The sequence below is a fragment of the Chelmon rostratus genome, chromosome 18, assembly GCF_017976325.1.
Source record: "Chelmon rostratus isolate fCheRos1 chromosome 18, fCheRos1.pri, whole genome shotgun sequence".
Lineage (NCBI taxonomy): Eukaryota > Metazoa > Chordata > Actinopteri > Chaetodontiformes > Chaetodontidae > Chelmon > Chelmon rostratus.
In genome coordinates, this window is record NC_055675.1 from 11,656,301 (window position 1) to 11,799,848 (window position 143,548).

At 42.8% G+C, this 143,548-nt stretch overlaps 8 protein-coding genes and 1 pseudogene across 13 annotated transcripts; 5 read left to right on the forward strand and 4 right to left on the reverse strand.

Annotated features, from left to right (window-relative positions):
• Positions 1-27,242: 27,242 nt before the first annotated feature.
• Positions 27,243-28,643, forward strand: pou3f2a (POU class 3 homeobox 2a). The gene has a single exon (XM_041959019.1). The coding sequence runs from the start codon at positions 27,243-27,245 to the stop codon at positions 28,641-28,643; it is 1,401 nt and encodes a 466-aa protein (XP_041814953.1).
• A 6,823-nt stretch (positions 28,644-35,466) lies between these two features.
• faxca (failed axon connections homolog, metaxin like GST domain containing a) lies at positions 35,467-43,283 on the reverse strand. The gene is made up of 6 exons (XM_041958875.1): positions 42,859-43,283; positions 40,392-40,527; positions 39,809-40,005; positions 39,202-39,419; positions 38,238-38,354; positions 35,467-37,430 (listed from the first exon to the last, which is right to left on the reverse strand). The coding sequence occupies exons 1-6, from the start codon at positions 43,116-43,118 to the stop codon at positions 37,126-37,128; spliced, it is 1,233 nt and encodes a 410-aa protein (XP_041814809.1). The 5' UTR covers positions 43,119-43,283; the 3' UTR covers positions 35,467-37,125.
• A 1,345-nt stretch (positions 43,284-44,628) lies between these two features.
• On the reverse strand, positions 44,629-52,792 carry ccnc (cyclin C). The gene is made up of 12 exons (XM_041958347.1): positions 52,659-52,792; positions 52,229-52,335; positions 51,931-52,015; positions 51,136-51,205; positions 50,705-50,756; positions 50,543-50,598; positions 49,315-49,350; positions 49,126-49,217; positions 48,937-49,004; positions 48,752-48,831; positions 47,745-47,863; positions 44,629-47,282 (listed from the first exon to the last, which is right to left on the reverse strand). Exons 1-12 carry the CDS (start codon positions 52,688-52,690, stop codon positions 47,228-47,230), a joined length of 852 nt encoding a protein of 283 aa, XP_041814281.1. The 5' UTR covers positions 52,691-52,792; the 3' UTR covers positions 44,629-47,227.
• A 603-nt stretch (positions 52,793-53,395) lies between these two features.
• ngs (notochord granular surface) lies at positions 53,396-56,592 on the forward strand. Its single transcript, XM_041959234.1, has 11 exons — positions 53,396-53,574; positions 53,856-54,021; positions 54,179-54,328; positions 54,451-54,570; positions 54,702-54,797; positions 55,158-55,292; positions 55,439-55,549; positions 55,622-55,732; positions 55,871-55,995; positions 56,098-56,391; positions 56,499-56,592. The coding sequence occupies exons 1-11, from the start codon at positions 53,396-53,398 to the stop codon at positions 56,590-56,592; spliced, it is 1,581 nt and encodes a 526-aa protein (XP_041815168.1).
• Positions 56,593-56,989: 397 nt separating this feature from the next.
• Positions 56,990-63,317, reverse strand: pgm3 (phosphoglucomutase 3). Its single transcript, XM_041958768.1, has 13 exons — positions 63,258-63,317; positions 61,146-61,354; positions 60,689-60,873; positions 60,429-60,496; positions 60,200-60,333; positions 59,864-60,059; positions 59,451-59,608; positions 59,284-59,367; positions 59,107-59,205; positions 58,866-58,985; positions 58,630-58,752; positions 57,641-57,814; positions 56,990-57,554 (listed from the first exon to the last, which is right to left on the reverse strand). Coding segments are annotated over exons 1-13 (1,641 nt in total). The 5' UTR covers positions 63,259-63,317; the 3' UTR covers positions 56,990-57,464.
• A 1,107-nt stretch (positions 63,318-64,424) lies between these two features.
• On the forward strand, positions 64,425-89,424 carry snap91b (synaptosome associated protein 91b). 6 transcript variants are annotated; one of them, XM_041958980.1, is made up of 23 exons: positions 64,425-64,548; positions 64,669-64,923; positions 71,417-71,559; positions 71,911-71,986; positions 72,502-72,604; positions 72,774-72,867; positions 72,959-73,070; positions 73,165-73,271; positions 73,357-73,398; positions 73,920-73,993; positions 74,262-74,267; positions 74,827-74,839; positions 74,930-75,054; positions 76,381-76,454; positions 76,690-76,704; positions 77,236-77,406; positions 79,142-79,240; positions 82,393-82,467; positions 84,457-84,543; positions 85,340-85,401; positions 86,417-86,494; positions 86,607-86,718; positions 87,890-89,424. In XM_041958980.1, exons 2-22 carry the CDS (start codon positions 64,794-64,796, stop codon positions 86,691-86,693), a joined length of 1,773 nt encoding a protein of 590 aa, XP_041814914.1. In that variant the 5' UTR covers positions 64,425-64,548; positions 64,669-64,793; the 3' UTR covers positions 86,694-86,718; positions 87,890-89,424. The 6 variants fall into 6 exon arrangements, with proteins under 6 accessions (XP_041814914.1, XP_041814909.1, XP_041814910.1 ...); XM_041958975.1 differs by lacking the exon at positions 77,236-77,406; XM_041958976.1 differs by lacking the exon at positions 77,236-77,406 and having other exon boundaries at positions 85,340-85,371.
• Positions 89,382-94,011, reverse strand: LOC121622123 (serine protease 23-like). The gene is made up of 2 exons (XM_041958981.1): positions 93,945-94,011; positions 89,382-93,357 (listed from the first exon to the last, which is right to left on the reverse strand). The coding sequence occupies exons 1-2, from the start codon at positions 93,956-93,958 to the stop codon at positions 91,956-91,958; spliced, it is 1,416 nt and encodes a 471-aa protein (XP_041814915.1). The 5' UTR covers positions 93,959-94,011; the 3' UTR covers positions 89,382-91,955.
• A 680-nt stretch (positions 94,012-94,691) lies between these two features.
• Positions 94,692-96,102, forward strand: LOC121622413 (annotated as a pseudogene).
• Positions 96,103-115,597: 19,495 nt separating this feature from the next.
• On the forward strand, positions 115,598-121,566 carry LOC121622342 (terminal nucleotidyltransferase 5A-like). Its single transcript, XM_041959299.1, has 2 exons — positions 115,598-116,665; positions 117,737-121,566. Exons 1-2 carry the CDS (start codon positions 116,240-116,242, stop codon positions 118,550-118,552), a joined length of 1,242 nt encoding a protein of 413 aa, XP_041815233.1. The 5' UTR covers positions 115,598-116,239; the 3' UTR covers positions 118,553-121,566.
• The last annotated feature ends 21,982 nt before the right edge of the window (positions 121,567-143,548 follow it).

The window sequence follows — 143,548 nt, forward strand, 5'->3', positions numbered from 1 at the left end:
CACCTTCCAGCAGTGGAGATGGTTGTCATCCTTGAACGAGCCCACGGCATCCTGTTTTATCAGTTCTTCATGAAGTGTGGTATTATTCTCTTCAAGCAGGAAGCAAACACAGAGAGCAGGCTCCACCAGGATGTTGAAATTATTAAATTAAAATTCCTTGGGTAGTGTCCCAGATGTGGAAAGTGCAAACTGGGACTCATCTTTATTGACCTCTGGAAGGATCCAAAACCCTGTTTTAGGTGTGAAACCACCCATGTTAAATTCACTGTCATTACATTCAGTGACTGATCAAAGCCCATCCGTGAGCTCTGCTCTGTCATCATGCTTCTTTCTCCAGTCTCCAGCCCACAGCTCACCAGGCTGCAGACTGACCACAAATTCAACAGACAGCCAAGGAGATATTTTAGCTTGCCAGAACCACTTCCAAAGTGATTCGCAATAGTTAAAAAATACATTAAAATGTTTAGAACTGCAGTACAAAATGTAGTGGTTCAATTATTAGGGCAGCCACTAACATTTTCATTATTGATTAAGGAGCATATTATTTTCGAAATTAATTGTTTTGTCTATAAAATGTTAGGAAATACTAAAACTAATTTCCCAAAGCCTAATGCAGCTTATAAAAATTGATTATCTGACCAACAGTCCACTTTACTATAATATCAAAAAGAGCACCAAATCCTTAGATTTTAGGACCTGGAACCAGAGAACGTTTGGCATTTTTAGCTAGCAGCATGGTCCACACTAACATATGTTGACAACAGTTGAATGTATGACCATAAAATGTTGTACAGAGATTCATGGACCTACTGCTGCAGCTATCAGCTGACGTGGTAGGCTGCACTATGACCTGAGAAAACCCACTCAGCAGTCACATAGTTCATAAATCAAAGAAGTGGAATATTATCATAGGTCTCTTGCTCTAATCTTTTTTCATATTTTACCATACTCACCGGTGGTTTGATTTGGATGATTACTACGTTGTTCATGATGTACAAAAATACCTCCTGTTAAAGGCCATTGGCATAAGAATCAGTACTCTACTCTGCAATAATTGCATTGCCATTTATCTGTTTTGTTATCTTTTTATATCCGTTTAAAAAAAGAGCATCTTTTTAGGGCATTTCACACAAACCTTAGTCAGGGAGAGATATTTATTAGTCTTAAAAAAATAAATCTTTTCAGGTCTCATAAGCTATGAAGTGATTGAGACATTGCAGGCTTACTCTGTGTTTACCTCACAAAGGCGGAAGAGGTGAATGGAAAATTCTGTCTAATTATCTGTTACCTCATGAAAAGAAGAAGCTGTTGTTTGCCGTCTCTTCAGTCGGCTACAGTGAAACCAATGATGACTCATGGTGCTGAACAACCAAATAAAAACGGGGTAATGGTTCTGGTTTTTCAGTCCCAAAATTCCTCACTTTTATCTCAACATGTGCTTAGGGGAAAACATGCTACTACAGTGTGCACCAAACACACCCCAATCCTCTTGCAGCGCTGCAGACATTCCTCTCACTGATCAGTAACACTGTAGAAACCAGAGCGGATCAGCGTGTCTTCCTCACTTTCAACCCACTGAAGAGGAGCTATAATACACTCCTTGTGACTTCTCCCATCTCATCTGATCAGTGCTTGGCCAGTGCTGTGCTCGACTGAGATTTGAACAAGAATGAGCATAAAATCAGACATAGTGGAGAGAATGTGAATTGTTCCAGATTTGAGACATCACAGAAGAGGTGTTGTTGTGGTTTGTAGGACGGAGCATTGCTAACCAATGTCACGGGCCCCTATCAGATGTGCCAGTGGTCAAATTAACGAATCCAATGCAATTAGTCATTCAATTTACTGTGAGATTCTGTGGTTGCTCTGAGTATGTGTCTCTTCCCCCTTCTCTCTCGCTCTCTTTTTTCTCTGGTTTTCCATTATGGGATTTTCTGTTTATCTGTTGTGGTCTTGACTGTTCATTTCTGCTTCCCGTGTCTTGCTGTGTGTATTTGTGTGTGTTTCTTGTCCCTGTGTGAATGTGTACACACAGCGATGTCCGTGTTGTCAGTGTGTATACACCAACATCAATCTACCTGTGTGTATGTGTGTGACAGTGTGTGTGTGTGTGTGTGTGTGGTGACTGTTCATGCCTCACTGTGGGACTCGTTGATTAGCGCTCACTGCGGCTCAGTTCCCAGCTGTCCTTGCGGCCGGCTGCTGATTGAAACCAATCAGGCTTGCGATGGCCCCATCGCGGTGACCCCCTCACCCCTCCCACCCCCGGCCTAATCACCTGCTGATTGGCCCACGCAGGGCCTCCTCCCGTTGGCACGGAAGGTTAATTTGACCGGTGGATGAAGGCTCCAGGAGGGAATAGGAACGTGCGCTGGGTGATATTGCATGGATATAGCCAACCTGTCAATCACAGCCACTTAAAGGGGAGCAGCAAGGGAAACACTGACAACCAGGGAAGAAGAGACAGAGAGAGAGAAAGGTGGGAAGGGAAGGAAATAAGGAATGGTGATGCTGGTAAACAACCTTTTAGCAGGAGTTTATCTTTGGAGGCAGCTTTATTTCCTCACATTGAAAAAAATCCTCGCTCAGGGTCTACTTACTAGCTTTTCCCAAAACATCTTGTGGTCTTCCTCAGCAAATGGAGTTTGCTCAGTAATCAGAAAATACTCCGTAATGCATTGCAGGAGTACTCTGGAATAACAACAACTGAGCGAACATCATCTACCGAGGAAAGCCACAGGATGTGGTTGAAAGCCCCGGTTTATGGGCTGAGCTTTCATGCTCAGGTTTGTTTTTGTTTCTAATTTGTTAATTTATTTTGTATTTCCTTTCCCTTGCTTCACTTCTCTCTCCTTTCACACAAAGGATGACTTAAATGTTACAAATGAACCGTTGAAATTGAGTTGATTTGAAAAGGATACGAGGAAAACTGTAATCTTGTTAAAATAGTCCATGAAGTATATTAAGATGTGAGGTGAGGTGTGAGGTTCAAATAGATGGTAATATTATTGTATAACGTATGATATATTATGCATATGGATAAACTTACAGGATCTGAAGTCTCAAGTAACTTCCATTTCTCTACCATCCAAGTACAATTATTCCTCATTTTTTTGTATGATCAATATACTGTACATACTTTACATTTTAAGTAATGCAGTGCAGAGGTTTGTCCAGAGGGTGGCACTGTTGTATTCAATGTAAAAAGTTGTAGCCTCTGTAATAAAAGGTCTATTAATAGTCCACTGCTTAATGGTCAGCTTCTCTATTTTGAAGCTGTTGGTCTGTTTTTAGGTATATATATATATGTACTGTCCAGTAGTCTTCCTCTGGAGATGATCTTCATCAGCAGATGGAGTTTCTGCTCAGTTGTCAACAGCAGTGATTGGGCTGAAAAGCTCAAAGAAAGCTAGTAAGTAGACATTGAGTTAAGACTTTTTTTGTGAAACTCTGATATGTAGAGATTTTCTTCTGCAGCACAGCGCTGATTTTTATTTGTAAGTTTTGTAAACTGGTGCCCTTTGCAGTATATTAGAATTAATAGCTGATGTGTGTGTGAATGTGTGCATGTGTGTGTGTGTTCTGTGTGAGATCAACCAAAGATACCTTCTTTCATCAAGATTTTGACAACGACACACCCCTCCCCCCGCACTGGTCCAACTCTCCACAGCCATGTCAGTCCATAGATTTCACCTTATCCCTGTGCGTGTGTGTGTGTGCGCGTGCGTGTGTGTGTGTGTGCGTGTGTGCGTGCGTGTGTGTGTGTGTGTGTGTGTGTGTGTGTGCAGTTTGTGGCAGGTTCGTCTCCCTCCTCTCTGGTGGGCAGAATAATGTTGCCAGATTACCATATCATTACCATATCATTTCCATGTCATTATCATACTTCTGCCTGCGATATGCGTCAGTGTGTGTGCGAGCACGCATGTGTGCGTGTGTCTGAACTTTGCATCAGATCTTCAACTGTTTCTCTTTGTGTTGCTCACAGACACATGTGTTCATGCACGCACACACACACACAATCCCCCACAGGAATACACACATCCCTCTGACATGCTCCCTCTGTTTTTCACTGTCATAGACTCAATCTCTCTATCTCTGTCCTGCGCCCATGTAAGTACATCATAATTCTCAATAATCTGCCATTCATGAGCCTTGTTTGAGTATTTGCTTGTGTTAATCTAAATGCCAATTAAAGTTAACCTGTTAGTGGACTGGCAACAGTAGATAATGTTTATTTTAGAGAAAGAGGTGGACCTGTTTTGTTGACCTGTAATAGCAAGAATTTCTGTCATTTTTGCTGGCTTAGTGATTTAACTGTGGATCACTAAACTAACTAACTATTTAGATGTTATTGGATCGGAAACTATTAGATAATTAATTGACAAGTTGATTGACAGAAGATTAATCAACAACTATTTTAGTGATCAATTAATCGTTAAAGTCATTTTTTAAGCAGAAGTGCAACAACAACAGCAAAACAATTATTTCTGGCTTCTTGAATATGAATATTTCCTGCTACTCTATGATTGTAAATTAAACTCTCTGGAATTTGAACTGTTGTTTGGAAAAAAACTGACTGTGATGAACATTTTTCACATTTTTTTTTTTTTTTTTTTTTTGCATTTCATCAATAAGATGATTTTTCCACTAATCAACAAAAATCACTGGCAGACTAATCAATAACAAAAGAAACTGTTAGTTGCGGGCCATGCTCATATTTCCAGCTAAATGGACGGACTTATGCCACCATTTGAATAAGGACTGCACAAGAATCAAAGATGAGATTCCACTAAAACGAACAGTAAGACGTAATTTGGTGACATCGTGAGGTAGCATGGGATCATGGGAGTTGTTGTCTTCATTGTTAAACAGCCACCATTGCAGATGAAAATCTCTCCGACGTGACTGAGGCAAAATTGTTCGGAGATGAGGAAATGTATTAAAGTTTTATTTACATTACATTTAGTCACGTTCGCTGACTTCCTTCTTCACTCTGTGACGTGTCATTCGCTGTTGGACAAGTTGCAGTTGGAGGCGACCAAATGAAACGCGCTGTTCCCTTGAATAAAGATGCAGATTTATCTGAACATTGTTGGAAACATTTGAGATAATATGAAAACAACAAAATATAGCACACGTCTTTTTGTTTTTAGACATTTTAATGTAGTAATGTTTCACATAAATCAAGCTTATTTTTCATGATTGTTAGCCCCATACAGATAAATAGCTGCTTTGTTCTGCATTTAGAGATCTGTGATTTAGTGAGTTGTCCTGATAATCTATCACATCTCCAGATTGGAGTAAAATTCAATTGAACCAGACACCATGCATCCCCTTTTCCTCACAGTCATCCATTCTGTGGGTGTTGGAGCGCTGAACTCGCTGCTGCTAACACATTTTGGATAAATGACAACCTAACATCTTTTGCACACAGTCAGAGATGCTGCGGTAATGAAGAACAGAACGCCCTCCCCTGTAATACAGTCAGCCAGCCATTCTGGCTCCAGTTCTCACCCCACAAAGTCAGCCATTTTGGGGTCTGCAGCTGCCAGAAAGAGCCCATTTAGTGAGGGGAGCATGTTTGGGGTCGTGCCCTTGTTTACATGGGGAGCCAGAGCTGATGGTTTTAAAATGGCGTCCAGATGGTGACAGAGGCTTGATTGCGGCAGAGGGGGCTTCTGTGTCCCGCCCACTCCTGCTGTCCAGCTACTTTAGCTAAAGCTGCATCTCTCTATCTGCTCCCTCTACCTCCTATCATCGAGCTACCACTCCTGTTTTATCACTCCCTCCTCTGCCCCGCACTGCTCAGAGCCATTCTTGTGTGTTTCCTCTGTGGATGTGACTCTTGACTTGCCTTTATATGACACTGTGTTATCTCTGCTGTTGTTTCCTCCTCTTTATTCTCTGTCCGCCCCCCCTCTTCTTCCCTCCTTTGCCCCTTTTGCTTCTCACCGGTGCGCTCTTTTCCTCTCTCTTACTCGAACACACCACGGCCACAGACGCACACACCCGCCTGCAGGTGATGCATGGCAATGGTGTCTGTACATTGATGGATTGTCGCACCCGCCACACCCCCACCCAAAAAGTAAAAGCTTAAATACAAGTGAGCTGTAGGAAAATGCAAATGAGGGAGAGACGGAGGGAGACACATAGTTTGATGAGGCAGGGGAAGGGATGAAGGAAAGGAGAGTAGGGTGACAGGACAAACACGAAAGAGGAGAGAAGGAAGTGACAGAAAGATGGAGACTGTGATGAAAAGATGGAAGGGGGAGCAGGGGATTGAGGTGAAAGATGCATTGGGGGAGGAGAGGGGAGGGAAGCTACCGTGCGTCAGAGGCAAGGGGGGAGAGGAGTGAGAACGCGGGCCACAGTTGATACAGATGTTGTGATTGTGTTAGTGTGAAATATGATTAGTGTTCTGTCTCATTAGGGAGCTGATCACCCTTGTGCCTGCGACGCACACACACACACACACACACACACACAGTTACAGTGGGAAAGCAAAGCTGCGAAATAGGTAAGCACAAGTGTGCCAAGGTGTCTTAAGTGTCAACTGTGCGTGTGTGTGTTGGCAAGTCTGCATTTTTACATATCACAGTCACACATCGAAGTGCGAGCTGGTTTGTCTGCATCCGTGCCTGTGTGTGTGTGTGTGTGTGTGCGCACACGCCGACATGTGTACGCTCTCTCCCCCCGTCGTGGTAGCTGGTAAGTTATTCCACAGGCTGTTGGCTGAGCTCCAGCCCAGCTCAGAGAGGAGTGAAGAGAGAGAGAGGGAGAGAGGAGAGAAGGGTGAGGAGAAACAAGCAAACAGAAGAGAAAGAGAGGGAGAGCGAGAGAGAGGCAGCGGCTGTGTAATTAGTAGCAGGTTTTCGCAGCCCTCTGCTTCAGTTTAATTAAAAACTGAAAGAGGAAAAGAGGAAACTAGGAAGGAGAGGGGAGCCTGCAAGAGCTAGAGAGAGTTTTGCATAGTTATTTTGTGTTTTTGCCAGGGGCAGGTGCGAGGCTGGCACCGGGAAAGATGCCCAATGGCTCCAGGCGTCTCGCACTCGGCTTCGGGAAGAACAGTTAGAGGGGTGAACTCCACCAACAGTTTGATTCATTTAGAAAGTTGATTCAAAGTGAAAGCTTCGTCTTTGTGTCACGCCGGATGAGGCACGTGACGGCTTTTAACGTGTGTTTTGAGAATGACGAGGCCGTTGGGTGATAATGACGGTGATGATGTGAGAGGCCTTCTTTATCCTGCAGCTGTGTATCGGGGCGATGATGACTCAGCGATATCGGCAGCAGTCGAGGTGCTGATGAAGAGTTCTCTCTGTCTTCACTAACCCAGGGCTATGGATCCATATTGCTGAGCACGCTCTTTCTTTTCCACCACAAACTCCTTCCTTGGCCTCTTTACTCCACCTCAATCTTATCGCCAACTTCGGCTGCTGCCATTCGCCTCGTCTCGTCGGGGATCGCGGCCTTGTTTTTCTGTCCCGCTGTGTCTTCTCTTTATCTTTCTCCCTCTGGCACATATAGAAGCTCCCACTATCAGGATTGTTTTGTCACGCACTGTTTTCTCACTTCGACACAATCTTCACCTTAATGAAACATAGAAGCACAAGCTGCTGTTGATTTTCCAGCCACATGCTGAGGAGGAAAATCCAAACTCAAGATTTTTTTTTTTTTTTGCAGTAATTGATTTTTTTGGCCTCTCGGGGGCAGCACAGCAAGCTGTAAATACAGCATTGGCATATTATCGTCTCATTAAGTTTTAGAGCAAACAAGTTTGCAAATACATTTCCACATCCAGCAGACACAAAGCAACACTGACATTTTCACAGAGTTGTGTTTCTGTGCACCTGATGAATGTGAAGTCTACTTTTAGCTCTGTTTTGGTTTGCTCCAGCTTCTGAAGTTCTTTAGTTGCGAAATGCGCCACCGTGTTCTCCAGCTAACTGCTAGCTGTCTGTCTGCTAAGACTCCAGCAGAAAAGAGGTGCCTGCTGCAGCCAGAAGAAGCTGCCGTGAGAGCAGTGAGTGAATCAAAACACTGAAGTTAGAGGCTGTAAAAAGCAAAACGATGAGCTGAAAGACATTAAAATGCTCTTTAACACTTTAAGTGACAATTCAATAGGGGTTGTCATTATGAAAGCATCAGTTCGCTAAAATTACAAAAATGGTTGTTTGGCGATATCTCCCTGAAATAAATCCTGCCACCACCCCAATACAAAGGAAATTAATGGAATTTAATTTGTGGTGCTAAGTCACAGATCTCACTAGTTGCCATTAGAACTTCCTACCAGAGAAACAGTCCACATGAAAACTGTTCAAAGAGTTTCCTGCAGACTGTCCGGAGTACTGGCGACAGATTGCTTTAAGAAAGAGTTGCTGCTGAAGTTTTGCAGCACCACAAATTAAATTCCAAGTGCCCCGAAACAACATATTTTAACGTTCATGCGACAAAGCCCTCTGGCAGCCACATTAATTACGACAGAAGCAAAGAAGGAAGTCAGGTTTTTTAAGCATGATTCTGATCGTTCCACACTCTTAACCACATGTTTATTACTGTGACCATAACGGAAAAAAAGCTCTCCTAACTACTAGTTATTTTAACCCATACCACAATGTGTCAGATCAGATCAGATCAGATCAGAAAACGCTTCTATGTGCAGACTTGAACAAATTGCACATTTTGCCATTAAATTTAGACAACTTGTTGCGTAAAACCTGGACAAATAACACCATAACCATCTGCAAGGCTGGGTGCCACTGACACTTGCGTGCACCAATCCTTTAGTTATTTGTGTATTTAGTTTATGGTAAAGGAGCAGATGTACGGGGTTGCTGTAGAAAATCAAACACTGAGAGCTGCACAGCACGGCCCGTCTTCAGCTGCTGCCGATTGTTTGCTGTATGTTAGCTGCATTCCAGCGATGCAGCCTAGACACCGAAAAACCTGTTCAGCTTTCCTCTGCTCCTCTTCCCTCTGTGTCTCTCACTGTATATATTTCCTTTAGAAACCATGTTTTTCTCTGCTCCATACGGTGCATTTTTTTTGCCTTTGCAGACTGTCTCCATGACGTGCTCTGCCTTTTTTCGCTTTCATCTTTTGCTAAGTCCTCACATCTTGAGAAGTAAATGAGGGCGAGGTGAACTGGTATTCGCTCAGGTAGGAAAATAAAGAGAGGAGGAAATAGAGATGGGGGGGGATGAGAGAGAGAGAGAAAGAGGGAAATAGAGGGAGAGAAAAGGGGAGGGGAGTTAGGGAGTGAAGAGCAGCTGCCAAAGCCAGTCAGGTGGAGGAGAGTGAGGAGTAGGGAGATAAGGAGACAGCCAGAGAGTGGGAGCTAGCAGGCACCCAAAAGAAAGACACTGATACCCTCTCTCTCTCTCTCTCTCTCTCTCTCTCTCTCTCTCTCGCTCCACCCCACCACCACTTCATCCCTTCCTCCCTCCACTCCCAGCCTCCTCTCCTCCTTTGTGCAGTGTCTCAACGGAGCTGCGTTTGAGTGGCAGGCCGTCACAGATCAGCTAGCAGCTAAAGCAGAGGGCTCTGTGTGCGTGTGTGTGTGTGTGTGTGTGTCAGCCAAGGCAGGGGGCTGCCAGCCCAGAGCGAACAGATCAGGGGAGAGTCTAAGTGGGTTTATCAGTGCTGCCGAGAGCCAACACACACACACACACACACACACACACATGCACACACTCACATGGCATAAACATGAACACGACTGTCGCACACACGCAGAAAGTAAAGAAACAAAGAAGTGGCGAGTAAGACACACATACAGTGAGATTTAGGCATATGCTCATGTGTACACACACACACACACACACACACACATACATACACATACAGAGAGAGAAAGGGGTATTAGACCCAACCAAAGCAAACCTGTGAGCGTGAAAGCGCCTTACTGCTTGCCTGCTAGCAAGAGATGTGACTGGATTCTTAAGCAGCCAGCGAGAGAGTGAGGGCTGCTAAATACACACACACACACACACTCACACACACTCTGCTCATATCTCAAGGTTCAGACGAAGGCTCGTGCCTCATTCCTCTTGTAGCTCGGTGTCTCGGATGCCCCAGCATGCTTGTTGAGGTAACGATTAGGTGTGTTTGCTCGCTTATGTCTGTGATTTCCCAGGGTGTCATATCTTTATTTTAATCACATTTATTGACTTTTTAGGTTATTTGTTTTAAGAAGGTGACATCTTTATTAGATAATGTGGTTTAGACAGAGGCAAGAGGGGGTGAAGGAAGGGACATTGTGTCCACCTTTAGCTCAGCACATGCGAGGGCATCCCGACTGATGCAATTTGTTAGAAATTACGGTGACCAAGAGAGCTAAAAGCACTGTACTTCAGAGCTGCTTAAATCAGTGTTTTTATATATAAAACGGATGAAATTACTGTGTATGTGAAAGGTGTTGCTCGTAGTAACAAACCCGCAGAGAATAATCACCTGACTGTGCAGCTCCCCTCAGCTCCAGGGAGCTTCTTAACACTGTTCAGCTCATTGTTTTTCATGACTGTTTGATTCACTGTCACACTCTCATTAGAGTCAGCGGACAGGCGAAGTTAGCCACTGGCTGGTGAACGTAGTGGAGTATTTAGCAGTGAAAGAGCAAGATGTTTTCCTCAGGAGTTGGTGGAGACCAAAACAAACGTAAAATGAGAGTGGAGAGGGCTTTCATTCAGAAACAGAACTCTAAAAAAAAAGAAAAACTAATGCTGCTCCACGGCTGCTAAATGTGTAAATAACCGCCTGTTTGCGGCCCTCAACACTACTGTTTTGGTTCACTCTCAGCGGTGTCATAGTGTTTTTTTGGCTGCAGCTGTTTTCTGTAACACTGCAACACTATATGTGACAGCATGGTGAAGCATTTATAGCAACTAAAGAATCTCAGAAGCTGGTGGAGACCAAAACAGGGCTAAAACAAGAGTTAGTTAGGTGAACAGAAACATGACTCCATGTGAATGCTAATGTTGCTCCGTGTCTGTGCTCACCATGAAATTTAACAAGGTTATAATATGTCAGTGCTGTGTTTCTACTGCTCTGGTGACATGAATGAAAGTATCTTGCTACACTGACACATATATGCATCACATTTTGTGAAGACTCTGAAATTAGAAACGATAAACAAATAAGTGCAAGTCACAGAAATGAGTTATGACACACACATTTCTGAGGGAACATGCTGATTAACATGTAAGTTAATGCTATAGCCAGTATCTATCAATAGCTGATCAGTGAGCATGCATGCATTTCTTCATGCTGCTGTCGCTGACTTCGCCTAGTGATGGCATTTCCTAACTTCTTTGTGTTTTAATTATTTGCAGTAGTTTATTCTAATTTGACATGTACGTTGTCAAAGTCGTGACATTTTTCTTTTCTTTTTATTCATTCGCTTGCATTTTCTTCACGCTGCAGTGAATTGAGCTCTCTGGGTCATTTTAGAAACTCATCTCATTGCATATAAAACCACCAACATGCCATTGTACATGTTTCCAAGTTGGTTTCCATATATGTTGAGTGTGCATGATTAACATGTTAATTAAAACACGTGTGTGTGCGTGTTTGCTTGCCTGTGTGTGAACCTTCTCCCTCCACAGAGTGCCTCGGTGTACTGTGTGATATCTCTTTGTGTAGCAATGGAACAGGCAGGCCTAATTACATCTTTAAGTGTGTAATTAGGAGCAAATGTAATTGGTGGTTTGCACACACAACACACTCCTGGTTGGAATACACAAATCGTGTCTGACACAATGCATAACACGGCTATTTACTGCAGCACTGACAAATTAAATGCAGTTCTGATTTCTTTGGGATGTATTTCCTGCACATGTATGATAGCTGATGGTGCAGAAACAGGCAGGAAACGTGGGGGAAAGAGGTGAATGATGTGCACCAAAGTGCCATAGCTGGAATCAAAATAAGACAAAACAGTGGCTATCTGATATTAGCCACCAGGATATTCCAACTGTCAATTTTTTTTTCAGTTAACCGATGATTTTTTTGTAAATGTCAGAACATAGTGATAAATCCCCATCACTTTTTCCAAGAGCCCAAGGTGACATCTTTAAACAGCTTGTTTTGTCCAATCAACAGTCTAAAACCAAAACATTCAATTCAATTTATAATGATATAAAAGAGGAAAAGCAGCAAATCCTCACACAGAGAAGCTGGTGTGAATGTTTGGTATCTGTGCTTGATAAATGACTTCCTGGGTGTTCAGGCTGAAAACAGCAGCAATACAAACTCTGCGCAGCACTTTGCAATACTACACAGAGCAAACAATCACAAGGCAAACAGTTGCTCTGCTCATATTACAAAGTCACATGTATATGGTTTGCTAACAGAGTGTGTGAAAATGTAGCACATTTGTTTCCAAAGCCCATCAGTTCAGTGTTAAATGGCCTCATAAATCCAAATTGGTGTTCGACAGGAGTAGTCCAGCAATTTTAGTGTTGCTCTTGCCTGAGACAGAATAAAAACATGAAGAAACAGCATATTGCAGTAGACCCCTCCAGGGCTCCAGTAGTTAGTAGCACAGATTTTCAGCTCAGTCTGTCTAAGAAAACAGCCCTGGTGATGTGATCAGGGTAATTTTACAGCTGTCTTCACAGGCTGAGTAGTACTAACTCATGATGAGAACACTGATGTTCATGTGTAGAGCTGATGGGGTGCCCCTTTATTAAATCAAAGTTGTTGTTGAGTAATTTCTGTCAATTAACCAATCAAATAATTGACTTTTAGCATTCATGTTAGAGCAAATTAATGTTTGCAGGACCACAAGTTCATTCATGATTGACATGAGCGTGCTGATACTGTACTTCCTCTTTAGTTTAAGGTACAAAACATGCAAACACCTCCTCCCACACACCCGTAGAGGAGATGGAGGAGGACAGAGGGAGGCGAGGGGAGAGAGAGATTGACAGGGCAGGCCTCCAGCCTCTCTCCTGTCCACAGAAGGGCTGTTTGTTTAGAGGAAATGACACGTGCTGCCGAGGAGGAAATGATCTGCTTGGCCCCATGTAAGATCCTCCCTGGCACCAAGACCACTGCACTCAGCTCTTTTCTCTCCTCCAACACGCCCTCACACACACACACGCATGCACACACACACACCACACACACACACACACACTCCCTCCTCCGTCCCTTTCTTCCCTTCATCTTCTCAGCTCTCCATCCATCGCTCGTCTGTCACGGCAGGAGTGCAGCCAATCCATCATGGGTCGGAGCTAGGCGAGCCGTTAGGGCGTGTGTGTGTGTGTGTGTGTGTGTGTGTGTGTGTGTGTGTGTGTCTGTGTGTCTGTGTGTGTGTGTGTGTGTGTGTGTGTGTGAGTGACTGAATATGTGAGTCTCAGTTGTGTTTGTGCATCGAAGTACCGCTGTAGCACACACTGAACACCCGGCTGTGCGCATGAGTCCATTTTATATTTGTATGCAAGCTTTCACACACACACACACCTTTCCTCAACCCTTCACCTACGTGTGTGTGTGTGTGTGTGTGTGTGTGTGTGTGTGTGTGTGTGTGTGTGTTGACACCAAGGAAGTGGATTGGCCCTGCCTTCCCTGTGCTCTGCTGACAGATCGTTGGACCATGGCAGGCTGCAAAGAGCCACACCATGCTGGGATGGAGTCTTATGATGAAATACCAAATTATGTAGCAGTGTGTCTGCGTGGGGGCATGTGCGCGCGCGCGCACACACACACACACACACACGTGCGACAAACACACCTAAATGAACTGTTGCCGTATTCCGCTAAAAGTCTCCCACTGAGTCATTATGATCTGGTGGCGGCAACAAGCCAGCATTACTGATGGCGTGTTGTTTTATTTACATAATACATCTTCTTTAGGCCGCTGATGTGGTCTCTGTAAAACCACTTTGGATTTATGAGGCCATTTTCACGCTTGTTACCAGAGGAAATATGAGTGTCTATCAGCATGTGTTAGAGAGGGAGCGAGTCCTAGCTAGGAGCGGCACTGACAGCTTCACACACACACACACAAACACACTCTGCACACATATGTGTGGTGATACACACACACACACACACAGGTCACTATGCTTTGTTCTCTAGCGACAGTGAATTGTGACTGTGTGCAGAAAGCCAAATTCAGACTCATAAAACATACCCGAGATTTGTAGGGCTCAATGGGAAGTGTGTGTGTGTGTGTGTGTGTGTGTGTTTGCGTGTGTGTGTGTGTGTGTGCGTGCGTGCGTGTGTGCATGCGGATGGATATACTGTACGGTGCACGTCAACCACAGAGTTGGTCTCCAGAGTTGCAAAGCCATCCAGGGGCGCATCAGGATCAAGCTAAGCCCAGCAGGGAGCTCTTGGCAGGGCATCAATATGCACCGCCACAGCTTCTCTGCACTGGATTTCATCAGTCGAGTCTGTGTGTGTGTGTGTGTGTGTGTAGTACCTGAGCTGTGTATCTGTAATTATTTTATGTAAAAATATTGGTGTGTGTTTTTGTGTCTTTGTGCCGATGCATGTGTGTTTGTATGGAGATCGTCAACTCTCCTCTCTTGGATTTGATGACATAACAGTCGCACCCCGTGGTCCGTTTAGCAGCTGTCCTCGAGCGCTCGATTGTATCACGTTTTTCATCAGCAGGTGGAATTTGCTCAGTGTGATGGAAGTTCATTCAAATGTTTATTTTTTCCCGAGCACTTTAAAGATAAATTAGTGCTCAGAATAAATAGTAGATTTGAACATCTATAATTTTCAGAGGCAAATTCCATCCGCTGACGAAGATCATGTGATTGAAAGTTCCAGAACAGCTACTAAATGGACTTTGAATTTTATTTATTATGTTATTCTATTCATTCAATATGAATGACTGAACCTTTCAAACACCATTATAACTCTCAAGTCAAATTTCATTAGTTTTTCCTTTCAGCAAAATGGCTTTATCACTGGAGCCCAGTCTGAGTTTAGTTTCTTAATATCTGATTTTAATTTGTATAACTGAAATGGTTTCTCTTGTAGTTTATGAGGTGTGGGACTTATTTGCAAATAAGGGTGCCGCAACTCAAACTATGACAAAAGGATGATCTGAAAAACCCAGATCGTACCATCGGCTGGCGGAACAAACACACCGACACACATAACTCAGAAGCAGTTTCAGTATCGATGGCTCAAGTTTCAATAAAAATCAATGGTGCTTGGCTGGTGTCAGGGAGGGTCAACTCTCCAATTCAATTTCCTCCCGAGGTAGAGCTGCACGGACAGGGGTTAGAGGGAGGAAGGTGTGTGTGTGTGTGAGTTTTGAGATCATACACACACACACACGTCAGTCATAATCCTGTTTTTTCAAATGCACAGTTACATTGTCATCCCCTGTGAAAAGGCCATATTTTAACATTCTTCAGTGATTTGTTATAAATTATAGCTTATTTTTACCAACTAAGAACTTGCAGAGTGCTGTCAGAGTTCCAACGTATTTACTTCACGAAGTAGCCGTCATAAGTCGTGTTTTTGATGTACACATTTGCTTATTTACTTGCAGAACTGATGCTATTTCAGGCTGCACAAAAGATGACTGACAGCGATGCCCTTCGCTCTGACATCAGCATGATGTCACTGGACAGCGTTGCTCTTGGCTGACTACATTTGAGGACAGATGAGTATTTCCATACACTCAAGGCTGAATCTTGATTTTCCATAGTTTAATGGTTGAGACCAGTAATCAGTAATGGAAATGTACGTCACATGAGTGGCCAAGAATACCTGGGCTCAAAAAATGTCCAATATTCTTTCTTCTTCACGTGTTTTCTTAATTTTTTATATAAAGTGTGAAAGCCAGGTGAACATTCTCTGTTCTGCACCTTTTAATTAAACAAGTTAAATAATTGGGAGAGGTGTTTTAATTGTCCCCTGGGTTCCTTCATGCCTACATACACAAAGGCATCCCCAGTACATTCTTATTTGGGATGTGGGGTGCAATTCTCATGGGCTATATATCCACATACAAAATATATCACAGATGATATATAGCCCTTCAGAGAGAAGGCAGACCACCTCCCACCTCCACCAAAAACCTCTTCCCTCTCTCTCTCTTACACACAGTCTTTACACCGGCTACATGCTGAACCGCGAGGAAAAGGAACTACACCGAGCAAGAGGGATGAAGAGCCCCCGCAGTGCTGAGGGATTGTACCACAGTCCTTCACACTCTTAACGATGAGAACATCGAAAAACAAGGCACACATGCAAGGACACAGACAGCAAACATCTTGATACAAAATAAAGACATACTGTCATTGGCCATGAAGCTGGTGAGGTTTTGTGTCTGTCTTGCACACCTGAAGCACATCATTCTGGTGGTGTGAGCTTCGGGTTCATGAATGTGCAGGTGCTTTGCAGAAAAGAGGGGGGGGGAGAAGTAGGAAAGACAGGAGCATGGATCACTGACCCCCAACCATCCCGTTCCATTCAGATTGTGTCGCTATTTCCTGACTGATCTACGCCATCTGGCCGCAGATCTAAATTTTGGCACCCCAGCCTTGTGGAATGCCCCGACACACGGCTCAGCTCGCGGTGAAATGAAGGGAAAATGAAAATGAAATGATCTGAGCTTCTCTCCTGATCCTGGTCTCAGCTCTGTCCTCTGCTCAATCTCATCACCCCCTCCCTCCTTCCCCTCTGTATCATCCTCCTCCTCCTCCATCCTCTCATTCCTCCCACCTCCCTCCTCCTCCTCCTGCTCCCCTCCCTCCCACCACCCTTGGGTAATCAGTGCGCTCTCTCATTCCGTGGCACACGGAGACACATTGATCTGGCAGTGCACAGTCGAGCTTGTGGACGCGCACCTACACACACACACACACACACACAAACACACACACACACACATATACATTGATCTGGCCCGCAGGTCAAGTTCAATAGGAACAGCCAAGCGGCCCTTTTTTTTACAGACTAGCTCTGCAGTATACTGCAAGGAGCTCTCTCTCCCTCCCTCTCTCTCTTTCAGACACACACGCTCACACACACAGAGTTGTGTTTCCAGCACTTGTGAGGACATTATATAGACTTACATTCATTTCTCTGAGACATAACCATAACCATTGCTTGCCTAATCCTGACCCTTGCCCTAACAGAAACAAAAGTCTTATGAAGACTTGCATTGTTGCCCCACAATGTGACTGTGTACACACATTTGTGTCACCACAACATCAGTAATACATGTGTGGACAAGGTTTTGGCTTTGGTTTCACTTACATAAAAGTGGACGGACACCCTGGTTGAACCCACACAGTCTGCTCCTGTTTTTTTGTACACATCAAACACGCAACATTTATTTTTGTACAAATAAGCGTGAATTTTCCTGTGAGATCGGGCTCATGGGAACACACGGATACTGTAAATGCATGCAGGGAAACATGCACCGACAGACAGACGAAATCAGAGAAACATTCACAACATGCTGGAGACACATAAGCCAACGTCTCGGTAAGCAGGAGCATGCTGGGATTGTTTGGGAGGGGGAATCCCACTTGACTAAAATCTCTCTTTTCCTGTCTCTCTGTAATTTTTATTTTAGTCTTTTTTGATTCTGGAGTAATTTATCCCTCAGAGAGAGAAGGGGAAAGACAGACGGACATGCAGAGGGAGAGACAGCGGGGGAGACACACACACACAGAGATATACCCACATTTGGCACTACACTTTGATTTAGCGAAGTAAATTTAATTTTGTTTGCTTTATGCAAAAAAACGGCGTCTGCCTCGACTTCTGTTGATTTCCACTGGAGGCAGAAACATCGCTAATGGGAGCTAGCGCCGCACTCACCACAGCTACAGGGCTACGACACTAACTGAATTAGCCTCATGCATATATTTAATACGGACCTGCTACACAAATTAGCTTAGTGGTATGTAGCCTAGCACCTCTCCAGTGAGGCTTTGATATCTGAGCTGCAAATTAATTGGCTAGGTTGCCTCCAAGAGTAGCTCCTCTGTTTTTCCTCCACCCTGAATTATGCTTTCCAATTGCCGAAACATATTTGATATGCATGGGGGGGGGGGGGGGGGGTGTAAAGCAGTGTTCCTTCACAAAAGCGATGTTTGCTTTCATTCATTCACTTTTGTGCACCTGCCACTCATAATGAACTAGGGGTTATATAGTTGTAAATGCATAATTTTCTGAACATATAGGTTAATAACACACAGGAGCACAGCCATGAATATACCAAATACATCCCGACAGAAACATTAGGCCGAGTGCACTGCTTCGACTCTGTGTTCGGAGGTGAATTTGCTTGTGTGTAGTGTTCATTAGGAGACACACAAATTCCACATGCTGAGAGACACTGTAATGAACTTGAGCAAATCTGTATCCCATGGTAACCAGAGACAGGAAGTACTGGGGCACAATACCTTGAAAACTGTGATTCCCTGAAAACTGTCACAGTAAAGATACATGTAGGGGAAGGAAGGAAGGGAGGATGGAAGGAAATGCAGGAAAACAAACAAAAATGTTGCTGTATGTTAGAAATAGAGCACGAGTAGAAGAAGAAGACAGAGATTAGTTTGATTACCGCACTGAGAACAACCATTATTGCTTCCAGAGGTCTCTCCCCTATCCATCTTGGTTCGATCCCTGGACGTACTCCTTGGCTCAGTTTCAGGATCTTGAAATGAAGCTGTGGTTTAAGTCAAGCCTCACACCTTCAGTGTTCGGTAGAAATCATTGCATCTCACATTTTGACCTTGATCTTGACCTTAGGAAAGGTTAAAGGTAGTTTTGATAGCACTGTGACTATACAGTAATAACGATACCTGAAGCACACAAATACCTCGGTGAGGTTACTGCCGTTGATTAGAAATGAGGCGACCTGCTCAAGTTATTTTAACTAAGAATAATGTGATGTAATGTGGAAAAGCACAAGGACTTCCCGTTGCTTCTGTTCGCTTTTCACTATGTATATATTCACAGGCAATGAGGTGAAAATTGCTATTTTAGTTTCCTGATGAATTCAGGAGAGCATGACTTACTTTCCCCAAACTCCAGCTTTTGATTTCGGGCCTGCCGTGGCTGCTGCATGTTGCAGTGAAGGGGGGGTCTGTGTGTTCAGGAGCGTGTTTAAAAAGGCAACACAAAAGTGAGAGGTCCGTTGAATAGGCCTCCCTCTGCCCTGCCCCCCACGCTTGTAGGAGAGATGGAGGACGCAGCGTGATGGAGGGACAGCTGGAGTCCTCGGTGAGGGGACGGAAAAGCAAGCCACAAAAAGTGCGCTTGATGTAGAATAAACAGACGCTGAACACAATGCACAGCTCAGAAATGTTGATTGTTCTTCTCTGATATTTGTGGAATGTGTTTTGGTTCAGGAAAGACATTCATATGTTGTGTTCTGTATCTGAGATGAAAATATCTGCAGCACTGTGAGATGACTTAACCATCTGCAACTGCAGCCATGAAAGGAAGAAGCCCCATGACTTAAATAAGAAATAAAATCCACGTTTGTTCAGTTTAAGAAGCTGCATACGTTCATTTTAGCTCTGATATTGCAGTTGTTTACTTAATTTTGATGTATAAATATGAGTATAGAACGTGTAACACAAAGAAACAGGCAGATGGTTGAATACTGACACAAATACAAATACCCACGTTCCCCAATTCCCAGCAATATGACCCTTTAAAAGTACAAATTATAGGAGTGACAGTAACTTGTCTACCTCCAAAAAACGGTGACAACACGACTGACTGAAGTAGCCCAGACCTGATTCAAGATGCAACTCCCTCTTACTCTTTTTTGGCCATCCTCCTCTTCTTCCTGCTCTCACGCCGACTATCCTCTCCCTCCGTATCTCACTGCACGGTTGCCATCCATTCATCTCCAAAACAGGAGGGCTCACCTTCGGCCCCCTGCTCTGATGTGTAATTGACCAATTTAGTAACTAGTGTTTGCACCTGTGAGTCATCCGTGTGGCCAATTGATCATTTCGCTTAGCGTTTTGAGGGACAATGCTGTCACCATGAACACAACAGGCTTCAGTTATGAAGATTGTGCCAAATGTGTTGAATTGTGTGCGGTGCATTTGAAAAAAAAGTGTGATTTAGAGTTGCCATCTGAGTGAGAAGCGGAAAATGTGCTTGTATTTTTGGAGAACTGGTTTCAAGGGTTTGGGACAGGGGTGTCAGGTTTTCGTCATTGTGTTTCAGGTTCAGGTGTTAGCATGTAAACGGTTCAGACAGAAAATGTACTTGTAAAACAACTTTGTCTTTTAAATATCCTCTAAGTGTAAAAATGACTGTTGTTGCAAGACAAATATAATATTTCAGGACACATCAGAGCCATGTTAGCTTTCTTGCTGAGAGCTAGATGAGATGTGCAGCTTAGCTTAGCACAAACACTGGAAATAGGGAGAACAACTAGCCTGACGGCACCTCCAAAGCTCACACATTAGCATGTTATATAATCTATATAAAGTGTGTTTTGGGCAAGGCTAGGTGTTTCCCCTTGTTTCCAGTCTTAATACTGAGCTAAGCAAAGCAGCTGCTTACTGTAGCTTCATATATAGTACACAGAAGTGTAAACCCATTGTGACATTGGTTTGTTCATTGTTTTCAAGCTTTTTGGAGGCAAAAGTGACTATATTTGGACAAGAGGGTGGAGCTTGGGAGGATATGCGTTGCTGTGCCTCTGTCCTGATTGGATCTGGCTGAGAACCTGAGGACACACCATCGTAGCCACTTGTCAGGCACAAGGTACCCTGCTTTATCATCTATTTTACTCTAAATGGGGCCATAATTTACAAAATGAACATCATGCTGCCTTGAAAAAGACTTGAAATATCGATTTAGACCATGAACTCATTAGGAAACTGTTTACTGAGATGATAAATCAAGTTAGAAGTAGGGTCATTTTCTCATAAGCCCACATACAATCAGACTTCTTTTTGTAGCCGGTGGAGTCGCCCCCTGCTGGCCATTAGAAAGAATGCAAGTTTAAGGCACTTCGGCATTGGTTTCACCTTTCAAGCTCTGTCCACCATTTAGACAGTTTATGGTACAGACATGAGAATGGTATCGACCTTCTTGTCTAACTCTCGGCAAGAAAGCAATTGAGTATATTTCCACATTATCAATTGCAGCCTACTTCCTGAGCTGAGGAATGTTTTGTGCTCAGAAATCTGTCCCTGGTGATTAGAGGAATCAGATAAGTATTTAAAAAGGGGACATAAACCTCTGCATCGGTAGAATTAGCTGATCACAATATGGACGTGCAACAGTTACTCCTTGCTGTTGTCTGTCCGCAGCTACATTGATCGGTGTCGGTAATTGATACGCAGACCTGTGCCTGTAAGATCAATCTGAGCAGTGATGTCCGTCCTCCATTACGGTGTGAAACAGTCAATCATGCATGTCAGCTCTCTGTCTATAAGTCATTCTCCCCTCTATTATTTTGGTGCTGTGTGTACAGACACATTTCTGTTTGTTTGTCCCTCTTTCACACACACACACACACATGCTGCACCTCCTCGAGCACATTTATGAGAGCTTTACTCACTCTGCTCATCCCCTTCGACGAGGCCAAATTTACTGCCTCATTCTCCTAACTAAACAGAGTGTATATCCACAGATATACAACTAGATACGTCGCTGCTGAAGGCCGATACAGCACTCATTCATATCGACTGCACTCGCACGGTGACCCATTGTGTGTCCATTTGCATGGATAGTTGCAGATTTATCTGTACTGTAGGCCATAGTGCAGACTTGTGTATGGACGTGTATGGAGATTTACTCCTGTTTTAACCCCAGGGTTAGCCATCAGTATTGATTGAAACAGACTTAGCCTGATTTTAATCCCTGCTTGGTCCAAGACTATCGATCAGGGCGCTGAGCTTTCAAGTGGGTTTAACGACCTACCTGCCCCTCCTCCTGCCCTCTTTTTCTACTTGGGAAGGAAAGGGAAAGGTTTGTTATTACACCACAAAGCAGAAGTGACGCGAGGTGCTAAACTTGTACCCACAAGCCCACACACTCCCCTTCCAACATATCCCTCCAACACCGAACCATTACGGTAGGATGTGACAGCAAGCCGCTCATAAAATATGACTGCACTCATGCTTTTCCTGTCTGGAGTTTGTGTTAGACATTATAAAGCAAGAGACGAGATGAATCTGTGCACCTCGACAGCAATGTCACGGTAAAAATACCTGCTGGTGAATTATGACCACTCACCTAGAGGTAGGAGCGTCCCTTTATGTCTTTATGGGTTCTCTGAAGACAGTTATATGGGACAACATGGGAAGTCTTATAGGAGCCCTGGTGCCTTGGGACTTGGCGAGTGTCGTGAATTTATAGTTCTACAGAATGGTCACCACTCTGATTGGTCCGGCACAGTAATGCTGGAAATGGAGAACCTGAGCTCTAAAAGAGAGAGAGAGAGAGAGAGAGAGAGAGAGAGAGAGAGAGAGAGAGAGAGAGAGAGAGAGAGAGAGAGTGCTTGCATGCCAACCCTTTGCAGAAATACAAATTTGAGTGGATTTCTGCTTGTGGAAACATTTGTCACTGTGTGTGTGTGTGTGTGTGTGTGTGTGTGTGTGTGTGTGTGTGTGTGTGTGTGTGTGTACTGTATGTGAGGGATGGTTACTGTGCTTGGCGTTTCTCCTCCATTTGTCCTCCCAGAGGCAGATCAGGGGAAGGGGAAATAAATTGGAGAAAGAGAATAAATCAATGCTAAACTGAGCACCAGTGAGACCTCCTAACCCTGAAACTGTCACACACACACACACACACACACACACACACACACAAATGAAACATGTCCAAGGAAAATGGTGTATAAGTCTATATATCCATACAAACCTTAACTCACACACACAAGCTAAGGCAAGAGAGCAAAAGGGGTGGTTACATGAGGCTTTGGTGTGCACTGCACAAAATATTCAAACCTAGAGTCCTGGACATCATCACACTGTCCCCCTTCAGTTCTTTCACTTGCTGACACTTCAACTACTTACAGTGCACACACTTTGACTATCTATCTTAACTTAAACTATCACTATCTCTTCCTCCTTAAACGACAGTTCATCTGCTTTTACTGCTCAGTCATTCAGTCCTACGTGCAAACTGACAATTCAATTGCCTCCAGTGCGTTGGACTTGAAATTGAAATCACTTTCAGCCTCCACACATCAACTGACACTTCAAATAATTTTTAGAATTCAAATGACATTTAAGCTGCTGTCACTCATTTTCAACCGCTTCATCTATTTGCAGTGCATTTAAACTGTGTCTCCGCTTCATCTTAAGATGGAATTTCAACTGCTTTCATCAGTTACAATTAAACTGACATTTCAACTGCTTTCATTTTTTACAAATAAATAAATTGAATTTTAAACTAACAGCTCAAATAGTCCAACTGACATTTCAACAATTTGCACTGCATTTAAACAATCCCTGGCACTTCAATTTCAGATGAAATTTCAGCTGCTCTCATCTTTCACACTTCATCTGACTGCTTTCGCTGCTTGTTTTTCAAATGTGAGTTAAACCAGTTTCAGTACTTTCAGTACTTCAAATGAATTTCAATTTCAGCTGCTTTCAGCCTTTACACATCTTCAACTGACACTTCAATTGATTTTTACTCTTCAACTGGCAGCTTTCAGACGCTTTCACTTCTTACATATCAACTGACACAGCAATTTACAGTGCACTCAAACTACCTCTCGCGCTTCAGCCACAATTGATATTTCAACTGCTTTAATCTTACTCTTTAAAAGACAGTTGAACTGCTTTCATCTTGCACACTTCAACTGACAGTTCTGCTGTCACCACTAATAAAAATTTGAAATTTCAAATGCTTTCAGCAATTGTACTTCAAAAGAAACCTTAAACCCTTGCAGTGCTTCAGCTCCAGATGACACTTCAACTGCTTTAAGTCTTCGTTTTAAACTGACACTCCGTTTCAACACCTTAGATGCAAATAATGGACATTTTATGGCATTTTCACCCATTAACAGCATCACATATTGTCAGCATAATAGAGCACACTTCAGTTTTAACCTCTTCTTGTTTGTCTTCGGGATCGTCTCAAACACACACGACGACAAACACTGCAGTGCTCGTCGTATCGGAAGAATTCAACGTACGGTTGAGTGTGAGGACACAGGTTGGATGTATTTTCTGATGGCAAAAGACGGTGCACCAAAACAGCACATCCCGACATCACTCTGCAGTTTTTACAGATACAAACTGCACTGTACCGAGCTGAGGCTGCTCAGGCTACAGATGGAGCCGAGCACTGGCGGTCGGGGGGCAGAGGGAGTGTATAGATTGGGATTATGGGGGTGCACTGAGGAAAGGCTCTTCAGTGTGTTTTCTATTCAAGCTAAGTCCTCTAAGACCTCCTCATCTCTTCTGAGAGCAGCAAGCTGAGATCTGATCTAATGCCGAGTGCCACATGTGAGTGTGTTTGTGAGAGAGACACAACTCTTTGATAAGAGCCTGTTGGGGATGTGTATGAGCAACGAACGAGTCCACAGTGTGCGTGCATGCTTGTGTGCTTATGTTTAGGGGTAATGAAGGAGTCCAGGGTCTATATATTTCTGTGTGTGCGCTCTGTGTCTGTGCACTCTCCCTCGTCCCTGAAGGGTTGTTTGGGGTATTCTGTGCAGGTTTTGCTCAGGGGGGAGGTGAGTTCTTGGGGTCTTTCATTCAGATGTAATTAGCCCAGACAATGGCCTGGTTAAAGCTGGAATCCTTCGAGCCCCCTCTCCCTTTGATTGTGTGGGCCAGCTGTGGAGGAATGGCCATTATCTCCCCGTGTCCGGCAGTATAAAGAAGCCCCCCTACCCCAGTTACCCCTGTGCTAGAGTTCCCACAGGGGGAGGGACATGGGCTGGTCACACACTGGCCTGGAGAAAGTGAAAGCAACCGGAATACTGGTGCGCTTGCAAACATTCACTCACATGAATGGCTTCACCTCACACTTGAACCACTCTGTCTTAAAGTAATTGGGAAGAACAGCTGGCAAATATTACACAAGAGCAAAAAAGTAGCTTATCACATCTGGATTTGAAGATAATTTTAGTGCTGCACTTCTACACCAGAGACAAAATTCACTCTTCAGATGGACATCTAAAAAGCCACCAATGCCTTTATTGTGTAGGAGAATACAATGTGTGTGTGCGTGTGTGTGTGTTTGTTTTTGTTCTGTCTGTGTGCGTTTCAATCATAAATATCTCATAGAGAGTTCTGTCTGCACATAGGGACACTTAGGCCCATTAGACTTGTGAAGAAATTGAATCTTTACAGCGCTGGGGCCATATAATTACTGTTAATTTAACGCTCAGATTCTCCATCATTAACTCCCACTCTTGAATACAGAACGAGGGACACGGAAACACAGACAGTATGCGTGTGGAACCGCAGCATGTGTTGACAGCATAGCCAGCCCTTTGACTGAATTAGCAGCGACCTCTTCGTCTTGTAAGAACAGGACTCGCATCATTTATGCATTATTAAGTCCTGTAATTGGGCAGCCAGTAGTTTGCATATTAGTCTATTAGGGTAATATGTTTTGCCCCTCTCAACACACGGATTGCCAGAGCCCCTGGCGACACATTTGGTAATTCTCAGAATTACACCCTAATCATTAACCAGTGTTCTTTCGATCCCTATAATTCTGTGTTCGTCAGTTTAAGTCTACACATCCACAGCTTGATTAGATTTTAAGTATTTATCAATTAGCCTATCACTTCCTACCTGGAATTTTTATTATGCTATGGTCTTTAATCAATTAACAGTACAAGGGAAATTTTATTGTCTTTGTGTGCATTGGGTATATCTATGAAACAAAAAATGTACACATATATTGTCATCGGTGCCCATGATGTTGCACGGCACCTCTGTTTGAAGGTGAAACTTGCATATTTTTTGTCCTTCCTTTAACCTCTTAATAGCTGTTATGTTTTACAGCCGGTGTCCCACTTTGAGCCAATAAAATCACATCTCCTAAATACCAGTAGTTGCCAAAGTAGGTCCAGGGACCCCCCAGGGGTCTAAAAGGGTTTCAGGGAGGCTCAACAGAATGAGGATTAGTTTTCATTTCAATATCATTGCATTGATTTTAAGATAGGACCAGCAGAAGTGCAAAATTAGTGCTTTGATGAATTCTCTCTGACTAAATCCGCTGTTATTTTCTTGCCAACAGTGCCAAGAGATGACAAAGTTGTAAGATCAGATGAGAGTTCTAAGTCGATGCCTCACATCCTTTACTTAAGTAAAAGTAGTAATACCACAGTGTAATCTTCCATTCATCTTACTCGAGTAAAACTATCATCCACAAAATGTACTTTTTAGTATTGAAAATAAGAGAACTGTTTGAAAGTGTAAAATTAATATACTATGTTTCTGGATTATTATTTAGCAGCAGCACCTTAATACTCCTTTTCAAGATACTGAGAATACTTTTGTATTTTTTGTAAGAGGCTTGGGAAACCAAGCATCGCGTGCCACTGTGGGTGCATCCATCTCAAAGTTTACCCAACAAGCAGGTGGAGGGGCGCACGGTGGGCGCAGAGCAGGCTGAAGGATCCATTCTTGCAGCCTCCTCTCTTTGGCCCCGTGCTGCCCTCTCCGCTCGCCCCCCATTATTTGTCCCGACGGCCGAGCGCGCGGCCCCAATGAGCCCTTTGGAACGGAACGAAAAGAAGGAGCGAATTGCAGCTGTGACGTGGGCGTTGTTCCATTCACCGCGTTCGCCATGGCAACGGGGCAGAGGCCCTGGAAGCACGCAGCCCCTCTCTCTGGACAGCGTCCTGAGGGCAGAGAGGCAGCTGGAAGTTTCTCCTCATGATCACTGCTTACTGTTTCGTGGCGCAAAAATGTGCCAAATGTTCTTCTTCAAATGCATGAAAACAAGACTAAATTAAAGTTTAGCAGTTTGGAGGATTTGGAAACCAAAAGTTCCATTCAATAACGCATTATTGCGGTCACTACACCAATTAATGAGCAAATTCTGTGTATCTTAAGCAACTTTTACGCAGCGTTTTGGCGCACGAAGCAAATATATGTGACCCACTGACCCAAATCAACGTTATCAAAGTACTCTAAACATAGAGGGAAATGTCTTTTTTCCTTTCCGTATAGCTGAGCTTGTTCTTTCCTGTGTTTACACTCCGCAGCCCGATTTCTCCCTCCACTTTGTACTCAAGCATGCTGCAGGACTGCTAGTATTGTTGGGCAGAGTGATTGGGGTTTCTGTACAATCTCCCGTGACCAATGAGCGGGGTGCTGTCAGGGGTAACCACATCTGTCAACCGTTCTTGGCCAATAAAGAGCGGAGCGAGGCGGACCACAGGTGCGCGCCTCTGCGTCCCCTTGGCACAGCGCCCGGGAGATGCTGGAGAGAGACGCCGAGCTGCCCCGTGGCGCAAAAGAGTTACTGTCAAAGGCAGCCTCCTTTTAACTCCAGCTACCACTCTGGCTCCGATAGTTATGGCGACCGCAACGTCCAACCACTACAGCGTCCTCACCACCCCCAGCAGCGCGCCGCCGCCGCACTCCGAGTCCGGGAGCATGCAGCAGGCGGCAGCGTACAGGGACGCGCACACCCTGCTCCAGAACGACTATAGCACGTTACCGGGCGGTGGACATCCGCTCAGCCACGCGCACCAGTGGATAACGGCGTTGTCTCACGGTGACGGCGGAGCGCCCTGGCCATCAAGTCCCCTCGGAGAACAGGACGTGAAGCCCGTACTGCACGACAGTGACCGAGAGGAGCTGCAGAACTCCAGCAGTCTGCAGCAACAGCAGCAGCAGCAGCAGCAGCAACAGCAACAGCGACACCCTCACCTAGCGCACCAGCAGGCGCATCACGACGCCAGAGCATGGCGAACCAGCACAGCCACCACGCACATCCCCGGTATGGCGACATCTGAGGGCCAGAGTCTGGTGTATTCCCAGTCCGGCTTCGGTCTGATGCCGGGGGGAGAGCAAGGGGGGATGCACCACCACCCCCTGCGGGACGAGGACCACCACAGCCACAGCCCGCACCTCAGCGAACATGGAGGCGGCCCTGGGGCCCACCAGCAGTCTCTCTCACACCATCACCAGCACGGGGGCCATCAGGACCAGTCAGACGAGGACACACCGACCTCCGACGAGTTGGAGCAGTTTGCCAAGCAGTTCAAACAGCGACGCATCAAGCTGGGCTTCACCCAGGCGGATGTGGGACTGGCTCTTGGGACGCTGTATGGAAACGTCTTTTCTCAGACCACCATTTGCAGATTCGAGGCGCTTCAGCTGAGCTTCAAAAACATGTGTAAACTCAAGCCCTTGTTGAACAAGTGGCTGGAGGAGGCGGACTCCACCTCGGGGAGCCCCACTAGCCTGGATAAAATCGCGGCACAGGGAAGGAAAAGGAAAAAGAGGACCTCCATCGAGGTGGGCGTCAAAGGGGCTCTGGAGAGCCATTTTCTCAAATGTCCAAAACCAGGAGCAGCGGAGATCAACTCCCTAGCGGACAGCCTGCAGCTGGAGAAGGAGGTGGTGAGGGTTTGGTTTTGTAACAGGCGGCAGAAGGAGAAGAGGATGACACCCGCTGGGGGACAGATACCAGGAGGAGAAGACATGTACGGGGACACCCCTCCTCACCACGGAGGACAAACCCCTGTGCAGTGACCCCAGGCCGTCATTCTGAGCAAAACAAGGACCCCGTAAGGAGGAATAATGCCTCCTTATTCGTTTGATTGTCTGTGCCGGACCGCTCGGAACTGGACCTCGGCCAGTTTAAACGTTGGACCCACGGACACACACGGTGGGGATATACAGTGGCACTCAAGCACTAAAAATACGCATAGTAGAGCGCTGTGTGGAGAGGTTTCATGTCGCGGAACTGCCAAGCAGATCGGGATACGGCTGCTGTGTGCAGCCCGAAAAAAAAACACCGAAAAAAAAAACGACATTGATGCGAAACGCTTTTCTATACCTTCAACCAAGACGCCGGTGTGTCATTATGTAACGTGTCATTAAAGAAAGGCAGAGTGTGATGCGGACACCAGGTGTCCGCAGGGGGGGACGTATAAAAACAAGCTTCGGTCTCGATGATAAGTCGCAGTCAGTGTGGGTAAATAAACGCCATCTTTCCATCATAACAAAAGCAACAGGGGTTCTTCGCAGCTTGTGGCAAGAGAGGGCTGAGATGGCAGACACCTGCTGTACAATGTTCAAAATTAAAGCCAGTACCAGCCAGCTGCTTTATTATTATTATTATTATTATTATTATTATTATTATTATTATTATTATTATTATTATTATTATTGGACAATTCTGATGATTAAACTAAATTTGATGTGATGTATTGATTGTAGTGTCAGCTGCAATCACAATTCATTTAAATTTAAATTATCGTTCCTTGCTTTAAAAATTGTAACACTCAGAATTTAGCTCGAAATTGACAGCTAAATAATAATGATAATAATAATAATTATATTAATAGTAATAAAGTGAATAATAATAAGACTGAGTATTGGTTTACTTTAACGCTTTTCTTTCTGTGCAGACATTTCTGTGCGCCTGTTTACAGTCTGTTTTTGCTGTTTGTTATTTCTGTACTTTTCCAAAATGCTGTGATGACAAAGACCGAGACTGTCCGGCTGGAACACTCAAAGCAGTCCAGCCCATCTTGCCTTCCTTTCCTAAGAAGAAAAAAAAAGAAAAACAAGCGAAAAACTGAATATATCCTGGTACCAGCTCTGGCCGCAGTGGCTCTACTACACTGTATGACTCATTGACTCACTGAGAGGACTATCTGTGGGATGTATCTCAATGCGTTTTTGTATGGCTTCGTTTGTTTGTATGTTTGTTTGTTTGTTCAGTTTTCTCTGTCGGTCTGTGCCAAAGCACAAACACAGACACGTGTTCTTGTGCCACTTAAATCCTGTGATTAATAACCTGATCTGACGGTGGAAGGTTATCGCCACTGGCTGGAGATTCATCCTCTGACTCGCAGCCGACAGAAAAATAGAGAAATTCAGAAACTCAAATCCAACTGAAGGATGTGGAGGAGTGCCGGGGAAATGTCATATTTCAACAGACCCGTGATATTAATTTTAAGGCTACGAGAGGTTTTGCGTTTCAAAAACTTTCTGATTAGGCTCAGTCAAAGCAGGACTATAACGAAACGCTTCACTCCCTTTTTAAAAATCCTTTCACCGCCTTTTATTCAAAATTAAGCATAATAATATTTTATGCAGTGTTTGGTAATAAGACCATCGCGGATTGTTCCTTATTTGATGGTCTATTGCGTAATAATCCCCCCCTTATTTAAATAAGGCCTAATATTTCTATTGTAATTCTGACTACGTCACAAATCCTTCATCTGAATTTGAGTTTTTATGGTGGGAAAAAAAATCAACAAAAACCAAAACAAAATAGCATTGACCTGAAATCTGTGATCATACGAAGAGGGGAAAGAAATCAAAGATTGCACAATTTCTATATGCTTTTTGTCATTAAATCGTATTTGTTTTCTATAACACTCGGTCTCTGCACGTTTATTGAGCCTCAGGAAAAGAAGCAACTCTTCTTCTTCTTCTTCTTCTTCTTCTTCTTCTTCTTTTTCTTCTTCTTCTTTTTCTTCTTCTTCTTCTCCTCCTCCTCCTCCTTCCTGTGCGCGGCCTCGCATTGTAATTGCGGATTTTATCAATGCGTCTCGGTAGCTTGAAACGGTCCTCCAGCTGCTTCGCTGAAGTGTTTACCGCCGCTGATCTGCGCCGATACGGCTGCGTGGAGAGATACCCGTGAAGATGCGCGCACAGCCGGCCTGGACGTGCAGCACAGCGCAGCGTCAATTCAGATTTCCATCAGAATGAATATGAAAACTGATTGACAGTTATGACGAGACGTGATTTAAAATATGAGAACAATTAAAGCGTCTCTGCAGGCCTGCGTTTAAACGGTGTCTTAAAAAGGTGTAAACAGCAAGCTACTGTAGGCCCATAACTGCAGGTGCATGCATTATAAACTAGATTTATAATCTGGCCTGCTGCCGTCATTACACATCCTTAATAATTAGAAACATGCTCCATTTATCATTTCCATGTCATAGGAAATAATTTGAATAGTGTCAGAAAGGCTTAATATGTGTGCAGACACATTTCACACTGAAACATGAATTCAGATAATCAGTAGTTGATCAGGCCTGTATTAAAGAGGAGCCTGTGAGCACATTCAGACTGAGGCTCTCCCTTGTTTTCTGACATTTTTGAGGGTTTCGTTGCTATTTTGTTGCTCGCCTTTCATCCACTTAACTTGCCAGAAATAGGTTTTCATGTTCTTCATGACTATATGTTTTTTTTTTCTTCACCTCATGTCCTGTGTTTCCTGCTGGATGCTCGGAGGCCAAATCAGAAACAGTCTGCTGCTGCCACCTAGTGGCTGTGAGCAGGCTGAAGGCAGGCAGTGCCTGATGACAAGTGAATGTGTCTTTTCTGAATGAGACAATGCTCTTTTCTAAATTCACCTTATCACCAGGACCATAGCTACCATTTAGGACAATGAGTCCTCTTTATTTTTTTTTTCTGGGTATCAACCCAGCAGCAGTTTGAAATTTATACACTTTGTAGACAAATTCCAGTATTTTTCCACCAAAGTCAGTACTTGGCGGCGTGACGAAGCCTTTGAGACTTGAAGAATTTTGAACTTATGTTCCATAAACTTATGTATACGTTTGGAGATGAAACGCTTTATTTTACAGGTCTGTAATTCCTAATAATTTCACAGAAAGTTTCCTGCAAAGAATTATGTCATCTGGTACTAATTAAAGGGGAAATCATCACAGAGTTCAAAGACATAGTATATAGTGCATCATTTTGAGTTTCGTCGCTTATGTTGAATTTACAAGCAGCTGCTGAATTTTAAAGGAATTTCTTTAAATTCAACAACGCGACCTCAGATCCTGAATACACCAATGTTTATTTCTTATGACTCTTAAAATCTAGAAACACGTTGGCCCACTGAGCCATTGGCTCAGTGGGCTTTATAATATGAACAAAATTATATTATTAAACACTAATTGAGAATGAGAACAGTGTCATAGAGAGTTAATGAAAAATTTTCATTTCTATGTTTTTTAATTTATGACCAATCCAGTTCGAAACAACTAGAAAGAAATCAGGCAATGACAGGCTTCAAATTTCCTCTCAAACAGGCCTGTTTGCTACTGCTCATTTCATTGTCTCACCTATACGTTTAATAACCAGGCTTTTACTTTGGAATCTGAGCCGATATGTGCAATATGAGGGCAAAGGGCGAGAGAGACAGATATGAGAAAGGAAAAAAGGGGAGGGGGGGGACATGAATATTTGTGGGTCTGGAGTGTATGTGCATATGTATATGTGTGTGTGTGTGTGTGTGTGTGTGTTTGTGTGTGTGTGTGTGTGTGTGTTAAGCCAGGTCTAAACCCAGCTCTCTGGAGGACCCTGTTGCCTGGATTCTGTCCTATCAGCAGGCGACCATCTGCCCTCCTCCCGGCCCTCTCGCTCGTACAGGCATCCTTTGCATTATTCATATTTTTACACACACACAGACACACACACACACACACACAGACACACACAGACACATACACACAAAGGCACATTCACTCCTCCCTGCACACAACCTCCCACCTCACACATCATGCACACAGCCACGTGTTAGACAGCCAGCCACACTCACACACACACACACACACACACACACACACAGCTGCTGCCTCTGACACTGTACGCCATCTCTGACTCACCAGAGATGGTTTATGGGCTGGTTTCATTGTCAGCTCTGAATTGTCTCCTCGGTCTTGTGTGGAAGGGATCTCCCAGGGATTCTGCACAATGGCCACAGAAATGCAACCAGCCAAAGTCATCAAATATCATTCATCTGCTCGCGGCCGTTTGTCTCTTTTCTCACCCGAGCCCACGCTCCGTCTCCACGGTGGTGCTCCAGCAACTTGCTCTCTCTCACTCTCTGTCCTCCGTCCCTCTCTCTCTCTCTCTGTTTATCCTGAGCTCCAGAACAAGCACAAAGAAAAGGGCAGAGAGCTAATTCTTCAGCATTGTTGGGTGGGCTTAGTATTGTCATATGGTAGCAAGCACAGAGGGAGAGGGATTACGAGACAGACACTGTACTGTGTGTGCCGGAGTAGGTCCACCTCTAAAAACTGTTGGCACAGAGCAGTTTTTCGAAGGTAGATTCGACTTCTCATGCACGTTTCAACACTAAATATGCAGAATAACTGACAGAAAACGAGGAAAATACCACAGCTATATTTAATGAAATATCAAGAGTAATCCATTGTCATACAGCTTTTTATCTCTAGGTATGATACATTCATAAGAACCTTTTTTTTAATGGTACAGAGCATTTTCTCTTAGATCATGTTCGCATATTCATTTTTTTTTTTTTTTACGGCTGTCTTATTTACAGTTTGATGATATTCCACAAGTGTTTCAGCACACACACACAACACCACGAGAAAAGTATGCATTATGGCTTCTACTGTCTACAAGCAGAGATCTGGATGGGAGAGCGACACACATGACAGGGCTGAACCCCCGACCCCTGACCTCTGACTGCTGAGGAACACCGAGACGAATGAAGCTGACCTGGAAGGGCTGTTCCAGATTTTCCTGCAACTGGGCGAGTTTGCAAGAGGGGTTAAAGAAGGTGATCGTCAGCTGATCAACAGGATGACTGAGCTCACGGTGCAGATCGGAGCTCTGGTGGTCAATATTCTCTGTTTTTTTCATGGACATGAAGCTCTGCAGAGTAAAACTTCCCGAAGCTTTTTCATGACTTGCAGCAGATGAGGGACTGGAATATTTTAAGACAATATTGATAGAACATGAATTTTAACATTTATCAAATGACACCTCAAAACATGGACATACATGCAAGTATGGCAGCGACGGGCAACGTGAAAAAAAATGCGGTTGGTCGTCAGAGAATCTACGGTATTGCACTAATACACATATCAATACATTTGATTGATAGGAACGCTCAGCCACGGAAGAAAACGCATGTAAACATAAGAAGAAAAGTGCAAACAACAAACAATATTATTGTTTCTTAAATTCAAGCACAGCCACCATCAAAATCAATCATATAAACAACATAAAATAAATAAATAACAAATCAATGGCGTCTTAAACGTCATATAAGTCGTATGCTGGCTCTGGTTTAAAGTAAACAGCTTTAGGAGTCAGTTTCCATAAGGCTAAATCTGACGATGATGAGAGAAGGCAAGAACATGCAGGCAAAGGGTTTTAAGACACAGTATGAAGTATGTTTTGTTTTGTTTTTTTAAGCAGAAAAGCCAGAATGCAGCCACACAGAGGAGAAAGGTGAACCTTGCTGTCGTTAAATCATCGTCATATTCTTTATCAAAACCGTCATCGACATCAGGTCGACACCAGAGTCATGATGCTTTTATAGCCTTATAAGTGTTAGAAGTCTATTTATGACACCATATTGTTATTTATTATTGTCATTATTATTTCACAACATCCTGATACACATTATGCTACATATTTTTAGCTCTTTATAAATTTCATTTTTGTGCACAATCTGGCTGGATTTTTGAGGCCAGCTGTCGACATCATGTTGGCCAATATTCATTCTTTAAAACAGAAGAACATCATTAATTTGGTTAACAAAGAACTGAGACTAAGACGTGTAGTGAGCGAAGTGGTTCGCATTCTGGTGGACAAACGATGTAAATGTCAAAGATAAATGTTTGCGAATTACCTCAAATGTGTGTTTGCCATTTTTGTACCGTAACCTCTTCATGCTTCTCGGCTGACATGCTACGCCAACGCTAATGCTGCATATCTGCATTAAAGCGTGGTGACACCAGCATTTAAAGCTGAGAAATACTCATTCCAATGGAATCAAGCGAATTCAATCTACGCGACTTTTTAGCATCGTTGTTCAACGATGCTTAACTTTGACCTGCAAATTTGCGCCGCTGACCAATAGCAAGATGTCTTGACAGAGCTGACCTTTGAGAGAACGGCAAGCCAAAGAGTCCAAAATGGAGGATGCTATCATAGCTCCGTTAGGTGCTGCACCTTTCACTTACATTTAACCTGCTCTGCATACGAACTGTTCCATGAAAGAGGAATGTGTGCAGACAGGCGTTAATGGTAAAAATACATCTTTTAGTTACCTGTCCTGTTAGCAAAGGAGCTAAGCAAGTGGCCTAACGAGTTTGCTAACCGACCACTGGCTAGCAAGAGTTAGCTCGTCAGCTATGGCAATTCACCAACTAGCCCTGCCACAACATCACCGAGCTCCTAGAACCAAATATTTCGGAAAAACATGTGGTAATGCATGTGTAACATGTGTAACATATGTGCTAATATCGGCCGATATACTGGCCTCTAATCACAAGCCTCAGCGACGGCCATGTGAAGACCCCGTTCACTCCGAACATGTACTCTGTTGTAAGTCGGACCACGAATAAGAAGCAGCAGCATCATCACTGTAACCGCCACACTGTCACTACTGGCTTTTCCACCATCTGAACAATATTGAAATCATGACAGTCTGTGAGTGTGTGTGTGTGTGTGTGTGTCATCATGTCATCATCCATGCACAGAGGGTGACTCATCCACGCGCAGCAGCAGCAGCATGGACAGAAGCATACACACTGTACACCCCTTGCTTGCATCCATACGAGCAGCTTTAACACACAGTGTGTTGGTGCGTGCATTTGCTGAGCGACAAACACACGTAAAAACCTGCGCCTAACCATCACACCCCACCAGCTAACCGGCAGCCTAACCCAACATTAGGGGCGAACAGGCCCTTATTGCTTTTGCGTCACGTTCTCTGAGCAATCCGTCGTTTTGAATCATGGTGTGAGTCTGATTGGCTACATCTTTGGGCGGCTGAGTTGGCCAGAGGCACCGACAAATAAACATCAAACTTAATGAAGGAGCCAGCGAAGAAAGGGACATAAGGTGAAGTGTAAAGGGAGACTTTCATTGGCACGTACCAGCCATGCACTTCATTCAGACGATATATGTGTTTCATCTACTTCTACATGATTGTTTGCTTCGCTCTCTATGCGTGAATGTAGTATGTCTATTTGACCTAAAGCTGCTGTCCTCAATGACAATCCAAACAATGTACATGCTGTCATATTATGCGTCCAAAGTGGGGAAAAAATGAGTTTTTTTGGGAAAATAACTGTCTTAATAAGACAAATGATAGTTTCAAAGTGCTTATGGCAGATTGTAGTTCACCATCCATTATCTTCCACAAAATCTTACTGCATTATTTAAATATGGGCAGCAGACATTACTGTAATATCCCAGTTGTGTTGACAGATACATACAGTACAGGAAGTCAAAGGGTCCTCATACTGATCCTAGACCAGCAGAGTGCTTATTTATGTCCAACACAAAAGGGATTTCATAGGAGACACAGCACCAGTATTTACACCATATGACAGAGGGGATGATTCTATATTTGCAGGCTATCTATACTATTTATACTCATATATAATTAAATATTCTATCCATTAAATCTGAGAACTGATTCAGATCCATTTATATATTTACACTGACTTGTATTCGTTCACATAAATCCTGTACAGATCCCTACGTGTCACTGTCGTATCAATACAAGGCGTTAAGGGTTCAGTAAGTCAAAACACACACAAGGCCGGGTGGTGCGAGTTGCTACAAGGGACAGCGGGGAGGTCACGCACACACGTAGTTGCCATGGTTACGACTGGGAGCTGTGACTGCAGATGGTTGTCGACCACGTGGAGGAGTTTCTCAGCAGCGGCGTCATTTACTCCTGGTTTCTCTGGGTCTGATTTTGAATCGTGCTCTGGCTCTCTATTCTCTCCACCTCCACTGCGACTTTCCCGCTCCTTCGCTCCTCTTCTTCCCTTCACCTGGCACCTCTGAGCTACGCTGCACTCCCTCCCCCCTCCACCGCAGCCATTCCTCTGCTACAGTGTGCAAGTTAAACCTCTAGGTCCTCAACTTCTCTGCTGACACAGAAACACTCCCCAGTTATGTTCTGTTCAAAGAGGTAGGGGGCATGTGCACAGGTGGGATGCAGCGCCCTCCTGTGGTGTGCGGATATGTGGCGTGTACCGTACGTGTGTCAACACTTGAGCTGGTCGATTTCAGAGCACTCTGTGTCCATGTCGGAGTCATACAGCGAGTGGCCGGTAGGGTCGCTGTCGGGCGACGGCGGGTCCTGTGGCGTGTGAGTGCGAGAAGTGTGCGTGTGCGTGTGATCCTGGAAAGTGTCTGTGCGGGAGTAGAGGCCCAGGTCGGGGAGTTTACAGGCCGAGTCGCTGCCCTCGGTGGTGTCGTTGTAGCAGAGGTCCTCCAGGTCCACGAACCACTCGGGCCAGAAGCGCCGGCGGATGCGCTCGCAGTACATGGCCAGGTTGATCAGCTCACCTGAAGGAGACGGACAGGTGAGCGGGTGGAAATGTAACGCAAAGCTAGTGATGAATACAACAAAATGATTTGTTAATCTACAGAAACAATCTTCAAGCAATAATACCAAACATTATCTGATTCCACCTTCTAAACTGTGGAGATTTGCTTCTTTTCTTTGTCTTATGTGGTAATAAACAGATTATTTCTATGTTTTTTTAGTGCTGACTGGACAAAACAGGCATTTTGAAGGCATCATGTTGGGCTATGGGAAAATGTGAAGGTATTTTATCAGCCAAACGATTCATTGATTTGTCAATGCAATAATTTGTAATTAATCAATAAATAATCGTTAGCTGCAGCCTTAACTTTGAATTTCTTAGTCCAGGGGTTTCCAAAGTGGGGGTAACCTACTGAGGGGTTGTGAGATGATTAACAAGAGAGAAAGAATGAGGAAAGATATTTCTGCTACAGAAAATTAGAGTTATTTTTGAATGAAATCTTAGCTTCCCTCTTGTGAAATGCTGGAGGAGTTTTGCCTCATCAGAGAAACATGATTATACTGAACATAGCATATGCAAAATATCATGGCAGATGACATTTAATTGATTTAGAACATTTTACTTGATGTTTTAACGTTGACCTCACAGTGTATAGACTCACAGATTTAGCAAGAAAGGGGTTCATTCTTTATAAGAGATACAATAGGTACTAGCTGTCCTCCTGACTAGACACTGGCAGGGATATGAGAGAAGCTACAGTATGTTTCTTTATACTATAGGTGGATGGCTGGAATTACGTTGTAGATTTCTTTGTCACTGAACTCACCTTTGATTAGCTGCTCCGGCCGTGTTCCTGGTAGCGTCCACATAGCGGGCGCCAGGTGGCTGAACACTGCAGCGTCTACTGTCGAAAGCTTAGAGCCCATAAGATACTTCTTATCACCTTAGACGGCACACAGAAAAAAAAAAGATATGTCAAATTCTAACAATATGTCACAAAAATAGACTTCCTGTGCAGATGATATTCCTCTCTTAAAGGAACATTTCACCTCTTCGGAAAATATTCTTATTCACTTTCAAGATTCAGATAACAACAGACAAACTGGGGTTTTGCAGGGGGTTTCAACTGTTATTCAAATGTTATTTTAAGTATTCACATATATACATACATTTTGTACAGAAAATGTACAAGTGCACAGAAAAATCTCTTCTGACAACAAAGTCAAAGGCATCAGAGATCAATTGATGCCTTCAGGGCTGTAAAACCTTAGCTTGCACTGTCTGTAATAGCCAAACAACACTTCCCACCACTTGCACGCTGTCAGATCTGTCTCTCTTGCATCTCCCTCCACAAACTGCCAGAGGTTACGTATTGATTCTAGACTGCGATGCTGCGTTTTCACCACAGGAGGTCAGTATTTTGCTCTGTTTGTTTGGAGCCCCTGCTGTCCCTTAACAAGTACAAACGTGATGTTGCTGGTTATAGTTCTCAAGGCACACTTTGAAAAGCCATTGCAATGGTTTCACTTTCCCAATAAACCTGTTTATTTGCCTCCAGGGCGAAGTATGGGAACACGCAGGCGACACAGATTGTGACAAAACTTCCCAGTTAGAAAAAGAGCATCTGTAAATGGCTTCAGATACAGAGTACAAGGCTTTCATATGGCCAAATTTAAGATGGCTGGTTTGTTTGGGTTAAGTCGCACCTTTAAACTCCCCCAGTCAATCACTCCTGCACACAAGTTATAATAGATTCTAATGCCCCACATGACAAGCATCATTATTGTCACCTAGTAGGGTGGCCAAGGTGCGCATGTCCTTCTCCATCAGGGCGTAGACCTCCTCCTTAGAGAAGCGCCCAATCCCGTGGCCGTACATCTCCCTCTTGACGATCCCGCCTGTCAGGTGACTCAGGATCCACTTGAGTAAGTCACTCAGCGGCCCGCTCACTGACAGCATCTTCTGGGTCTCCTCCAGGTTGTCCACCCACTGACAGTAAGCTATGGTCCTGCAGCACAAACACACACTCAGCTCAGGACCAGAACTGCTACTGCAGCTAATGTTATGACTGCTAAGAGGAGGAAGAAGGAGAAAAAGTCAACATAGGAGGGTGAGTGCTAATACTCGACTGAATCCTGCAAAACACACAACACTCATGCAGCTGGAAAAAACACTTGTTTTAAGGGTCTTAATGCTGGAAATGACTGAACATTCATCATTGATAACAACCTTCTCGGCAATCTGGCCCAGAAAATATGCAAGACCCCACAGTTTCTACCTGAAACCCTCCTCTGCTGCCTCAGCCCCTTTCCCTCCTCCTGATCCTGCTCCTTATAAACAAACTGGACTGTACCAAGACAAGAAAAAAACACAGTTTGAACTTCACCACCCCCTCACCAGTAGAAATGCTCCTCCACCATTTTGGTGATGGCGCGAGACATGGCCTTCTCCTGCGGCGTCAGGCTCTTGTTGAGGCTGGCGCCCAGCCTCTCCTCCAGGAAGTCGATGATGAATTCGGTGCCGCACACCTGCTCCTGGTTGTATTCGATCCACGGCATCTTTCCCTGTGGCGAAAGCTTCCCATCAAAGTAGTTCTGCGGGGGATAAAGGATTCAGGAAATGTGGGGGCATTCGAAAAAGGAGAGGAGCGAGGGAGGAAAACAATGATAGAGGAGAAGATGTTAACAATGCAGAGGAGAGAAAGCAGTTGGTGATGCGTGTTAAGTGCATTAAATTGGAAGTGGATCAAGACAAAACATTTAAATGAAATTTTAATAATCCCCTGCAGGATCTGAGTGACTGTAGCAATAATGAATTAATCACACGCAAAAGTAACTACAACAAAAGAACAAACTGGGGATTTTTTCCCACCAAGAAATGAGGCTTAAAACATCCCCACACTCAACAGTTAATATTCACTGTTAGTTAGTCCCTGCAGAAGAACAACAGAAAAACAGATGAAGCATGACCACAGTTCTACCTGGTAGGGCAGGTCCACCATACGGAGGTAGGTCTCCAACTTAAGGCAGAAAGGGGACAGGGACGGGGCGCCGGTTTTGGGCCTGGAGAACTGGTGGAGTATGATGGCATCTTTAGAGTCCAGCTCTTCCTCCTTTCTGTGTGGAGGAGAAGGAGGAGAAGGAGAAGGCTTGAGAAAACAAACTGTGTTCATGTGCATGCTTTTGGACACATCATTAGTGACATGAAGGCGACTTGCCTTCCTTTTGGGGACAAAAACCACGTTGTCACAACACTGAAAATGCATTTTAAGGTTAGGCTTCGGGTTAGGTATCTAGAGGTAATGGCTAGGACTGCAATTAACTCATTTTTTCATTAGCAAATAACATACCAATTATTTTCTCCATTAATCAATTAATGTCTTGTTTTGTCCAAACAGATCTTCAATTCACTATTACAAAGGAGACAAAGAAAACCTGCAAATATTCACATCTGGAACCAGAACAGAAGCTGCAACCAGTGATTTTTTGGTATTTTGGCTAAGAAAAAAAAGACTTTAACGATCAGTTATCAAAATTGTTGCAGATTGATTTAATTCATTCTATTCATTGACTAATCAACTTATTGACGAATTGTCTCAGCTCTGGTTATTGCTAAAGGCTGGGCTGGGCTGGGTAACCAAACAGGCAAACCAGACAACCTGCGTCAGCCACAAACCCTGAGAGGCCCCAAAACGCTCAGGTGCCTGCAAGTGGGCACCACTGAAGTATAATATTAACTTAAGCAACTTGGGCATCTTTCATTTATTTTGTGGCCCTGTCTTGTAGACGGTTGTAAAAATTATAGTTTAACCAAATTATTTATCCAGCTGCACTGGTTGCACTGGGCTGACATACAGTACTTCATAGTTAAACATTTTGGGATGTGCACTCCTCCAATGAGGGGAGAAGACTGATACCACTCTTACATCTGTCCATCAGCTAAAGATAAGGCTAACCAGCAGTTGGTTACCTTAGCTTGGCACTAAGGCCGGAAACTTTTAGCTGATCCTCGCGACCTCAAATGGTGTTATGCCAATCAGGGTCCTCACACGGATAGGAGTACAAGGAAACGTGTGTGTGTGTGTGTGTGTGTGTGTGTGTGTGTGTGTGTGTGTGTGTGTGCGGATTGGGCTATCACGTGAATGACTGAATAAATCAAATGATCTGCCACCAGGGTCCTTGGGCAGGCCCTGATCCTGCTCATCAGCCCCCGGGGGCGTGTTCACAAGCCCAGGGGGAAGCTGCAGTGTGAAAATACTGAAGCACACCCTCCTGTGAGAGATCGTGGTGCATTCACGTGACTACTGTTGCAGGCTACTTCACGGCCGGCGGCCGGCAGAGTCACGGGGAGCTGTCCGGCCTGTGAGGTGCTGAAGCGTACAAACAAGCCTCCCAGCAGAGGAGCTGTCTATTCCTGCGTGGTGCTGAAAATACCCGCTCACTCACTGCAACGAGTTCATGTCAATAACATAGAAAAACACACAGGGAAGCCTCGCATTCACATGGAGACACAGAGCTGCAATATTAAACGTCAAACTGGAGGAAAAAAACAACCGCAAGAGGGAAGAAAAACATGTCCAGCCCGCCGGGATCAACTCCATCCAAATGAGTACTTCACTGCACAACAATCAGCCTGCATTTGCGTATAAAAATCGACCCGGAAAATCACTTTAATGTTCCGAACGGGGCTAAAAATCCAGCCTGAGGTATATTAACTGTGCTTTAGGAGGCGGGCCTGGACTGCAGGCAACCCGAGATCCTTTAAACACAACAGACTCTGACCCCACTGAGCCGATCATCAACACAAACCTGGCTGTCACGTTATCATTTCCTTTGTCAGTGCCGAGCCTGCCAGCTGTGAAAACCTGCTAACATTATGGGTTTTTTGTTCCTATGACTGCAGCGCTGTGGACTGGAACCAAACATGTACATCATGTCGCCTTGTCCTTGAAATACAGAATGAAAGTGACCTCTGTCACAGTCAGTTCATATGACACCGGAGCTGTTAGAAACAGGCCACACAGAACAGCCCCTCAGCAAGCAAACAGACATGAGAAATCTTTTTCTGATCGTTTTGATTGATTCGAGATCAAAATATGAGCCGCGACCCCTGCTGCAGGTCGCTCGTGTCATTAATCCACGAAAACAAGCCAATAAAGGCGAAAATGGCCTAATCAGTGTGTTTATGAGGAGGGGGTTGGGAGGGGTTGGGGTCTCCGTTACATCACAATCCACCCACTCACGATTCCTTATTCTCCACTCACTCCGCTCTCACCCCGCCCAACCCGACAAGATTAAGTAATATCAAACCCCAGCGCAGATACAGCAGCCCGGGGAGGTCTGGGCTCAAAATCTGATCCCAATAAGACGAGCAGTGAGCGTTCAGAGGCCTGACTGTGGAAAGTGATGACGACCCTGCCTCCTCCGGCAGCCTCCGTGTTGTTGTACCTGATGGCCAGCAATTCGTGCAGCAAATAAGCAGCAGCGGCGAGCAGAGCCCCTCCGGTCAAATACAGCGTCTTCCGCCACCACGAGTCCGAGCCCAAAGCTGACATTATCCCGCCGTAGTCCTGCAGTGGGTAGGCGATGATGTACCCATAAAACGAGAGCTGCTCATCGGAGCCCGGCAGGCCGGAGGAGAAGCTCTGGTTCTGGCCAAGATCAACCACACACGACCGCGTCCAGGCGAGCCCGACGCGCCAGTACATGCTCTCTGTCTCCGGCCACTTTCCGCCTCACTTTGGCAGCTCGGGGCTTCATCGGAGGGGGCTTCATGGGTGCAGAGGGCTGCAGGTGCGGGGCGACTGGCCGAGGAACAGCCGACTGGGAACAGGCGTCCCGCCCGGAGCTTGTCCCCGCAGCGGGGTCGACATCCTCCGCAGCCCGCTCGGAGCTCGCTGGTTGCAGCCTCCCTCCTGCCACTGCACAGTCAGACAAGAGAACGACAAGGCTTCCGGTCGGGTCTTTTCACAATAAAAGCCGTGGATTATGTGCTCGCAACATGTGCATAAAACTGTAAATACCTTCACACAGTTTGTTTCAGATAGTTGATAAATTACCAGCCAGGCAAATTGACCCTGGACTCCTGGAGGGACCCCGGACACCACAGGAGCCACAAGTCCCAGATTCACTTTGTGGTAATTTGACCACCAACCTTGAAGGCTGTAGTTTGATTGACAAGAAGAGGTGACAGTTTAAACAATGCAGATATTCAGAGGGACAGATATGAGTGGGGCCCAAGGGCCTTTCAGTGAGGGGCAACTGGACCATGATAAGACTAATACATACTGACATAGCCTACTAGTTTTAGGCCTATAGAGTTACTATCATCTACTATGACTACTAATAATAACAAGAGCATGTATCAAAGTGGAGGAGAACAGATTTTTGGGAGCAAAGGGAAAGGCATAAAACAACATATGGAGAATAAAGAATGAAGAACAGCTTTTCAGGCCTAACTATATTAGGTTATGAGTGTTGCAAAAATTATTTTTGCCTTAAATTTCTTCACCCACATGACGTTTATCATCAAGGATTATCTCCATTAAAACATGACATCTTTAAAGAAATGGACTTTTCGCACAGCAGACATTTTTTTACTCGTCATAGTAGGAAAAGCGCATTCAAGTGTCCCAGTAAGTCATGGTAGTGAGCCAGCATGAAGAATAGCAGGACCCTGAAACTGAAGCAGATAAACTGACCCATCTCCCTCTTAATCTGAGAACTTTGCTACTTTACCTTTTCCTCCCCCTTGAATTAAAAATATGGGGTTTTATTTTGAAGGAGAAAGGCTGCAGCTTGCAGTCGTTTTTATGCTGATGACAAACTCAAGTGATGTCACGAGGACTGACTGTACCCCATGATACAAACTCCTACAGGCAACCAGAGGTAAATACATCCTCTGATACCATTCAGTGTCTCAATTTAGACTTTCTTAACCACAAGCTGGAGAAAAATGTCGAATTTATTTTGTGCACCGTGTCTTCTTTCACTCAAAGCTCTCTGTTTCTACAGCTATAGACCTTTTTATGTCAAAGCTGGTACATAATATCTCAAGTATTCTTTGTGATCTGCCACTAGGGGTCCTACCACAGTCATTGTACTTAAGTGACATTGACGTTAGGTAAAAGGACTGAACATGACTTTTGTAACATGCTGGAAGATTCCCCCAAGTCCATATGAACACAACAGCAATGCACCACTTTGTTTTTCACACAGTACATTTTTATTTGACCATAAAAGATATTCCAAAATGATAAACAAAGGCTTTCAAGTAATGCAATTACGGAAATGTTAGGAGAACTTGCAGGAATATTTAGTGGGGTGAAGCCCTTTATTTTCACGCCCATTCACGTGAGCTGTCATGTAACAGATGGAGCCTGCTGAAGGGGAGGAAAATGCCAGACGGCAAAGCAGAACAAGGCTGCATCCACCCTCAGAGGCTTCTCCGTCTCTTTCATTTATCATGAGTGATGTTTACGTGGCTTTTAACACAATTTCCAAGTGAAAACTGAGGCGTGCAGGAAGCGACTGAGGAAGATGCATCCAAGCAACGCAATGAAAACCACCCCTAAAATACATTTCATAGTCAGCCCGAGCAGGACAATGTGCTTTAATGAAGGGGTTTCTCTGTAACCAGCAGCTTTTATTTTGTAAGGCTTTCAAGCACCTTGTTTTGAGTACAGCCACACACAGCTCCCACTGTATTACATCACAAAGAAATAGAGACATCGACAGGTATACGCACACATACATATATTGCCACAATTCAGCGATTAAATAGATGGCAGACGATGAAAAAGAAGAATGTACAACCAAAACTTTGCAGACGAATCTAAAATTATTGCAATTTGTTTACTCAAAAAAGCCTTTCCTTGAACAAAAAAGTTTTACAAAAAAATAACTTTACAGAAAATATTGTACAGTATAGCAGAATAAATGAAAAAAAGAATAAAGAAGAAGCTTTGCAGCAGGCAAACAGAATCATGACAGTGAAAAAAAACGGGCACTTTCATCTGAAGCACAACTATGAATTGAAACCTGTTCAAGTTTTCCATTTAATTAAGCAAAAACATTAAAGATAAAATAAAAGAACAGAATTACAGTGACATGCAGAAGTGTGGGCACCGCTGGTCAAAATTTCTGTTCTTGTGAACAGTTAAGTGAGTAGAAGATGAACTGATCTCCAAAAGGCACAAAGCTAAAGATGAAACATCCCTCTTTAACATTTTAAACAAGATTAGTCATTTGTTTCTCAGTCGTCACAGCCATCGCTACAAAAGGCCAGATGAATAGGATCACCACAAAGGAAAAATCAAAGCTCCCAGCTGACTGTGAAACACCTTCAAGAAGAAAAAACCTTCTCTGCATCCTCGCCACAAAATTCAGTGTCAAAAAACAAGTTTGATGCAATTCAGAAACAATTCCTGTGGACAGACGAAGCTAAAATATTACTTTTTTTGGCCACAATGAGCAAAGATGCAGATTCTGGAGGCAAACATCACAGCGTCGGTAAAAACGCTAACGATTGAAAGAGGGCGGCTTCTACAACAGGACAATGATCCTAAAGACACCACAAAATCCACAATGGATCACCTCAAGAGGCATGAGCTGAATGTGTGGGTAGATTTCAAGAGTATGCAAGACAGCCCAAGAATCTCTCAGAACTGGAAGCCTTTTTGCAGGAAGAAGAGATGAAAACCTCCGAAACAAGAACCGAAAGACTCTTAGTTGGCTACAAAAAGTCTTAACAAGCTGCTACTTGCCAAAAGGGTGTTAATAAGTCCTGACCATGCACGGTGCCCAAGCATTTGCTTCAGGCCCTTTTCCTTTTTACTTATTGTGAAACTGTACAAGACGAAAATAAAAAGTAGTCTAACTTAAACTGTTTTTAAAAATGTGTCATCTTTAACTTCATGCCTTTTGGAAATCAGGTCATCCTTTCATTGGTGAGCTATATACAGTAACAGAAATTTTGAGGAGGGGTGCGCAAACTTTTGCACGCCACCATATAAGTTTATTTACAACAAAGAGGGAATGGGAGGAGGAGGTGGAGGTGTCATGATTCAAAACAGTAAATTGTACTCAAAGAGTTCATTTCTACCATAAAGAGAAGCCTCTCTTGGGATTTTTTCCTGCCAAGGGTCACGATCAACCAGCACAGACCTCACAGGGCATCCAATCACATCACAGTTGCACAGGGTGATATCCAATCAGATTCACTCTCTAACAGCACAGGATCAAATCGTTTTACAGAGAAGACTACTATAGTCCCTGAGGAATGAAAACCCACCCAGGCTGGCCAGTCACACACACACACAGACTCACTCACACACACACAGCTTGCGATCAAGTTTTCTCGAATCCCGCGGAGCTCCACAGGAAAGGACTCGCTCCTCTGGGCTGTTCAAGGATGTCAGGATCATCACAATGACATTAAAACAGGTTTCGACTAAACTGCCACATGTGTTCTCCCATCAGTTTTCCCAAACCACCCCAAATGTTCCTCAGTTTTAGTTCATTTCAAGTCTTCAGCGGAGTGGAGAGCCTCACCAGGCGTCGTCGCCGTTCAGCTCATCACTGCAAGCATTTCAGCGGCCGCTCGCTCAATCCATTAACCCACAATGATCAGAGAGGAGGAAAGTGAAGACGTAGCTCTCGTGAGTTTTTTGGGGGTGTCATTCAAAGATGAAGGGACATCTCGGTCGGCTGAAATGTGGTTTTTTTTTGTTTGTTTTTTTTGTTTGTTTTATCCCAACTGACACCACAAAGGTCGAGCATCAACATTATGGATCCCCGTGGAAATACAGACGCTGCACTAAGACTGGCTGTAGGAGTTGCTTTGGTTGCCATTGGAGCTCTGGTCACCCTCACTGCAGACAACACAGAGAGACAGATGGAGGAAATAACTACACTGAGATACATCACAAGGTGTGGAGTTAGAAAGTGCTGAAAGAGACTTCATTTATTCATGTCTTAAAAACTGACTGAAAAGTAAATACAACACATGAAGCTCCCAAAAGGGCAGAGCAGAACACAATATTTAGCTATTTCCTCATTTCTTTCTCATGTGATTAACTCAGGCCTCGGGGAATTGAACATTTTCCAGATCCATCACATTCGGGTTAAAATCCACTCAAGTCGTTTCCTGACTGAATGATGGTTTTTATTCACTGTGACACCCCTAAATGCAGCTTAAAGCTGTTTGGTTCAGACAATTTCCTGTATTTCATTTACTGTATATTTTACAAGAAAAAGACAGAATGTATGAAATTAAATCTATATGTACTGTACATGGCAAAAGGGTTTACATACAGAACGAAAGCGAGGTTTACCTGTTAGGAGGTGGTTTGGGCTTCGGCATCTTGTTTAGCACGGCAGCTATCTCCTTTCTGTCATCAAAGTTTTTCCACTGGTCGTAGAGCTTCAGAATGACACGGATAATCTCCAGGATCTTGACAGAAAACGCACAAAACCAGAATTTAACTGCTCAACACAAAATAGTCTAAAAGTACAACGGGTTGTCCTCCTGTATATATTACACATGATTATCAAAGAGCTACTGTAGTTCCAGTCCTCAGCTCAGAGGGACCAAGCTGCTTTCCTTACATGACACAAAAACATGTCTATTCTTTGACTGATTTTTTAAAAATATATTGTACATGTTTCTTTGCACCAAAACAACAAGTCATAAGTGGACATGTTCTTCACAGTGAGCCTATATAATAATGCCATAATTGTGCCTGCCAATCCCCTTCAGATGGACTACAAACACTGGTTAACATGTCATTGCTCCCACAGCACATTGCTGAAGATGCAGTGATCAGTGTCACCTCCAGAATAATTCCTCTATTCAACAGTGGATTAAAGTCACAATCATGTTTAAAATAGTTATGAATGAAGCGGATATATTACACAGTATATGATCAGTCTGTGTCTGCCTGACTCTGTGTGAGATGACATAAACATCTATTTTTGAACTAATATTTTTCTAAAACGCAGACCAGCTGCATTCATCATCTGCTTTCACAACAGCTGTGGTGACTTGTGGGATACCAGTAAGCTCAAACTCATGCCACTTGAAGGCAGACAACCCATGAAGATGAGAAGCACTTTATGGTGTGAAGACATCGACCAGAGAACTAGGAGATGATTAACACTGCGCTGCTCTGTGAAGGCCAGCACCTGTTTGCTATTTTCTCTTGAAGAGATTCTGGGTGTTTGAAAAAATGTGACATCGTGTGTGTCAAGGATATGTGTAGATGTGCCTCAACCTTATTTTGTTCCTCAATCCTCAACAAAAAGATTTAAAAATGATTTTTGAGAATAAGGCCGTTCTTACTTTGTCCATGTCAACTGACAGCTCTGCAAACCACTGCCTGGCATCTTTCTGCTGCACCACACAGGCCACATGCAGACAGGCTGTGGGAGGAAAACAACCGATCATGTTACATCTGGTGAATCTCATCTTACGTCAGTAACTACATTAAACAGCTGCAATGAGAAATGCACGGGGACAAATCTTACCCAAGGCAATCATGAAGGGAGGGTAAAGCAGACACAGGTCTGTCCTGTAAGTGTCATTCACTATTCGCCTGGGACACAAAGACACTGAGTCAGCCTACCACCCACAGCAAAATGTAGTATGTGTTGAATTTAATGATTTCTCACATCACCAGATCATTTCCAGATAAATGTACACAGACACTCTCATACCAGGCCAGGGGCAGCAGCATGTCCTCCTGTCCCATATCCTGCACATACTGCAACAGTGGTCTGTAGGGGTGGTACACTATCAGGCAGCAGTCCTGAAAAATACATTATACAAACAATAAGTAATTGGTCAAATCAAGCAAAACACAACCTACAGTACAGTCGCAATGATGCAAAGATCTCTCCACTCACCATCAACTCCAGAAGGTAGAACTCACATTCTAATATCTGCAAAGACACAAATTTAAATTCTATTAAACATATCAGACCAGTTCAGCTAAACCCAGTTTAAATGTTTAAAAGAAAAACCAGATGACAACTTCATTGGACCGAACAAAATAATGAAATACAGCCAATGACAGGCTGAAAACTGAGCTTTAAAATCAAGTTCAACATCCCCTCGGGTAGTTATACTGGATCTTTATCTGACAACCTGTCATGAAGCGGCACTTCAGATCTTAAACTCCCTCAGTGAGCACAAATGTTTGCTGGGGAGTATGGCTATCATATCTTATATTGCTCCACGATTGTCGCTGTCACCGTTACCGCATCTGCAGACTGGACGTGAAAAATTATGTTTAGGAGTTGCAGCACCTTGCTATCTCATTGTCTGCTGTGGAGCCTCTCCCTCCTTTTATCACTCTGGTGGCTCACTATAAATAATAGTTTACACGACATTCTGGACAGGCAGGGTGTCAGAACAGCCCTGGTGACGCCCTGGCAACTCGGTGGGGATGCTGGATAAATAAAATACTGGCGGTGCACGCCACTTGACACCACGGTGAGAAAAGCGGAACAAATGCGTCTGCAGTTGCATGCGGGCAGCCGCGGTCGAAGCCATCTCACACAGCAACAAGACTTTTATCGGAGGATTGTGAACGTTAGTTGTGGAATCTCGCGTATTGGTAGACACTGACATGGCAACACTGTGATACAGTGTAAGGGGTTCTTGCTATGCTGTAATGTAGCACGGCAGTGCATAAATAACTTTGCAGAGGAAGCAGAAAAACAATTATGTGGTTGATTCATAGCATAGCTGATCCACCTGCATGTGGTTGTTTGAGTGGGTTAAAGTGGTGAATTATTTCTAACTCTGTTTTACTCTCTTTTAGCATGGGTCACAATACGACCTCAAACCCACCTTTAATGTCTGACTCTTACTAAAACTTTGTTAGTGTCATGTGCATCCCTTAAAAACACATTTAAACATGCTAATTAGGTACTTGTGTTATTTGACTGCTGGCAGGGTTATGACTTACAAAATTACTTTTCATCATGGTGCCACATTTACTATTGAATGTTATTTCTAATGCTAGTTTTGATGCTGTACCTAATCCAAGCCACTCCGAAAAGCACCATTTAAAAGTCGAAAATGTATTACATTAGTACATTATAATTGTTACATAGACAATTTACTTACATGATTCATTCTGTAAGGAAACTCCTTTGGAAAGGCATAGGAAAATCTTGTTTTCACTGTTGGACAAAAACAAAATATGACTGCACCATCTCCACTGCAGAAGTAAACAATATGAGACTACTTTGAAATTCAGGAAACGTGTTACTCAATGTGGTGACTTACACACAGATGTAGCTGCAGAGATCAGCCTGGTATTGGACACAACTCCAAATTCCTGCGAGGACATAAATGTTTGAGCTCAAATCAGACAGACACAGCTGAGATACAACAGACCAGGATGGACCTACTGGAGGGACTTGGATGAGGAGCAGGGGAGTCAGTGTTGCTTTTGTGAAATCCACATAACCAACCCTACTAACAGTCTCTTCCTTTCATTATTGGTTTTCAGTCAGTATTATGAAATATGTTCTGGTCATATGATCATACATGGAGGTCATGTTGCTTTGTCTATATGTAACTGTTCGAATAAAAACAGCCTTCCCCAAAGATGTAAAAGAAATGGAAATGATCATCATCAGTAACCACGGGCTGAGATGGTGAAAATGTGCTGGTGTGAAGTTCTCGTCTTACTGGCACCACAGAAACTTTCATACCTCAACTTTAGAAGCCAGGAAAACACAGGTAGGAGCCATGAGCACTGGATCTATACTTTTCAGGGAATACCTGCAAACAAGAAGAGATAGATATTTAATTAGGCACACACAAAAGAGACAGCTCAACCCAACACAAGCAAATTAAAAAAAACGTCATCAATTTGACAACACACTCAACTCTACCAAACATGTCATGCGATTACTGTGTTAAAATAAACCAAAAGAACTTTAATTTTGTCTCATTTTTCATCACCACTGTCCAGTGACTTCAAAAATCAGTAACTTCAAAAATCACAAGCCACTTGCGCTACTTGCAATACATTTCTGAGAGTGGTAAAGCTGTTTTCTTAATTTGCTTATGTTTTGTCTTGTTGCATGTATTTTTAAGTTGCAGTGTGCACTGAGCTCAGCCACCATAGCTCAGAGCTACAATACTGTGTGTGAGGTAAAGCAAGGTACATAAAGGGAGGATGGAAAGGTGTGCACTAGCGTAAGGTTTTAACTTGAGCTATGTTATATTGACAAGCTCAAACAAAATAACATCACTGACTGCCCAGCTAAAATCAATAATGTAATATATTTTGGACAATGATAATAGGGTATTAATATGATTTTGTAATCTAAACTAGAAGTGCGTGACATGGTTTTAGAGAAAGAAATATAAGTAATATGGATATAATGACCAAACAGACAGCAGAACATCATTTGTAGTGCAACCACATTACTACAAGCAAAGTCCCATATGAACTGTATTTTATTATACTGTATAGTATTATGCTGATATGTCTGTCTTACCTGGCATAGAAGCGTTTGAAGTAGACAGTTGCGGTAGCAATGACCTGCTGCCTCAGCTTCAGGTGTTCCCCTAAAGCTTGGATCACTGAAAGAGAATTAAACACAAAATAGCACAAAGATAAATACCCTGACTTCATTATCTAGATAAATACACAGAATTAGAAAAAAATGTCGCCTGCAATACTCGTGTAGGAAGTAGAAAACACATTCTGCTGTGTTATTTAACGTAAGTCAACAGGTACTGCAAATGAGTGCAGGTCTCAGGCTATCAAACTTTATTACACAAATGAAAAAATACCATTGGCGAAGAAAATCTGCAGCTTCCAGTACTCCTCTTCGGAAAGAAACTTCAGATCTTTCTGGCGCTCTTTCATCAAGTCCTGCTTGTCCAGAACCCACTGCAGACTTTGACGAGCCAAATAAAACACATTACTTCAATACACTCACAACTGTAATCAACCATGCTAGCGGGTAACACGGCTGTGTTAGCCATCTATATTGCTGCGGCAAAGCCTTAAAAATCTAACAGGAGGCTAGTCTAATGGTAGACTTTACAACAGTCTTTATCTTTTATAGGTTTTCTTTCTGTCTTTATTTAAATAGCTATTTTATATCTTAGCAGTAGGGGGAAACTATTAGCTTTGCCGTGCGACACAGCTAGGCCTCACAACACAGACGCTAATTTACAAAATTAAGACGTAACACGTCAACATTTTGATAAAACTTACTAATGAGAACTTTGCCAGAAGTTTCCCGCCATATCACAGCAACTGAGGTAGAGAGGCACTCTTTAAAAAGATATCACTTTCCTACAAAGAAGTGTGTAGCAAAGGCAAACTAATTAGCTAAACAGACACTGGGGTAACATTAAAAGTCTTCCGGAATAGGAGGACTCAGTAGGAGGGTTCCGGGTTTTGTTTTTTGCCTTTAAAATTTCAAATTAAAGGTTGTTGTTTTTTTATTTCAGAATGTATGGCCGATGTCTTAGTACGTTTTGAAATACGTGTTGTCATCATTTAAAATGGAAAGACATGAAAATGCTAGATGGAGTGGACGCAGGGGTGAATGGATGAGTGGGTGGGTGTGTGGATTGACAGTGATGGATGTGCAACGAAATTAAAGACACCATATGAGCAAAACACCTAACGCGACATTATGAATAAATGCACAGCAGCATGTTAATGTAGATACACACATTAGGTTAAATTAAATTTGCCCATGCAGGTAAATCAACAACGAATTTCATTATTAAAGAAATAAGATTATTTCAACCAACTATAATTTAGGTGACGTAACGTTGATAGATGTTTGTAGGGACATGCACCCTTGGGTTGGGAAGGTTCAACATTCCTCTGTAGTGTTTAGGGAAGGGCTGCGGATATAAAGACCCCGCCACAGACTAAAAGGTGTGAGTGACCAGTCCCGAGTGTCCGGTGGAAGTTGCAGAAGTTACAGAAGCGTCAACATGAGCTGCAGCCCGGAGAGGATATCTTCATACCGCCGGCATTTCGAGGGCACCTTTGCAGCCCCTCCTGCCCGCCAGCTCCGGGTGTCCAGTCCCTCTCCCATCCGCAGGGAGACCCGCCACCGGTCGGCCAGCTTCACGCGGACCGGTGGGACGATGGGGCGCAGAGCCATGAGCAGGTGAGTCACCTGTCACAATGCTGACTCCAATTCACTTGTATTAGATGTTTTTTTAAGTGTGCAGCAAAATTACTTTTTTAATTGTGAAGCACAAGATTTATGATCCTAAGTCATTCCAGGCACTGAAGTTGTTTTAAATCAGAGACTGTTCAGAAGCAAATGAACGGTTATATGAATGTGAAGTACCTAAGAGTTCTAAAAACCCTGTTCAAAATAAAGAAAAAACAACCATAAAATCCAAATGATTAATCTACTGCACTGTTCTCTGATCCCATCTACAGCAGTGGGACTGTGGGAGCGCTGTGCTTTGGTATGTCCATGGGCCTTGGGCCAAAACTGGACCTGGACGCGGCTGCAGCAGAGAACCAGACCTTTATGATGACTCGAACCAATGAGAGACAGGAGATGGCAGCCCTCAACGACCGCCTGGCCGCGTATATTGAAAAGGCAAGTGGACCAGCCACACACACGCAGACACACACACACACACACACTTGTTCATGATTGACTTCTTAAATCAGCATCACTTCTGAACTTTGCAATCTGACTTTTTTGTGTGTTTTTCCACCCTGAACCCTTTGGCAATGCTTGTAACCTTTTATAGGTGCGAAACCTGGAGTCAAAAAACAAGCTGCTGGAGGTTGAGATTGAGGCCCTGAAGAGCCGCCATGTCAGACCATCAGGCCTCAGGCAGCTGTACGAGTCTCAGCTGAAGGACCTCAACAGGGATGCTGAGCACATGAGAGTCAAGAGGGTGAGTGAAGCCATGTCTCACGACCACTACGTATCTAGATCTTGGTTTGTTGTGACTACCATAGAAGCCAGGTGTGGTTCAAAATGTGGCAACGCTTGTGCTCCTTGTCACCTCACATACAGGATATGTCTTTGGCAGCCAAGGAGGCGATGTTGGGCCAGTTGGACATGCTGAAGGCCAAATATGACGAAGCTGTGGATGCCCGGAAAAAGACCGAGCATGACATTGAGGCTCTCCGTCCGGTAAGAAACAATGGAAAGTCTTTTCACAGCTTCAAATGTAGTAAGTTCCTCCAAGTGAATACAAGGCTTATGAGCAGAAATGGCTTTTATTTCACCAAACCATTCAAACCTTATGTTGTTCAATATTTCAGGATGTGGACAAAGCAACCTCAGCACGGATTGTGCTGGAGAAACACCTGGAGCATCTGGAGGTTGAGCTGGCCTTCCTACAGAGAGTTCACAAGGAGGTAATGCATGTTTGGCTGTCCAGCTGCAGCATTCTGCTTACACTGAATGAGTCAGTGGCTGGTGGTTGGCATGCCTTTCATTTTATCATTCGTGGTTTAATGGGCTGGTCATTATTGCTATGACAGGTTACACTTAAAATTAAGACATTGGTGATGGAGTGAGCAAGACTGTCACCATTACAATTATCACCTTGGTGTGAAGGCTCATAGGAAACTAAAGGGGAGAGCTTCTGGTGCAGCTGTGTCCATGCATTTCTGCAATCACCTCTCATATTTCTGAGTTTTATTAGAGATACAGACCATGCAGTATTGTAGTGCAGCATGTATTGATATTCTTTTCACTTCATGATGCACCGACAGGAAATCGAGGAGCTGGTGCAGCAGATTCACTCAGCAACCTCCAAAGTGTACCTGACCTTTGGCCTCCCAGACCTCTCCACTGCTCTCAGACAGATTCAGTCTCAGTACGACAGCATTGCTGCCAAAAACCTACAGGTAGGGTGCAATAATGAGGCCACATACTCATGTTATTAACACAATATTATTATTGTTTAGGTAAAAAACAGCAAGCAAAAAATACAATTTTAAGGCTATATGAAGCAGTGATAATCTATTGAAACACTTTTAATGTTTGTCTCCAGGAAATGGACACGTGGTACGGGTCAAAGTTTCAGGACCTGAACAACGCCTCCACCAAACATGTTCAAACTGTTCGCAGTGTGAGAGAGGAAATCACTGGCTACAAGAGGAATGTGAGTATGACTCTCTAGTCTTGTTCATGGTTACTACTAACACTTCTTAGCTGTGTGTGTGTGTGTGTGTAGATTCTCAGCAAGAAACGGGAACTGGATGCCCTCAAGACACGGAACGAGTATTTGGAGGCTCAGATTCGGGATGCAGTGGAAAAACACAAGAAGGAGGAGGAGGACTTACAGGTAACTGACGTGGTGTACCATTGCATCCATCTATATTATCTCAGGATGTTCACACAGAAGGATGCATATGACATTTTGCAGGCATCTGCTGGCCCAAAACGCCTAAAGATAAATCTATTCTGTTGTATTCTGCAACAGGAGCGTATAGAGGCGATTAAGCTGGATCTGAAGGTCACCAAGGAGAAGATCGCCCTGCTGCTGCGTGAATACCAGGACCTGCTAAATGTAAAGATGGCTCTGGAGATTGAGATCACCGCCTACAGGTGAACAAAGCATAACCTCTGGTTGGAAGCGTGTACCATGCCATTTATGTAAACTCGTTTTACATACATATAACTTCACTCGCCTCTGGTTATTTGTCACAGGAAGCTGATCGAGGGAGAAGACAGCCATCTCAGCACCTTGGTCCGAAACCTGTCCCTAACCGGAGGCCTGCATCTCACTTCCAGTGTCGGCATGCGTGCGGCCTCAGCCTCCAATAACTCAGCTCCCGCAGCGATTTCAAAGCTAGATGGAGCCCCCGGTGACTCGACCGGTAGTGGGGCTGAGAAAGCTTTGAGTGCTGGCCAAGCCCGAGTGGAGGTGGTCTCATCAGACACACAGACAAATTTAGAGGAGCAGGCAACTGAGATGTCTGAGAGAAAGACTGTCCTCATCAGGTAGAGGGCGACGTTTGTCGGAGTTCTCAGTCTGAATGAGATAATCAACTGCTAAAGTGGCATTTCTTAATTTTATTTCTCCACCTGTTGCCTCTTCTTTCACCCAGAACAGTTAAGACAGATGAGGACACTTATGAGAGCGACACACAGGAGCGCACCATCACCATTTCTGGAGCAGCGGATGATACAGAAGAAGAATAGACAATTTATCAAGAGGAAATCTCACTGGGCGACGCTGCTAACTATATACTGTATGTCAACATTTCATGTAATGTTATTCAGGTGTTTTCAATGCTTTGAAAATCCTAGAGTTCAATACTGAATTTAAGAGAAAACACTAAGAGAAATTCTAACCTGTACTCAAACAGAATATGTTAAGTGTTTCTGTTCATCCTTCATGCAGACTCTGCTCTGCCTGCTCCTAACTCCCTCTGCCTTCCTGCTCTTTTAATCCTCCTGTGTGTCGGGAACATGTGTTTCAAAGCAACTAAATAAACTGCAAGCAATCATAGATGTGGTTTTCATTTAAATCAGAGTCATCAGTGTGTGCTGGAACACTGAAAGATACACACACATACACAGGTGCTTTCTCTTTTTTCTTTAGCATTTATTATTTAAACAAAAGCTACAACTGGCATTAAAGGGAAATACAATTGCCACATCTCCCCTTGTGTGAACTTGTGATTTCACTGTCTCCATAAGCAAAGATATTACACGCAGTAATGGTTCAAATCCATTTAGGAGGAAGTTACATGAAAAACAAAATTTAATTGAAACTCATCCGTGAAAACTGATGTTTTAATTATGGCATATATACAGTAAAGTAGCGTATTCGTATTAAATAGAAACCAATAACAAGCCAAGAGTAGTAATAAAAGTAGTATAAAATCTCCAGTATTTCCCTAATCTCTACACAGACAAACACAAAGACATAGAAATCTTGAGTGAAGTGCCGAGTGCAGCTTCCAGTACAAAATAATTTGGCACCTCAACGAAAAGATTGCTACTTCAGAAAATTATCATTAGATTGCATTCAAAAAGCATGAGCTGATTGGTCAACGCTGTGTGCGTTTCTAGTGCAATGGTTTTGGTTCACCCCCGACTCCTCCAGCGAGACGGTAAACTGCAAGGCTGACTTCATGTGCCAGCTCATCAGCGCTCTCCTAAAACACAAACAAAACGCCTGCATGTATCAGGAAATAAAAGCAAACAGAAAAGTGCCCCATAAAGGACCAAAAGAAGCTCTCACCTGTGTCTCGGCCTCGGCGTAAACTCTCACCACGTCCTCTGTGCCGGAGGGTCTCACGAAGGAGCGGGCCTGTCTGTACTTCTTCACTAAACTGTCAATGGCCTCCTGCAGGCCCGCTGGGCTCACTGCCCGTCTCTCTGCATCTGTCGTGTCTATCACCCTGCGGTCCGACACCTGCAGGAAGCACAAATACAGTAACTGCTTATGCACGTTATATTCATGTGGAAGTGGCTCTGATGGAAGTCCAGAAACAGCAAAAGAGAGAAGCTTGAAGTAACAAAAAACTCTCTTTAAGTCTTTAAATGTGTTGAGCAAGACACAGAAAATTACCAGGTGTAGGGATACTGCAGTCACGGGTGTATCAAACTGACTTCTGATGATAAAAGTTGGTGAGTGAAAGATGCTGGTGTAATAGAGCTCGTAATATGTTGTGTTTGGGTAATATATGCATTACAGGCCTAATTTCTTGCTCATGAACTTATCAAGTCAGGGAATCATAAGGATTGTTTTCAGCTCATGTGATCCAATTTCCAATGCTTCCATGAAACTGAAAGTCAATTTAATAAAAAAATACTAACTTGTTCCGATCAATGACTTTATTCTAATTGAGAATTTAGTTCAAGGGTTTTTTTTAATGTATTTATTTTTAGGGCGATGATGTCATAAAAAATAATGACAGACATTCAAACCCTCATCTGAAAAACTCAATAGGAGCTTTCAATGGCGAAAAAGTGACATTCGGTACAGCCCTGCATCAGAAGCAGCTCTTCGGGATGGAAGGCGTTGATGCAGTAATACTGATTAATATTTTTTACAACACCAAAAAATGTAATTCTGATATTATTGTCTATTACATTTTAAAACTACACACTTTCCCTTAAATTCAAGGACTTTCAAAAATCCTTAAGAGTGGCAAAAAAAAAACCTATTTCCCTCCAGGATGAACTATGAGGAATATTGTAAATTATAAAACATAAATGAATGAGCACCTTGACTTTGAGCTGCCTGTTTGGCAGGTCGCTGTAGATGGCATCCCACTGCTGGATAGTCATACCCTTGATGGCTAATATGGCTTCAATCAGCAGCATGTCAGAAATGGCATCTCCTACAGTCTAAAAGACACAAAGCAGCACATCAGAACTGCAAGTGGGAGCAATAATCATGCGTTTGCCCTTTTGCTTTCATGGCCAAGTGTGTGTCAGTGTGTCAATGTGTGTGTGTCCACCTGGTTGATGACGTTAATAGTGTTCTGCAGCAGGACAGCCACTCTCTTCCTCTTGTCGTCGGTGTCGGGGTTCTCTGCTACCTGCTGGATCTTCTCCTCAGCCGCCTTACTGAACAACACCTGACCACAACACAAACATGTTATGAGACACAGTGTTAGGACTTTTATTATCAATGCACTAATGACACCAGATAGACTGCAACACTGTTTTAGGTGTCCTGCTTAAGTGTGATCTACTCACAGTCCCGTGACCATTGGCCTCGAAGTACACACCAATATCAAACTCCTGCGCTGCGTGATGAAGGTGCTTCACTCCAGTTTTAGTGCACCTCACTATTACCTAAATTATATGAAAACGTGAGCACAAATTAATTAATGTAAAATAAGGAATAAAAGAAATGCACTTGTGTTTTCTCACCTTCATAGTGTTTTCCAGATAGTGCGTTGAGCTTCCGTTAGCGTAGGCTGTTTGCACCACTGCTATCTTCAAGTCTAGACCAGCCTGTGTGAACAGGCACATAAACTGTTCACTAAGAGTTTGTGATCACGTGACTGTTTCATGTTTGTATTTGAGGGTGCACGGACCTGTTGGAGCAGCTCTTTCAGGAAGGTGCTGATGAGGGTAGCGATTTTGTCTCCATCCAGCAGGTGAAACCGCCCTTCAGAGTCGGTGTAGTAGTAAACTATTCGGTCAGCGTCGCCGTCAAAGGAGCAGCAACGCTCCCCTGGGCTAATCTGAACGCCTTCACAGAGACAAGAGGAGACAGAAGAAGTTGTAAATGAAAAACAGCATCTGTCTTTGCAATGTTCGGGTTGTCTTGTGGTTTCTCTTTAGTTATTACTTTGGCAGTTTGCTGATTAAGAGTCTCCATCTTGTGGTCAAACATTACATCTATGAGTCCATGTGAAATAAAGTGCAAAAACAACACATCTAGTGTTCTGTTGTCACTCTCTTTACACTACTATACTTAGCGAGTAGGCAGAAAGCACAGTTGCACCTGATGGAGGATTTTGCTGCACTTTGACGAAGTCAGCCCCGCACTGGTGGTTGAGCTTTCCGTTGCTGCCGTCGTTAAACAGCGATATATGCAGCTCCTTGTTCAGGTGACTCTCCAACTCTCGCACCTTTAGAGCCCCAATACCATTAGCACCATCCACAGAGAGGTGCTTCTGGTCATCTGTACAATTGGATGCCTAACAGAGAGAAAAAGACAAAGGGCAGGAGAAAGGAGTGATTTCTCGAAGGAATGATATTTTGGAAATACACAAACACACCCAAGTGAACAGGGCTTAAATAAAGTCACAAGAACTCACAGCACACCCTGTTTACTTACACTCTTTGTGAGCTGGATGAAGGCTTGGCAGAGTTTCTCATAATATCCTTCCACTGTGGCTTCTCCATATTTACCCTGTGTGTTCTGACAGCAGACAATGTAGTGGAGCTGTGGGGTGGTCACCAAACCATAGTCTGATGAGCAAGGTGAGAACAAAACAAAATACGGAAATGAACAAAACTAAGCAAATTAATTTAATATGAGAGTATAAGAGATGAATTAACTTTACCTTTGCTGTGACCACCAAGTGCAGATACTCCATCCATTACTGCCTGTGAAAGGCGGACACTGCTGCTCCTATGGTTAGAGGACACACACCTTTTTTAGTGTTTATAGCTGTTTGGAGCTGCTGTCAGTTAGAATTACTAATACTGGCAGGCATAAAAAGTCTGTTAAAAGTGTACATACGTTTACTTTTCTGCACTGTTACCTGGAGGGCTGCAGGTGTATCTAAGAAACTGAAGCAGGACATTACTTCAGATCAAATACCTGGTGTCTTTTCCCACAAACACATTAGCCTCCTGACTCATGTTTATGGTCTCCTTCTCTATAACGTCCTGCAGAGCAGCGAGCAAGTCTTCCTGCTCAGCGTTGGCCAGCTGAGTGGCGTAGCCCTCCCATGTCGGTGTCACCATCTCCCCCAATGGGTCAATCAGCTTCACCCCGTTGTCCTCCTACACAAGTGCAGATATAAAGAGGGAGGCAGGAAGAAGTTGAAAGGGGAGGATTACGATTATGATGTATTTCTAAGGTTGCTGAAACTGGCAGGATCACATAAGAAAACAATATGAAAAGAAAATAACATTATTCTTGCAAATAAATAAGATTAGGACTGGAAAGATTCACTGCAAATGGCAAAATGAAACCAATAATCTCACATATCCACACAGAACACAAACTAAACCATAGATCTATGGCAAGACGCAAGGACACGTCCACTTCTCACCTCCGGGTTGTGCGATGCAGTGACCATGGCTCCGATGGTGTTTTTGGTCTTTTTGGAGCGGAGAGTGGCCAGCAGTCCCATCCTGAACATGATGTGGTCCAGTTGTTTGGCGTTGGTCCTGAAGCCAGCGGTGCCATACTGCAAAACCAACCCTGCAGGCTTCGGGTGCAGACTGGACTGCTTTGATACTTCCTGAAACTGGGCCATCACTGAAACACATCATACAGACAGAACAAACCGACCAGTCAGAGGTGCAATAACAAGTGCAAAAAAAGCACTTGTTATGTAGCAGAAAGGCCCCTACGACAGTTATATTGACATATAAGAGGTTTATTTGTACATTATATGATCATTACTGCATACATGTGTCAGAAGCATTTTAATGTTGTAGCTGGTTGAGGCTGAGCAAATTGGAATTGTTTTATAAAGAAAATATTCAGAGAAATCTATCAAGCTTTTTTAATCATACACATTAATTACCACAAAATGCACAAAGTCTTTTTCAGGATAAAATGACAACTGAAAACAATACCTAGACCAAGCTTTTAGATAACAAAGGACAAGAGGAGGGCAAAGTCTGCAGCAGTTTGCCGCCTACGGAAGAGATAGACTCAGTATAATCGAAACTTACAGGAGGCCTCATGCCTAACTGTAACTTAAAACAGAGATGACTTGTTTTTGTGTGATCATTGACCTACAGAGCTACACTTGCTCCCTGTATATGGGACTAGAACAGTTTAAATTTTAGCACTGAACATAATATTTGGCATTGAAAACAAAATCTGAACTGACAAAGGAAACACCGGCATTGAAAACGTTGTATTGGCAATGAAAAGAGTTCCACAGAAAAATTAAACAATACATTAAAAGTTATTTTATTTTATTTTCATATTGTTTGTATTTTAATGTGTTTTTCAATGACAATGAATCAGTTTTACCTTTTTTGTCACTGTTTTGGCATGGCGATGACAGGTTTGAGAGAACAGACAAAGAAAGCGTGATTTACATACCTTATCTGCATACTAATGAGACACGTTCTGGCACCATACAGGGCTGTAGCCGCAACTGGACTACTCTGCAGATTTCCAAATGGCTTTTACCCGACTGCTGATAAACTCTCAAACTGACCATCATAACATCATACTGGACAATATGTGCAACTTAATGGGGTTCAAAGACATTGAAATTCAGGGTTAACTTCCTTAATGTCATCAATAGACTGGGGCTGCTTCATTCTTTATGGCTCCATGGGAGGAACACTACCAAGCACACTGCACCTGAGGCTTGTTCATAAAGGAAACCGGCTAACACAAAGTTAGCTTGTCTGTGAAGTCATGATTAGTCATGGAGGGCTGAATCAGTGCTCAAGCACAGCCCCCCTCGAGGCCACCCTCCTTGGATAAAGTTAGATTGTTAACAGTTAACTAACGTTAGATAGTTAGTGAATTTCACCAAGTAGTTTCCCGACACATGATATGGAGCACATGCTATCCAAGGTCCAAGGTAAACTGTATTGTCCCATATAGGGAGGCCATAAATACACCATATACCGCCCCATCACACACGTATGCACACATGGGCATAAGGAGGGCATTTCCTGGCACACTTACTCTAGCACGCACACACACACATACGCACGCGCGCGCGCACACACACACACGCACACACTACATCAACATAACGATCAGCCGATCAATATGTTGCACGGCCTAGACCAAAATACCATCAAATCCTACAACTGTGTACTGTCACTGTCACTGAACAGTCCAACTGCTGAAGGAAGAAGACTTGCTAACCCTTTGCAGGACGTGTCCTCAGCTTAGTTAGAATCTGGACATGGTGCACATGTTCTGACACTGTAGTGTTAGCATGGCAGGATAGTAAAAGCAGTAGCCTCCATTATTTGTACAAAACTAACGTAACTCTATCTCCGTCGTGGGAAAACGCGCACTCAGATCACTTGCTAAGACGATCGCGGAGCTCCCCGAAGCGCGCACCGCTACGCCCCCGAAAAACCACGCCCCTCCGGCTAGACTACCACTTTTTTTAAAGGGTTCCCTAAAAATTAGGTTGTAATTGAAATAGGTGCAAAGACGTTTTTCATTCACTTACTGTTTTGCTTCGTGGGTGATGAGAAGTGACGTGTCGGCAATGAAACGCTTCCTGCTTCTCCCGTCCCTCCCCGCCTTCTCATTGATCACGTGGTTGCAGTTCCGTGTACGTCATGTGACCAACTGCTCTCCATGGATGAATTTCTCCCCTTATACAGTAATCCTGTGATGTAGGGACACAAACAAGCAAAATTAACATATACTATTAGTTTTCTATGGTCTATTTCTATTTCTATATTCTATTCTATGGGTTGTTTTCATGTTCTTGCAAAAATAAAACGGTGCTGTTTTAAGGGGATCTCTGGTTAGGCCCTTCACAGGCAAAAATGCCTTCAAGAAAAGATTACTTTAGGCCCATAAAGCACAAATATGGAGTCTGCAGCCTGCACGTTTAAAACTGCTCTGTTTGCTTGTCCTAACAGTATTTTGGCTACCTAACCGAATAAACAGAAATTGGAACCATATCGTGGCATAGTTGGGTCTGCTTATCTACCAGAAAATGATTCACCTTCACACTGCTGTGCGTGCAAGCATGTGTGATGCATCCTACATGCAGCAGCACATAAGCCACAGTCACGCTCGCGCATTAACCCTTTGGCGCGTGGCGATTGGAGTTCCTGCACAGTGACCGTCGACTCCCCTTTAAGAGACGTGGGATGCGACGTGTGTCACCCAACCCCCGTCCGAGCACCCGCTGGGGGAGGAGAGTCTAGATGGACATAAAGATAGGCTAAATAAATAAACAAACGACAAGGGGAAGGAGGAAAGGAAATTACCTTCCGCCGTTTCCTCCTCCCGAGCATCTTGCGCTGCGCAGTGTTGGCGACACCACCGGGGAGCGGTGCGCATTTTCCGTCGATCGGAGGGGAGGACCACAGCATCTGAAGCGGCGTTTGTAAGCCGAAACGGACAGATCCGAGAGGAGAGAAACACCGCAATCTGACAGCAGGGACACTGCGTGCTCTTTGCTTATTCTGAAAGCTTTATCTTGATGCACAGGCGTGGGAGGAGAGACAGCCAAACCTGATGCCCCCTCCAACATTTGAGCGACGTATGGAGTGTTGATTTACATCATTTTCAAACATTTTTTTCTAGACAAACAGAGCACCGCATTTTTCATTGGCCTGTTTTTTTTTTATTTTCATTTTTTGTAATAATTGCTGCGGGGTGAGAAAACAGCTCTCATTGCCAGTTGAGTGTTACATAACCGAGTGGCATTAGCTGTCCAAGGTGCTGAACTGAGCGGTCGGAGGACTATAACGGGACGAGCCGAGGGGAATTCGCAACCTTGCGTAAGTCCACTCATGTCGCCGCGCGTTTTCGCAACGTGACCGCGCGATTTCATGCGAAAATAACATTTATCGAGTGCTTTTGAGCTCATTTTGTGTGCTTTTTTTCCCCCGCCCCCACAGAAGGTCACAGGCCTATCAGGCGGGGAAGAGGAAAGCAGGAAGCCCCCCTGGGTTATATCCATACATTTGCACCGTCGTCCCGGGTTGAAAGACGTTCCTGAGGTGGTCGATTCAGCGGAGAGAAAATGTCGGGGCAAACGCTCACGGATCGCATCGCCGCTGCGCAGTACCAGCTAACGGGATCCGACATGGCCCGTGCTGTCTGCAAAGCCACCACTCATGAAGTGATGGCGCCCAAGAAGAAGCACCTGGAGTGTAAGTGTGGCCCTCATTCCTCTCCTACTGCATGTGCTGGCTTTGCAGGCTGACATACTAAACCCACCCACCCAGAACACATGCCACCACCGTGTCACAGGATCTATCACATCATTATGAGCAGTCAGCTCTTAGTTCCCTTTGCTCAGAAGGGTGTGGTGCTGTAATGAATTGATGTGGCCACGGTGATGACCCCTCTGGTGACCCTTTGTGTCAGCCTCCAACAAAGGTGATGGAAACCCAGAGAGCAGAAAGGGAGAGGGAGGAAGAAAAGGTCATATTTTAAAGGTAGACTGACAAGTCATCCTCACAGTCAGACCATTTAAATTCCCCTCTCTGTGCTCCTGCAATAGCCACTTTCCCCACCTTCACACTGAAGCTTTATTGTGGCAAAGGTGCTGAAGGCCTGCAAGCATGGCTACTGAAGGAAGCTTCTGTGTCATGTGTGCACATACTGACTCAAAATTTAAACTACAAGCTGGGATGCTGTCTGAACGGCATGTAAAGAGGCCTGTTTGGGCTTGGGTTTATTTGGCTTTTTCTCTATGGGGGAGTTTAGACCAGCATAGGGCCAGATAGTCACAGCTGAATAAAATTATCAAACCTCACAGCTTTATTGACACATATACAGATGACAGCAGGGGCCACCTTACGACAAATCGTGATTAATCACTGTCATCTACCACAAATACTGAGTCAGACCGAACCAGTGGCGTGGTGCTGCATACAGATGGCGGGTGGTCTGATTGGCTCTGCATGTCTCTTCTTTTTCTGTCTGTCTGTGCCTGTGTGTGGTCGCTGGGCAGGTCTGGTCCCTCTGTCTTGAGCTATAGGACCTTATATCTTGTGATCCTCTCCCCTGCTGAATAATTGAATAATCAGCCAATGACTGCCTTGCATTATTTACACAGCCAAAGGTGACAATGCTGATGCTAGAATGCGGCAGAGGCCGTTACCTCCTCACTCTCTGCTGTGTCCATGTGTTCGTTTGTCTTTTACTTTGGACTGTACAGACCTGGTCCTGTGTAGCTGTTGAGTAAACTGTCACTGGTGCAAGTCATGAGCTCTTTCTCCACCTGCAGGAGGCCTCTTCTGTTGACCTCTTGGTGCCACAAACACTCCAAACGAGTGGAAATATCCTTACACACTTTATAAGATGCTCCACCATGATATAATCTATACACATATGGACATCTCTTCCATGAGGTTTGAAGTCTATGAGGTTTTCCTGTATCTCTTTCCTTTTCTAGGGCAATTCAACTAGCTACTTGTATGTAGGCCACTGTGCTTCTCTTTCATGTGTATCTTGGCTGGAGGAAATTCCTAACCTCAAAAAACTGAAAACCGTTTCCACCCAGACCCACTAGACTTTTTTATAGAAATGGGCACAGAAACTCTGATGTACTTTAGGAAAAGCAGAGAACAGACAGTCAAACACTGTAAGTAAACTCATCATTGAAAAGTAAAAGCCTCCCAAATAATTATCTATCCGTCAGCATGTCTGCAGAATTTGAGAGGTCGTTTTTATTCCTTTGTCATGATGACACTGTCTGTGACCCTTGGGGTGGATGTAAGTGTGTGTTGTTGTTGGTGGTGGTGCAGTGCAGTTGCCGTGGCAACAGATTGAGAGTGTCGGGGGTGGCACCGTAAGGCCAGAGGGAGAGGAGAAATGATGGGTCTGTCATCTCTGGAGTGCAGGGACAATCATAATGAGTGCGCGTCTCTTTAATCGAACCAGTGAATGATGAGTGTCTCCGAATGTATTTTTTAATGGTGTTTCGGTGCAGGTGACTGTCTAATTCTACAAAGTGGCTGTTGCTGCTGCCTTGTGACTGTACATGGCAAAATATGAAAGATGAGCAGCCTGAAGTAGGAGCAGTTGTTGGTGTTAATACGATTCAACTGCAAATAAAAGCTACGAAGGTAAAATGTGTGTGTAGGGCTTTCCTCTAAATGGAGAGCAAGCATCTCATTTTCCTTTGGCTTTAGTGGTTGCATTTCATCTCTTGTAAAGAGGAGCCCACAGTGCAGGGAATGTAACCCCGGTGTTAGATGTGTGTTATTTCTCACTGCTTGCTATAAAACACTTCATTGAATTTCAATTTCACATTCCTAGTTTTTTTAGTCGTGTAGTGTATATGGATACAGGAACACTGGAGGGCATGTGTTACAAATTTGTAGGGAACATGTGGTCGATGCAAGGTCAGCTAAACACCAAAGGCAATTTAAATTCATCTGAGGTCATGCTGAAGATACACTGGGTTTAGGAATAGCCATTTCGAAGAGTGGAATAAATATACTGACCCAGTAAAGAAGCTGATGTTCCTCAGCGTACAGTAGTTATCTCACACTTAGATTACGTGCCCAGCCTATTGTATAGTGTATAACTGAAGCTGGAGCCACGGCTTGCATGTGTGCATACGCTGCTGTAGTCCTTAAAGGAATAATTCACCTTTTTGGGAAATTACTCTTATTTGCTTTCTTGCTGAGCGATAAGAAGAATGATACCACTCTCACATCTGTCTGTTAAATACGAAGCTACAACCTGCAGCTGTTTAGCTTCGCCTAGCATTACAGGGGGGAACAGCTAACGTTAGCCTGACTCTGTCTGAAGGTAACATAATCCACCTACCAGCACCTCTAAAACTCACTATTTAACAGATATTTCTTTCATTTAATCCCTACAAAAACTGGAGTGGAACAATGTTTACAGGGGGGTTATGTGCCAGACTATTTCTTGGCAGAGAACAGTCACTTCCTAAAGTCTTGTGATCACTGCGAGATATATTTAAATGTGTTAATTAGAGAGGTTTAGAGATGCTGGTTAGTGGATTCTTGTTACTTTGGACAGAGGCAGGCTCGCTGTTTCCCATCTGTTTGCAGCATAGACACAACAGCGCCTCAAAAATGAAGCCAAAACATCTAGATCGCCCCCCGGTGGCTAGCTGCAGTACAACTAATAAACCCTGGCCCCTTCAGGTTAGACATTGGCCAAACTAAAAAAATGAATTACATGTCAAATAATGGTGGCGTGTTTGGTTTTGGGTTTTGGTGTAATTTTTCAACACTGGGAGTGGAGAGACATCATCCATCTTTATATGCAGTCTGTGGTTTAAAGTGTTGATGCTAAGCTAAGCTAGCTGGCTGCTGGCTGTAGCCTTACATTTATCTTATACATACAAGAGTGGTATTTATTCTGAGTTGTCAGGGTCACATGAGTCTAGGGCACCTGAAATCACCCCCTGTTTACTATATTGTGCACTATATTTACTGTATATTCTGAGTGCTAGCATTGCGCTAACAATCCCCCAACACAATTTGCTGCATCTTATGCATATAAAGAGTAACAGCTGTGCAACTCTACACTTGTGTAAGTGCTTGAAATCTCAGTTTACAGATCACTATAAAGTATTGAGTATCTATGATAGAGGGACCAGTGAATGAATGAACCAGGGAGTGTGTTTTGGACACAGCCACTATCCTGTTGTCTAGCCTAACTATAAAAAAAAAACAATTATAGCAGACAGACTCAGACACAGACTTAGAAAAAGACACAGTTAGACAGACACTGTGACAGACTAACATACCATCGCACAGTATGAGGCCTCAGTTCACTATTAGAACTCTCCTGTGGGCCGTGGATTACCGTAAGAGTCTTTATTTAGCTCAGCCAATCCTCATTAGAGACACACACTGGTATGTCAGTGTGTGTTTGTTTCAGGGAATGACACTACAACAGAAAGCATGGATTACATACTATGATATGGCCCGCATGGCAACACCATTAAACACCAGCAAACAAATGATAACATATGTGCATACAGAGCTATTAGTGGGTAATATCAGGCTTTAAGGCTGCGGATAGCGCTGTGTTCATCATGCTATTATGAATATTAACTTGTAGCTGTGCCAGTGACATGATAATGTTATATAATCACATTTCAGCCATTGTGGACTATCTCTATCTCTCTCTGTGTGTCATTTGAAAAGGCTGCAGGGGAGTGTGGTCTTCAGCCATTTCACAGAGAATTGAGGAACAGATAAAATTAAAAAAAGAGAGGATGGGAAAAAAGCATGAATGTGGTGAAAGAGGAGTTGCAGAAAAGACAAAATAATAGCTAAACACAGGAGCCATAGTGAGAAAAAATGACTGATGCCCCAGCAATGGAAAGACTTCAGACATCATCAGGGCTGTCACAGTGGGGTTGTTCCCATCTGGTCAAGGTGCACAGATGGACTGCAGCATAATTACTTACACAAAGATCAGGGGAAGACTGCTGATTACTCTACTACCTTAAAACTTCAGCCGATTTTAAACATATTTGCCTTTTATTGTCATTTTGATAAAACAATCCCTGACCCAATCCATTTTGTGCCTGGAGGACCGTTAAATGAGCTTGAATCATTATACTGACTGACAGGAACGGCGCTGCTGACAAGAAGCGGATAATAGAGACGTGTCGCTGATGGTGTGAAACAGGTGGTGTCAAGACAGGTGTGTGTGTGCTGCACGGGGGAGGGGCAGTGAGAAAACCACCATACAAAGACCTGGACCAGTGATTAGTAATAATCTGTTTACAACCCCCTCTACCACCCTAACCCCCAACCCCTCCGTCCAGCCTGCCACCCTGTTATGACCTTGAACAGCCTCGCTGCTCATTCGTGTCTTCATTAGAGCTTCTCAACAGACTCCTTATTGCTCTTTCTCTTCTTTCCTGCTCATCTCTTGCTCTTTTTTTCCCCCTCTGGTTGTCAGTTTGGTGTCTGCCGACTCAAGGCAAGGCCTGTTCAATATAATGGCCTTCCTCTCCTTCTATTATCAGAGGTGCTGCCAATATTTGCTGCATTCCTCTCCAGCACTCTGTATGGATACACTTAGTTCTGCCCTTGTTGCTCAGCTGTCAATGTCACTGGGACAGACTCTAAAATGCATTTATAGAATATGCGGTCTAATTCTACCACAACTGTGCCCTCAACAAGCGTAATCTATGCCCTGTATCCATGTATTTCATGTATGCCAGATGTGTTTAAGGAGTTCTAGTTGCAAACGTGCTGCAAAATATCATCTCTTTTTCAAAGTGTTACTTCCTCTGTCTGACCAATCCCTCTCACTGTTTTTATATTTGCATCATTTTATCTGTGGCCGTCTGTCTCTCTTTCCTTCCCTTTGGACAAATAAGCCCAATATCTAAAAAGAAACTCCCACACCAGACAAAGCATAAATAAAATGTTAGCTAGAGTACGTAGATTATTCATTGCAAAAAGTGTTGTTGTTTTAGCGGTTTCACAAAAGTGAAAAATCTGTGAGCTCTGCTTGCAAATGGCATTTTTCACAAATGACTGTCTGTCACAAATTTTTGATAATTTATGACTGCCCTATGAGTTTTGAGTTATTGGGAGGAAAACTGTGTATCTACTGTAGTATAGAGCTGAAACTGTGATTTTTCAGGCAAGAGAATCCTGAACATTCTCCAGTTCCGCCTTCTTCATTATGAAGATTTTCTGCTTCTGTTTGTCCTTTTTGACTGATCATGATGATTTATTGTGTTCTTCTATTATATATATATATATATATATATATATATATGATTCTTGACTTCTGTAGCTGTTGTTTTTTTCCTTTCTCCTAGCATGTTTATACTTATGCACCACAACACCAAGGCAAATTCCTTGTGTGTGAAAATCTATGTGGCAATAAAGCTGATTCTGATGCCGATATGCTGATATCAAATTAAATATGTTTAGGTTTTGGACTGGAATTTTCCATATTCGCTGACATTTTAGACAAATCAGATTAATCGATAATGAAAATAGTCCTCAGTTTCAGCCCTATAAAGTACATTATCCATGAAGAAGTAATTGTCTAGAATTAACTAGTAAAGTAAGTAGCAACGGCTTGTTTGACCCAGAGAACAAGATACATATATTTATCTATATTATCATTAATGTCAACACAAAAACAGAAGAAGTTATCTGCATGTCGACACTGCTCCTGCACACATTATATTCCACCCTGTGCCGATGCACCAATCTGGACACTCACTCTCGGAGACCTCTCTGTCTGTCTGAGTGTCTGAACTGGCACTCGGGGAGGAGAGCTGACAAAGCATTTTTCTCTATTTCTGCACTGTCAGTGTGTGTGTGCGTGTGTGTGCCTGCATATGTGTGTGGGCTCGAGCACCAGCATCATTTTGTATGTGCACCAGGTCTTCCTCCTGACTTAATATTCTCATGGGTGTCTAGAGCAGCTCTGCAGTGAACACTCAGCCTGCTCGCTTCATCAAACTTTAATCAGAGCAGTTCAAATTATGTAGGCATTTGTCTAAGACTAAACTAACCGTGACTCTCCTCTTACACACCATCTTGTATGAAATTTCTCCCTCTAGAAAACTACTTCAAGTCATCGGCTCTCCAGGTTTCCCATAATGTTGGTGGAGCTTAGACAGAAGGATATGAGAAGTGTGTGAATGATGTTTCTTTGGCTGTGTTGCAGACCTGGTGTCAGCCACCAATACCACCAACGTGAACATCCCTCAGATGGCTGACACGCTGTTTGAGCGGGCAACCAACGCCAGCTGGGTGGTCGTCTTCAAGGCCCTCGTCACCACTCATCACATGTGTGTCCATGGCAACGAGGTCAGTGGCTGACACAGGCAGGCTGGTCGCATCTGGTGCTGTTCAGTTCAAGCTGAATCCAGTTTTATTCACTGATATAAGACACATATGAGGCCTTGATTTAATTGGTTTCTTTTATATTTTCCGTTGAGTGTTGTGAGGTTTGCGTGAGGGCGTTTCACAGATTAATACAGGCTTTGACCACAAATCCTGGAAGAAATGAAATGAGTCCTGTGTGAGCAGTCATTCGTTGAATCAGCTCTCGTAAAAGCTGCTATGTTGTAGAAAAAGTAGCAAGAAAAGTCTTATTACATGTGTTACAATTGTTTTTTTGTTGGGTATAATTATCATGTTTTTTTTTCTCTTTCTCAGAGGTTCATTCAATACTTGGCTTCCAGGACCTCCCTGTTCAACCTCAGCAATTTCATCGACAAAACCGGCTCTCACGGTAAGAAAAATATCAGTGTCTGGCAATGCAAATAAGAATCAGGAAGAGATAAATATAAAGAGAGCATGCTGGAAATTAAAAGGGACTGGACATGGCCCATGCTAAACCTGTCCACCAACTTTGATGAAAACTGGGCCAGTACTTTTTCTGTAATACTGATATCAGACAAACTGGACCGAAAACATAACTTTCTTTGTGGTTGTGGTTGATGGAAAATCTGCCTTTCCTAATGATTTCAGCTAAATTTAATGAAATCTGGGATGTGAACGTGATTTGCACCCATTTTATGTTCCCATCTTTTCAAAAAGTGTTATACTGTTTTACATGCATCAAGAGGGCAGTGTTAAGCGCAGTTTATAGCAAACATGTTCAGGCATTACACAAAAAGTAGGAGAATAAATGAAATTAATTATATAAACATGGTAAAAAGAAGCCATATGATTACAAATGAACAGTTCAATAAAACACTACAGCAGTGAACCCTGCCTGCTGTCTGACACAAGTGTTCTGTTTAGGCTATGACATGTCTACATTCATCAGACGGTATGGACGATACCTGAACGAGAAAGCCTTCGCCTACCGCCAAATGGCTTTTGATTTCACCAGAGTCAAGAAGGGGTAAGTTGAGCACAGTGCTCGGAGAGGTTGTGCTGATAGGGCTCTTATAGGCCCCTCGACCGTCCAGACAGTTCTCTCTTCACATTCAGCAGTTTGACTCATTTATGACGTCGGTTTTCACTTATTGTCATCCCTGTGGAGCGTCTAAAGCTCTGTCATTTTTTTTCAGCGCTGAGGGCGTGATGAGGACCATGACTACTGAGAAGCTGTTGAAAGGCATGCCTGTTCTGCAGACTCAGATCGACACACTCCTGGAGTTCGATGTGAGTCAGACTTTGGCTTGATTTCTGCACTTATCGCACAGAGCCATGCAGCATCACATGACAGATGTTCCTCTTGTCTGTCTCCTCTCAGGTTCATCCCAAGGAGCTGAACAATGGGATCATCAATGCTGCATTTATGCTCCTCTTCAAGGACCTGGTCAAACTGTTCGCATCCTACAATGACGGAATCATCAACCTATTAGGTCAGTAGCCCATGAGGACCTTTTGCCTGGCACATCAAAGATGTGAACATGGATCACGATGAGTCTGAACGTGCAAACCCTTTTGTTTTCGTAGAGAAATACTTCAAGATGAAGAAGAGTGACTGTAAGGAGGCATTGGAGATCTACAAGAGGTTCCTGACCAGGGTGACAAAGATTGGGGAATTCATGAAGCTGGCTGAGGTAAGGGACGGCCAACAGTCCTTAACCTTCATAATATGTCTCAGTGTGTGGTAATGCTGATTTTAAACTCCTTTTCCCTTAACAGACAGTTGGAGTTGACAAAAACGACATTCCTGACATCAACTACGTAAGTTAACACATATTGTGACTCTCACATTTTCTTTATTTCTTGCCTGGAAGGATTGCGACCAAGAATGTAATGCACATGAAAACCACCCATCCCACCTGACACACACACACACACACACACACACACACACACACACACAGAAACACCCATGACTCACCCCCCAAACTCTCCCCGCCCAGTGTCTCCACCCGGGGGTAGTGGTGGATCTAGCAGACTCAGATGATGAAGACTGTCCTTTTCAACCTTTGGAGGACCCGGTAACCACAGGGACACAGGGTTTCCTGACTGAGTGCCTGTTTACAGGATGGAGTGTCAGCATGTTGATCCTAACTGAATTCCAGACACACAAATTGTGTGTGCTTCTGTGTGTTTATACAGATTTTTTCTCTCAATTTTTTCCACTTTTTTGCTGGTATTTGAAGTGTAAACATGGATTTATTGCACTGCCTAACGTTGCTAATGCAGGACACAAGTGGAAAGGCTTATTATTGACTACTCCAGTTTTGATTTTTTGTCAGGCCCCCAGCAGTATCCTGGAGAGTCTGGAAACACACATGAACGGTCTGGAGGATGCAAAGGGTGGAAAGAAGGGGTAAGAGATTGTTTAATAAAGTGTTTTCATTTCAGTTTGGGTGCTTCTTACTCTCAGTCTGAGACCAGATTAGAACAATTAGAATCAAATAAGATCAAAAATAAAAGAGTTAAATCCCTCTTTCTTTTTCATGAGCTGTGCCACTGAAAAACATGCATAACCAAGAGAAATGTTGGTAGAAAGAGGCCTAAGCAAGTGATTTATTTCTATCATTTCCTTTAACCCTTCCTCTCTTTTATCCCCCTTTATGTTCATTTGGAATCACCAGTGAAGGGTGAGCATATACTGTGTGTTTTGTTTAGAGTTTACTAACTTCTTAGAAAACTGTGTAGATATATCCCCTGTCATTTCCCCCTTCCAGGTAAACTTACACATTATTCACATGTGAATCACAGTATGTAGGTGATCTCCATGTGAATAGAAACATAATGCACATAATGCACCAAATCTATGTTTACATGTGAAAATGTGTGTATTGGTGTGATTTACATGTGTGAACGCTGAGAGAAACACATGTTGTGATCAACAGTAAGTCACCTCATCCTGACATGCAATGTGAATCAGTATATGAAGGGTTTTTTTTTCTGAAGTTAAATTGGTTATTAGCACAAAATGAAGATGTTAGTCGATGAAATTGTGTTTGAAACAGATGCTTTGGAAATGAACTCTTCATATGATCACATACTATGCAATCTGTCTTGCATATTTGTTTAACTCCTTGACTTTAGACCTTTAAAGATAGACCCATCAAATGATTTTCAGCCTTTGTCCAGCAGATCTGTCTATTTCAAGCAAAAGCACTAACAATTCCTCCTCCGCCTTTACTCTTCCAGGTCTCCAACAAAGGTGAGAGGCACATTCAAAGCAGTCTATATTTTTGTTGAGCTCTGTCAGTCTGGTGCGTCACTGAAAAGGGGTTCCTCTGCCTTCTTCCAGGGGTCTCCGACGAACAATGTATCTCCTACATCGACCCCAGCCAAAACCTCAAACGCTGTTCCCACACTGCAGCCTCCTCCTGGGGAGAGTGCTGCTGCCGCTGCTGCTCCTGAGCCAGCTGAAGAGTAAGTGTCTGTTTGCTGTAAACTCACTCTGACTTCCTCTCTCTTCTCTACCTTTCTGTTATCCATTATCTATTCATAGAAAATGTCTAAGATTGCAGTATGATGGTGATTTATTTGATGGATTGGATATTTGATAATGTCAGGCCGGGACTCAGAACAGGACTCAGATGCAGAGATTTTGAACACACAGATCTTTATTGAATAATCAACTCAAGATCCACTTCGATGAGTGTCAAAGAAATGGGCTGTATAATTACTCTAGGCCTATGGCTATTACTATGGCTATCAATGAAAAAAACAGAAAACGCTCACTATGAGGATAAACTAGAAAACACAAGTAATGAAATTCACTAGAAACAAAAACGCTCCAAAAGGGAGGAAAACACTAAAGACTATGGCTACAAGGAAGACGAGACTAAATAAAGAAAACTATGAATATACAATTCAATCCTAAATATCTAACAACAGAAAACTCTAAGCTAAAAATGAACAGAACAGAAGGTCGCTCAAACTAGAGGAAATAACTTCGGCTGAAAAACTACAACATAAATCAGAAAGCTAAGGTATCAAAATTTACAAAACAAAAAACACTCACGAGGAGGAAACAAGAGCTTACGGATTCAAAGACTGTGGCTGTGGAAAGGACGAACGGGATAGACAGGCTCGGGTGAATCGCCGACGGACAAAGACACACTGGCACAAGACAAGGGAGACGCAGACTATTTAACACATGGAGGGTAATCAGGAACAGGTGGAAACAATGGGTAATCAGGGCGGACGCACAGGACACACGAGGGAGGGCAGGTGCTCTGAAACGAGAGGAAAGTTAGACCTTCAAAATAAAACAGGAAAAGACGAGACAAAAAACCCAATGACAAGACAGACCTCACCGCGGTGTGACAGATAAACCCTGATCCATAGATTTACCCATGCTAGCATTGTGGCTCTGGTGGTGGTAATGTCGATCTGGTCCGTTAACCACTTAAGTTATTAGATAGATGATGAACCCTACTGACTTTGGTGATCCTCTGACTTCATCTCATGCCATCATATCAGAACTTCAGTTTGTCCAATACTTTTGCTTATGAGCACATACCTGCGTAGCCTTTCCCATCAGCCTCAGCTGTAGTTCGTGTTTAGTGCTAATTCTAAATGTTAGCATTTAAGATATGTTAGCATTTAGCTTAAAGCACTGCTGTCCTGAAGTACCGTCTGTGGACTTTCTGCAACCAGGTCCTATGGGAACAACAAATGTAAAAGAATTACCTTCTGCAAAGGATGTTGAATTAAATGTCACTCTCCCTCTGTTTCTGTCTCATTCCCCAGTTCCTTGTTGGACCTGGATCCACTGTCCTCCTCGGGTCCTTCAGGACCATCAGCTGCCCCCACGTCATGGGGAGGTAAGTCTTCCACCGTCCTGTCAAATTAGCTGCTGGTTAGCCACAATGCAAATCCACTACCAAGCATTTACTGTAATAAGTAATCCATGTTCTTTTAGCAAACATTGACATAAAATGATCTGTCTTGTTAGCCGTGTTTTTCCAATTGAAATGGTTTCATTTCCATTCTATCTATTTTATCTTAGGCTTGAACTAACATGTCTTTCCCCTGTTCCCCTATTTTCTGCTTCCATAGATCTTCTTGGATCAGGTGGGTGTCACTCGACTCATTCCGCTTCACCTTCAGCTTCTAGTCTAGACTGCTGTAGTCTTAAACCATCCACCAGGATACCTCAAGTGTTTTAATCCAAATGAAACATAAATATAGACTGAAATGTACAAATGTCACATGGTTACCTCCCTGTTTGTCTCCTCAAGCTGTTCTCTTTAGTCTGAGTAGTCTCTTTGTTTCTCTCTGCCTTCTCTCTCCCTTCCCTCCACATACTCCATTGTCTGTTTTTGGTTTACAACGGGGGCTGTTTTGATTGGTTGTTTTTTATTTGCTGGTTTGACTGGATGGTGTGGATAATTTCACAACTTTAATTTGGTTAAAATTTGGATTTTGCTTTGGTCGGACAATTCCAAAATTTCTTAATTGGGCTTGATTTGAATTGAACCTTTGTTTTGGCTTGCTTTTGTTCACTGTGGTAACGGTGACTCAACTGGTTCTTTTGGTTGCTCTTTTGGGGTTTATTTTGGTACCTTTCTTTGGGGATTTCGAACACCCCGTTGGTACTCGCAGAAATGGGCGATTCCTTGCTATCTGAACCCACCCTCACGGCAGAGCCCGCCCCCTCCTCTGCAGCAGCAACGCCCACTCCTGCAGCGGCAGAACCCGGAGTCTCTCTAGCCCCTCCCACTAGCACAGCAGCCACCACCTCCCCTGGCGCCGCCAATGTGGATCTGTTGGGAGGTCAGTGGGCTTCCAGAAAATTCTCTACGAAAGAATCACTCTGGGAAGCTCAACCCTAAAACCATCACACAATATGATAACACAAAGACGACTGCATGCTCAAACACATACAGTATGTAGACAGAATTTTGCTGACTTATCACTGATTGTCTGTATTCTGCCAACGAAGTTGCATCATCAAAAGCAGTGAAGTCTTAATGATGCACTGAAGCACACCGCCATCATTTTCAGCTATCAACATGCCGAGTATGCCTAGAAAAGTATTCAACATTAAATACATTAATAAATATTAAATAAATAATCATATGGATAAATTGTGTAAAGCATAGCCTATAAATGAACCAATAAATTTGACCTCACCTTTCAGCCATTTACATGCCTCTACAACTGCTACAAGATGTAGCCAGTTAGCTAATGTTAGCTAGAACAACAACAATGCCAAAGTTACTCTCAGTAAACAAACTGCTGCTGTTGTAAATAAACACAGTACACAGACACAATAACTTGTGTCTCCCGTTTTCTTTCGTGTTACCTACATGGCTGGGTTATGAGCTTAGATTATTATTACCCGTTTTCCTCAGCATCAGGGTGAAGAGACACCGTCAGCAGTGTTAGCTAGCTCCTGCTAGCAGAAACACTGCTAACTGGAGTGAGCGCAGAGAGACACTGTCCGTCTTTTTGCCCTTTGCTCAGCTCTGTCATTGTGTGTCTTCTTTGTGGAACCTCTTTAGAATCAAAACACTACTGAGGAACTGTGAAACGACAAGCTAGCAGCCCTCGTTAACGATGGAGCTAACTGGCTAAATTTGGTAGCAGCTTGTTTAAGAGAGGAATGTTGCATGTGATTGGCTAAAACAGTGAGCGGGCAGTGACTCGTGGCACCACCGTCATGAAAAGTGATATAAAATAAAAACAGACTTGAAAAAGGGCATCAAATGAGCTCCATGAAATAAGGATGAAAAATGTCTTAATAATGACTTGTGCTTCTTTTATCACATAAAATATTGGTTTGTTTATTAGCTTTACAGACTGTATTCATATATTTATTTTATGATTATTTATTTATTCAACAACGACCGCTTTGGGGCTCCATAGATAGATCCTTCAGGATGAGGATATAGAGAAACACGGTCTCATTTTCACTTTTGCACACACACACAGACCCACACACACACACACTACTCCTCTACAAACACTGCTCATACTGACAGACATTTCTGCACTATGTAATTATGTACAGCCACGCACTCACCTCCGCCTTGCACATAAACATACTGCTACACCCATTCTCCACATGCGTCTTGTTTGATAGGCAGACATGCTTTTCTTTGACTCAGTGAAAAGCAATTCTATCAAATCGTGTCACATGGCTACAGCTACAGATGGCAGCTGTAACACTGTAGTTTTCAGGCTTATATTCTGCTCTTTGTGCCGTAGATTAATCCTTGCTGTAGTGCCTCCTGTCTGTATACCCATTTGTCCATTCACCTGTCAGTCATCAGTGTCTAATATTGATGCTGTAAGCCTTTTAATAGTTGAATATTAAGTGTAACAGCAAGTGTTGATTATTTCCTATTTTCTACTTAAATGCTCCAAGCTTACCTTTATTTCCCTGATGATCTCTTTTCCTCCTCATGTTTCCTGACTCTTATTTTCTCTTCTCAACTTTATTTCCTCGTCTGTCTCTGTCTCTCTGGGCACCGCTGTCCTCTGCTGGGGTTTGTTTGAACCCCAGATGCCTTTGCAACACCTGCTCCTGCCACTGAGGCCTCTGCAGCAGCAGCTGAGGGTGGGGCCGCCGCTACGTCCGCCCCAGCCGCCAACACCGGAGCTGGTGGGTGACTGAAAGTCTGCCTGTGTGTGTCCGTGTGTGTGAGTCGGAGTGCTGCACTGCAGCACAAGAACGATGCATTTAATTTATTGCCAGGGCTTCAACATGGATCATCAACTGGTCGGGATGCTGCCTGTTAGCTTTAGCCGCAGTCTTTTAGCATTATATCATCTATGTACCCATTAATAATTTAAGACCCCTTTACAGTCAAACAAGCCAGTTCGAAACATTAAAAAGTGAGTCGACAACATTTTACCTACTCACAAAGCTAACATTATCTTAATTAGCTAGTTAGCTACAGCAGTAATGTCTGCTCACACAATCGATAGCTGCTGAGTACTTGAAATCAAATACCTCTTGTTTTAGCATAGCCACAGTCAGAGAGGGGGCTAACTAAGGGGTTTACTGTCAGTTTTCAGGTACTTTTCCTTTGTTTTTCCATTTTGGGTTACTTTTTGCTTTGTTGTTGTGTGAAATGTGAGTAAAAACAGAAGACACACTGTTGTAACGTGTGCAGAATGTGGTTTGTTGATATTATCGTGCTGGAAAAACAGGGACGTCCCTGAAAAAGACGCTGTCTGCATGGCAGCATGTGTTGCTCCAAAATCCGTATCACCCTTCGGCATTAACGGTGCGCTCACAGATGTGCACGTTACCCCTTGCCACGGGCACTAACACACCTCCATCACAAATGCTGGCTGTTGAACTTTGCATTGGTAACAATCTGGATGGTCCTTTTCCTCTTTGGTCTGGAGGACACATTGACCATGATTTCCAAAAACAATTTGAAACGTGGACTCGTCAGAGCCCAGCACATGTTCCCACTTTTCGTCAGTCCATCTCAGATGAGTTCCGACCCAGGGAAGTTGGCGCCGTTTCTGGATGATGCTGTTATATTGTTTGAATACTTTTTCCACCACTGGTTGTGCCATAGCTGTGGGTGAAAAGATTAATAACTCACAGACCTGTTTGTGTGTGTGTGTGCATTTGTAGTTGCTTTCGAGCTTTATTCAGTGCTACATCTCCAGGCTTTGTGCGGGGACAGTAGACGGACAGATTTGCTATTCGCTGTTGCTGATGTCTGGACAGTGCTGTTATTGTTACCATGGCGATTGACGGCAATATTCCTACTTATCTTTTGGCATCAGGAGCTTTGTGCATTTTCTGATATGGAGAATAATGCTGGCGGCAGTCTCCTGGTTTTCGTGTGGTTTGCTTCTCAGGTTTATATACTGTGAAGGTATTATTCAGTATTCACTTCATTTGTTTGTCTTTTTTTCCCATCACAGATGCTATTTTTAGCTCTATCTGTTTCGGCTGACAGCAGGAGTGTGTTGGAGCTCTGCACTCATTCCTTTCATACTCTCTCTCCTCAGCGTTCACGCTTATCGCAGTATCTTCGTCATCGTCACATGAAACATATGTATCTGCTCTGTTCTGTATTAAAGTCATTGTCTAACATCTCCCCCCTTGCTCTCCATGTGTTACATTTCTTCCTCCTCACCCTCTCACCCAACTCCTCCCCCTCCCCCAAAGACCCATTTGTCCCCTCAGAAGGTAGCAGCAATGCAGCGGCATCTTCAGGTCTCGACCTTTTCAACATGATCACAGTGGAGAACAATAACCGGGGTAGTTCGCTGGATGCCTGTTTTAGCTCCGTGGTGCCCTCCCCTTCCCCTTCCCCGTCACCGCTCTTCACCTCCGCTTCCAGCACCATCACCACCACCGCAACCATTTCAGCTCCCATAGCCCCCGGCACCACCAACCCTGCGACTGACCTTTTCAGCGGTAAACGATAGAGATGTGTGTGGTCCGGTATTCATCTCTTGTGCTCTTACTCACATTGATAAGCATCGTCCTGATTTCCCAGCTGCTCGTCATCCTCTCCTCTCTTTCTTCCTTCGTCATTGGTTTCATCAGACGAATGTGCACACATTGAGGGCCTTTTTCAGTTGAACTTGGCTGCTGCGTGCGAGCAACCTCACAGTTTTTAATGCGTTTGAGCATTTTAATATTGCTGTCTCTGGATGTGCATGTGTTCGTAGATCTCTTTGATTCCATGCCAGACACAAGCTTCACCAAAGCAGACCCCGCTCCCAGTGTTGACTTGTTTACAACAGGTACCCTACTGCACCCACTCTGCCTTCCCTCGTGTGCTCTCTCACTCTCACATCCTGTCTTGCTGTGTCTGTTTTTTCGGCTTTGTCCTTGGCTCTGATCAGGGAAAGAAATAAAAAAAAGGAAATGAGATTGCGCTCTTCTGGGTCAGCCGAAAGCTATTGAGCTGTCTGAAACGTTTACTAAATCTCTCTCACCTCCTTTCCCACTCCAGCATGCACTGCGTGCGCTGCAATAGCACTTGGTTAACGTGCATTATGATGAGCCACAGTCAAAAGCTGGTGTGTGTTTGCGTGTGAGTGTGGTTGGGCTATAAACACCATCTCTACCTTGCCCCCTCCAGCAGATGTGTTCAGCTCCCCTGCCCCTGTCCTCCCCTCCGCACCACCACCACCCAAAATTGACACGGGGGCCATCACGAACCTATTTGGTGGTGCGTAACTCACATGACGGCCTGCCTTCACTCTGCCTGCCCTGTTCATGCACACACCATCTGTGAAGAGAATTTAGGGAACATCACATTAAAAAACGAATACTGGCTTGTTTAATGGTTGTAACTGCTGGGTGGTCATGTTGTTGCATCATTTTGTACACTTGTAACAGTAGGAAGTGTTGCTTTGTGGGTTGATCATGGATGATTTACAGGCAGATACCTGAGATGAAGCTGGGTCATGTTGAAATAATTGATTTATTTATGAACTGACAGCTATGAATTTTCTGTTTTTATTACTTTCCTTTTTTTGCTGCCCTTATTGTCTTTATTCAAGTTGCTACAGGATCATTACCACAAATAAGCTTGCTGATATGCATCCAGTAGGAAAGAAGGACTATGAACATAGAAATTGACATGTTACTGTGTATTCCTATTTTATTCAGCCTTCCTGTCTAACTCTAAGCATTTTCTTTGGCATTACCAGCATGAAGCCGAAGGCTGACTATTACCCCTTCTTTGCCCTTATGCTGCGATGGGAATGGCTCAACCTACTTCGACCTGGCACGGTATGGTTTGGTATATATTTTTTGGGTTGACCTGCCAGAGTCCACAGGAGGAGATGCCACGGCTGCCACCGCTGCCGCTGCTCCCGCTGCCCCCGGTGCTGAGCTCATGTCAGGTAAAACTCCTTAAGCGTGAAATGTCGCTCTGCATGCGTAGTGGAGGGAATACCAACGTGTCGCAGACATTTCACAGACATATTTCCATTTCAGTGAAACATACCGTGCTGCAGCCATGGACGGATTACTGAACAGGCTTACCAGGCACAGGGTCCCAAGAGGTCAGAGGGCCCCTGGGCCAGAGCCTCTGTGTGAGGTGACGGTTAAAAGTTAAAAGCTCAGTTAAAAGTAGAGACTTTTAATAGTGAGTGGCTGTAAACCAAATCCAATGTACATCTCCAATATTTGTTTTTCTTCATTCAATATTAGAGCTGCACAGCGTAATGTCTCATTATAACACAGTCACATTTGCAAATCTATTTAAAATAGAAATGATGGTTTTATATATTTTCTAGCAATGTTTGTTTGTTATCTTTTTGTGTCTCTTTCAGTCTGGGTGTCTTGCTCCTATGTAGGAAAGTTGGGAGTGAAGGGTCTGTGCTCAGGGGCCCTTTGCCTCATAATCCGTCCATGACCATTGTCAGTTCATCAGTAACTGCATGATGCCTTATTATTGTCCTCATGATAATCAGTCAGCTTATTGACATCGTCCTATCAGTAGTTTACAACAGTGTTTGCCTGCCAAAGGGAAACGGATTGATCAGTGACTGCTAGCTGTGGTAACGGTTAATGAAAGTCGTTTGCTGTGTGATTATACAGTTCATTGGATGTGATTCTCTGACTGTTCGTCGTTGGTTCAGTGTTAAAGTCACTGCTGTGGATTCAAACTAGCTCCATATATGGTCATGTTAACGTCATCATCGCATCGCCTCATTTGCATAGTATTACTGTGGTCATTAGTCTTTGGGGAATTCCTTCGATCTTGCCCAGACTGTACAGCGGTTACCGTGGCAACACGGGTCCTGCTCACCTGGTTCCTAGTCCTCTCATGTCCTGTGCCATTGGTTGTCATGTTATATAACTGATGGTCTGCAATACTACTGCTTTAAGGCTTAACTCTTTCTTTCCCCTCTCTTTCTTCATTCATGCAATAAACTCTAATGGTTTCACTGGCTCCTGCTCCTTTAAAACCTCATCGCTTTTTTTTCTCTCTCTCCCTCTCTGGCCTCTGTGCTTTTTTGCTTTCCTCCCTTTCCTCTTTTCCTCACTCACTCTCTCCATCTCTTGGGCTGGCTCATTGCTTGCTTCCCGCCATTTGATTGGGTGAGTTTCCGTGCTCTTTAACACGCTAATTTCCCACAGTGCACTGCTGCATTGCAGTGGTGCAAGGCAAGCTCAGCTGCACTGTCCCTTCCACCACCAGATGCTTGACGGTTATAAAGAGTCTGTGAAGTAGCAGTGTTACTCAGTGCTTCTTTAGCAATTAACCCTGCTTCACTCTAGCTGCAGTGATTTTGCCCTCATCATAATTTCTCTGCAGCAATCACACACATACATTTAAAACCTCAGAATTTACTAACAAGCACTGAAAATGTGTTCTTGACACTGTACATGTTGTTTTGATGGTAAGAGGCAGCACCATGTGTCACATATACGATCACAAAGTTTGTTTTTTTTTAATTAGACTACTTCTTATTTCCTATGCTCACATCGCAAATTACCATCGTAGTAAGCAGCAGACCCAAGAGATGTCTCCTGTAGCAGATATGACTTTATTAGACACTACAGTTATTTTACACACAGTCTGTACTGAACGACAGACCATTCATCATGATCTTAATACACTGAAATTGGCTATATTGCTATTTGCCATAGATGCTATTTGATTTCTTATTTTATTTTATGATATTAGCCTGCTCTCTAGCTCACAGTGCACTGCTTCTCTCTTCTCTCTGTTGTCATGGAGACATCTATTGGTTGTCATGGTAATCCTCAGTAGTAAGGAGGAGGACATACTGAGTTGTGGTAGAGTGTGAGAATTGCTTGTATTATGCGATGCTGATACCCCCCTCCCTCTCCCCTCCTCTCTACCTCCCTTCCCCCTGTAGTATTTGATGGACTAGGGGATGTAATGAAGCCCACTGTGACCCCTCAGGCGGGTGATGTTGACACCTCCATGGCTAACATGGCAAGTAGTAAGTAGTCATTTAGATAAACTATAGCCATACAGATTTTGTAGTTTTTGTGCGTTAAAGAAATAGTTTGATATTTGGGAAATACACTTCCGGCACATGCTACTAAGCTTAGCTTAGCATAAAGACTAGAAACAGGGGTAAAAGTTAGCGTGGCTCTGTCCAGCTGTAACAAAATCCACCTACCAGCACCTATAAAGCTCACTAATTAAACTTTTTGTCTTGCTTTAGCTTTGTCGTGCTGGTTGACAGATTTTGGTACTTGTGGACATGTTTCCTGTTGTCCTGTCTTCGTGCTAAGCTAGGCTAAATGATTGCTGGCTGGAGCCTTACATTTAACACATGTGATAGTGGTATAAATATGGTCAACTAAGTATATTTCCCAAACTATTCCTTGAAGTATGGGGCTAAAGACAGGCGCCATTAGCCTAAATGCTAGCATAGAGACTGGAAGCAGGGGGAAACAAAGTTTGTCAGGAAATAGTTGCAGCACTTAACACCCAAAGAAACTATAAATTGGTATTTAAACATGTCTGTTTTTTACATGTTAAAGATATTTGGATACAACATGTTAATCAGTGACCTTTAGAGGTGCTGGTAGGCATATTTTGATCTTTGGAGGTAGCTAGCTAGCTGTTTCCAGTCTGACACGAAGCTATGCTAATCGCCTCCTGACTCCAGCTCCATACTTCAACTCGATGTGACCGTGGTATCGAGGGTATGTCTTTTGTCATAATAATGTCAGTAAATGAAAACAGTGATTTTGTAGCACCTCCCTCTCTGTCTGTTTTTGTCTCAGATCTCACAATGGGAACCTCAGCGGCCCCTCAGGTAGCTCCCCCCTGTTGGGGTGCCCCCATGGTAAATGTTGTCTGTGTCTTATAGCATGGAGTGGAGCCGCATGGCAGCGACAGACAGGGACTAGCAGCAATCACAAGCATTGCCTTCATCTGGCTCTCCAGGTTCCAGGTCCAAGCATAGACTAAGGAAACTGAGAGGCATGGCAGTGCAGAAAGAAAACGAGACTTATTGCAAACTATAAGCTAGTACTGTGTACATGCACCTTTAGCAAATTCTGGTAGATTTCAGCATGCAGTCTGGTTCAAATTCATTTTTACATTTCTGGAATATCTACTGGAGAGTGATGAAGTGGCAAATGATAGTGCCAATTTAAGAAGCTGTTGCCTGGAAACAGTTTCTTCTTCTTCTCTCAAGTTCGTATTTTCTTTTAAGACAATCACAGTCCAGGCAAGCCACCTGGTTCTACCCCTCATAGCTGAACTAACCCCTCACACATTTGCTTCTTATGGATATTTCAAAACAGAGATGACTGTGTCATCTGAAGGCTGCCTGCATAAAACTTCCCCCCTGCTCTCTAAATCCATGTGCATGTGTCAATCAAACATGAACTACTTGTAGATATTAGGTCAAGTCAGGGCTTTGGTTGTGTCGTGTTCGTGTCTTCATTTGTTGTGTGCCAGCTTTTGATTGGTGTGTCTTCACCGTCACTTTTGTGTGTTGCTAGAAATTTTTCACACACCATGTTTGTTTTTTTTAACGTGTTTGTGTATTGTTTTGCAGTGTGTGTGTGTGTGTGTGTCTGTCTGTCGTATATGTAGTGTAGTAACATCCCACCTCCCTCTCCCTCCCCTCCACACCTTTAGACCGTACCCATGGGTGTCCCTCTTTTTATGGGGACTTACCCCAGCTTCAGCATGGTAAGAACGCCAGTCCAGCACGGTGTAGTAATGTCCCTGAACCAGTGTGGACACTACTGGACACTGATGGACAATGACCCCCCTCACACCCATCATCAGATGGCCGACATTGTGTCTTACTGTCTCTTTTTTCTTCTGTCCGTCTGTCTCTGTGTAAGCCCGGGGCACCAGGAGCTCCCATGATGCCCATGGTGAGGCCAGGCTTCCCTGCCACGGGAGCGACCCCCGGAGCCCCGGTAACATGCTCCCTCTTACATGGATTATTTGCGCTCAAGACAATTTCATACATTGTACAGATTATGCTCACATTAAAATGAGTTTAAGTGCTAAATGTCAATGTGTCTGCAGATGTCTCCTGGGGTGGCCCAGAGCCCCAGAAAGCCTCCACCACCAAGGAACGCTCTGGATGACCTCAACATTAAGGACTTCATGTAGACTGACTGACCTGTAAAGCCCCGAGGTATATAGAAACAGAAAATAGAAAACTGCAAGCTAGCTTAAGAGCTGAGATGTGTTGTCTTTGATTGTTGTGTCACTGCAGAGGTTATGGAGCAGAATCCTCCATTAGCCACATGTGAGCCATGTTTATCCTACAGTCTTGATTAGCTAACAGGATTAATGCACCCTGAATGTTCTCGACCTTGGGGTCCCAAGAAAAATCTAAGTGATTTTTTTCCTTTATTTCTCATGAAATACAGGATACTTTTAACTCTTCTGGCCTTTAAAAATACTACAGATTACGCAGTTGGAGAAGGAAGAAACTAGTTTTTAGGTTAACCGCTTTAAAACCCATGTCCACACTAACGACATAACCTGTGACAAGAGATCAGAAGTAGGCATCACCCAAAGGGCAACTTTTACATAAAAAGGCCAGTTTACTCATTAAAAGGAGTGATTCTCAGCCTGTGGAAACAGTTGTATAATGTTCTTCTGTGGCTCTGGAAGGAGCTTTGTCATGTCTGAGAGAATAACCTCTCAGGGTTATCTAATCTTGGTCTTGGAGATTACAGATTTATAACAGGAGGCCTCTGTTACAATCTGGAGGTGTGGACTTAAAAAGATGTGGGAATATACCAGGCTGGGAGGTATCAGTGGAAAGATGCTATCAGTGGTGTTATGGGAAATACAGGAACTATCTTAAGCCATACTACTGACTATTATTGAGGCTATCTTACCCTCTGGTGCTTCACTTTTGACTATTTCTTCCATGTCTTACAAGTCTCCCAAGTGAATGGAAGGGAAATAAATCATGAACGGGCCCCTCTGAGAGATCACAAACCGAAAAAACTGCCTTAGTGTTATGATTTCATCACTATCAGCAACGTGTTAATGGACCAGGGTGTAGGATTTAGTGACATGGTGAGGTTGCAGATTGCAGCCAACTGAACACCCCTCCTCCAGTGATTGGTTTTGTCCATTTTGGGCTTCTGTAGAAACATGGTGGTGCAACATGGAGGACATGTGTAATTAAATAGGGGGATGCCAATAGATCCCCCTAAATCCTACACACTGGACCTTTAATGTTTCTGAATATCATTTACTGTCTTTCCAGATTTTATAATTAGACTTCACCTATTTCTATTGAGCTCACTTGTTTTAATCAAGTCTCATTCTCTCTCCCTCCTCTGCAGGTTTGTCATTGTGTCTGGAGCTCTGTGGATGTGGATGTCTGCACTTCCCCACTGCCTTCCCCTCTGTCACACCCCAGCCCCCTCAGCCAACCAGCCATTACATCATCGATCTTTGCCCTCCGACCTCCTACCAGCCGCGACCCCTATAAAAACCCTGCCTTCCTTATCTAATGTGGTAGCACAACTGTGAATGTGAACCCTAGATACAGAAAAACAAACTTCTGTTTATGTGTGTGTGGGTGTGCGTGTAATTCAGTGTTAACCTTTACTTAATATACTACGGAAAAATGAACAAAAAAATAAATAAATGTGTATTTAGATTCATTCTGGATTTCTGCGTATCAGCTGACTTGGAATGGTGGATATATGTTGGTTTCTTTGCGCATCTCCCAGACGAGGACTGTGTTGTTAAATGTGGACTGTGTTCGGTGTGTGTAACTTCACTGGCCAACCCCCACTACTCCCATTCCCCTGCCCCTGTTGTCCAAACTAATACTGAGCTATGTTTATGTCATTAAAAACTTGGTTGTACCTATATCTGCTCGGCCATCCATCCTCCCACCTGTCTACTTCAAGTTTCTGGAGGACAATTCTTGATCAAAATGTACCTGAGAACAACTTGCACTGCAAATCTGGACTTATCATCGACACGTCAAACTGTGTTCAGTTTCATTTTTACTTTTTATCTTTTTTTTGTTTTAGGATCTGTATGAAACATGCAAAAATTTGTGAACTGTGTTCAAATTGACATATGCATTTTAGACTTTTAAATGATAGATTATACATATTTTCTTTAATCTTTATTTTGAGAGAAAAAAAATGTACCATATATTTTAGTTACGTCTGATTATACGGTTGAAAAAAAAAGGCAAGTAGACTTTAAAAAAAGAATTCCCGCCTTGTTTGTACATACCTTTCAATCTGTAATCAGAGGCAGTATTGAATGGAAACGTTGCCCCGAGTGTTTGCTGTTGTGCCCTCTGCTGGTGTGGAGTGATACTGCATCGTAGCATGCGAAACAGGTCAAATCTGGAATGCATTCTAATACTCTCAGAGAGCTTCTTTCCTTGTCTCTGCGTCCACGAAAGGTGACTTAATGCCAGGGTGGAAATCCAAGAGACAAGGAAGCATTTGTGTATGTGATTGGAACGTGGCCTCAGTCCTCTTTGGGTCATTTGTGATGCAGCGGTCAGTACATGTGTTCATGTGCTGTCACTGAAAGTCTGAAGGACTCTCACTGTAAAGCACTCAAGTATACGCTGGATGTTCTGTGTGTTGTTTATTTCCAAAAGTGACTGTATCTTAATCCATTGTGGCATTAACAAAGTGTTGAAAGAAAAATAAAGATGACTATGACACATAAAAACAAAAAGAATGTGGATAAATAATGTTTGCAAAGTATTCATATGAAGGCTGTGCTGTTTTTTCTGTTTTTGTTTTGTTTATTTTGGTTATCATGGATGACATCGTCCTCCCTCCCTCACCCCCCCACCTGCATGTGAGACCAAATGAGATGCAATAAAAGACAAATACAGTGATCCAAACTACCCTCAAGGCTCATTGCTTATCTCTGTTCCGCTTTTGTCGGCTTTGAAAATTCAGCATTTTTTATTTGTTTACGTATCAGCATGAATCATTTCTGTTGACAAGGAAATGTGTTTGTTGCATGACAATTCCGGAAGACAAAATTACAATACAAGATATTATTACTGGCTTTTAAACATCAGGACACCCACACATGTTGTGTAGAACCAGTATTTCCCTTAACGTGAGGTGAAATGAGGTCACCAACAGGTTATCACTAGTTTTACTAATCTATGCCTCTGAAGTAAACAAAGCATAATGTTTACATTGTCTCTTCCTTTACATAATTACATTTCAGAGTTATATAAATTACATGGTCGACAAACAGCTGTGGTGCTTAGAAAAGGTGACAAAGAATTTCTCTCAAAAACAAACTGACAGACTTAACTCACATTCATTTCTTTGAGCACCTGAGGATTTGCTGCATGTGATTTCTTACAGCCACTAAATGAACTGATAAATGGCTAATAAGGTCACAGATCCAGAACCAGAGAAGTACAGCATTCTTGGATTACAGGTTTGCTAATATGGCCTGACAAACTGAAGAGGTGAGCTGGTCTCAGATCTGCATTCCTGTGCCAGTATGTGTAAAACTGCCCAGAGTGAAAGTTTAATCTTAAATTACAGTTAAGTTCAATCCATAAACATTTCTAAGTGTTGAGACAGTTAGAAGTGACCAGCAGAGGCGATGGCTACACACTTTCCACACTTTGGAAATGTATGGAGATAAATTAAGAAAAGATGCATCGGTTTTAATACCCACAGTCTTATACAACATGAAAAAGTTCATAACTTGATGGTTTCATAAATACAATCATGCATTCATGTTAGTGTTAGTCTTCCTAATGTTTGTATTGTAATTTGTAATTTATAGTGATTATAAAAGGTGGAATAATACTTGTATTATACTTATATTAGCTGAGCAGTGAAATACATTAATTTATCTTAGTTTGACAGACAATGAATAGCAAAAGATAAAAATTACACTGATAAATATATATAAACTTGGCAGTGAACTTTTAAAGGGGAACTGCACAGATTTCATACATTAAAGTCGTTGGGTAGTACAACTATATATGTCAAAAAAGTTGTATAAAGCCTGTTGTCCAGAGGGTGCTGTGCGAAAGTTTCCTCAAGTGATGTCACTTGAGTCAGCATCATTAGGTCTAAAGACTACAAGTCTGAAAATGAAAAAAGCGTGCAGAGTGGACTTTGAAAGGGGTGAGTTTACAGAGCTCATAGCCTGGCTCGAGGCTACATTAGCTGCAACTAGCATTAGACACCAGATGCTCTGACCGAATTGTCGGCCGTCGAGTTGCATTGTGGGTAACATAGGTGATTGGTTTTGGCAAGTAGAAAGAATGCATGATATAAAAAAAGCCTCAGATTTCTGGTTCTGCTGCATAGATGATTCATTGTGAGTCAGATAATATCGTTTTAGTTTTAGGTCGACCCCTGCGCAGTTTTGGGTTAGGGTTAGTAAACAAATAAACATGTAAGATAAACATGTGAGGAAAAGATTATGGTTTGGGTTAAAATAACTACTTCCTTAAAACAATTAACACTGACTCTTCGAATCTATCTGTCAAAGCTGGGGTTGGTAACACTGAAGAAAACAACAGCAACAATAAACCATTTTTTTTGAAAGTATCCAACCAAAAAACTACCTCCCTTCATGCCTCCCTCCAAAGTCACCCCCCCTCCAAAACACATGAAGGTGCACCGCCTGAGTACATCACTGTCCACTATATAACTAGCCCATGCCATGTCACATGTAAGAACATAAAAACATACATGGCTATTGTTAGCACTCACAGCCGTCAAGCTAACATGCTAGCATTGGTCTCCAGTCATGTGCAATGAGTGCACAGGCAGAGTGGGTAGGCAGTTAGGTAGACAGGCAGGTAGGTCATCCAATCATTGCATTCCCGCTAAATGAAATGGCAGGATGGGTTTATTACAAGCCTGCAACAGCCACAGATATCGTTTTTTTGTTGTTGTTTTTTGTCAGAGCATTTCATTTACTGATTGCTGTCTGGATGTAAAAAGAATTTTAACAAATATAACATAAAATGCCTCTAAAATACATTATCTACTCTCACTTTAAATGTTGTGACTATTTCACAACTAAGGCTGGTTGGATGCAATGAATAATAAGTTGGCCTAATCATGACAAGGTGTGCATGAAGGCGTGATGCAGCCATGACACATAACCTTTGGATGCGTGCTATTGGCTGTTCTTGAGGAAGAGCACTTGGCTTGGACATCTAGTTCCAATTTGACAACACTGCAGTCTGCACTTTGAAAAAAGTTAGCGTCTTTGTACAAAGCTACGAAGTTCTACTTTTTACTAAAATGTTTTCACCTCACGAGTCAAAGTTCAGGACCAGTCTTGAGATTAAGTGTTTTAGAAGTTTATACATACAGGCCCAGATCTTTGAGTCTCAGGTATTTTTTATCATGTAGATCCATCGCTTTGCAGTCAAACCTCTTTACAGAGACTTGGATCTGCATGGATCCAGTGACAGATCTGGGCATATTTGGGTGGAGTAATCCTCACTGCAACATTGAAGTCCCTCTGCCCACCTCCCTCCACCTCCACCCACTGATGGCCTGAAAACACCCCGATCACCCTCCGCTGCCACTTCCCTTTCCTGCCTGCACCTTTCGCTTCCTGCCTCAGACGAATGTAAACACCTGCGCCTGTGGCGCCCTGCTGCGCGTCACAGTGCTGGTACATCAAATCGTCCGACTCGTTTGCCACGGAACAAAAGCGGTAAACCACCTTCTCTTCTCCACGCCCATCCAACAGGCTTTTGTCGGCGTCATAGCCCGAGAAGTGGATCCGTGCCAGGGGGGCGGCAGACGGCGCCACCCCAAGCTCCATGTACTTTTGTCTGATGGGTCGTCTCAACTCCAGAACGGCGTAATCGTAGTCAGTGGACACTGAGTTGGTGGAGCTCTTGGTTTGGATCCATCCTTGAGGAATCCGGGTTTGTTTAACTCGTGCCCAGCGGAAGACGGGCTGCTTCTTGGGTTCAGGACTACGACGAATACGGCTGAGACTCCGTTCTCCTCCTATCTCTGACTCACCCACACTTCCATCAGCTACACCCTCTTTTCTTCCCCTGCGTCTCCTGCCTTTGCCTCTCTTCCTTCCTCTCAATACGTCTCCATCTATACTATTCTGCTCCTCGCCTTCCTCTACGATCTTCTCCTCACCTCTCCTCCCGCCCCTCCTCCGCCCTCCTCTCCTCCTACCCCCTCTTCTTCTGTTAGCCTTGAGCTGTAAGACCCCTACTCTAACCCTTCTGGCACTCTCTAGGTAGTCCCTCCCATTGTGGATGCAGTGTGCCGCTGTTAGCACATGTTTTGGGGATATCAGGACTCCAGAGCAGCCTGTGGAGAGACGGACAGCAGTAGAAAAAGGGTAGTTGGTGATGAAATGCGAATCAGAGATCACAAAGCGTCCATCTGGTCCATAAACCTGCCGTTTCCTGCGGGTACGCGCCGGTGAGTAGGCTGGCGTTCCTGCAGACGTCTTGTTAAAACCCTGCAAAGTGACATCTGTATGCGTGCGAGTGCCATTCTCATACATTGTCTCATATCCCAGAATCCTCTCCTGCTCAGCCTGGTCCAGAGGCGGTAGACTGCTTTGACACTCTATTCCACACAGGACCTTTGTCCCTCCTTCATCCTCGTCATCCTCCTGCCCTCTGAACAAAGGAGGGTTTAAAGGCTGTGTGTGTGTGTCCAGCAGCACCGGGAGGCTCTGCCTGGTCCACCTGTACGCCTCGCTGTTCTCATCTTTGCCAAGAGCTCCAGAAAGTGTCAGGGCAGCTGCACAGAGCAGCACACACAGGACGTGATTGAGTCCCATCCCACTGAATAAAAAGAGAATACACGGAGATAGAAATGACTAAAACCACAGTGTTAGAGAGAAATACCATGGCTGCAAGCACCTGATACCTGAGAAATGTTATGCATGGACTTTCAGCACTTTGCTTTTATGTTATATGACCAGCAGAGGGCGCACAAGGCTCAATTTCGAAAGAATAAACCCACTGAGGAGCAAAGCGCGACTGATGTCTGTGATATTTGACTTTAAACTGGCATGAGGTGTCTGCAACTAAATTAATAGAGTATATGCTCAAAATGCAGGTAATGCTCTTGTTATTACATGCAACAGCTTACCTTAATGGTCATTTAGGGATGCAACGATTTTTTTTTTACATATTGACTCTTTTTTCATATGTAAGTCTGATATTATTCGGTTAGCCTATTCAAAGAGTTCTGCGTCTTAGAAAATAATTCAGGCCAAGATAGTTAAGAAACAGGACTGTTAAAAAGCGGATACAGATAAAGCAAGTAGACAAAATAAGAGAGCATAGCTTTTATAAACAAGATTAAGAGGAAAGTGAGTGATGTGATTTTATTCGGAAAATTAAATACAAAGCCAAAATTTTCCTACCTGCAAGCATTCATAAAGAATACCCCAAAAACCTTCCGGTGAATGTTCTCCGTCTCATTACTAAAAAATCCTCTCCATTCACGCGGCTTCCAGCAGACTGGGTTCCATCATTTCCTGAGCTCAAAAAAAAAAAAAAAAAAAAAAAAAAAAAGCTGTGCGCTGAGATCCTCGCAGAAACGTGCACCCAACTCTGATGCAGGAAAAAAAAAAGTGACGAGCAAACAAGCAGAAGGGGGGAGTCGAGCATGAATGAGGTGTTTGATCATGTGATGACATTACACTTTGGGTCAAAAGTGGAGCCGCGTGGAGAGAGTTCAGGGTATTTTGTCGCAAATATTTTCATTACGTCGGGAACACGCACAGAACAGTGACGCTTTCAACAGAAAGAAATGAATTTAGATGTAAAGCTATTTACAGACAGCTATTTGCCGACAAAATGTTGCCTTTGAGCGCCTGTTTATCCGGTGCTTTTGCGGTCAAAAGTGCAAGTTTAGATTTATGCCAGGTGACGTTTGAAGCGTGTCCAGTCACACACACACAACGCCACACCTATCAGATCTGGGGAACCTGGACTTTAACCCCTGTTGGTTTATTTTGACAAGCGTCTTTCTGCTTCGTGCAACAAGAGTTCATTCAGTGCAGGAGCTCCTCCTTTCTCCTTGATTAGATGTTAACACCGGCACACACGTGCGCGCGCGCGCACGTCAATCAAAGGCTCAGTTATTCCTGTCATCATACTGACAGATGATGTTTGTGCACTTGCAAGAATGGCTGGATTTAAAACACCTGAGAGTTTCTATTGCAGACACCATCTGCAAGCTGACACTCACAGTTCACTCTCGGCCCTGGGAACAGACCTCAGAGGACATCCTGGAGCTTTCGATCTTATCACATGATCTTCCCCAGCAGATGGAGTTTGCCCACATTGTCTCTTGGTAAATTTTCTTAAACTCAAAAGTCACCGTAAGTCATCTGCTGTTCCCAAGAATGAACGCTGGATCTCAGATTTCAGCCATCGTGAACAAGAAGTCATTTAAGTGCTGACAAAACAGGAATTTGAACATCTACAATTCTACAAGTGGGCAAAGTCAACCGGCTGAAGTTCATGTAAAAAGATCGAAAGCTCCAGAACAGCTACTGAGCCACCTCTAAATGGACCTTGTGGTGAGATTGCTTTGTGAAAAAACAGTGAGTTTTGTTAGAATATTTTTAAATTGTCAGTTGTAATATATTATTATATTATATTTGGGTAAAAGCACATGTGTGCATATATATTCTATAATACAAACATGATTTTGGATATGAAACAAATTGGGATTATTGTGTGGGAAATTATTTTACTTTCAGTTTGAATATGTGGCACGTTCAACGCTGCTCAGGTTAGCAGTGCGCATGGTTTTATACATTCCACTTTGACTGAAGCAAAGGGCAACGTTTTGTTCCACAGCACAGTTAATCAGTGCACAACGTTCAGCTCCTCTGCCAGCAGGTTTTGCAGCACGGAACAACTCAGCTCTACTGTGGTCACATCTAACATCTCCTCCTCTCCTGGACATCCACCTCCTGCCTCCTGGGACTCCGCTTCCTGCTGGGAGTTCCTGGAAACACCGCCGTGAGCATCCTCAAACCAAACAGGCAACACCTGTCCAGTCTGAGCCAGACTCTGATGCTGAATTTTGCCATGTCAGACCTGATCAGCCTGCTCGCCCTGCCCCTGAGGATTCATGCTTTTCTGTACAGCTGGCCCCTCTGCCCGGTGGCCTGTAAGCTCCTAACGTATTTCATGTACTGCGGCCTTTGTGGTAGCTGCTGACTGTATTGGTACCTGTAGGTGCTGTACATGCATGTTTACATCATCCAATTGGAGGAGGCTGCTGGTTCTGCTCTGCCCGGTTGCCATGATCCTATCCATTCCTGCTTTAGTGGTCCAACTGCTGATCACAGACTAGCATAGTACATTAGGCAGCTTTCTTCAACACCCAATAGACGACCCAGCGAGTCACAAGTATCAGTGACCTTTTTAGTCCTATGGATGCAACATCATGTCATCAGTGTGCTTGGTATTGCAGCTATTTCACTAAACAAAAGGAGCCAGCTGAAGGTTTGCAGCGACAGCTGGAACATCACAGAAGCACTGACATTTTCAATAGCGGCCTGAATTTACTCCTTTAAGCATTTGTTTGCGTGTGCCAAAAAACTGAACAGAAATATTGTAGTCAATGCAAAAGCCCGCCGTGATGAACGATCGATGAAAAGCCACCAGATATCCGTGCAGAGAGCAGCACAATGAAGATGGTGACGTCTGGAGAAATTCTTTTAGTTTTCATGGAAATAGAAAAAGGTGTTTTTAGTCAAACAATTTCATCTCCCCCTGCGGATACACAGTCTGAGGGTGTGGTTCTCCTATTTGTCACAGAGAGCTGTGTGGGATTTGTGGTTAAATGATTAATTTTGAAGTTAAGCAACATCTCCACTCAAATCAGCTGTGCGCTGATTGCAACTGGTCCTCAGCCAGAGCAGTAAAAATAGAGGTTGGAATGAATCAGGCAAAAGAGCAACGTGGAAATGAGAGATTCTACTGAATTTCCAACACAAAACCTGATTTCCTGTTTGCTCTGCATTGAAGTCTGACCACATACTCTTTAGGGAAATTAGGTTATAGCTCAGTAAATCTACATGTATTGAAAGTTCAGACTGAAGGCAAAAGGGGCCCAAATCTGATTTATATTCCCTCATGAGACTGAGAACAGTGTGAACAGCACAAATCACATGGAACCTGATCTTTCCAGTTCTGATTTAGGCCACTTTCACATGTACTCCTAAATTACATACAGGTCTGAGTGGATGTGTGGAAAGATTGTCCAGCTGCATTATCCAGCACTGTCAGATAATGCAATTGCTTTTCACTTCTAATGACATTGTCTCTGTAAGCATCTTAGCTTTTATGGGAGCAATCCAGTCAGAGGAAGCAACTGTTAATGAAGATATTGGATAAATATTTGTGTTGGAGTGCATCCACTGAGAGGAATGACCATTTGTCTCAAATGTTTAGCAACAGGCAGACACCAGAGAGAGCAAGACACTGATAATATGAGCAGATGTGTAAACTCTTTCACTCCTTCTTCCTTCTTTTGTTTCGGACCACCGGAATCGGGACAGATTTCTAGGTAGCCTATACAGCTCTAACGCTGCACACTTTGTGTTTTTTTTCACTCCAATAAACTGTGCTAAAGCATTCTAACACATCATTTTAAATATATGCAAATAAAAATACAGCGGGAGTATTATACAATGATACAATGCAAGTAACAAGGCTTCTGTCTTAACCCTACTCATTAACACTTTGTATTGTGTTTGTTTAATCTGTATGAAAGCCAAAGTGTAGAAACAACAAATATCTGTTGTAAAGCGGGCTTATGGGTCAGACTATTTCTTGATTGGGACCAGCTGCCAGGCAGCCAGCAGACACTCCAGGAAGTAACCGGTACAAACAAGATCCACCCTATTAACTGGTTAGCATTGCAGGTGCTGATAGGCGGAGCTTGTTACCTTTGGAGAGAGCCAGGCTCGCTGTTTTCCCTTGTTTCCTGTCTTTGTGCTAAGCTAAGCTAACTGGCTGCCAGCCTTTGCGTCATATTTATCATGCAGACATGAGAGTGGTATGGAGCTTCTCATCTAATTCTTAGCAAAAGAGCGAATAATGGGGGCATTCATTTTCATTTCACTGCTGCAATTTAGTTGCCATCAACTACTTTCAAAAAGAAGTCGAGTAGCCGAGTAATCGCAGGAGATAAATCATATATTTTCAGCCAATAACATCAAAAAGGTGACAAATACAACCAGTAAAGGTGGGACCTAACTGCATCATCACTGTTTTATTAGTGCATTATCTGTTCAAATTATTACTGATGTATGAATGTATGAGAAGAGTTTTCCTGATGTAGTTGGTTTAGTTGGAGCTCATCTGGTTTATATACTGTTTGGTCTGAAACAATGCATGTACAACATCCCCCTGTAAACTAGGAGTAGAGTTAATACCTCACATTTGTTCTCATGATCAGTACTTGATTAGACACAGCTGTTTATGGTCCGCGCTGTGACCTCGGCCTTTGTCTGTGTGCTCAAACCGTGACGTCTTTTCAGTGGTATATGTACAGTGGTCCAGCACAGTAGCATTGTGCTTCCAACGATAACTTCTCTGTTATTGCAAAAGGTTTCACTTCATTTTTCTTTATGGCCTTTGTGACTATACTTAGTAACTATGCAGATGATCTTAATAAAGCTCTGTGTTGTTCTTCTGCTGATGTGTCTCATGATAGTTGTCTCCATCCATCACAGCATCTTTTTCTTCTCCCCGGCCCTCACCTTGTGTGCTTTCTTTTCATTAATTTCCGGCGGGACTGGAGCTGACACTTTGATTTGTTTGGTGAACCAGGAGGTCCGGGAGTGTCTTCCCCTGTGTGTGTGTGTGTGTGTGTGTGTGTGTGTGTGTGTGTGTGTGTGTGTGGTTGAGTTGCGGGGCTTTTTCCTGCAGTGATGCTGCAGGTCATGCCCTCAGAGGCTGAGGAGGTGCTATCATTTATGTCCTCTCCTCAGGCTGTGTGGACGGCAGTCTGGATCAACTCATGGCCGTTTTTGTGCTGAATTGTCTAGACAACACTGTTAATAAAAAACCAGTCCAACCAAGGGGTCAGGACTGCTGCGGGAGAGATCTTTGTGTATGTGCTGGTTGTGACTCAGTATTTCCCCCAGCTGCTCCTTTGGGCCCAGGCTGGGTTTTCTCTGGCCAGTTCTCAACAAAGAAAGCATCCCTTTCCCATGCGAGAATGACTTCTCCTCTAAATTCACTGTATGTACTGCTGCCAAGACGCTGGCTTCATGCTCTGCAACACACACTTTTGAATCATCTGAAGGGGGTTATCTCGACCCTCGGCAGACAAAGGAAGAAAACATCTTTTTTAATTGCACGCGCATGCCGAGAGGCTTGTGTGGTGGCGTGTTTGTGTGTGAGCATGAAAACAAAATGAAAACAACCTCTGAGCGAGCTATGTTTGTTTTGTTGTTTCTCCGTCAATGCGCTACATGCAGCTTGGTGAAAAGAAGCAGCGTTTCATCACGGAAAGCAGAAATTATGGTGTAATTATGGCCGCGATGCCTATAAATCACATCCAGCGCTTTGTGCAAATTATAATAAGATTTTAGTCACACAGATTGCACCATGATAGATTCCATCTCACTGCTAAATCCATCTAATCAGGCAGTATTTACAATAACAGCAGGCTTATTCCTGTTTTTACTCAACAGTCTGCTGTTGGATTAATAGTTCCGCATTTTGGGAGCTCTCTTGCCGAGAGCTGGATGAGAGGATTGACGCCACTCTTGTGCCTGTGATGGAAGTGAAGCTAAAGCTAGGAGCCAGTTAGCTTAGCACAGAGACTGGAAACAAGGGCAAACAGCTAGCTGGCAGTAGACACAACTCCAGGAAATTACAGGTCATTACCAAGAAATATGTTGTTTTCACTCTTCGGGTTTTGTAGACTAAACAAATGTGTTATAACATGTTAATTAGGGAGGGTTAGACGTGCTGGGAGGTGGATTTTGTTGCCTTCAGGCAGAGCCAGGCTAGCTGTTTCCCCATTTCCAGTCTTTATGCTATGCTAAGCTAGCTGTCTGCTGGTACAGTAGCTTCACACTTAGCGTACAAGCATGAGAGCAGTGTCGATCTACTCATCTGACTCTAGGTAGGAGAGCGAAGAAGAGTATCTCTCAAAAAAGCTAACTCTTCCATTTAAACAAGGCTTTTCTGTGTGTGTCTTTGGAAAATAATTGGTTTTAATTAAATGCCTTCATCTAAATTAAAACATTCGGTCATCTTAAGATGAAAAAAAATGCTATGCTTATCTTAGAAAATTAAATAAGCTAACATGTGGGAAGCAGGATGCTGATACTGTGACGTAATGAGAATTTTATAAAGTACTCTGGGTCAGGTCTGTGGAGGACTAGTGATAACAGATCCAGTTATTGCCCTGGGATGGTAGATGACTCACTGTTGCCTGCTCATTCTTCTCTTCTCACGCATCTAGGATTTGTTGTCCTTTTCCCCTCTCCTCATCCCTCAGTTACTAATCTGTCCTGCCCCATCCTGCCCTTTCTTTCACTCCATCTCCTTTCTTTCTATCAATTTTATTGAAAAACTTGTGTCTTTCCCGTTCTGTCTTTCTCTACTCTTCCAGCTGGCAGTATTCACATAGCAGCCAGGTGCCGAGACAGATATATCACTGAGACGAAAGAGCTGAGAAGAGGAGCTGGTTTATCTTGGCTCTCTGCACCTCCCTGTGATGGAGTTTTGCTGGTTCCTGTCCAACTTCAAATCTTAGTTTTAGTGGGATTTTGCAGCTAAGTGGAAAGTTTCCCCCTCAGCTCAGTCTAATTAGAATATTCAGGCTTGGTGAGACCTGCTGAGTCGGGGTTGTGATATTTGTGATAAAGTGGCCTTGGGATGCTCTGATATCTCCAGCTGCAAGTATAAATCAACAGAACTATGTAAATATAGTGACTTGTTGTAAATACAGCCTTTCTTTTCAAAAGTTTGTTTGGGGAGAAAAAGTTTATGAGATGAAACAATCTGAAAAATATTTTGACATGACTGTGTGGGTGTGTATGTGTGTTTGGTTAATTCTTCATGTGCACACATGTTGCTGGGTGAGTTTTATGTAGACAGAACATTCCAGGCGATTTGCTTAAGAGTCACAGAGACTGCCAGGTATTAACATGCATGCACTCAAAGCTGTAATTATGCCATAGCATTAAGTACCTCCCAGATTAAACCAAAATATTGGTTTAAACACAATTACAACAGTGTTGCCTATCAGTGTTCTGCTATAATAATAATATTGCTCTGGTAGCTGCTGCAAAAGCCTGCAGGGAGCAATGGAGGATGTTTCGCTTCTAATTTGTTTCCTTTACGGGGGACAGAGAAAGTAAAGATATGTGACCAGTGGAGTTTTGACATTGAAGACATCAAGAAACAAAGCAAACTCAGATATTTTTGGTGCTGGAAGAAGTATTCAGATCTTAAGTACATGTACTAATGCCAAACTGTAAAAATAACCCATTATAGCTAAAAGATCTGGATTAAAAATGCTTTTTAGGTAAAAGTACTGATACCATACACCATATTTTAAATAAGAGTATGCAAGTGCAATGAAAAAAAATGTACTTAAAGTAATTAAAGTTAAGGTTCTCAATGCAGAAAAACATCCCCTGTGACTGTTATATTATCATTAGATTATTATTAAATGCGCACTAATGCAAAAACAGGATTTTACTGCTGCAGCTGGTTGAGGTGGAGCTAAATTTTTAAATATTTCATTTGCAACTGTGATTATTTTCATTATGAATTTGGTTTGTAAAAAATTTGTCCCTCAAAATAACCCAAAGCCTTTGAGTTTGTTTCGTCAAAACGAAAACTAAATTAAGATAAGGAAAAGCAGCAAATCGTCATATTCGTGAATCTTAATTAATTAAAACCTAAACCAACTAATTGCTTATCTTTTTTTTTTAATTTGTTTTGTATGCAAATATCTTAATTTAGAAAGTATCTAGTGATGAAGCTCTCAGTAATTGCAAGTAAAAAGTACTATATTTCCCCCTGAAATATCGCAAACTCACTCAAGTGCATCAAATTTGTACTTAAGTGCAGAACCTGAGTAAATATACATTGTTACATTTTACCACTAGATATAATGCACATATCTTGAAGCAATCTTGAAGATTGTGGCCTCATGCATGTGACTGACTGAATGGTGAGAGGAAATGCTCTGGATGCGCATGCACAATGACACCATGCTGCAAGTATGAATACTGACCCACAGGCTTTGCATTTGTTTGTTAAGCTTTTATGTGCTTGCATCAAGAAAATACATTTGATGCACATAACACACACCTGCATCCACTTATATATGCTATTACGCTCACAAGCACAGACATTCATACACACCCCATTTTCAGTGCAGACCCAAATACGTACATAGTATGTCTGTTACAGCTGTGAATGCCTATTTTGAAACCATGGACCTCAGCCATGATAAATAGCTGCTGAGTAACTGTGATTCGTCTTGTGCATCTAGACGACAGTGTAAACACATACATCTTAAAGCCTTTTACTGGGTGACATAAAGAAAATCCCCAAAAAATCCTGGATGAAAGGCAAGCCTGCATTAGCCTGAAATAATCCAGACATCCAGTAAAGTGTACCGTAAAGCAGCCTTCCAGAAACTCCTGTTTTCATTTGAATGAGATCTGACGTTTCTGAAGCACCAGTTCAGGGACATTCAGCCTCAGTTCCTCTATAACTTACAACAGGGAATTTACTACAGCTGCTTATAGACGTCTTCATGGGACATCTTCTCAGAGAAACATAAACAAATCCCCCACAGCTCTGAAACGAACGGAGAACATTGATTTTATGGCCGATTTGAGCTCAGTGTGTTTTCCAGCTTTCTGCAGTCTCAGTGGAAGATTTATATTGCAGGTCATAAGAAGGGCTGTTCTGTAGGAATAGGTGTATACTTTCCTGGCCAGTGTAGCTCTCAACTAACAGAACACAGTGTTGTGCTGTGGACTAAACTGGAGAGGACGGAGACAGCAGATACAGAATCTGTAAATCCTTAGAGGGTTAAAGATGCTATAAGTCACAAGTGTAAAGTTTGGACAATAGCCGGATAACAAATCATGGATAAAATAGTCTATCTCACAATCTAATTATATAGTAATTTAAAAGCAGTATTAACTGTCCTTTTAGCTCTGTTTTTGGTCTCCACCAACTCTTGAGGGAGCCTGGCTCTTAACTGCTATTGTCACCATCTAGGTTGTCGCTAACTGTGCATGTCTGCATGTTGGTTCTGAGCAGGTAGCGTAGCGTAGCGTTAGCTGCTGCTGGAAACAATACTGATGAGACTGCTGAGATGATTACCAACCAAAGCAATGAGTTAAAAGATGCTAAGACTCTATAGAGCTGAGAGGAACTGAGCGACCCTTTTGCACAAAAGCAGTCGTGATCCATAGTTAATATAAAAATATTGATTATTGCAGGCTTAAGAGTGTTTTTACATTTTGCTAGCATAGCGTGCTACTACTAAAAGTATGTTGAGCATACACAGTCAGAGGGTCTAATGAAAAAAGCACACATTTATTGGCATCTCCAGCTGATCAAATGGGCCCAAGATGCAGGCTAGATGGAGACCCTGCTGGAAAACATCAAAGCCGATGGGCATGCTATATTTAATTTTGCTGCAGTCATGTCTAGTTATGTTGAATGTAGCAACAAATTGTGTACATAACGAGGAAAAAATGCAAGATTGCTTGACATTGCTTATTATCAACACTGCAGCTGGCTTTTTGTACATTAGCTGTTTTGGATCATCAGCTTGAGATTTCACTGTCCTCGCTGTCTTAAAATCTATTGAACTATCAAAACATGATGCCATTTCATTTAGAAAACATCTGTGAAGGCTTCCTGTCATTGAATGTTCTCAAGTCTTGGTGCAACAATAAGCAAAGTTCTGAAAAACAAGCTGACGTGTGCACTGACTGTCATCATGTTATCACTCCAACAGGAGGAGGTTTTGTTGTTTCATCATTCCAAATCAAAACAGATGTGTGTGTGTGTCTGTTTGTGGGAGTTGGACGCCCATGCTGCTGTTGGTATGTCTCTCGGTGTGTGTGAATTTCTATCTTTCTGAGTTCATTTCCCTCTGTTCCAGCACAAGTGTGTGTGGTCCCAGGTTCTGTTTATAGACTCTCTGCCATGATAAGGGTCACTTACTGTTGTTGTATTTACTCTCCTGTATCACTCAGCGCTATGCATCACAAAGTCTGACCGCCATATGTTTACCAGTTGACCAGATCTGAAGACATGTAATCCTCAAATTAACCTGGACATTGATGCGTGACAAGACAGGCCAGCCCTCACTCAGAAAAAGCAGGTTTTAGTCAGGAAGAAAGTGCTTGAATAAGCTGCTAAATTCCTACCAGCTTCAGAGGCATTGATCTATGTGTGACACAAAACAATGTCTACTCGCCATCCTCATCACAAGTTGCCTAAAGTAAAGCTCTCAGGAAAAAACAAAGAAAAACACTGAATGTTGTGCAGCAGAAGGTTGACCGCAATCCCAAACTCCAAACTGTTTATGTGTTTTAGAGGAGAGATTGCTAAGTTATTGCATTAAGCAATATACAATATGTTTCTTAATATGTATTACATGGCCATGGTCATACTTGGTGCATGTGGGCAAGTCCGGGTACAGGAAATCTTACTTCAGCATATAAAAATATCTTAGTTGCTAGTGTTTGCAGCAGCAGTTTGTGGAAGAACCCTTTCCTTCTTCACCTCCCTGCACAAAGCCAGGTCCATCAGAAACTGTTTTCCCAGTCTGGTGTGAAGGAACTTGACCGGCCTGCACACGGCCCTGATCTAAACCCCATCCAGCACCTTTGGGATGAACTGGAATGCTGACTGCGAGCCAGGCCTTATCAGCCAGTATCAGTGCCCATCCTCTCTAATGCTCTTGTGGCTAAATTGGAGCGAATCCCTGCAGCCAGGTTCCAAAATGTGGTGGAAAGTTGTCTCAGAAAAGCAGAGGCTGTTATAAAAGCAAATTGCTGCTCATTTTTTGGGAATGATTTGTTCAATAAACACATATGGGGGTCAGATTCAGGTGTCTGCACATTTTTGGACGTGGAGTGTATGCCTGTGTCTCTCTCCTTGCTGAATCAAGTGCCTCTGCCTGTTTGCTAAAAGGTGAAAAAGTTGACTCGTCAATGTAATAAATGAGGACTGCAGTCATGGGCGATTTACTCACTCCTGCCCTGTTAAAACTGGGAGGTTAATTGAATCCGTATTCCTCTTTAGCTAAAACTCATCAGCTGGGGAGTCGTAGTCTTGGTGTAATTACAACATCTGACATCTTGGAAAATAAAATCTGTGTATTATATTAATAGCATATGTACTGAAGTTAAGCCACGAGTTGAAGTTTGAGGGGAAAATAATGGCCTCTCTGGAGTTTTCCTTAGGAACTAATCTGGGATGAAAACAGGTTATTTTTGATTCACACAAGAAACAGGCCAATATTTTTCTTGGACTACTGTGCAGAAGACAGACCTTTGCAAAACTGCATTTTGTCTGAGGGTGCGGTGTTAAATAACACGTGTTGTTAGCACGATTATGAGGATTTCGTCCCTTGAAAAGTGACACTGACTCGTATCATCTTCTGCATGCTAAGCTTACATCAGTGTAATTCGAGGGCAATTTTGCTGCATGGTAATCTGGCCTCAGACACGACGCCCTCTGGCCGGTGAAGCTCTCAGATTGTGATTTAGCAGAAGATGCACAAGCCAGTTCACACTGACAGAGCACGTTGCTTCTGTTTCCAACTCCTACAAAGGATATATGAGAGATGATGGCCGACAAGTTCAACCAACTTCTGTGGAAACTTTTCCACTACAGATTTGATTTACTGCCATGCATCTCTTATGTTTCTATTAACAACGCACGCTTTTAAACTGGGCACATCTAATGTGAGCTATATTTAGCCTGTGCATGTTGAATCTGTGGCACTGAATAAACAGAGAGTTTGGCTGCTGGCAGGTATAGTCTACATGGTCAAACCTACTATATTTGCAAAAACTTTATTTTGGCAGTTAGCCCAGTCTTTGTGCTGGATCATGCTATAGCTTTGACAGCCTTCCAGCTTGTTTGAGGATGTAGGAGGATTCATTGTTTTGGGAGCGCAGCAGAAAGTTCCACTCGGCCATGTGAGATAGTGGGAGACAGTTTGGCAAGGTGAAGACTTCATACTGAATACATAATGACACACGGTTAAATCATCCATCTCTCTACTGTATGTTTTTATCGTCTCTATCTGGATCCATCTGCATGGAAATGATAGTCAGCTTCGTTGCCAAGGTGCACAATACACAAACAACTGGCGTCACAGCCAGGGATCACTTGATTTTTATTTGCAATTTCTCTGTCCTTGTATGCCCTCTGTACTGAATGTCCGCCACTCGTTCTCTCAATTGCTTTATTTTATAATTCATTATTTTTCTGACCACCAAACACTTGTTGGCTGGAGATAACAAAACCCAAAGCTTTTTTTAGTTTAGGTTACAATCATTTTTAGCCACTGCTCCACTTCAGCTCATTTTATTTAGCCTAAAATTACAACCAAAAGAACACAAAAACATAAATCTGCTATACGTGGTTCCACTTTTAGACCATTCCATTAGCCAAAACGAAGAGATGTAATAAAAACTCTTTAATATCTTCTGCACAAGAACAAAATTTCATCTATTTTATATCATTGTTCAGAAGCAAACTTATTCTTTCACTTGCACAAACCAAGTTTTTACCTTTGTTTTGTATTTGATGCACATTATGGCCTTTGTTTAATAATCTTATGTTTCTGTTCCACTGCTGCACAAACAATTGCCCTGCAGGGGCAAATAAAGTGATTGATTGAAGTGACTGAGGGGCCAATATCAGCATGGGCTGCTGGGAAGGAAAATGCAAACTGAACTATTAATCTGGACTGAAAAAAGAAAGGAGAGTGAATAAAAATAGGAGCTAGAACAACAACAAAGAGAACAAAAAAACGTGTTCTTTACACTGCTGACACAGATACTTGAACTGTAGCTGGCTGAGGCTCTAACAGGAAGAATGATAATGAGGTGAAATAACACGCAGCTGTGGATCTTAATCTGGTTTCTCACATTCGAGTCTTTTGCACATTGCATTATTGGGTTTCACAAAACCTCCATCAGCCAACTGTCAGGGAATTTTGATTGATTTCCTTTTTAAATGTTTATATGCATCAGAATGACCTGAGATCATGTCCTGTCCATTGCTTTCACTTTTTGGTAGTTTGATGACGGGGTGATGGCTTAATCACTTGTTCTACGATACTTAAATTAGGGTAAAAATAACAAGGTTGATCAGTGTTGCATTTAAATCAGCTGTTGGAACAGAAAGCGAAGGTACTGGTCCAACTCAGCATGTGCAGGCTGCGTGCCGAAGTCATCTATTACTTTTAATGAAAGATATTCCATCTGGTGTAATGCTCGCCGTTTCTCACCCACTGCACACATGCAAAGACACCAATACACACACAAGACACACTCCTGACCACAATCAACCTTCAAGTGTTTTTTCCTCTCTGATCCAAACAGGAAAGGCTCTGATTATAAACACACAGCAATTATTTATGAGGCAACAGCAAAGAAGCCAGTCCAATAAATACTCTTCATGAAGCACAGTCCAGGAACGACAGACAGTTGATCGTGGAGTGCAAGTGATCACTGAAAGCTGCTGGTGGTCCCCTGGCCATGTCAAAGTTTGGTACGGATGTGGATGTAAGACACATACGACTGGAAGGTTACAGTTACATTCATACAGTCACAAACAAACAGAAACAGAGGTACGAATCTCACTCCAGTCACAAAATCATTGCGATTGGCTGCTCCACCAGAACGCATGCTGCAATGGATAAGAGCAGGCATATGTCACTTTCCCGTCATTAGTATGATGACGCCGGTGTTTTGGGTGAAAACAAGTGATCAAACATTGAAAAAGAAAAGGTCTGTGTTTGTGTTATCACTGCCTTTGTCATCATGGTACCAAAAGTGTGTATTTTCGGAATGACGAGCTGTCAATCAAATGAGCTTTAAGTCCAATCGGATGTTTATTAGACTGTTGGGGTTCTGGAGTGATGGGCCATCAGAAGAATGCCATAGCAACAATGTTAGTCAATCAAAGTGCTATGCGTGGTTAAAAAAAAAATAGAAAAAAAGGCTTGGAAAATGTGGGAATGAGGTTGAGTTATACATTTACAGCTGAAAAGCATTTTTAGTGGTTTCTACCATGATGAAATTATATCTATTTACTGAAAATGTTCACATGTAAGCTAACATGACATTTTGGCAATGACTTTTCTACCGGTCTGCTGCACGCACATTCCAGTTTAAATTATTTTATTATCATTTATATTTGTCTATATTGACATTATTATCTAATGTCGCCCATTTTTTAAACTAAATTGTGTTTTTTTTTCTTTCTTGTGTTGTACAAAAAGAGCAAAGACATCCAGCCTCTTGGATGGGAAATACAGTCGAAGTTTCAGAACGAGGTTAAAAACCTTTTTTATTCTTCGGCAGACAGAAAACCTTCTCTTCCAGATGAGAGGGGAATCTTTGAGGATACCTTCAGAACTGAAGAAAATTGGACACTCAGCTCTGTGACTCGAATAGAGCAGTCACAATAGTGAAGAACAAACTGGGGTTGCTGTAGGTTGTTAAACCTGCATCAGACCCCAGGTGTTTTGGATGTTCCTTCAATCACATTATTTACTGATTCACCAAATACCTTTATGATTAAACGAAAAACATGAGCAACGGGAAGATGTGCAGCCAGGAGCTAGAAACATTGGCTCGGGAGGAAGAGCAAAAGGTAATGGAAGCTTAAAGACAGAAAGCTGTGGTGAGTGACATCAGGCTCGGACAGATCCAGCTGGCTGGATGCTGCATGTGAGGCGGTGACGTGGTCCTCTGGGGCTTGAGTTAGCAATTTTATTTCAGGCTCTTCATCATCTATCCACCTCTGCTCCTAATGTTTTGTTTATGCTTTCCTACCCCCACCTTCTTCCCCACCCTCCCCTGATGTCCAACTCATCACCACTCCATGCAGCATTCACCTCACTCCCTTTTTCACTCTTCTGTCTTCATCCAAGACCTCAATTATACACCAGAGGCAGTTTTTCTCTTTTCATCTTCCACTCAACGTCCTCTTCCCACCCATCATGCACCACTGTCCTGCTCGGTGGGAGTGAGAGAAGAACACCTCATCCTAAATCACTGCTCACCGAGGTCGTACTCTAACAGACGTCGAGACAGACGAGCAGAGGAGTGGAGCTCCACCCTAAACCTTTCATGATAGAGCAACGTGCCAAATGACTGACCACAGCACCAAATTACTGCCACATCACCTGCAGCTGCAGCTCCCGCAGGGCTTCGCTAAACCAAGCCAGGGTGGATTTCCTTCAAGATCTCACCACTAAGATCCTCTTTGTCCCTCTGGAGCCTAACGCGTCTCCATAAAGCCCAGCCTGAACCTGATCTGAGCTGTAAACTCTCATATGTTGATCCTGCGAGCAGATTGATTACTGCCACCAGGAGGGTGTGACTGCACATGTGTGTTTGTTGTGCTTTTATTCTGGGTGCCATTTCAACATACCGCATGACTGAGGCTGGAGAATATTGTCTCCTAACAGGTTGCAGACGTGGGAGCACAGTGGAAATGTCATCTTTACACGTGCACATGCAGAAGATACGGACTGCAATATGATGTCAATAATTTATAAGCGTTAGAAGAAGTGTGCACTCACACACACAGCTTTGGCTGATGCCTCAAATGCATTACTTTCTTTTTTTAATTGTTTGTGGTCATAAATCATTCTGCAGAGTCCAAACAAAGCTGATCCCAAGCATTCGCCTGCAACGCTGCACATGCAGCCAGTGATTTGAGTCATCCCGTCCCACAGACGGGGAACAGACAAAACTGTGAGCTGTTGCCGTGGCTACATAATAATGCTGACACATGTCTCGAAAACAACAACAACAAAAAAAAAAAAACTGCAGAAAAGAATGAAAATGTTTAAATGCTCAGAGTTTGTGCGGTCAAATCAGTCATGCAACCTGAATGACACAAAGATTTCTCACATCTCAGCATTACTCGAAACAGAACAAGAGCTTTGTCTCTCAAATCTCTCCTTACACATGATTTGTGCAGAGAGGAGGAGATGGAGGTGCTCTGAATGACTGACAACTAAATTGGGTTATTTTGTCACAGTAGATAGTCATGTATTTCATTAGTGCATTTCACTCATTCAGCTTTGAGAATCAGAATCAGAATCAGATGCCACACATCAAAGAATAGAATGACCTAACCTTGCACTTGGATGACACCGTTTACCCAACACAGCTGAACAAATGCACATGTTAATACTCCAGTGCAGTCTGAAGTGTGGGAAAGTGAGAATAAGAGAGAGGAGAGGTGCAGCGTGTGTATCATGAACTATTGTTTCAGCAGTGTGAAAAGGGCGCCACCTAGTGAGAGGTCAGAGGACGCTTCAACAGAGTCAGCGTGTCTCCAGTCAATTCAGTGCAACATGGGTTGTTTGTTAACATCCAGCAGGTGGCACTAGGGTAGTAATTTTCATGCTGTGTATGTGTTTGACCTTTGTTGAGACTATTCAGGGGTTTTCCAGTTTCCAGTTTCTGCATGAAACTGGAAGAATGATGTCTGAAAAAGGAGGTGAGAGTGAATCTAGCAAAAATATATTTGAACTGTCTGTGATTAATTCTGATTATAGTTATAGCCTTTTTCATTTCAGAGAGTTATCAGCAGAAAAATGCTTCAGTATAAGACTAAAACTTTTCTGCTTCCTAACAGGACATGCATGGCTGTATTAAGTTGCTACAGGGCTTAAGGGAAAGATGAGCTGCTAGGCCCCCATATACCCACTCTCTGTGCATTGTGTACATTTTTCTATGCTGGGCTGCTACCTGGCACCATATTTACTGTGTGTGTGTGTAAGTTTGATTAAAGCTGGATTTGGACACATGAACCCTCTCTGAAAAAGATGAGTAATAAAGCAAGACTCAGATCACCATGTTAACTGTTATTGTGATTCAGAGGCACACATTCCCAAACATTTTTTTAATTAAACTGGCACACACTGTTTTAAACCTGGATTTTGCGGGGCCTTCTATTGTGGGTAGCAACTCTTCCCAGCCAGCAGAATATGTACCTGTTGTAACCACTTTCAGGAATGATGTATTAATGTTAGAATTAGACAGTAGTAGAGACAGTAGTAGTAGTAAGTAGTAGTAGTAAGAGAGTACAAAAGCCAAAGACCGATGTTTTTCTGCTCATTTTGTTTCAATTTTCTGGTGGTTTAAAGCCTTGAAATGGTTGAAATCATGGAGTAAATATCAGGTAAAATGAACAGAATATTATGATGCAGAAATATTTAGAATGATCTCAAGACCCCGCAGATCCAACTTGCAACCACTTCCTGAGGCCGGAACCCCCAGGTTGGAAACCACTGGGTTATCAGGTTCTCCGACTATCTGTGAACTGATGACTACTAACTGGATCTCTTTAACCAAATTCTTATTTACAGACTGCTTATAAAACTGATTTTTAGTCACAGCTGAGGTGCCAGGAGTCAATTTACGATGCATGTTTGTGTATGTGCATCACTGCATACACCTGTTTATGCTGGACAGAGATCACCCCAGAATATCATTGTGATCTTGATATCTCCAACCACATTATCATACAGGAAGTCACAGACAGAGCGATTCACTTCCTGTTTATTTTGTCACAGCAATTTGGTGCCCTCAGTCATGACAGGTCAGGAAAGAACAGAACAGTCTATTAACAAATGCAGAATCTATTGACATGAAGGGCAGGGAGATATTATGACTCTGCTGCATGCAAATACTGATCTCAATTCAGTTCACAGGGTGTTTTTGTGCAAATAATATCTGCTGTGTGTTTATTTTTTCATTGTAAGCCTCTTTATTTTATGCAGTTTGCATTGTGGGACAGTGAAACCTTTAATAAACATCTTCACATAGACAATATGTGCTTTTGCTTGAGCAGTACACATGTACTTGTGTGCATGTTCAAGTGTGGTCAGACAATTATCTGTTGTGGTTATGTAAGATAAATTTGGAAACAACATCTTGCACAAGATAAACTCAAAGATGGAAACTTTTGCAAAAGTGTGTGCATGTTCCTGAAACTTACCTCTAACACTTTGATGTAATGTGACGTGAAAAGCTACACTTTAATATCCATTTCACCGTCCTGTCTGCTTTTCAACACAGTATTCTTACAGTTTATATGTGTCATTAACATACTCCCACACAGAGCACCTTCTAGGAGCGCTGCAGCATGGCTTACAGCGCAGGGCACGTCAGCGAATCTCATTAGTGGCTGTGGAAGAGTTTAGTGGGGGCTTACACTACTGAATGCCTTCTTCAAGATTGATTGGGGTCAACAAACGTCTCCTGCTGAGGTCAGGGTTAAAACTGATTGGAAATACAGTTGAGGTTTGTCTTAGCCTGGATCCAGTGTCATTAGGACTTTACATCTAATGTATATCTGTAAAAGGGCGACTGGTTGGACACAGAGAATGTGACTTTCATGCACAGTAGCAGGAACAGGAAGGTCTGTAATTGCTTGCAGATGACTGATTACTTGTGCTAAAGTGTAACTTAACAACTTAAACAGCTATTGTGGGACAAGAGAAATGAACCAGTTGAAGTATAATTATTTCTACAACCCCTTTCGGACCTATTTCTGCTGATTCTGACATTGAAACCGGACACAAATACACAAGGATAAGAGTTGCTGAAGGCACATACTGGGACACAAGAATCTTCTAGGAAAGAGGCATGCAAGGGAAATGATGGAATTAATTAAATTCTTCTTTATCTTTATTAGTGTTTTTTTAGCCACTTTGTTTTCAAGACAATAGCAACCTGTTGAAGATTGCAAGGACATTTTTCCATACAGCAGCTCCCTTCAAATAAAATCTCACAGTTCATTCACTCTAGATCAATGTTAATGCCAAATGCTGATTTTTGCAAAAATGCACTGAAACGCCAAATTCAACATTAAAACAGACAAACGTCCAACCAGCTGCTGTTAACATGTTCACCCCACCTTCTGGTGTCAGACAGTACGGACTGCAAAAACACACACAAAAATCCCACTAAATGACTGGTAACACTAGCTTAAGTCAGCAAAGGTTAGTTAGGTTCAAGATTTAATCGCTAGTCAACATTATGTGGGCAGGTAACTGACCATAAAAATATACCAGAAAAGAGTTTTAATTAGGAATTACACTGAATCAGTCCCCTGTTAGCAGCTTTACACCACAGCAATTATATCATATTGATTTTATCATATTATTATTTTAACTTTGTTTCATCAACTGTAAAAGACTTCTTTCACTCCCCAGTCTACAGCAGCAGCGAAAGAAGAGAGTGTATGTTGGGCCAATATGGAATCAAAGACAGATTTCTTTCCCTGCTAATGGAAAATCCAGACCAAAGACTAGAAAGAGTAGGACGTGTTAAGGGAGTGGTAAGTGGGAAAGAGACGGAGGAGGACAGTGGAGGCACGTTCAGCTCACGGGCTCACTGCAATCTCTTAATGAACTTCCATGTGTGGGAATGGTGAAAAGGGTAAGGGAAAAGAGGATGAGCAAAAAAGAATAAGGGAAGAGTTGGATCGGAGAGAGAATAAGGGATTGATAGCAGAAGTCAGTGTTGCACAGGGTGAAGGTGACCTTTAAGATTTGATGAGAAAGCATGTAGCTATTAATCAAAAGGTGTGTTGCCGGAGTTTGTCTGACTTTTTGAATGAAGCTCTCGGTTTGATTTACTATCGTGTTTTTTAGTATAAAGAGGGATATCTGCACACGCAAAAAAAACATGCACACAGAGTGGCATGCACAAAAAATTGCACAATAACAATTACGCAAAGAAGAGACAAAACCACACAAACATTTGCTTTACAGTATAAACACTGACATAGACGCACATAGGTGCAATACAGGCATGTGAAGATGCACGTACAAACACACACACACACACACACACACACAAATTTGTTTCCAAATGCGGCGATTGGTTTGGAAGCCTGACAAGGGGACCATCTGAAATCCCCTCGCCAATCCTCAGATGTCGTCAGACACCGGAAACCAAGCCGGTGTCATCCACTTGGCAAGTCAGAGGTCAGGTAAGTCGCTGCTTCATGGTAAGCATCCTTACCTTAAGCCTGACATCGAGCCTCTTGGTGAATGGGGAAAGTACCGAGTGTGACTGACCTGCTGCACGTTCTCAACATACAGAGCTCCATTATCTTTAACCTGGAAATGTTCATGCAAAATTGTCTGTACCTTAGATTGAATAAAGTTTCAAATTTTGAACTTAATAGTCACTTTCATTTTTCCTTAATGTGACCTTTGTTTATCACAAACTTGCCATTGTTAGTAGCTGTTTACCCAGAGACTCAAAAAAGAAGCAATACCAAGAAGTGAAAATTGAATATACAAATTAATTGACACTAAAAGTACTTGCAGTTGTACTGACCTAAATGCCTTGTGCTATATTGTGAAATGACACGGTTCATGCACAGTAATGCATATGATATGCATGTGTATGTGAAAATGCGGAAGAAGTCTTATTGTGCAGCTCAGTTACTCCATCAAAGTGTGAACATGTGCTCTGTTTGACAGCTGTTGGCGGTTTTGTCTCACATTAAAAAATGTTCTCACAACGAACATTCATTTTCATACAGTAGGCTCCTTTCACCGTTCATGATCTGAGCGTGCACAGGGCATGCAGTAATAATCCCTCAAAATGGCAAAAGCCTTGCATTGTAACTGCAGAGGCGTGAGCGTGCACGCGAGTGTCTCTATGCACATAGCTGTGTGTGTCTGTGTGAATGTGTGTGTCACTGCACATACAGGGTAATCTGCAGTAAGCTGGTTTATGGGCTCGTCTGTAGTGACGCAAATATACGCACCAAGCTCTGCACTGATAGATTCTCTGTGACAACTATCCTGCAGAAACTATGTGGCCCATAGCCTACACACTGACAGACAGCTTACTCTGTACGTATAAGCGAAGGTCACCGTAGATTTTTTTTTTTTGAATTGCTAATTAAATATATTACACTAGATATAAATACAGGTGATGCGCCTGCACAAGTTTTCTGCAGTTCTGTCTCAAGTTTGGAAAGTTACTGGATTGAAGAAGTGTTGCACACAAATGCCTGCAGGGCCAAATAATAGTGGGTGAAAAACCACCCCTAGAGGGCGTTGGGTGTATGCGCATTCCCAGCCTCACCTGCGAATGATCAGAATCCTGAGTGACTGTAATGTAAGAGATAACTGATTTGGTTTGTGGCATTTGTGATTCTATAGTGAACTATAATAGATAAAGTGCTGGTGATTTCACACAACACTATTGCAGTAAAGGGAAGACTGTCATTGTGCAGTGGCCAAAGCATCCCATTGTGGTTGTCTGACCATTGGCTTTACCAAGTAAAAGTTCCTCACGCGCTTGATCACTTCAGTATTTTGGAAAACTTTGGTGCGTGTTAAAAAAACCTGCACAGATATCTGAGTGAGTTCATCCTCACTGCTCAATGATCAAATAGATCAGAGAAGAGCAGAAATGTGATCAGTTCATGTTGATAATGCAAACTGCAGGACAGTTGCTGGGTGGCTGCCTCACTGGAGGCGTTTGGAGAGGAGAAGTGCTGAGAAATCGACTCAAAGCGTGAGAGAGTTTTTGGTTGAGGGTTGACGCTCTGTTCTGCTTCAATCTGTCTCCTTCTAGTTTCTCTTAACGCCCATTCTCCAGACACGCCTCAGTCTCCGGCCGTGCAGCCACTCAAAGCAACGATGGGCCGCGGCGGCAGCTATTAGTAGGTGTGGGCTGTCAGTCAAATCGACCCGCCCCAACGCTTCTCAGACGGGAAGCGCAGCGATCACAACTTCTCCAGCAGCTGTGGAGTGGGACCTCTGTGGCATCACGCAGTTTTACCGAGCAGCAAACGTCCAAAATGTAAGGGGAAAGCGACTTTGCACCACTTTCTGAAAGTAGGTGTGCAGTGGAAAACTTGAAGCAGTCTTAAAACGATGCGTAAAGTCGTTGTTACGCAGCAGGGACGCGCAATAATCTGTGCGTAAAAGTGAGTCGAAGAGGACAGAAGCAAAACTTCTGCGGTGGATGAAACGTTTTCTCGGGTGCGATGGATGCGTCAGTGAGTCTTTGGGACGTAAAAGGCTGACACTGTGGGGACAATCATTTCGAGCTTCCACGGTGGATCTCTGCTTTCCAAAGTTTGGGGACAGCGCCGGAGCGGAGCGCGCAGCGGGGCAGCAGATGCTGGACAGTGACTAAGCCTTACGGCTGGAAAGCGCATGAATTGAATTTGTCTGGACTGCAGACTTTATGTAAGAAGTAGGGCAAGCATAACACCGCCCAACTAGTTCTTTCCGTCACGCGTTGTCGCACAGCATCTTGCTGTTATGATAGACGTCGACTCTGAACGTTCAATTCTCCAGAAAGTTGCCACTGGCTGATGCCACTGCTCCTGCAGGAGTTGGTGGAAAGTTTTGTCTTCGACGTCCTTCTGTCTACCTCTGCTCGACATGGACGAGAGTGTAGAGTCTGCTGCGGCTGACAGCTGCTCGGACGGGGAGAGCATCAACCTCAGCGTGCTCAACTGGGAGCAAGTGCAGCGGCTGGACACCATCCTCACGGGCTCCATCCCCATCCACGGCCGGTGGAGCTTCCCCACTCTGGAGGTGAAGCCGCGGGACATCGTCAAGGTAGTCCGGAGCCGCATGGAGGAGAAGCGGATACATGTCCGGGAGGTGCGACTGAACGGCTCCGCAGCCAGCTACGTCCTGCACGAGGACAGCGGTCTGGGCTGGAAAGATCTGGACTTAATATTCTGCGCCGAGCTGAAAGGAGAGATGGAGTTTCAGACAGTGAAAGATATAGTTCTGGACTCTCTTCTCGACTTCTTGCCTGAGGGAGTGAATAAAGAAAAGATCACACCAATGACTTTAAAGGTAGTATATAGTTCTAATTTATAGATCATGTGATGTATATTTTGTGTCAGACTTTTCATTCATGCCACAGAACGTTAGTGTTCCTCTTCATTTTATATTCACACTTCATCCCGCATCGCACACTGCTGAAGTTTTGTTCATTTTCCAGTCAGTCGCAAACATTATCTGTTTGCAAATCCACATAAACTAAATGTGAATGAATCTTACAAAAACAAGACTGAGAACTGCCCCGAATACATCCAGCCAGCACAGAGATATAAGCCTTCAAATAGTAAAAAGGTCGGTTTCCAATTCAAAGAGGATTCTGTCTAATCCAATTGGAGACGGATCCACATTAATAAGTCGGCCCTCAGTTACCTGGATACCGACGACTACCCAGGCTACTAATGGCCCACCAACAGATGTGATCAGCACAACATCATGACTAACAGACCAAATCAAGAAATGTATCTGCTGCGAAAAGCATCAATGTCTGTGTTTTGAAACCTGCTCAAACTAAGACTGCTTTAAAACATGGTTTATCCAGAAGATCTCCACAGTGTGACCCAACCTGGGCACGTGAGTCTGATAACCAGCTGTAATGTAGTTTTCAGAAGAATATGAAAAAATGATGCACTGGTTGAAGAACTAGCACTACATTACAGCTGTGAAAGGAGGAAATGAGAGGAGGAGGAGGAGTTAGTCGACACAGACAAGGCGGTCGGCCTCTTCTGTGATGGAAAAAAAGGAAATCTGACACATATTCTTCTTAAAAATGTCAAAACATGGTTGTGGACCAGTGTGGCCTCTTATTTTCTCTGATTCTGCTGCAGTGGCCTTGAATAGCTCTCTGTATGTAGTGTATATCAGATTAAATCTGTTAGTGATGGTTTCATATGATTAATTATATGCCCGTGTGTTCTCTGGCTCATATGGATATAGAAGTTAAATCTGCTTATGCTGCATGTGTTAACTCACTCAATCTCTTCAACTCTTCAGTTTTCAGTCATTCAACTCAAACTTGTACAAACATGAGATGCATTAGATTAGACCAAATGTTAGAACCTAATGTTCCACTTCTGTATTTTTTAGGAGGCCTATGTGCAAAAGATGGTGAAGGTGTGCAATGACTCAGACCGCTGGAGTCTCATCTCCCTCTCCAACAACCGTGGCAAGAACGTGGAGCTCAAGTTCGTGGACTCTCTTCGACGGCAGTTTGAGTTCAGCGTGGACTCCTTCCAGATCCGCCTGGACTCACTCCTCCTCTTCTATGAGTGCTCAGAGCATCCCATGGCTGCCACTTTCCACCCCACAATTCTCGGCGAGAGCGTCTACGGCGACTTCCCCACCGCCCTCGATCACCTGCGCAAGCGGCTCATCTGCACTAGGAGCCCTGAGGAGATTCGAGGCGGGGGTCTGCTGAAGTACTGCCACCTGCTGGTGAGGGGCTTCCGTGCGGCCTCTGACAGCGAGATGAAACTGCTGCAGCGCTACATGTGCTCGCGCTTTTTCATAGACTTTCCTGACGTGAGCGAGCAGAGGAGGAAGCTGGAGTCATATCTGCAGAACCACTTTGTCGACCTGGAGGACAGAAAGTATGACTATCTGGCCACGCTGTACGACGTGGTGCAGGAGAGCACGGTGTGCCTGATGGGCCACGAGAGGCGTCAGACGCTCAGCCTCATCTCCTCGCTGGCACTGCGGGTCCTGGCCGAGCAGAACGCCATCCCCAACGCTGCCAACGTCACCTGCTTCTACCAGCCGGCTCCTTACGTCTCAGATGGCAACTTCAGCAACTATTATGTAGCGCAGGTTCAGCCTGTCTACCCCTGTCCACCCTCGCCTCCTCAGCATTACCTTTCCCCTCCACAACACCCCATGTACGCCACCTGGTTGCCCTGTAACTAAACTTGTGTGTATTCATGCATTTTGGCGTATTTGGCAGAACTCGTACCTCCTTGAAAGGGATGAATTCCGATCTTTTTATCTCTTCCTTGAGATTGGAAATTGAGGGAAATGAAAGAAGGAAACAATGGAGACAAAATTAAACAAAGAGGGCAGATAAAAGAAGAGAATAAAGGAAGGAGGGGAAATGAGGACAAGGAACCTGGAGCAAGGCAATGGGCCAGAGAGAGGTTTTTCCCTGGGGCGTAAGGTGCCAGGAAGAGCTGAGCACACGGGGAGAGATGCCAACAAGAGAGGTCAACCGATGGGTCAGTTTTAGGGTTCTCTCATCAGCTAAGATCGTTTTGGTAGACCAAACCACAGCTCGGCCCCAGACTGACCAACAGCCTGGATATGACGGTATTTCTCTTTCTCTCTTGTGACTCAAAGCTCACAGGAACTTATTTCAAATGATGAACATGTATATGATTCACAGTAAAAACCATAACAGACTCGTACAGCCACAGAGAGTAACGGAGGACACAAATGATGTGCTGAAAAAACTGATTCACGGTCAAACAGCTTCAATCCTGTGATCTTTTCCATGTGCATCGTGTGTGTGTGTGTGTGTGTGTGTGTGTGTGTGTGTGTGTGTGTGTGTGTGTGTGTGTGTGTGTGTGTGTGTGTACGGGACTTCTTTTCACAGACAATGCAAAATGAGGAAATGGATACTTGTTTACAAATCCAAAGATCTACTTTGATACTCAACTTTAGCTAAATTCTGAGAAAAAAAAGAAACAACAAAACAATGCATGCTTTATTTCTGTACAGGAATAATTTTAAGTGCCTAGATAAAGCCTAAAGCAGTGGTTCTCAAACTGGGGGGCAGGCCCTCCTGGAGGGGGGCGCAGAGCGACTGGAGGGAGGGTGGATGACCAGGGGGAAAATGTGGAGTGAAACAAAGCAGAATGAATATGATTTATGAAGGGAAAATAAAGTTTGTGATATCATGCTGACCCGTATTTCACTCAAATTCAACTTTTTTATTGGTTGTGAATGATTGCTAAAAATTGTGGGGTGGGTGGCGTGACCCTTTTTCAGCTACTGAAGGGGGGCATGCCAGAAAGAGTTTGAGAACCACTGGCCTAAAGGGAAGAGATATTTTTGTGATTCTTTATCGTAGAGAAGTGTTGTCTAATTGACATTTTCAAGGTGATAATGAATGTACTGTGGAACAGAGTTTACCTACAGTTTGCTGAGGAAGGTCTCTTACACTGAGGGAGGTTCTGGACAAATTGACTCTTTTGACAATGTTTAGTTGAAGACTCTGCTGTTATCTGCAGTCCTGCTGGACGAGCACACATCCTGATTACTAAAGGGGGAGTAACAACATAATCTCATCATCTGCACCGAGAGGGGGAGGATCGAAAATGCTTGTAAGAGTAAAATAGATGGTAATTTTTAGAGAAATCAACAGAGAAAGACAGAGATTTGGCAGCAAGAGCGCAAATGAGAGAGAGACTAAACTGCTTTTATCTGCAATGTTATTGGATTGCAAAATAACGTGAACCAGTGCACAGCTTCATCAACAAACAGCTGTTTGTCTCAAACAGAAGATAATCTAATCATCTGCAGGGGTTGAAATGCTGCAAAAGAAAATCTATTTGGATATGCAAACGTTTTGCCCGTGATGCTTTCAAAAATGCAGTCTCATCACATGCAGCCCCACATCAAAATGCATTTAAACAAACAAAACATTTTTTTAACCATGAGTTATTTACAGATGAAAATGATGGTGGGATATAAATCACCTGGTTGTACATGTGCATTCTTGCTCACATGCATGAAACCAAACAGGGGCCACGAATAAAAAACACTGCTCCATAGCGCTGCTAGTGGTCCAAAACTCTACAGGGTACCTTTCAGTTACAGATACATAGAAAGCAGATTTTGAAATGCATTTTCAAACAGGGACAACCATTTTTTTTTAATAAACTTGTATAAAAACAAGTTAATTTCATATCTTCTTAAAAATACAATATAAAAATTCTATCAAATTTCTAAAATGGTCATTTTGAAATTTTATTTTAAGCAGTTCAAAATCATTTTGGTGTGCACTGTAAAAAAATATGTTTCCACGTGTAAGAGCGAAATCGAAAACTTTGAAGAGACATCTGTAAATATCTCCTGACCACACGCTGCATGTTTGTCAGAGGGGTGGAGGATGGATTGTGTATGCAGGGGTGTAGCAGCAGAGCAGCTTTTGAATAGAGTGGAGTAAAGGCAAACTACTGGTAGAGTCCCAGATCCATCAGAGGAGAGTATTTTCAAGCTTGACAAGCTTCAAAAATGAAGTAAGCTCAAAATGTCCTGTGTATATTTCATCTTCGCTTTTTTTTTTTGTAAAAAGAGTCAAAGTTTGGGATGTGTGGAAAGTTTGGACAGCAGATTTTGACAGCTGTCAGCATTTTATCTCTCCTTAGTGTAGAAAAGCACCAAACAATGAGGAAATAAAACAGAAATAGCACAGATAAAGACAACCACATGGATATTTGAGCGGCAATAAGACGAGCTGGCAAGAGTTTTTAAGGGGTTTTTGTGGCGATCACGAAAATAACGTGTACATTTACAGCTTTACAGTGTAAGAGACTCAGCATTTTCTCTCAAACATGTCAGATCTCCTATTTTTCTATCGATCTCTATTTTTGTACAGTTTGTGTTTGGCTGATGTAGCAGGCAGATTCAAAGCTGTGTCGTTGAGTCTATTTTGTGGCGTGTGCTGAATTTGTGTTTTATTTTGGCTGATGAAGAGCGGTGCGGGTGGACACGGTGGCTACGCTGAGGCGCAGATTTAACTTGTGTTCATTGTATGTGAGCTCTGAGAAGTTTCATATGGGTTTCTGTTGCTCTAAAGAGATTGTTCCACTGTTCTACATGTGTTTCTAAACTGCCGTCCTGTTGGGACATGAAAATAATGATATGATAATTGTGTTCAAGTTGACCAACTTGAGAATTAAAAGCAGAAAAAAAGACCCTCAGATAAGAGTTGTTCAGTTTTTTTCATGACACTAGTTACCATAACGATCTGCATGACGTTTCTTAGATGTTTTACCTCACTGAACCTCAGTTGAGCCGAGGTAAACTGCTCTACTGTTCCAACAGAGGAGTCTTCGGGTCAATGTCTGGAGGTGCCCGCACAATCCCAGCAGGCACCACTGCTGCTGCCAGCAAGTGACAGCTGAATGTGACGGCTTTTCCCTCCAAGAGACGTCACAGCGAGCGTCATTAGCTGTGAGTGCATTTGCAGCAGCAGGTATATGTCATGAATACGCACACAGCTCACTACCAGCAGAGCCCGGATCTCCAGGGACACATGGGAACTGACTGAGTAGATTGGCTCCAGGTCTGCATCGCTCTAATGCCTGGAGGCCTCATCCAGATGTCACTTTCCCTGCTGACACTGAGAAAAAATACTTTGCTTCGTCTCTCTTTCATGTTCTCTTGGGTATTTTGTCTTTCTTCTGTCTGTCTCTTTGTTATCCTGCTGTTTTCTCTCTCCTTTCTTCAACTTTTACTTTATTTCTTTGACTGACTTTTTAACAAGCTGTCATGTTCATGCTAGGGTCGCTTGGATCTGGTCAGTCTGTTTAGTACACAGCTTGATGCCATCTTCACCCTCTGTTTTTGTTTTTTTGTTTTTTTTTGCCGTCGTTCACTTCCCTTCATCCCCGCCTGCATGGACTTCTTGATGAATTTAAGCAGAGAGAGATGAGCTATGGCGAGGAGAACAGGGCCAATGTTATCCCCTGTTAAGAGGGAGAGAGTGGACGCTAAATATAGCCCCCCCCTCTCAGCCACTGTAAGGACATTAGCCCATCTGCAGAAAGCTGATTAGCCTCTCTCCATAAGCATGTGCTCAGTGCTCTGGTGTGGTTACTGCGGAGAGAATTACCGGCTATTGTACTGTAACACATACCTCCCCCATCTCCCGCCGTCTTTTAGGTCACTCTCGCTGGAAAGGACAAAAAAAATTCAGTCCACTTCCTTATCAAGGGCTTAAAGGGAACTGAGAACAAGGGATTGAGGCGTTCAGCGTGTTGCACAACAAGGAAAAGAGCTAACCCAATAGCACAGGCAGCTTAGGAAGTGTGTTACTGTGGTGATTTTAAAGCAACTACAAACAACTTTCATTTAGTGTTGAATTTGGTGGCCCCTGTGGGCAAAAGCAGTCATGAAGACTGCATTTCCCATGAGCACCTTCGCTTCATGCCGTGAAGATGTTGGTCCCACTAGTGCGTGCATTTGTTTCAGAAGGAAGTGAACTTATTTTTTAATGCTATTTTTCATTTTTAAACACAGCTGTTAGCAGGATGCGGAGCAATGAGGTAATGTATCTATTTATGGCTGTAAATATGACGACTGGGAAACAAAGTAAACTCTGTTTCAGTACCGTTCATACACGCAGGTTACATGTAAACAAACAACTAACAGATTCATTTGCTCAGTAAAATAGAAAAAATACCATATAAGTTGACTTTGAGGCAGGTTATTGCAACCCATATTTACGTTTATTGTTAGACAACAGCCTCTAATGGCTGTAATAATTATGATGGAAAGTCAGGTGATGTAGTATAAAGAGCAAGAAAGTCTGCATTTGGAGGGAGGTGCGTGGATGATGGGTCAAACAAACACCATTTTAAGTTATATAACATACGTACGTTCCATCACATACGTAACAGTAACATAATTATTTTAATCTATGATCTTTCCCTTCCTTGAAATTGTTTTGGTGCCTAAACCAAAGCAAACTGCAACCGTTTCACAACATTTATGCCATGAGGAAGAAGGTCTGGACCTTTATCGTACGGCTTGCTGCTGCTACTCTCCAGCGGCTGTTGTTTTGAAAGGTCATTGTCACGTTAAACTGATGTATAACCACGCCTCTATATCAAAAAGAAAATATACAAATATACCTGTCATACCTGCCAATTCAAGATCAGTTCTGAATCCTGTCAAATCCTCAATCCATCAGTCCAGTCCATCTGCTGAATGACCAAGCAAAGACTTGTGGTTTCACACGTTCTCTATTGCTGTCAGGCATTAAGAATAACTATATAAAAATCTTCTTGATGATGGTCTTGTTTGCTTCTTTGGTCATATAGAGACATCAATATGAAATTGACCTGGTTTCATAGCCTCGTAGCTGTTTTAAGTCATGCCAGTTGGTCCCTTCCTCAGAGGGACTACACCATGTCTGTACACCGATTATAAAGGTACAGCCAGCAGCCTGTTAGCTTAGCTTAGCAAATGACAGGGAACGGGGAAACCGCTAGCTAAATGCAATAAAATCCATCCACTCGCACCTCTAGGCTCACTAATTAACACATTATATGTCTGTTGTTTGTATCTCAACACCTCAAAATCTCATAATTTGTGCGCTTTAGAGTTGCTGGTAATATTTTGTTCCTTCTGGCTAGCCTGGAGAGAGCCAGGCTAGCTGTTTCCCAGTCTTTATGCTAAGCTAAGATAACCGCCTGCTAGCTCAAGCTTCATATTTACTGTACAAAAAAACAGTGCTATTAGTCTTTTTGTCTATCTGTTGTCAAGAAAGCTAAAGAACATTTCCCAAAATGTCAAACAATTACTTTAAGAAGCTGTAACCACAGTGAGTATCTTTATTAACTCAATACACTGTACATGTGAGGCAGAAAACAGTGGGAATCCCACATCTGTCGCTATGAAACTTTTAAAGATGAGACAGAAAAATACCACAGCTATGACATTAAGAAGAACCATCAAAGAAATGTGAACCCAAACGATTCCTTTGTGAATCATCTGCTCAAATAAGCACTGACGGATTTATTACTACAGATTTACTTATTTCTTATAGTCCAGGAAGATATTATGTCTGTTTTAGTTTTAGTTTCTCAGCCATTGATTCAGATAGATAAATAGATATCCAGGTTGTGCAGAAGGATATGTTAAGTAAAGTTAAAATGTCAGCTGTAACCCTCAGGCATGATTTTCCGAATGATATGATTACCACATTTGTGAGAGCAGCCACAAAGAGGCATATCCATAATCTAAAAAAAGAGAGATGGTGTGAAAGACAAATGGAAAATGTTGCGGTGTGAAAACAAGTGGGCTAAAGTGTCAAAGTGGACCACAAAGGAAGCTCAGTCAAACCTTAAGCCACTTTTTACTTGCTTTATTCATTTTTTTTTATTGTTGTTTAATCAGATTCATGTATTGCAACACTATTTCTCTGTAAGATCTTATAAAATTATTGAAATGGCCATCTAGTGTTTCACTGAGCTCTTTCCTTTGTCATTGTTATGCTCTCAGCCTCACAGGCAAAGTTCAAATGGAGTCACATCACTGTTGCCATCTTTAATTGATTTGGGCTTCCCAACAACAGGAAAGAAATGACACCAAAAGGTCAGTTAGCAGCTTGTTAAACAGTGGAATTATGGGTGTAGTGCTGACAAGAGGTTTTCATTTGTGTTGAAGCACAGGATAAGAGGACAACTTCATTTTAGAAGCAGCATACAGCCCTGACGCGTCTTTCAATTAATAGAGATTAATAGCGTGTTTTATTGGGCATGCAGGATCTAAATAACAGAAAGGTATTTCCCATAGTATTTGCACTTTTTAGACCACAGAGTGACACAGGAATTGACTGTGTGTGCAAACACACACACACACACGCTCAGGTCCAGCGGGGTTATGTTGGAGATGAACCAGTTGGAGCACTCGGCCAAGAGTCCATCCAGCTCAGCCCAGCCGGGGTCAGAGGCCACCGAGTAAATCAAACAACAGCGAGACGAGACTGTGAGAAACAATGATGTGTGTCTGTCTGTGTGTGAACGAGAGCAAGAGCAATACAGGGGGTGTGTGTGTGGGCATGCGTGTCTGCTTTTGTGTATTTGTGCTGTCTGTGTATTTGTGTTGCAGGAAAACTTGAGCGCGAGTCTAGTTTTCAGTGTGAGATATCTGTGGAGGATTTTGCTTTTAGAGATTATGAATAGCCGCCATAAGCAAAACTTGATCCTCTTGATGATTAGGCAACACAATAATAATAATTCATGCTTGTGGAACAAACCAATGGTGGAGGGAGTTTTGGATGACGTCAGATGCCAAACAACTGGCTAGCTGTAGCAATAAATCAGATTCATCCCTAATCTTAAGTGTTTATGCCTGGCAGTGTAAATAGTTTGGTCAGCCGGACCGAGGCCGGCACTGGAACACAGGCTGGCTCGCTGGAGCGCAGAAAGCAGCCGCTAACAGAGAGGGAAAGACGGACGGTAATTTGACACACTGCAGAAAAAAGGGTCAGCTCGTCCTTTCAATAAGTGCAAGAGTCAGTAATAAATCCATAAATAGATCTGCAACGTCGCTCACGTGTCTGCATGTTTTTATTCATGCTGCAAAAAATATGCTGCAAATTTATTTCAGTTTAATCCTGTTGAATTCAATTAAGTTAAATTTAGTTGTTTTGGTGCAGCTAACCTGCAAGCCCTAACCCTTTATAAGGGGTGCCTTAGGGGTGAAGACAAATTCTATTAAAAACAAAAAACACTATTAAATGATTCTTACAATAATTAAACACATCTGCAGTTGTAAAGAGGTAACTAATAGTAATAGTCATGCCTGAGGAGGACAAAAACCAGCGACTAAGTTGTTTTTATAATTAACCTCTTGCTAATCTAAAACATAGGTAAATGTTTTTTAACCATTAATAAAGCTAGCTGTTTTTAAATTACACTATCCTTGACTGCTGTAGTCTCAGAGATACTTAAATGTTACCACATCAATGTTGTAACAATTCTCTTTTTTACTACTAGCCATGAGAGGCTGGTCTCCTCTCTCCTGCAAAATAACATCTGGTACATTGCTCTCTAAGACACACACACACACCAACCCACTAAAGCAGCACTTTTCTAGCACACAGTGAGACTGAGAAGCCAAGAAGAGACAGAGCGTAATGAAAGTACAAAGATGGGACGAGCCCTTAACTTGTCACATTCTGTGTGGAAGCATAGCAGATGTATTACCACTTACGTGCACGATGACTTTTAAAAACATTACGGCGACAAAACAAGCTGCCAAGAGTGTCAAGAGTCAGCAGTAATACTCACTTCAAATGTTCACGCCAAGTCAGTCGGGATTAAAATCGTCGCAATTATCATCATCATTACCGCAAATGTGACAAAAACAAACACTTTGCCGTTATCACCGGTGCAGTCGGCGCTTATCATTCCATATCATTTGTCTTGGCCCCAGAGTCCAGTTGTTAAAACATTTTCAAACACTTCAGAAAATAATGCTTTCTCTGGAGCTTTTCCCTCTGTCTGACTGCGGTCCACCTGGGTCTTAAAGTGCATGTCTGTGCAGTTGTGTTTTAAGATCATAAAAAATAAATGTGCTTGCAGTCATAGAAAGCCAGGGAAACACTGTGATGTTTGCTGATCTTTGCTTCTTAATGGTTAGGTTTGTGTTAAGACTTTGCTTTAGGATTCAAGGTAGAATCAGAATTAGGATTGAGGGTTAAAGTTGGTCATCAAGTCAAGGTAACGCAGTCCGTGAAAGCCCTTACAAGCATAACGTTTCAAAGATGAGTGTTTTTGTGTGCGAATATGCACGTGTGCACACATCTGCCTGTGTCTGTTTACAGCACCCAGGGAGGTACTGAAAAGCTGTGATGGATTTTCCCCAGATGGTGAGGCAGCAGAAGTAAAGAGCAAGCCTGAGAAAATATCAGTTTGCTTCCTAACCATAGTTACCTGGATCTGTGTGAGTGTGTGCGTGTGCTGTGTGGGGATTTAGGATGCCATGTTAATCAATGTAAAAAATCCAAAAAGCACTTTCTGTGGAACACATCTTCTACTTGTTGTCACACTGGTGATTTAGAAATGCAAGCCTCTTAATGTAATAAATAAAAAATAAATAACTGTAAATTAGCTGACATCATTAATTTATGAATATGAAAGAGCATTTTAATAGAACATTATATTAAATCTAAAAGGTCTTTCTGAATGACTTTACTGGTTCAGCATTTTACCATTACGTCCCGCTTTATCTATAAGCAACCATAGCCTAAAACACTGACTTGCACTTTCCTCCTTCAGTGAAATAACGGTAATCTGTAATAGGCATCTATTTTCAGCACAGATGCCCTCTAAAGGCTTCATTTGGAGATAAATTTAAATCACCAAGGTGCTAATTTGTGTGAGTTTCTGTTTGGATGCATGTGTGTGTGTGTGTGTGTGTGTGTGTGTGTCTAAATGTGTGTTTATGGGTCTGTGTGCGTTTAAGGTGCAGAAATGCCAGTGGTGCGCTCACATCCTGGTAAAAGCATTATTGCTTTCCTCTCGTCTCCGTCCCTGCCTCCTGCTAACACGCCTGTTCTGGCCTGTAATGATAGTCATTATCACATTGTAATAGCAAACACACCTGCCAGCTCCCTGCTCATGCCAAAAACACACCTGTATGTGGTTAAGTATACCTTTGTCGCTATATGGGGAAACGGAAAGTTATAGCTGGCCTTGAGAAAAGACTGTGGGCATGTTTAGTATTCAGCTTTATAGCATCATATATCATCAGATCTATATATCTGTATGACATTGATAATTTATGTGCCACCACTTCCTGAAGGCTCTCTGAAATGAGAGGTTTTTCCCTCTTCATAGCGGAAAAAAAGCCGTTAGAGGGGGGAAATGTTTTAGTGGCTGTTTTCTGTGCAATGGAGGACTTTTGTGTAATTAATCACAGAAACTGTCTTAGTCACAACAGCTTGTCTCCAAGCAGCAACCCGGGCAAGCGTTCTCGAGGAGTTATGCATTATTAGTGCTGCTGGTCAGAAAAACACGAGCAGACTGTGCTAAGTCTGCAGACTCTGGGTTTGTTGGTTCCACTTCCCGGCCAGAAGAAACCAGAACAGACTCAACCGAAGCTGAACAGTTTGACACAGCCGTCGCTCATTTTCCGTCAAAATGACATATTAACGATACAGACAGAAAGAAAAGCCAGACAGCTATAACATGATCTATTTACTGTCAAGAAGTGCTCAGTGAAATGTGTGAATTTTTAGGGCCCTAAAATAAAGCCATGGATCGGACCTTCCGGACCAGAGGGCAACTCAATCCGGACCCAGCCCACACCCCATGTTATGAATAGACTACAATGCATTACGAAGTGTAAGTGAACCCTGACCCTAACCCCCAATTCTTTATTGATCTATAAATTGTAGGTGACCTTGAATGTACAGTGTGACTGCACCGTCCCCAGATGAACGCGTTTTTTTATGTGGCGTATTTCCCTACAATTGACATCGTTGTCATGGTGACATTAACTGCTGCAGAGAGTGTTGTATGTTGTGGCTGCTGAGTTCACACATTAACGTTACACCAGAGGATCAGCTCCTAAATCGCAGAAACAGAACGTGGCTCCTTTTTCTCTGGGACACAATGTCTGCAACTGGCGTAAATGTAGTTGTGAGAAAGTGTCTGAGTCAGAAATAAGTACGGACTAACTGTCTGAGCCCTGTCTGCCTCTGATTCATGCTGGCCCAATCACAAGAGATGTTTAGTTCATTAACTGATTAAATGTTATTTTGTTATTTAGCTCTTTGAGTAATAAGTCTGTGAGCCCCTGCTATAGATATTATCATGCTAACCAATCTTGGCATGTGTCCATGCAATGTAAAAGGCCTTTTCGCTTGATGGATGCTCTGTGGAAACGGGCCCATAACCCTCATCAGACAAGTCCCGCTAGCCTTCACTGGGAATAGCTTTCTTATCCCGCAGTTTGGATCCAGCTGTGCAAATGACTTATTTTTGACTCTAAATTTAAATCTGTTACTGTCTCTTTGAGTTTTTGTGTGAAAGTCTGACAATTATCCCAATCAGGCTTTGCAAAACTGAAAATTACCCAAGAATCAAAGTCTGCTACTTGGCTTATGATTCATTTTCATGTCGGTGCCTACGACCATCACAGAGATGATACACATGAGCATTTTCAAATCTGCCACCTCTAGAGTTAGGGTTTGGTTTGGCAACTGCAACAATCTGGTCAAAGTTAGGGACAGATCATGGTCATGGTTAAAAGAAACCAATTTTTACTGGAAAAAGACGGGTTTACTGCACAAACCACAGTCCTTGACATCAAAGTTGGACACTTCTGTATATTCCCTCCATCCAAACCTAAAAGGTTTTGCAGTTCTATAACAACATCAAGCTACTCGTGCCTCTGCTTCAGTGACAGTCAGTAGCCAGGTTTCAATTTAAATTCATTGCAAATTTTAAGCAAATTTCTAGAAAAGCAAAAGAAAATGTCATCTTGCCATCATGCCATTATTAGGAGTTTGCTGAGATAAGCAGTTGGTGGTGCCAATTTTTCAGTTGGAAAGCCACTATACCGCGCAGAAGAAGAGGGCGCAACAAAATGATATAATTGAAAACCTCAAATGGTGAAATAAAAATGTAAAAAACATTAGTTTTTTTTTACGTATTAAGTTTCATCATATCTGTGTGTAGAGATGATGAGACATTTTAATCTGCAGAATCAGCTTCTCTTTCTTCTGCTTCTTCTCTCGGAGCAGAAACAGCTGAATAGCCACGTGAATGAAATATTCCCATGTCAGAACTTATTCGGAAATGTATTTTCATCTCCCGTGAACCACATAACCTCGACAAGAGGTCGTATGCTCAGCTACGATGGCGATCATGATAAACATACCTGCTAGATATGAGCATGTTGGCATGGTCACTGTGGTCATGTTAGCATCTGCTCAAAGCGACACAGCATGACTGCAGATGCTTTGTCTTGTTATCTATAGCATTTTCTTACTTGTGAGCACATCAAAGATCACTTTCCAATGCTTTTTGATGGAAAATAAAGATTTTTAAGATTTTTAATCAGACCAATGCTGCTGTTTTTCTGATGACTGTTTGCAGCATCCATGGGTTTTACTGATTAAAAACATGATGGACACCAGCTTTGAATCATTTGTCCAATGGATTTAATCTTCTTTAAACTTTTCCTTTGGTTATCGTCACTCTTGTAACTGCTGCACCAAAGTGCTGCCTTTTACAGAGAGCTAACACATGTGTGTGTGTGTGTGTGTGTGTGTGTGTGTGTGCCTCATGAACTTTGAACTCTATCAATCACAAAGAAAAGGGGAGCTTGGGTCGTTTTCAGCCTCCTTGGCTCCGTTTTTCTTTTAGCTCTGTGCATGTATGCAAATGTATGAGAGAAAGTACATCTGTCACTGATGAGGGAATGCTGGGAGATGAGTTATTGCGCAGACATACAATATTAATTATTTCATGAGCTGCCAGAATCCTTTTTTAATCCAACTCATGCTAGTGTAACATTAGTCAAGTGTACAGCCTGTTCTCATGGTCATCAATTAGAAAGTCAAATCAAAAGCTAATCTACTTTCATCATTACATCATTAACCAATTATAAAAGAGAAGAGAAGGTTGTACTTTTCCTTTAGAGAGCAGAGGGGGATGTACCTCCCATTTCCTGGTTTCGGTAATCAGCAGCATACATGGAAGGCGTGCAGCGTGCATGGCCATGTCTGCGTGTGACTGCGAGCAGTGTGTGCACGTGTTGCTGCCAGTGCACGCGCATGTCCTCTGGTATGTTTGCACAACAAGGTGATTACGTTTAGTCGGTGGAGATGTTCAAGTTCATTAAGAAAAAGCAAGTTAGGTTTTAAGAAGTGTTTGACTTCCAGCAGTGTGAGTATGGTGATCAGATGCTCAGCATGTTGAAAGAGAAACAAAATGTCAAGTGATAGCAGAGAGCTATTTTCACGCTAAAAAACAAAACATTCTGAGGCTGATTGAATAGACTGTTTTTCCCTTCATTCTTTAGTTGATATCATTCCAAAACAATTACTGAGTCCATATTTATGAAGCTTCTCATACCGTTGATTTATTACACGAGGTTAGAGAGCCAACAACCCATTCAGATCTGTCAAACAAAACCAGTAACCATTACCAATCTGCACAAATGTTACTTCCTTTTCCGATTGTCTGCTCAGATGTTCGCTGTATTCTGTGCCGTTCCTGGCCCGATTTGGAAAACAGATGTAGGTGGTTGTTTGCAGATCGTTTCAAAAGCAAATTCTTTCAAAACAGAACGACTAATTGCACGGTAATGTGTATTTTCATTGCAGTCAAGTAAACCATAGGCATGGTGTGGCCGCAACGGTCGGACGATATCCATTCAGCCATGGCCTTCAAACCGAGTTCACCAACATGTTTGCATTTCTACGAAGCAACAGCAAAAGTTGCTTCAACAACTCTCTTTTTCTCCTTTCTTGCTTTATTTTTTCTTGCTGTTTCCCACTTTTCTCCTATATTTCACTCTTTGGGCATTTTAATTTTTCTCTTGCTTTCTCCTTAGCATTCCTGCCATCTTTAACAGTTGGTTATAGCTTATCAAGGGTAGTCTGGGAATTTATGAAGTTTTTTGCTTTGTTTTGTTTTGGTTCGGTTGGGTTTCTTTCTTTCTTTCTTTCTTTCTTTTTTTTTACACTAAATACCTCAGAGAGAAAGAACTGTATGTGTTTGTCGTGCTAATCAAGTGTTCCCTTCTGAAAATTGGCTTGCTTGATGTGCAGAGAGGAAACTATGTTCTGTGGTTCATACTTGTTGGAAGGTAAAATGTCAAGAGCAATCGGTCTGAAGCTGAAATCGCAGCACAAATTTAAAAGGAATTGTTATTTGGGGTTTTTACTGAGAGTTTGTGCCCCAACATAAAGGATATGAAAATCCTCTGCTCAAAACACCACAGAGTGGATTCTAACGAGGTCTCATAAATTTTGACTAAATTACTCCAGTGTTTGTCTCCCTGCACTGGTTTTTTAAAGTACTCCTCTTAATGCATTTCATCGTGTACAAAAAGTGTTTTTGTCTGTTACAAGTTCTCATCAGGCTGTCCTCCCTGTCATCCCACGAACTGAGGAGGAATCCTCAAGAATTAAAGCCTTTTTCCTGCGGCTTCCTCTTTGTTTGGAACCATTTCCCCACCTGCTGTCTCGGAAGCTGGCGCCTAAAACGGCACATGATCTGAGCAAAGTCTCTATAGTCTAGAAAAGTGGCCGTGCTGCTCAAGTGTATAGCCCAGATTGAACTAGCTTTGCTGTAGCCCTGGTGAGTAATATCGGAACTTATTAAGTTTAAAGGATTTGGCTCTGTGTCGTCTGTCTGCCTGCTGCCTCCTCCTCAGATATGTTCTTTCTGCTGCATTAGCAAATTTTAGCTAGCATGCTAAACTAAGACTGTAAACATGGTAAGCATTACGCCTGCTCTCAGCACGTCCCCACACACACCCCAGTCCATACACCCAAACACAAGCAGCCCCATGTACCTGCCTGAACAATGTGAGGATGTGTTATTGGATGACTGGAAGATGTCTCATCTCTAAATGTGGGTTACTTTCTGAAGTTTTTTCTTTCTTTCTTTGTTTTTTTTTGCCTTTTTTGCATTTTTATTTGATAGTTGACATTGTGGAAATGTGGAGAGAGAGAGAATGGTATGATATGCAACAAAAGTCACCAGCTGGAATCAAGCTAGTGACTTTTCACTTATATGTTATGCGCTTTAACAGGTAGTACTACTAGGATACTCCTGTACTCTGTATTGTTTTCAGCTGACACTGTGGGAGTTTTTCCTTGTTTTAACATAAAGTTGGATCTGAGTCTGGAAAAAAAGTTGTTGATGAAAGACAGTAAAGTCCAGGATACATATTAAGTGATAATGGTCAAAATTAATAACTTGACTTGACATGCAAATGTTTGGGTGTTAAGAAAGTGAGGGAGTGTCTGAATTCTCACTTAAGGAGTACTGCCAAGGTTGATGAAAGCGTTCTGCAATGTCCAAGATAGTTTAGTACACATCCAACAACTCACCCTTCATAATTATCCTTTTCATAACACAAACTGTTATTATTTACCTGCTGTTTAAAGTCTAATGTCAGTAAAGGTTTAGTCCAGAAGCTCAAGTCACTCATCTGCTTCCTGACAACAGTTTTATTATCATCCTGTGTGCGCTCTCAAATGACCCCAGCAAGGGCTTTGAGGTCAAAGGTCAGGTGAGGGGAGACAGACTGCTCAGAGGAGGGCGTGAAGGAAAGAGCAAAGTGTCAGCAAAAAGCTTTAGATCTCACCAAACACTTTATCCCGTCATGCCTGGGTCTCTCTCATGTCCTGATTGATGATCCGAGCCGATTATTTAACATCTCAAAGCTGGAAAATCCAAGGTGATGGTCAGGAGGAGCTGGCATGGAATACTATGGGAAAGTAATACTGATGTGTATAGACACACACACACACACACACTTGAGTATTCTCTCATCTCACACTAGAGCTATGTTGACTCATGAGGCCCGCCGTCTTTCACATCTTCTGAAACCTGTTCAGTTCATCCGCCTAAGGCCTCACTTTCACCTTCTGTTCCTCCCCATCAACCCCTCCCTTACCTCTTCCCACTTACCCAACACACACACACACACACACATCTCTTCTAGGAGGTCAAGAAAATGACCCCAGCAGTTATGTCACCATCTAAAGTCGATCTGAGGGAAACCATGCGGAAGCTCTGGTCATGGTTTACTCAAGGTCAGAGGGGCTGGTATCACACTGGTCTCTCGGTCACCAACAACATAAAGTAGACACAGGCTTGACCATTTTTGGAGTAAAATTTGAGAATTGAAGCCAATTGACCAGCTTAGTAAAAACCTCCCTTGAACAACTGTCCAACTTTAGCCAAGACAAGACAGGCCAGTCATGCTTTGAGTTTGTCCACATGCTGAAGCGTTGAAAAAGAAAGCCCTGCCCACTGTGTGCAAGCTCCTTCTGGATGCACCTATACCAGTTTGTGCTATAGTGTAGTACACAGTAGTTGATTTGCTTTACTCTTTTTTGGACTTGGGGAAGATTAAATACTTACGTTATAGTTTCTGTATCACGCTTATAATGCTTCTATCCTACACACCATGGTAGCGACTTGTCGATCACGGTAGACATGTCCTAAAGCATTCCCTGGTTTATTGTCTTTTTTATCTATTTTATTATAAATGGAAACATAATTTACAAATGTATCATCATGTTGTATTGAGGAGGACTAGAAACTAGTGACTGAGACCATAAACTCATTAGTAAATTGTTTACTGAGGTAATAAATCAAGTAAGAAGTAGGGTTATTTTCTCATAAGCTTACATACAATTGGACTTCTTTTTGCAACCAGTGAAGTCGCCCCCAGCTGGTCATTAGAAAGAACGCAGGTTTAAGGCACGTCCACATTGGCTTCACTTTTCAGACCTGGAAGTTCCATCCATTATATTATCATACTGTCTGTGACATTAGCTGTTTGAGCAGTAAATTTGCCATACATGCGATTTGAGGGCCTTGCAACAGTAACTAGGAGGGGCGGGGCTTAGCGACTGGTCATTTATCAGTGTGATAAAACTGTGCAGCTCTGGGGTGCAAAGAAAACAGACTTTAGCTAGATACTGTAGGTAGTATGTGTGTGGATGAGTCATGGGGGGGAGAAAGGGGTGGCTGTCAGGCTTTTTACTACATCATCAGATGATTAAAGCTTAGGCACAGCTATTAAAAGATGAATCAAAAATACATAATCGACAATATATTTCTCATAAGCCTTGGGATAAATCATATTAAATTCTGCACTGAGAGAAATACTGACTTAACATTAATAAATGTTATTAAATGAACCATGTTTTTACCACAAACTTATCTCGTTCTCTGGGCCAAAAGCTGCAGTCTAATCACTTTCATATTAGTCACACACACACACAAAAAGAAACACTAATCCGATTAGAGCAGAGAAACAGCCAAATTCCTGACCTTCTCTGACCATAACCCATGTTTGTCTGCAGTCACATTTGAGTTAGGGGCATCTGTTTCATATTGATGTGGTCATAGACAGTGAAAAGAAGTGGAAAAATGAAAACAGAGAGAAATCTTTAGACTCTGGGACAAAAGTCCTGGATCCCTGCTGTAGCAGGTCACACTCTGATACTCTGTGCATGTATGTCCGCGTGCGTGTCGCTGTGGGTGTTTGAGTGCGTGCACGCTCTATAAAAACCCATCCTGTCTGCTCCTCTCAGCCATCTGAGCGCAGCTGGTGAACAGACATCTGGGGAGGGAGCGAGAAAGAAAAGAGAGGAATGAAGAAAGTGAGACAGAGAGAGGAATAGAGAAGGGGTGATAGCAGGGACAAAGGTAATTCAGGGTGAGACAGACTGATCTTATATAGAGATACAATATGGATGTATAAGTTAAAGTTCAGGCATCTGGCCGTCACATCTGGAAATGGATTCAGCTGTGTTTGGTTTTCCGTTGTAGTGTTCGATGAAAGCTTCATTGCTTATATGCTTATTATTTTGAGACTTACCACTCAAAGAATTATACATTTTGCTCTAATTTTGTTGAATTCCTCGCAGCTTTTGCAGGGATTAGGAGAGAGTAGATACTCGAGTTTGGACGGGTTTTGCTGTTGCATTTCTGACAGATTTCCCTGTAAAATTATTAAGTTCTAGTTTGTTTAGGAACTGATGCAAATGAGATCTTTCGAGTCTTTTTCCTCCCTCTCTCACTCTGCCTTTTTCTCCCCCTAAGAGGTTATGCGCATGTTATTTGAATCGAAGGATAAAGTGAGCAGCGGTGGCCTAATTCCTCAACAGTAGTTCTCCAAGATGCTAAGATGCAGCAGATTCCACCAGCAGAAAGCAGTCTCAAAGGCCTTGACCAAAGGTCAATATACCTCCACCACTGCAAGGAATCAGCACGTTCGTAGTGTCACATACACGGATAAACACACCTCAGCCAATGAAAAGCTGCTGGCCATAGATTTAGAGTGTGTGCTGTGCACTTACTGCCATGGAAAACTTCATACTGAGATCCAACACAAAGATGTGAAAAAAGCTGAAAGTTTTCAAAAAGATGGAAAGTGAAGGAAACGAGCTACTGTCTCTCAGGTTAACCAGTTACTGTCCTACAGCAGAAAGGAAGGAGGAAGAGCTCACCAGAGAGTGAGGAGACAGCATCACTTATCAGAAAAAAAAAGAGAGCACATAAAAGATGATTCATGGTCTGAAAAAGCCGAGAGAGTTTTTCCATTTTAATGTTCGAGGCAGTAAAAACAAACACACTATCTGAAACAAACTGAAGCTGCTGAAATCATATCTAAACCAGCTCCCTCTCGCAGAGGAGCACTACGTCAAAAATGGATGACAACACAAGCTGCGGATCATAAAACATATGTGGCGCGATGAAAATTCTTGTTTACAGTACAGTTGTGCGGCACAATAAGGTTATTTCGCTCTTGTTTACAGTCGTTTAATTTTATGGGACATGACCATTTGAAACCAAATAAAATTGTCCTCAAAACAGAAGGGCCCATAAAGTTTCAACTACAAAGATTAAGATGAATGTAAATGTCAGTTTACACTTCTTATTTAATACAGCTGCTTATTGAAAACAGCAGAACATTTCTTAAGGTTTTTTGGAAACCTTTTGCTTCTTTACTTCACCCTAAATGGTCATGAAATGCAGTTACCCATGCGACATGCTGTTGACGTTTAAGGGGTTTAATGCTTACAGTTTCCCAAGCGCCTCAAAACGAAACAGAGAGCTAACTCCAGCTCAGGATGGTCTGATTGGAAGCAGCACTCAACCACGATTTAGCTTTTGAAGCATCATCCTCAAACAAAAATGAGCTGAAAACGAGTTTATGTGCATAAAACGACACCTCTTTCATTGACTTTCAGGTCTGTCCTGAAAAACAACAGAAGAAGAGAGAAATAGGCGCATAAATTGAACTGACTTTTGATCTATAAATGGAAAGTATTTGCAGCTATTCCATTAAGCCTCACGCCCACACACAGATGAATGAACACATAAAAGATGGAAAGGTTGGAAATAAATAACATAAGAACAAATAGCTTCTGTGTATTGAATTGGCTCTGGTAAATAAAGGAGCCTTTTCTTTCTGTCTGGAATCTGAAAACAATGGACTCAAGCGAAATATTTTTCTAGATTGTGATAACCACAATTTAAAAATATACATGTATCAGTTCACTCTATAATACATCCATTACTAATTCTACTTAAAGAATAAGGCCATTGATATTATATATTTTCTTATTGTCTAAAAATGTAATGAAAATATAAAAAAGCAACAAGAACAATCATTGCATATGTAGCTTAAGTCTGATATCTTCTTCTTTTATGCCACAGAGCTCCATTCCTGTCCAAAAACTATTAAAAGCACATCAAAGACCCACACTGTTGCACTGGCTGACATGTTTCTTCATTATCATAAACATGGCCACTGTAGTTTATTTTGACTCCCACACACATCGTCCTGCTGCTGTAAACACTCACTAGCGCAGAAAATGTGTATTAATCCACTGCTGAAAGTAGTCCCCAACAAATGCACTATTTCCTCCTCAGACTACACTGCCCAGCTGTTTTAGAAAATATACATTTGTGAGTTTATTTTAAAGATTTGAGTGGGGGAGGCTTCAGAAATTTAATTTAGGTTTCATGGGATTTGTTAAATTTAAGAAACATACAGAATGTTGACAGTCTTATCCTGACTGACTGACTGTGCCCTGTTCTTGTTTGTTTCTACAACTTTCTCTCTCGCTGTCAGTCTCTTCCAGACTGTGATATACAGCGCCACTCCTCCTGGTATGAACACTTTCAACATTCATTTTACATGACAAAAGCATCAAGCCCAACCCCTCCTATGTACTCTGCACTGGCAGAATCATAAATAAAATGGTGTTAGCTCATGTGAAGAGCCATAAAGATACAGCAGTGATCCCTCCCCTCTCGCAAATTACAACCCTTACCTTCTCGCAGCACATGGTCACAATTTGTGCTGTCATCTGTCAGTACAATGGCTATTATTCATTGCCTTCGAGAAGTTCGAACTACCTTCATTCTCTGCTTTGATGAGTACACTGGAAAATAAGACAGGTGTCTCACAGTGTGTGAGACAACTTGAGGGCGAAAGACAAAAGAATCCCTTTAACCGCCATTTTCGCAGCTGGGGGCTCCATCTTTTTAGTCCCGGATTCTCTCATTTGTGTAAGCAAAACTGACATGTCCAGAGCCACAACACAAAAGATCTACATACAGTATAACAAGAGATTATGTTGTTCCAGACCAGTTTCTTTGTCCATTATGTTTCATCTGGTTCCCATTTAGAGACGAGTGATTGATGCGGCTCAACTCGTGTGCTGGTGTTACTGGAGGAGGCTGGACTTGCATCACTATGTGACTATTTATCATATAGTGACTGTTATATGCTGCAAAAAGTGTGAAGTTAGCATGGATGATTAGGCAGTTACTGATGTGGAAGGCTGCTGATCGTAATCGTACCTACAGTACATTCATTTATTTTCATAACATGCTGAACAGAAAATGACAAAAGCTCTCAAATATTTTTGACTAAACTGTTTTAACAGACCCCAAATTACTGCCTGGGCACATGCACCACCGACTGATCAAACAAAGAGCAGACCAATCTCCCGTTACGATCTCTAATGGGTTTTAAAAATGCATATTTGACAATAAAACAATATGTGCAGCTCGCACATACCGCGACTGGTCTGGTAAATTATCAGAAAGAATAAAGGAATTTTAGTGATGGCAGACGTCTACGATGCATTCAATCATCTCTTATTTTAGCACAATCTCTTCCAGACATGACGGCGAGTGTGTGTGTGTGCCCATGTGTGTGCGGTTTTGTGCATTTGTGGGTGAGAGAGATACACTCGAGCTCATGCAGGGAAACTGTGCGACAGAGAGAGAAGAGGACAGTATGTACACATAAGGGTATGGCCTGTATTTGTGGGAGAGCACACTGGAGACAAACAGTGTTGTAAATCAAATGTATGCTTTCTGTGCATGTGTGTTTAATAACTAAGATAGTGATTTAAGTGCAGCTTTTGCACTTTTTGTTGCATTGGCTCTTCACTTCATCTTTCTATCCCTCTCTTGTATTGTTGCTGCCATGAAGCTGACATTAGTTTAAGTGCTTTAAAGACCTACATGATCGCAGTATTGTTCTTATATGTTGCATATTCCCATATTAATGTGTTTAATCAAATTAGCAAACAATAAATCTTAGGCCAGATAGTATTCTAGCGCAGACAAACTGTTAGCACTTCACAGAGACTCACAGGAGTGGGAACTGATAGGGACCCCTAGCAGATTAATAATTCTGACTAAGTGGTGTTTGATAAAAATGAGTCTCTAAAGCAATAGTTCGACATTTTGTGGGTGGGAAAAAAAGCTTATATGCTTTCATGCCAAGAACATTCATGACACTCTTATATCTGTACAACCAGGCAGTTTTTAGCTGAGCATAGCATAAAGCTGTGGCATAAAGAATGTAAAGCGCTAGCCTGGCTGTGTTCAAAGGTTAAAAAAATCTGCATAGCAGTACTGTGCTAATTAACACCTTCTACTGAATCTTGTTTGTTTAATCCGAACAAAAACTGAAGGTGTAAAAATAAGACTATGATTTTTACAGGGGGTTATTTGGGGGGCTATTTTTTATTCAGGAGCACTGACTTGTAGCTCGCTAGCTGTTTTACCAGGGTTTATGCTAAGCTAAGATAACTGTCTCCCAGCCGGAGCTTCATGTATCGCAGACAGAACATTAAACTATTCCTTTCGAGAGCATGAACCTTAATATGTAGAAAACACCTGCATCAGACAGGATATCAATCTGCCAAGTCCAATGACTGTAAATAAGGATGTACAACATGTCTCCACTTCCTCCTGATGTACAAAAACGAAACTGAAATATAAAATGCATTTCACATGTACTTTTTTAGTTTGGGTTAGGTATCCTGCCCCTATCCGCTAACATGGAGAGGGCTGGATTTATGACCTTTCACTTTTGAGGTCACCACACCGCTGCAGCCCGCTCCTCATCTCTGCTGGAGGCTAGTGTCTAGAGGCTACATTCCTAACATAACGCATACAAATCTTCGATTAAAGTGCTGATGCATTGTGGGTAATGTAGGTGCAAGTATTTTGAAAAGGAAGAACAATACGTGAAATATTAAAACCAATATTTCTGGTTCTGCTGCAGCAATTTAGATTTTAAAAAACTGTCCATCAAGAGTCCGACACTTTTCAGGTCTTGTATAGAAAATATCTGTAGGCTATATCCAGGTAATGCAACTGCTGAGGCGCAGGAAATGTATTCTAATGCTAAATATGACCATTTGGAGTCTAGCTGTATTGTTTCAGTAGAGAAAGCTGGCTTCTTTTATTGTGTCAGCAACCACAGGAAAAATCGTGGGAATGAAGGAAACTTTGTGATGACTCAGCTAAACGCAGCTTCTCAACTGATCAAGTCCCATGTGGCTGTGAGGGCGGAATCTGAGCAAACACGGAAACACTGGTCGTCGTTAACCACATCAGACCCCGGGTGAGTCATCCCAGAGGAAGCTCAAAGGGGTGTCTGGATGGTGTGCATGTGCGTCTGTGTGTGTGGGCATGTGGTTTTTGCGTCTTCCTCTGCAACAGAAATCCCTGCGTCCTTGGTGTTTCGAGAAAAAGGCCGTATCGGCATTTTGTGTCACCGACGGAGACGTCTGACTGTTGGTGAAATATCGCCGAAGGACGAAAATATTCCACGGCATCGCCAACTATGCCCTTTAAACGTATTAATGTTTGTTGTGTGCTAAGCTGTAATGACATTTTATACAATTGCCATTTAGAAAACTATCAAACCCCATTATTCACATTTGGTCAGAAAACAGTTTCTTGGAAATAAAATGACAAAATCATCTCAGCATTGCAGCCAAGTCTTCAAACTATCTGCCTATCTGTGCAAGTTCTTTGCTTTTCCTGAATCCTCAAGCGAGAAAGTTTGTCACAACAACGCCCACCACAATAATAACAGCTGTGTCTTTCAGAGGTCTCGTACCTAATCAATAATTCATCAGGACTAGTACTGGCTGATGTTGTGACAAGTTGATTGAGTGTTTGTAACAAAGAATGTTAGAATGACATCAATCGCAGCACAGACATGCTGTTTCCAATTTCAGACAGACAATAGTTTATTGTGTCAAAAACTCCAGGAGCACAGGTTTTAATAGTGGCTGATATTGTCTGTAACATGAAACATATTGTTGCTTTGTGAAACACTTTTGAATTGTTGCTGTTGCTTTCCAGGATCTTTGGATGGAGGGCATAACTGGCTGCGTGTCATTTTAAAAACATCTCAGCAGGAAAATCAAAATCAGTCCCTTGCCCAAGGAAACAATTTGCACTGTGTTCCCAACAAGGTTTCGTAAGGTCACTTCTTTCTTTTCAGAACCGACTGATGTTATAGACGGTACACTACATTTGCTACATCTCAGCCAAGTCACCAGAATGAGAGCGTGGCATCGTATGTTTCTGCAACATAGTTAAATTTGTATGTTTCATACATATCATACCAACGTTTCTACAATAGATATCAAAGTGACAAATCAGATTCGCAGTACATCGATACGAGCTGAATTTTTCATTGGGAGGAGGAGGGGATGGTGGTGTCGTGACAGCTAGGTGAGACTGAAAAAAACTGAAAAAAGAATCGTAGAGTTTGAATGTATAGTTTAAACACATCCGTGGGTTGCAGCAACACAGAATGCCAGCATTTATTCTGGGGTTGACAGGGTTGCATTTTCAAACACACATAGATTTGTCAGCAAAAGCCAACATCCTCAGGATTTTTTGGGATAACCTACTAATTAATGACAGAGCAATATATGCATATTATTATCATAATGGCTAACTAACTACATATTATAAAATATGCACAAACACAGGAATAGTTGCTGTGAAATACACTTTAATACACTAAAATTGGCAAAGTGTGGTTTTATAGAGATTTAGTGTGGTACTATTTCTTGGAAAGGGATGACTTCCTGGAGTGTCAAGGAAGACTCCAGCATATAAAACCAAAGCTACTTAGTTTTGGTTTCTATGAAGAATAAACTAACAAGATATAAAATGTTAATTAGAGAGTCTTAGGCAAATGTTTATAGATTTGGATAGAGCATGGCTAGCTGTTTCCCCCTGTTTCTAGTCAATGGGCTAAGCTAAGCTAACCAGCTGCTGGCTGTACCTTCATATCCAATTTGCAGACATGAGAGTTGTATTGATCTTCTCATCTAACTCTAAGCAAGAAAACGAATAAACGTATTTCCCAAAATGTAACCACTCCTCTAATGTTGCTTTATAGCACCGACTCTCCCATGTAGATCTTCTTCTTTGCTGCTAAATAAAACTCATGAGACTCAATCCCCAAAAGAATGCTAATCATGTTGCCCCCAGCCACAATCACACAACCATAACTGACGTTTGGGTTAACTGGTCAGGAAAGGATCAATTAAGTTACATGTCTTGTGTAATTGAAATGAGAAATTAGTCTTAGTCTTAGTCTCTCATTAAATATTACAAGACAGATTTACAGTACGTAGGTAAGAGTTATGGTGGAGTGGGGTTTGTCATCCAGCTGGTAATGGGCTAGAAAATATTCAACAAACATCTTTTCACAAAACGAAGACGTATACACAAGCACGCACAGATACATGCTCTCACACCATCCGCCAGTGTCACTTTTTCCTTTATTCCTGCACACCAGAGAAAATATTTCTTTTTTTGTGCTGTTAAGTGTAACTGCAAGAACAACATACTGTGACTCATCAAATTAACAATGTAAATGTGTTTGTGTAGCATCCAACAGGCCTTAGGACAACTGGAAATGACTACAAAAACAAAGAAATTAAACCCTGGTTAGCGAATAAACAAATTAAAGTCATTTTTATCCATTTAAAAGCAAAACCCTAATGATGTCTGCTTAAATGCAAAGCTTTTTAATTACATCACAGGCCACAGACAACAAAGGCTTTCTTTAAAATGGTATGCAAAAGCAGCAATACAACCAGATTTGCACTGATCCATTAAA

What these genes read in the sequence shown, in the direction of transcription:
- pou3f2a (XM_041959019.1), top strand. Translation starts at nt 27,243, where the DNA reads ATGAGCGGGGTGCTGTCAGGGGTAACCACATCTGTCAACCGTTCTTGG.
- faxca (XM_041958875.1), bottom strand. Translation starts at nt 43,118, where the DNA reads ATGTACTGGCGCGTCGGGCTCGCCTGGACGCGGTCGTGTGTGGTTGAT. An exon ending in CACGAATTGCTGGCCATCAG is followed by an intron (nt 40,528 to 42,858) that starts GTACAACAACAC and finishes TCCTCCACACAG; the next exon opens with AAAGGAGGAAGAGCTGGACT. An exon ending in TGGTGGACCTGCCCTACCAG is followed by an intron (nt 40,006 to 40,391) that starts GTAGAACTGTGG and finishes TATCCCCCGCAG; the next exon opens with AACTACTTTGATGGGAAGCT.
- ccnc (XM_041958347.1), bottom strand. Translation starts at nt 52,690, where the DNA reads ATGGCGGGAAACTTCTGGCAAAGTTCTCATTA. An exon ending in TTCTGGCAAAGTTCTCATTA is followed by an intron (nt 52,336 to 52,658) that starts GTAAGTTTTATC and finishes GGCTCGTCAAAG; the next exon opens with TCTGCAGTGGGTTCTGGACA. An exon ending in TCTACCTTCTGGAGTTGATG is followed by an intron (nt 49,218 to 49,314) that starts GTGAGTGGAGAG and finishes TGTATTTTTCAG; the next exon opens with GACTGCTGCCTGATAGTGTA.
- ngs (XM_041959234.1), top strand. Translation starts at nt 53,396, where the DNA reads ATGAGCTGCAGCCCGGAGAGGATATCTTCATACCGCCGGCATTTCGAG. An exon ending in AGCACATGAGAGTCAAGAGG is followed by an intron (nt 54,329 to 54,450) that starts GTGAGTGAAGCC and finishes CCTCACATACAG; the next exon opens with GATATGTCTTTGGCAGCCAA. An exon ending in AGAAAGACTGTCCTCATCAG is followed by an intron (nt 56,392 to 56,498) that starts GTAGAGGGCGAC and finishes TCTTTCACCCAG; the next exon opens with AACAGTTAAGACAGATGAGG.
- pgm3 (XM_041958768.1), bottom strand. An exon ending in TTTGTGGGAAAAGACACCAG is followed by an intron (nt 60,497 to 60,688) that starts GTATTTGATCTG and finishes CTCTAACCATAG; the next exon opens with GAGCAGCAGTGTCCGCCTTT. An exon ending in TGAAAGAGCTGCTCCAACAG is followed by an intron (nt 59,368 to 59,450) that starts GTCCGTGCACCC and finishes CTGTTCACACAG; the next exon opens with GCTGGTCTAGACTTGAAGAT.
- snap91b (XM_041958980.1), top strand. Translation starts at nt 64,794, where the DNA reads ATGTCGGGGCAAACGCTCACGGATCGCATCGCCGCTGCGCAGTACCAG. An exon ending in CGGAATCATCAACCTATTAG is followed by an intron (nt 73,071 to 73,164) that starts GTCAGTAGCCCA and finishes TTGTTTTCGTAG; the next exon opens with AGAAATACTTCAAGATGAAG. An exon ending in GAGCGACCCCCGGAGCCCCG is followed by an intron (nt 86,495 to 86,606) that starts GTAACATGCTCC and finishes ATGTGTCTGCAG; the next exon opens with ATGTCTCCTGGGGTGGCCCA.
- LOC121622342 (XM_041959299.1), top strand. Translation starts at nt 116,240, where the DNA reads ATGGACGAGAGTGTAGAGTCTGCTGCGGCTGACAGCTGCTCGGACGGG. An exon ending in TCACACCAATGACTTTAAAG is followed by an intron (nt 116,666 to 117,736) that starts GTAGTATATAGT and finishes TGTATTTTTTAG; the next exon opens with GAGGCCTATGTGCAAAAGAT.